General features: G+C 47.3%; 3 protein-coding genes across 13 annotated transcripts in view; 1 reads left to right on the top strand and 2 right to left on the bottom strand.

Annotated features, from left to right (window-relative positions):
• STMP1 (short transmembrane mitochondrial protein 1) overlaps positions 1-450 on the bottom strand; it is a 2,542-nt gene extending 2,092 nt beyond the window's left edge. For both annotated transcript variants that reach the window (XR_012250936.1, XM_073650192.1), the window contains exon 1: positions 350-450. Coding sequence is in view for 1 of the 2 variants with exons in the window: in XM_073650192.1 (XP_073506293.1) it covers positions 350-364 (15 nt within the window). In the remaining variant the exon portion in view is untranslated. The remainder of the gene's footprint in view (positions 1-349) is intronic.
• A 19,661-nt stretch (positions 451-20,111) lies between these two features.
• Positions 20,112-51,656, bottom strand: NUP205 (nucleoporin 205). Of its 2 annotated transcripts, none has more exons than XM_073650193.1 (43): positions 51,522-51,656; positions 51,043-51,185; positions 49,792-49,963; positions 49,450-49,594; positions 48,955-49,114; positions 48,546-48,774; positions 47,484-47,648; positions 47,226-47,401; positions 46,242-46,358; positions 46,009-46,146; positions 45,622-45,772; positions 45,142-45,341; positions 43,588-43,770; positions 43,451-43,501; positions 43,035-43,244; positions 42,831-42,930; positions 42,506-42,643; positions 42,224-42,413; positions 42,022-42,142; positions 40,336-40,417; positions 40,096-40,260; positions 39,888-40,012; positions 39,589-39,703; positions 39,280-39,429; positions 37,217-37,291; positions 36,780-36,940; positions 36,624-36,704; positions 36,292-36,483; positions 35,941-36,211; positions 31,076-31,174; positions 30,710-30,858; positions 30,120-30,311; positions 29,850-29,971; positions 29,435-29,573; positions 28,905-29,031; positions 28,479-28,555; positions 24,437-24,565; positions 24,224-24,362; positions 23,835-24,001; positions 23,630-23,753; positions 23,209-23,334; positions 22,539-22,609; positions 20,112-20,423 (listed from the first exon to the last, which is right to left on the bottom strand). In XM_073650193.1, the coding sequence occupies exons 1-43, from the start codon at positions 51,547-51,549 to the stop codon at positions 20,271-20,273; spliced, it is 6,048 nt and encodes a 2,015-aa protein (XP_073506294.1). In that variant the 5' UTR covers positions 51,550-51,656; the 3' UTR covers positions 20,112-20,270. The 2 variants fall into 2 exon arrangements, with proteins under 2 accessions (XP_073506294.1, XP_073506295.1); XM_073650194.1 differs by lacking the exon at positions 51,522-51,656 and adding an exon at positions 51,287-51,308.
• A 712-nt stretch (positions 51,657-52,368) lies between these two features.
• On the top strand, positions 52,369-88,228 carry CNOT4 (CCR4-NOT transcription complex subunit 4). 9 transcript variants are annotated; one of them, XM_073650196.1, is made up of 14 exons: positions 52,369-52,638; positions 63,523-63,797; positions 63,977-64,174; positions 64,602-64,688; positions 65,190-65,291; positions 65,645-65,770; positions 66,691-66,824; positions 69,167-69,322; positions 70,803-70,868; positions 73,444-73,501; positions 74,852-75,101; positions 76,989-77,480; positions 85,426-85,638; positions 87,453-88,228. In XM_073650196.1, the coding sequence occupies exons 2-14, from the start codon at positions 63,624-63,626 to the stop codon at positions 87,755-87,757; spliced, it is 2,361 nt and encodes a 786-aa protein (XP_073506297.1). In that variant the 5' UTR covers positions 52,369-52,638; positions 63,523-63,623; the 3' UTR covers positions 87,758-88,228. The 9 variants fall into 9 exon arrangements, with proteins under 9 accessions (XP_073506297.1, XP_073506298.1, XP_073506301.1 ...); XM_073650197.1 differs by having other exon boundaries at positions 66,691-66,815; XM_073650200.1 differs by lacking the exon at positions 85,426-85,638.
• The last annotated feature ends 33,944 nt before the right edge of the window (positions 88,229-122,172 follow it).

The following is a 122,172-nucleotide window of genomic DNA, read 5'->3' on the forward strand; positions in this document are numbered from 1 at the left end:
AAAACAAGCCGCCATACAGCTGTATGGACCGAAAAATAAAAAAGTTACTGCCCCTAAAAGAAGGATGCGCTGCTCACAATCTGCCGGGTGGGACTACAAGTACCAGCATGCTTGTAGTGCCATCAAACGCTTCGCCTGACACTGAAAAGGTTAGCCATCTTCTAACTCTTTGTTTTTTTTTAAAGTGGAACTTCCCTTTAAGCAACTTGTGACTAACGCCCCCATTACTCAGCGAGGGGACAGGTTGGTCCTAACTTTTAGGGACAATAACCTGCCCCCACCCTCCAATCACTGCGCCCCCCTGTCCTGTCCTCTCCACCCCGAGGGGTTAACCGTCCTTGAAACTTACTATGAACTGCAACATTGTGGCAGCTTCTCCTCCCAGCACAGGATTCTCCTCCAGGAACAGGAAGTAGCTGGGCACTAACAGGAAGTGCTCAGGCGGCCATCTTTAAATTGGGCAGAAAGGTTTACAGCTTCGTGGTTGTGTGGTGATCTCTGGTGGTCAGTGGTGGGAATGTCATCTCTGTTATATGTAGTAATATATTACGCACCTTCTATCATACATTATCAGACTATCTAATATATATAATCGTCTTATCCCGTCTGTCTGTCTGTCTGTCTGTCCAGGAAATCCCGCGTCGCTGATTGGCCCGGCTGCGGCCAATCAGCGACGCGGGACTTCAGAAAAAGATGGCGGCCGTTAGCGGCTCAGGTCAGCGGCGATGCAGCTGGGAGATGAGCAGCGCTAGCAGCACAACTACCCCGACCGGCGCCGCTGACCTCCATGCGGCTAACGTCGGGAGATCAGCGGCTTGGCCCGCTGATCTCCCAACGGCAAGTGTGAACAGAGGACCGGGGAGCGGCGCCGCCGGTCGGGATGCTTCTGCTGCGAGCAGCCGGTCATCTCCCGCAGCGCCGCTCCCCGGTCCTCACTAATACAATTCGCTGGCCACGACCGATCAGCGATATTGGCGCCAAATTTAAAAACCGCTGTGCTGATTGGTCGCGCCCGCCGGCCGCGACCAATCAGCGATATTGGCGCCAAATTTAAACACCGCTCTGCTGATTGTGCCCGGTCTGCCGCATACATATTCTAGAAAACCCGATGCGTTTGAATTGGGCCACCATCTAGTATCTACTATATAATTGTCTTATCCCGTCTGTCTGTCTGTCCTGGAAATCCCGCGTCGCTCATTGGTCCGGCAGCGGCCAATCAGCGCCGCGGGATTTCTGAAAAAAGATGGCGGCCGTTAGCGGCTCATCTGCGGGACGGAGCTCAGCGGCGATGCAGCCGGGAGATGAGCGGCGCGAGGCGCTCATCTCCCGGCCGGTAACAGCAGAAGGACCTCGACCGCCGGACCCATCTGCGGGACGGAGATGCTACCGGGAGATGACCGGCGCGAGGCGCTCATCTCCTGGCCGGTAGCAGCGGAAGGACCGCCGGCGTCGCTGACCTCCATGCGGAAGGGAGGACCGGGGAGCGGCGCTGCGGGTCGGGATACTTCTGCTGCGAGCGCCCGCTCATGTCCCGACTTCTCGCAGCGGAAGTAGCCGCACAGGCAGCGGCGCTGACATCCATGCGGCAAGGGTGTGAAGGGAGGACCGGGGAGCGGCGCTGCGGGTCGGGATACTTCTGCTGCGAGCAGTCGCTCATCTCCCGGCTTCTCGCAGCGGAAGTATCCACACAGGCAGCGCCGCCCCCCAGGTCCTCACCAATACGATTCCGCTCCCCAGTCCTCACCAATACGATTCACTGATTGGTCGCGCTCTCCGCACGTGACCAATCAGTGATCTTGGCGCTAAAGTTAAACACCGCTCTGCTGATTGGTCGCAGCCGCTGCCCGCGACCAATCACCGATTTGGGCGCCACATTTAAATAGCGGCCGCGACCAATCACCGATCTTGCCGCCACATTTAAACACTGCTGTGCTGATTGGTCGCGGATGCAGGACGCGACCAATCAGCGAGCTTGGCGCCAAATTTAAACAACGCTCTGCTGATTGGTCGCGGACGCCAGACGCGTCCAATCAGCGAGATTGGCGCCAAATTTAAAAACCGCTCTGCTGATTGGTCGCGGACGCCAGACGCGTCCAATCAGCGAGATTGGCGCCAAATTTAAACAATGCTCTGCTGATTGGTCGCGGACTCCAGCTGCGACCAATCAGCGAGATTGGTGCCAAATTTAAACAACGCTCTGCTGATTGGTCGCGGACTCCAGCTGCGACCAATCAGCGAGATTGGCGCCAAATTTAAACAACGCTCTGCTGATTGGTCGAGGCCGCCGGCCCCGACCAATCAGCGATTTTGGCGCCAAATTTATACCCCGCTCTGCTAATTGGTCGCGGATGCCGGCCGCGACTAATCAGCATTATTGGCGCCAAATTTAAACACCGCTCTGCTGATTGCGCCTGGTCGGCCGCATACCTATTCTAGAATACCCGATGCGTTAGAATCGGGCCACCATCTAGTATAATATAAACGCCCACGACTGCAGCTCAACTCCCTTTATATGCCCACAAACAGCGCCAGCATTATTCATGTGTTTTATTTTTGTCATGTGACATTTACTGCCATTATTAAAAAGCACGTGATTCATAGATTTAGCAAAAAAAAAAAAAACAATTTAAAAAAAATCTCTAGATTTTTTGTCTTCAAACTGTTAACATTTAAAGAAAATGTGTTTATCTATATAAGTGCAAACTTCTGTGGTTATAAATTTTATAATAAATCTTTATTAGGGCTGAAACTTCTCCTGAGATCTAAATCCCCTACTAGTTGTAAAAGATATAATTTTGCCTGAAGGAAGATTCTGTCTGCAGTGACCACTAGGGGGAGCTCCCTGTATACAGAGATACATGATAAGATTCTGTCTGCAGCCACCTCTAGGGGGAGCTCTCTCTATACAGAGATACATGATAAGATTCTGTCTGCAGCCACCACTAGGGGGAGCTCCCTGTATACAGAGATACATGATAAGATCCTGTCTGCAGCCACCTCTAGGGGGAGCTCTCTCTATACAGAGATACATGATAAGATTCTGTCTGCAGCCACCACTAGGGGGAGCTCCCTGTATACAGAGATACATGATAAGATCCTGTCTGCAGCCACCACTAGGGGGAGCTCCCTGTATACAGAGATACATGATAAGATCCTGTCTGCAGCCACCACTAAGGGGAGCTCCCTGTATACAGAGAAACATAAGCTCCTGTCTGCAGCCACTTCTAGGGGGAGCTCGCTGTATACAGAGAAACATAAGCTCCTGTCTGCAGCCACTTCTAGGGGGAGCTCGCTGTATACAGATACATGATAAGATCCTGTCTGCAGCCACCACTAGGGGGAACTCCCTGTATAGAGATGCATGATAAGATCCTGTCTGCAGCCACCACTAGGGGGAGCTCGCTGTATACAGATATACATGATAAGATCCTGTCTGCAGCCACCACTAGGGGGAGCTCCCTGTATACAGAGATACAGGATAAGATCCTGTCTGCTGCCACCACTAGGGGGAGCTCCCTGTATACAGAGATACATGATAAGATCCTGTCTGCAGCCACCACTAGGGGGAGCTCCCTGTATACAGAGATACATGATAAGGTTCTGTCTGCAGCCACCACTAGGAGGAGCTCCCTGTATACAGAGATACATGATAAGATCCTGTCTGCAGCCACCACTAGGGAGAGCTCCCTGTATACAGAGATACATAAGATCCTGTCTGCAGTCACCACTAGGGGGAGCTCCCTGTATACAGAGATACATGATAAGATCCTGTCTGCAGTCACCACTAGGGGGAGCTCCCTGTATACAGAGATGCATGATAAGATCCTGTCTGCAGTCACCACTAGGGGGAGCTCACTGTATACAGAGATACATGATGATTCTGTCTGCAGCCACCACTAGGGGGAGCTCCATGTACACAGAGATACATGATAAGATCCTGTCTGCAGCCTCCACTAGGGGGAGCTCCCTGTATGCAGAGATACATGATAAGATCCTGTCTGCAGCCACCACTAGGGGCAGCTCCCTGTATACAGAGATGCATGATAAGATCCTGTTTGCAGCCACCACTAGGGGGAGCTCCCTGTATACAGAGATGCATGATAAGATCCTGTCTGCAGTCACCACTAGGGGGAGCTCCCTGTATACAGAGATGCATGATAAGATCCTGTCTGCAGTCACCACTAGGGGGAGCTCCCTGTATACAGAGATGCATGATAAGATCCTGTCTGCAGCCACCACTAGAGGGAGCTCCCTGTATACAGAGATACATGATAAGACTCTGTCTGCAGCCACCACTAGGGGGAGCTCCCTGTATACAGAGATACATGATAAGATCCTGTCTGCAGCCACCACTAGGGGGAGCTCCCTGTATACAGAGATACATGATAAGACTTTGTCTGCAGCCACCACTAGGGGGAGCTCCCTGTATACAGAGATACATGATAAGATCCTGTCTGCAGCCACCACTAGGGGGAGCTCCCTGTATACAGAGATACAGATACTGGATCTAAATGAGCAGCTGGCAACACTGAGATCCATAGACAATATGGAAAGGAGTCTGCTGCTCACTGAGCAGCTGCTCACTGGGGTAGATGTGGGGGAGGGTGGTAGTAGGGAGCTGCAGGACAGTGAGGTCGCTAGTTGGGTGACAGTTAGAAGTGGGGGTAGAGGGAAGAGTGCCAGGGAGGCTAGTCTTGATCTGGCACACCCCAATAAGTTTACAAAGTTGGCAGATGAGGGGGGTGACGGTACAGGGGTAGCACTGCTGCTGCAAGGCATGTCCCCTGAAAGCCGGAGGAGAGTCAGCTCCAGTAAAGAGGGAAATAGGAGAGCAGGGCAGGCCAGGCAGGTGCTGGTAGTGGGGGACTCAATTATTAGGGGAACAGATAGGGCAATCTGTCACAAAGACAGGGACCGTCGAACAGTGTGCTGCCTACCTAGCGCTCGAGTCCGGCACAACGCTGATCGGGTTGACAGATTACTGGGAGGGGCTGGTGAGAACCCAGCGGTCATGGTGCACATTGGCACAAATGACAAAGTTAGAGGTAGGTGGAAGGTCCTTAGAGATGATTTCAGGGAATTAGGCTGCAAGCTGAAAGCAAGGAACTCCAAGGTGGTATTCTCTGAAATACTACCGGTACCACGTGCCACGCTAGAGAGGCAACGGGAGATTAGGGAGATAAATAAGTGGCTCAAGAACTGGTGTAGGAAGGAGGGATTTGGGTTCCTGGAGAACTGGGCCGACTTCTCAGTTGGCTACAGACTCTACGCTAGGGACTGGCTGCACCTTAATGGGGAGGGTGCAGCTGTGCTGGGGGAGAAAATAGCTAGAAGGTTGGAGTAGTGTTTAAACTAGGAATTGGGGGGAGGGTATTCATTTTATAGGTGGGGAAGATAGTGCAGATAGTGACCTGGGAACAAATAAAGAACTTGGGGGTGGGGTTAGAACAGCCTATATAGTAAGAAGGAATAGAGGTACAGAGAGATACATAAAATGCATGTACACTAATGCCAGAAGCCTCACCAACATAATGGAGGAATTAGAATTAATTTTGTTGGAAAATAATTACGACATGGTGGGGATATCTGAGACATGGCTGGACGAGAGCCATGACTGGGCAGTTAATTTACAGGGCTATAGTTTGTTCAGAAATGACCGTACAAACAAGCGAGTGGGGGGGTGTTTATATGTAAAATCATCTTGTCGGAGGATATATGTGAATCTAATGAAAATGTAGAGTCCCTGTGGGTGGAGATAAGGGGAGGGGGAAAAATAATAAATTACTGATAGGGGTTTGTTATAAGTCTCCAAAAATAATGGAAGTAGTGGAGAATATCCTCTTAAAGCAAATAGATGAAGCAGCGACTCAAGGAGAAGTCATTATTATGGGAGACTTCAACTACCCTGAAATACATTGGGGGACAGAAACATGTAGTTCAAGAAAAGGTAATAGGTTTTTGACAACTATGAGAGACAATTACCTTTCACAACTGGTTCAAGACCCAACAAGAAGGGGGGCACTGCTAGACCTAATATTAACCAATAGGCCAGACCGCATATCAAATATACGAGTTGGGGGTCACTTGGGTAATAGTGATCACAAAATAATACGTTTTCATTTATCCTTTAATAAGATGTGTAGTAGAGGGGTTACAAGCACACTAAACTTCAGGAAGGCAAATTTCCAACGGTTGAGAGATGATCTTAGTGCAATAAACTGGGACGATATCCTGAGACATAAAGCCACACAAAGCAAATGGGAGACATTTATTAACATCCTGAATAGGACCTGTGCACAATATATACCCTTTGGGAATAAAAATGCTAGAAATAGGAGGAAACCACTATGGCTAAATAGAGCTGTAAGGGGCGCAATAAGTGACAAAAAGAAGGCATTTAGAGAACTAAAGCAAGTAGGTAGTGATAAGGCATTAAATAAATATAGAAAATTAAATAAATTATGTAAAAAACAAAATCAAGGCACCAAAGACTGAGACAGAGAGACTCATTGCCAGAGAAAGTAAAAATAACCCCAAAATATTCTTTAACTACATAAATAGTAAAAAACTAAAGAATGATAGTGTTGGCCCCCTTAAAAATAGTCTGGGTGAAATGGTGGATGAGGATGAGGAAAAAGCCAATATGCTAAATGATTTTTTTTTCAACCGTATTTACACAAGAAAATCGCATGACAGAAAACATGATCAGTGATAACAAAAATTCTCCATTAAATGTCACTTGCTTAACCCAGCAGGAAGTACGGCGGCGTCTAAACATCACTAAAGTTGACAAATCCCCGGGCCCGGATGGGATACACCCGCGAGTACTGCAGGAATTAAGTAACGTCATAGATAGACCATTATTTTTAATCTTTAAAGATTCCATAATAACAGGGTCTGTACCACAGGACTGGCGTATAGCAAATGTGGTGCCAATATTCAAAAAGGGGACAAAAACCGAACTTGGAAATTATAGGCCGGTAAGCTTAACCTCTACTGTGAGTAAAATCCTGGAGGGTTTCCTAATAGATACTATACTAAAGTATCTGAAGAAGAATAACCTCATGACCCAATATCAACATGGGTTTACGAGGGACCGTTCCTGTCAAACTAATCTGATCGGCATTTATGAGGAGGTTAGTTCTGGACTGGACCAAGGAAATGCAGTGGATGTTGTGTATATGGACTTTTCAAAAGCTTTTGATACGGTTCCACACAAAAGGTTGATACATAAAATGAGAACAATGGGGATAGGGGAAAATATATGTATGTGGGTTAAGAATTGGCTCAGTGATAGGAAACAAAGGGTGGTTATTAATGGAAAACACTCAGACTGGGTCACAGTTAACAGTGGGGTACCACAGGGGTCAGTATTGGGCCCCCTTCTTTTTAAGATATTTATTAATGACCTTGTAGGGGGCATACAGAGTAATATTTCAATATTTGCAGATGACACTAAACTCTGCAGGGTAATCAATATAGAGGAGGACAGTTTTATATTACAGGAGGATCTATGTAAACTAGAAGCTTGGGCTGGTAAATGGCAAATGAGCTTTAATGGGGATAAATGTAAGGTAATGCACTTGGGCAGAGGAAATAAAATGTATAATTATATGCTTAATTGTAAAACACTGGGCAAAACTGTAACTGAAAAAGACCTGGGTGTATTGGTGGACTACAAGCTCACGTTTAGTGGCCAGTGTCAGGCAGCTGCTGCAAAGGCAAATAAAATAATGGGATGCATTAAAAGAGGCATAGATGCTCATGAGGAGAACATAATTTTACCTCTATACAAGTCATTAGTGCGACCACACTTAGAATACTGTGTACAGTTCTGGTCTCCGGTGTATAAGAAAGACATAGCTGAACTAGAGCGGGTGCAGAGAAGAGCGACCAAGGTTATTAGAGGACTGGGGGGTCTGCAATACCAAGACAGGTTATTAGAGGACTGGGGGGTCTGCAATACAAAGACAGGTTATTAGAGGACTGGGGGGTCTGCAATACCAAGACAGGTTATTAGAGGACTGGGGGGTCTGCAATACCAAGACAGGTTATTAGAGGACTGGGGGGTCTGCAATACCAAGACAGGTTATTAGAGGACTGGGGGGTCTGCAATACCAAGACAGGTTATTACATTTGGGGTTATTTACTGTGGAAAAAAGAAGGCTTAGAGGTGATCTTATTACTATGTACAAGTATATGAGGGGACAGTACAAAGACCTTTCTACTGATCTTTTTACTCTGAGGCCTGAGACGGGGACAAGGGGGCATCTTCTACGTCTGGAGGAAAGAAGGTTTAATCATAATCACAGACGGGGATTCTTTACTGTAAGAGCAGTGAGACTATGGAGCTCTCTGCCGCATGATGTTGTAATGAGTGATTCACTACTAACATGTAAGAAGGGCATGGATGCATTTCTAGAAAAGTATAATATTACAGGTTATATATACTAGATTCCTTGATAGGGCGTTGATCCAGGGAACTAGTCTGATTGTTGTATGGAGTCGGGAAGGAATTTTTTTCCCCAATGTGGAGCTTAGTGTTTGCCACATGGGTTTTTTTTGCCTTCCTCTGGATCAACATGTTAGGCTATGGGGTGAACTAGATGGACTTAGTCTTTCTTCAACCTTAAAAACTATGTTACTATGTTACATGATAAGATTCTGTCTGCAGCCACCACTAGGGGGAGCTCCCTGTATACAGAGACACATGATCAGACTCTGTCTGCAGCCACCACTAGGGGGAGCTCCCTGTATACAGAGATACATGATCAGATCCTGTCTGCAGTCACCACTAGGGGGAGCTCCCTGTATACAGAGATACATGATAAGATCCTGTCTGCAGTCACCATTAGGGGGAGCTCCCTGTATACAGAGATGCATGATAAGATCCTGTCTGCAGTCACCACTAGGGGGAGCTCCCTGTATACAGAGATACATGATAAGATCCTGTCTGCAGTCACCACTAGAGGGAGCTCCCTGTATACAGAGATACATGATCAGATCCTGTCTGCAGCCACCACTAGGGGGAGCTCCCTGTATACAGAGATACATGATAAGATACTGTCTGCAGCCAGCACTAGGGGGAGCTCCCTGTATACAGAGATACATGATAAGATCCTGTCTGCAGCCACCTATAGGGGGAGCTCCCTGTATACAGAGATACATGATAAGATCCTGTCTGCAGCCACCACTAGGGGGAGCTCCCTGTATACAGAGATACATGATAAGATCCTGTCTGCAGTCACCACTAGAGGGAGCTCCCTGTATACAGAGATACATGATCAGATCCTGTCTGCAGCCACCACTAGGGGGAGCTCCCTGTATACAGAGATACATGATAAGATACTGTCTGCAGCCAGCACTAGGGGGAGCTCCCTGTATACAGAGATACATGATGAGATCCTGTCTGCAGCCACCACTAGGGGGAGCTCCCTGTACACAGAGATACATGATCAGATCCTGTCTGCAGCCACCACTACGGGGAGCTCCCTGTACACAGAGATACATGATCAGATCCTGTCTGCAGCCAGCACTAGGGGGAGCTCCCTGTATACAGAGATACATGATAAGATACTGTCTGCAGCCAGCACTAGGGGGAGCTCCCTGTATACAGAGATACATGATAAGATCCTGTCTGCAGCCACCACTAGGGAGAGCTCCCTGTACACAGAGATACATGATCAGATCCTGTCTGCAGCCACCACTAGGGGGAGCACCCTGTATACAGAGATACATGATAAGATCCTGTCTGCAGCCAGCACTAGGGGGAGCTCCCTGTATACAAAGATACATGATAAGATCCTGTCTGCAGTCACCACTAGGGGGAGCTCCCTGTATACAGAGATACATGATAAGATTCTGTCTGCAGCCACCACTAGGGGGAGCTCCCTGTATACAGAGATACATGATAAGATCCTGTCTGCAGCCACCACTAGGGGGAGCTCCCTGTATACAGAGATACATGATAAGATCCTATCTGCAGCCACCACTAGGGGGAGCTCCCTGTATACAGAGATACATGATGAGATCCTGTCTGCAGCCACCACTACGGGGAGCTCCCTGTACACAGAGATACATGATCAGATCCTGTCTGCAGCCACCACTAGGGGGAGCTCCCTGTACACAGAGATACATGATCAGATCCTGTCTGCAGCCACCACTAGGGGGAGCTCCTTGTACACAGAGATACATGATCAGATCCTGTCTGCAGCCACCACTAGGGGGAGCACCCTGTATACAGAGATACATGATAAGATCCTGTCTGCAGCCAGCACTAGGGGGAGCTCCCTGTATACAGAGATAAATGATAAGATCCTGTCTGCAGCCACCACTACGGGGAGCTCCCTGTACACAGAGATACATGATAAGATCCTGTCTGCAGCCACCACTAGGGGGAGCACCCTGTATACAGAGATACATGATAAGATCCTGTCTGCAGACACCACTAGAAAGAGCTCCCTGTATACAGAGATACATGATAAGATCCTGTCTGCAGCCAGCACTAGGGGGAGCTCGCTGTATACACAGATACATGATAAGATTCTGTCTGCAGTCACCACTAGGGGGAGCTCCCTGTATAGAGATACATGATAAGATTCTGTCTGCAGCCACCACTAGGGGGAGCTCCCTGTATACAGAGATACATGATGAGATCCTGTCTGCAGCCACCACTAGGGGGAGCTCCCTGTATACAGAGATACATGATAAGATCCTGTCTGCAGTCACCACTAGGGGGAGCTCCCTGTATACAGAGATACATGATAAGATCCTGTCTGCAGTCACCGCTAGGGGGAGCTCCCTGTATACAGAGATACATGATAAGATCCTGTCTGCAGTCACCACTAGGGGGAGCTCCCTGTATACAGAGATACACGATAAGATCCTGTCTGCAGTCACCGCTAGGGGGAGCTCCCTGTATACAGAGATACATGATAAGATCCTGTCTGCAGTCACCGCTAGGGGGAGCTCCCAGTATACAGAGATACATGATAAGATCCTGTCTGCAGCCACCACTAGGGGGAGCACCCTGTATACAGAGATACATGATAAGATCCTATCTGCAGCCACCACTAGGGGGAGCTCCCTGTATACAGAGATACATGATGAGATCCTGTCTGCAGCCACCACTAGGGGGAGCTCCCTGTATACAGAGATACATGATGAGATCCTGTCTGCAGCCACCATTAGGGGGAGCTCCCTGTATACAGAGATACATGATCAGATCCTGTCTGCAGCCACCACTACGGGGAGCTCCCTGTACACAGAGATACATGATCAGATCCTGTCTGCAGCCACCACTACGGGGAGCTCCCTGTACACAGAGATACATGATCAGATCCTGTCTGCAGCCACCACTAGGGGGAGCTCCCTGTATACAGAGATACATGATAAGATCCTGTCTGCAGCCAGCACTAGGGGGAGCTCCCTGTACACAGAGATACATGATCAGATCCTGTCTGCAGCCACCACTAGGGAGAGCTCCCTGTACACAGAGATACATGATCAGATCCTGTCTGCAGCCACCACTAGGGGGAGCACCCTGTATACAAAGATACATGATAAGATCCTGTCTGCAGCCAGCACTAGGGGGAGCTCCCTGTATACAAAGATACATGATAAGATCCTGTCTGCAGTCACCACTAGAGGGAGCTCCCTGTATACAGAGATACATGATAAGATTCTGTCTGCAGCCACCACTAGGGGGAGCTCCCTGTATACAGAGATACATGATAAGATCCTGTCTGCAGCCACCACTAGGGGGAGCTCCCTGTATACACAGATACATGATAAGATCCTGTCTGCAGCCACCTCTAGGGGGAGCTCCCTGTATACAGAGATACATGATAAGATCCTGTCTGCAGCCACCACTAGAGGAGCACCCTGTATACAGAGATACATGATAAGATCCTGTCTGCAGACACCACTAGAAGGAGCTCCCTGTATACAGAGATACATGATAAGATCCTGTCTGCAGCCAGCACTAGGGGGAGCTCGCTGTATACACAGATACATGATAAGATTCTGTCTGCAGTCACCACTAGGGGGAGCTCCCTGTATAGAGATACATGATAAGATTCTGTCTGCAGCCACCACTAGGGGGAGCTCCCTGTATACAGAGATACATGATGTGATCCTGTCTGCAGCCACCACTAGGGGGAGCTCCCTGTATACAGAGATACATGATAAGATCCTGTCTGCAGTCACCACTAGGGGGAGCTCCCTGTATACAGAGATACATGATAAGATCCTGTCTGCAGTCACCGCTAGGGGGAGCTCCCTGTATACAGAGATACATGATAAGATCCTGTCTGCAGTCACCACTAGGGGGAGCTCCCTGTATACAGAGATACATGATAAGATCCTGTCTGCAGTCACCGCTAGGGGGAGCTCCCTGTATACAGAGATACATGATAAGATCCTATCTGCAGCCACCACTAGGGGGAGCTCCCTGTATACAGAGATACATGATGAGATCCTGTCTGCAGCCACCACTAGGGGGAGCTCCCTGTATACAGAGATACATGATCAGATCCTGTCTGCAGCCACCACTACGGGGAGCTCCCTGTACACAGAGATACATGATCAGATCCTGTCTGCAGCCACCACTACGGGGAGCTCCCTGTACACAGAGATACATGATCAGATCCTGTCTGCAGCCACCACTAGGGGGAGCTCCCTGTACACAGAGATACATGATAAGATCCTGTCTGCAGCCACCACTACGGGGAGCTCCCTGTACACAGAGATACATGATCAGATCCTGTCTGCAGCCACCACTAGGGGGAGCTCCCTGTACACAGAGATACATGATCAGATCCTGTCTGCAGCCACCACTAGGGGGAGCACCCTGTATACAGAGATACATGATAAGATCCTGTCTGCAGCCAGCACTAGGGGGAGCTCCCTGTATACAGAGATACATGATAAGATCCTGTCTGCAGTCACCACTAGGGGGAGCTCCCTGTATACAGAGATACATGATAAGATTCTGTCTGCAGCCACCACTAGGGAGAGCTCCCTGTATACAGAGATACATGATAAGATCCTGTCTGCAGCCACCACTAGGGGGAGCTCCCTGTATACACAGATACATGATAAGATCCTGTCTGCAGCCACCTATAGGGGGAGCTCCCTGTATACAGAGATACATGATAAGATCCTGTCTGCAGCCACCACTAGGGGGAGCTCCCTGTATACACAGATACATGATAAGATTCTGTCTGCAGCCACCTCTAGGGGGAGCTCCCTGTATACAGAGATACATGATAAGATCCTGTCTGCAGTCACCACTAGGGGGAGCTCCCTGTATACAGAGATACATGATAAGATCCTGTCTGCAGTCACCACTAGGGGGAGCTCCCTGTATACAGAGATACATGATAAGATCCTGTCTGCAGTCACCACTAGGGGGAGCTCCCTGTATACAGAGATACATGATAAGATCCTGTCTGCAGTCACCACTAGGGGGAGCTCCCTGTATACAGAGATACATGATAAGATCCTGTCTGCAGTCACCACTAGTGGGAGCTCCCTGTATACAGAGATACATGATAAGATCCTGTCTGCAGTCACCGCTAGGGGGAGCTCCCTGTATACAGAGATACATGATAAGATCCTGTCTGCAGTCACCGCTAGGGGGAGCTCCCAGTATACAGAGATACATGATGAGATCCTGTCTGCAGCCACCACTAGGGGGAGCTCCCTGTATACAGAGATACATGATCAGATCCTGTCTGCAGCCACCACTAGGGGGAGCTCCCTGTACACAGAGATACATGATAAGATTCTGTTTGCAGCCACCACTAGGGGGAGCTCCCTGTACACAGAGATACATGATAAGATTCGGTCTGCAGCCACCACTAGGGGGAGCTCCCTGTATACAGAGATACAAGATAAGATTCTGTCTGCAGCCACCACTAGGGGGAGCTCCCTGTATACAGAGATACATGATAAGATCCTGTCTGCAGCCACCACTAGGGAGAGCTCCCTGTACACAGAGATACATGATCAGATCCTGTCTGCAGCCACCACTAGGGGGAGCTCCCTGTATACAGAGATACATGATAAGATCCTGTCTGCAGCCACCACTAGGGGGAGCTCCCTGTATACACAGATACATGATAAGATCCTGTCTGCAGCCACCTCTAGGGGGAGCTCCCTGTATACAGAGATACATGATAAGATCCTGTCTGCAGCCACCACTAGGGGGAGCTCCCTGTATACACAGATACATGATAAGATCCTGTCTGCAGCCACCACTAGGGGGAGCTCCCTGTATACAGAGATACATGATAAGATCCTGTCTGCAGCCACCACTAGGGGGAGCTCCCTGTATACAGAGATACATGATAAGATCCTGTCTGCAGCCAGCACTAGGGGGAGCTCCCTGTATACAGAGATACATGATAAGATCCTGTCTGCAGCCACCACTAGGGGGAGCTCCCTGTATACACAGATACATGATAAGATCCTGTCTGCAGCCACCTCTAGGGGGAGCTCCCTGTATACAGAGATACATGATAAGATCCTGTCTGCAGCCACCACTAGGGGGAGCTCCCTGTATACACAGATACATGATAAGATCCTGTCTGCAGCCACCTCTAGGGGGAGCTCCCTGTATACAGAGATACATGATAAGATCCTGTCTACAGCCACCACTAGGGGGAGCTCCCTGTATACAGAGATACATGATAAGATCCTGTCTACAGCCACCACTAGGGGGAGCTCCCTGTATACAGACATACATGATGAGATCCTGTCTGCAGCCACCACTAGGGGGAGCTCCCTGTATACAGAGATACATGATAAGATCCTGTCTGCAGTCACCACTAGGGGGAGCTCCCTGTATACAGAGATACATGATAAGATCCTGTCTGCAGTCACCACTAGGGGGAGCTCCCTGTATACAGAGATACATGATAAGATCCTGTCTGCAGTCACCACTAGGGGGAGCTCCCTGTATACAGAGATACATGATAAGATCCTGTCTGCAGTCACCGCTAGGGGGAGCTCCCTGTATACAGAGATACATGATAAGATCCTGTCTGAAGTCACCGCTAGGGGGAGCTCCCTGTATACAGAGATACATGATAAGATCCTGTCTGCAGTCACCGCTAGGGGGAGCTCCCAATATACAGAGATACATGATAAGATCCTGTCTGCAGCCACCACTAGGGGGAGCTCCCTGTATACAGAGATACATGATAAGATCCTATCTGCAGCCACCACTAGGGGGAGCTCCCTGTATACAGAGATACATGATGAGATCCTGTCTGCAGCCACCACTACGGGGAGCTCCCTGTACACAGAGATACATGATCAGATCCTGTCTGCAGCCACCACTAGGGGGAGCTCCCTGTACACAGAGATACATGATCAGATCCTGTCTGCAGCCACCACTAGGGGGAGCTCCCTGTACACAGAGATACATGATCAGATCCTGTCTGCAGCCACCACTAGGGGGAGCACCCTGTATACAGAGATACATGATAAGATCCTGTCTGCAGCCAGCACTAGGGGGAGCTCCCTGTATACAGAGATACATGATAAGATCCTGTGTGCAGCCACCACTACGGGGAGCTCCCTGTACACAGAGATACATGATAAGATCCTGTCTGCAGCCACCACTAGGGGGAGCACCCTGTATACAGAGATACATGATAAGATCCTGTCTGCAGACACCACTAGAAGGAGCTCCCTGTATACAGAGATACATGATAAGATCCTGTCTGCAGCCAGCACTAGGGGGAGCTCGCTGTATACACAGATACATGATAAGATTCTGTCTGCAGTCACCACTAGGGGGAGCTCCCTGTATAGAGATACATGATAAGATTCTGTCTGCAGCCACCACTAGGGGGAGCTCCCTGTATACAGAGATACATGATGAGATCCTGTCTGCAGCCACCACTAGGGGGAGCTCCCTGTATACAGAGATACATGATAAGATCCTGTCTGCAGTCACCACTAGGGGGAGCTCCCTGTATACAGAGATACATGATAAGATCCTGTCTGCAGTCACCGCTAGGAGGAGCTCCCTGTATACAGAGATACATGATAAGATCCTGTCTGCAGTCACCACTAGGGGGAGCTCCCTGTATACAGAGATACATGATAAGATCCTGTCTGCAGTCACCGCTAGGGGGAGCTCCCTGTATACAGAGATACATGATAAGATCCTATCTGCAGCCACCACTAGGGGGAGCTCCCTGTATACAGAGATACATGATGAGATCCTGTCTGCAGCCACCACTAGGGGGAGCTCCCTGTATACAGAGATACATGATCAGATCCTGTCTGCAGCCACCACTACGGGGAGCTCCCTGTACACAGAGATACATGATCAGATCCTGTCTGCAGCCACCACTACGGGGAGCTCCCTGTACACAGAGATACATGATCAGATCCTGTCTGCAGCCACCACTAGGGGGGGGAGCTCCCTGTACACAGAGATACATGATAAGATTCTGTCTGCAGCCACCACTAGGGGGAGCTCCCTGTACACAGAGATACATGATAAGATCCTGTCTGCAGCCACCACTAGGGGGAGCACCCTGTATACAGAGATACATGATAAGATCCTGTCTGCAGCCAGCACTAGGGGAGCTCCCTGTATACAGAGATACATGATAAGATCCTGTCTGCAGCCAGCACTAGGGGAGCTCCCTGTATACAGAGATACATGATAAGATCCTGTCTGCAGCCACCACTACGGGGAGCTCCCTGTACACAGAGATACATGATAAGATCCTGTCTGCAGCCACCACTAGGGGGAGCACCCTGTATACAGAGATACATGATAAGATTCTGTCTGCAGTCACCACTAGGGGGAGCTCCCTGTATAGAGATACATGATAAGATTCTGTCTGCAGCCACCACTAGGGGGAGCTCCCTGTATACAGAGATACATGATGAGATCCTGTCTGCAGCCACCACTAGGGGGAGCTCCCTGTATACAGAGATACATGATAAGATCCTGTCTGCAGTCACCACTAGGGGGAGCTCCCTGTATACAGAGAAACATGATAAGATCCTGTCTGCAGTCACCGCTAGGGGGAGCTCCCTGTATACAGAGATACATGATAAGATCCTGTCTGCAGTCACCACTAGGGGGAGCTCCCTGTATACAGAGATACATGATAAGATCCTGTCTGCAGTCACCGCTAGGGGGAGCTCCCTGTATACAGAGATACATGATAAGATCCTATCTGCAGCCACCACTAGGGGGAGCTCCCTGTATACAGAGATACATGATGAGATCCTGTCTGCAGCCACCACTAGGGGGAGCTCCCTGTATACAGAGATACATGATCAGATCCTGTCTGCAGCCACCACTACGGGGAGCTCCCTGTACACAGAGATACATGATCAGATCCTGTCTGCAGCCACCACTACGGGGAGCTCCCTGTACACAGAGATACATGATAAGATTCTGTCTGCAGCCACCACTAGGGGGAGCTCCCTGTACACAGAGATACATGATAAGATTCTGTCTGCAGCCACCACTAGGGGGAGCTCCCTGTATACAGAGATACATGATAAGATCCTGTCTGCAGCCACCACTAGGGGGAGCTCCCTGTATACACAGATACATGATAAGATCCTGTCTGCAGCCACCTATAGGGGGAGCTCCCTGTATACAGAGATACATGATAAGATCCTGTCTGCAGCCACCACTAGGGGGAGCTCCCTGTATACACAATACATGATAAGATTCTGTCTGCAGCCACCTCTAGGGGGAGCTCCCTGTATACAGAGATACATGATAAGATCCTGTCTGCAGTCACCACTAGGGGGAGCTCCCTGTATACAGAGATACATGATAAGATCCTGTCTGCAGTCACCACTAGGGGGAGCTCCCTGTATACAGAGATACATGGTAAGATCCTGTCTGCAGTCACCGCTAGGGGGAGCTCCCAGTATACAGAGATACATGATGAGATCCTGTCTGCAGTCACCACTAGGGGGAGCTCCCTGTATACAGAGATACATGATCAGATCCTGTCTGCAGCCACCACTAGGGGGAGCTCCCTGTATACAGAGATACATGATAAGATCCTGTCTGCAGCCACCACTAGGGGGAGCTCCCTGTACACAGAGATACATGATAAGATTCTGTTTGCAGCCACCACTAGGGGGAGCTCCCTGTATACAGAGATACATGATAAGATCCTGTCTGCAGCCACCACTACGGGGAGCTCCCTGTACACAGAGATACATGATAAGATTCTGTTTGCAGCCACCACTAGGGGGAGCTCCCTGTATACAGAGATACATGATAAGATCCTGTCTGCAGCCACCACTAGGGGGAGCTCCCTGTATACAGAGATACATGATAAGATTCTGTTTGCAGCCACCACTAGGTGGAGCTCCCTGTATACAGAGATACATGATAAGATCCTGTCTGCAGCCACCACTAGGGGGAGCTCCCTGTACACAGAGATACATGATAAGATTCTGTTTGCAGCCACCACTAGGTGGAGCTCCCTGTATACAGAGATACATGATAAGATCCTGTCTGCAGCCACCACTAGGGGGAGCTCCCTGTACACAGAGATACATGATAAGATTCTGTTTGCAGCCACCACTAGGGGGAGCTCCCTGTATACAGAGATACATGATAAGATCCTGTCTGCAGCCACCACTAGGGGGAGCTCCCTGTACACAGAGATACATGATCAGATCCTGTCTGCAGCCACCACTAGGGGGAGCTCCCTGTACACAGAGATACATGATAAGATCCTGTCTGCAGCCAGCACTAGGGGGAGCTCCCTGTATACAGAGATACATGATAAGATCCTGTCTGCAGACACCAGTAGAGGGAGCTCCCTGTATATAGAGATACATGATAAGATCCTGTCTGCAGCCACCACTAGGGGGAGCTCCCTGTATACAGAGATACATGATAAGATTCTGTCTGCAGCCACCACTAGGGGGAGCTCCCTGTATACAGAGATACATGATAAGATCCTGTCTGCAGCCACCACTAGGGGGAGCTCCCTGTATACAGAGATACATGATAAGATCCTGTCTGCAGCCACCACTAGGGGGAGCTCCCTGTATACAGAGATACATGATAAGATCCTGTCTGCAGCCACCACTAGGGGGAGCTCCCTGTACACAGAGATACATGATAAGATCCTGTCTGCAGCCACCACTAGGGGGAGCTCCCTGTATACAGAGATACATGATAAGATCCTGTCTGCAGCCACCACTAGGGGGAGCTCCCTGTATACAGAGATACATGATAAGATCCTGTCTGCAGACACCACTAGAGGGAGCTCCCTGTATACAGAGATACATGATAAGATCCTGTCTGCAGCCAGCACTAGGGGGAGCTCCCTGTATACAGAGATACATGATAAGATTCTGTCTGCAGCCACCACTAGGGGGAGCTCCCTGTATACAGAGATACATGATAAGATCCTGTCTGCAGCCACCACTAGGGGGAGCTCCCTGTATACAGAGATACATGATAAGATTCTGTCTGCAGTCACCACTAGGGGGAGCTCCCTGTATACAGAGATACATGATGAGATCCTGTCTGCAGTCACCACTAGGGGGAGCTCCCTACATGCAGCTAATACACTGCATTCAATGCTCCCTCTAGTAAACTTATGTTCAGTGAGCTCCCTCTAGTGGTGGGCACAGGTATCAGTGTTTTAGTAAACTTGTGTTTAGTGAGTGCAGGTAACAGAATTTGAGCTTACTAATCTTCAGTGTGCATCTAGTGGTGAGCGCAGGTAGCAAGATTTCAGAAGACTAGTTCTTTAATGAGCTCCCTCTAGTGGCAAGTGCAGGTAACAGAATTGTAGTAAACTTTTTTTTAGTGAGCTCCCTCTAGTGGTGAGTGCAGGTAATAGAATTTTAGTTAACTACTTTTCAGTGAGCGCCCTCTAATGGTGAGCAAAGGTAGGTGAATTGAATCTGAAATGGTCTATGCATGGGGATTTGGAGCTTTGTGTCAGAAAACAAGAACTCTGACCACCATATGGTCTATATAACAGCGCAGTTCAGCGCTGGATGATTATTTTCTGGATTACTGGATGCTGAAGTAACGGAATTTGACTGCACCCCCATTTTCTAATAAACACGCAAACAATATTACATCCGTATGAAAGACATTTGTTTTATTGATTTCTGAGCGGCAATAAAAAAAGTCACCTTTAATTTTTCTTTTAATCTGGAAAAAAAAAGTGTAAAAATCCGTCCATAACTTATAAAGTACAAAATTTATTGTGCACGTTTTAGAAGTTCTATGTTTGGGATCAGGCTCTGGATACACGGAGGAGACCCCTTATCCTCCGCAGCAGCGCCTGGATGAAGCTGTGCCGAGACCGCACTTTACAGTACATGCTCTCTATCTCCAGCAGTCTCTTCTGCAGAGATTCCCCAAAGAGGTTGGCGCCTTCTCTCTGAAGCTGTGGATAAAATAAATAGCCATTAAGAGACCTTAAAGTGAACCCGTCATTGCAGGTGTTTGCGTACATGAGGAATATCACTATTTCTGGCCATTACATGACTTGTATCCTGTACGTTTCGCCAGTTTTTCTCTCTGCAGGCTCTAATGTTCAGTTGTCCCTGAGCTACTGGATGGAGACTGGCTGCTATTAGGCCTCCCATACAGAGGTGAGGGATTCCTGCTCTCTTTTCTCTATGTAGTAAATGTTACGATTAAGCAGCAGAATTGAGAACATTATACAGTAGCACTGAGAAGTGTAGCTGTGAATCCAGCTCTGGAGGGCATTATACAGCAGTACAGAGCAGCATAGCTGTGAATCCAGCTCTGGAGGGCATTATCCAACAGTACAGAGCAGCATAGCTGTGAATCCAGCTCTGGAGGGCATTATACAGCAGTACTGAGCAGTGTAGCTGTGAATCCAGCTCTGGAGGGCATTACACAGCAGTACAGAGCAGCATAGCTGTGAATCCAGCTCTGGAGAGCATTATACAGCAGTACTGAGCAGTGTAGCTGTGAATCCAGCTCTGGAGGGCATTACACAGCAGTACAGAGCAGCATAGCTGTGAATCCAGCTCTGGAGGGCATTATCCAACAGTACAGAGCAGCATAGCTGTGAATCCAGCTCTGGAGGGCATTATACAGCAGTACTGAGCAGTGTAGCTGTGAATCCAGCTCTGGAGGGCATTATCCAACAGTACAGAGCAGCATAGCTGTGAATCCAGCTCTGGAGGGCATTATACAGCAGTACTGAGCAGTGTAGCTGTGAATCCAGCTCTGGAGGGCATTATCCAACAGTACAGAGCAGCATAGCTGTGAATCCAGCTCTGGAGGGCATTATACAGCAGTACTGAGCAGTGTAGCTGTGAATCCAGCTCTGGAGGGCATTACACAGCAGTACTGAGCAGTGTAGCTGTGAATCCAGCTCTGGAGGGCATTACACAGCAGTACTGAGCAGCGTAGCTGTGAATCCAGCTCTGGAGGGCATTACACAGCAGTACTGAGCAGTGTAGCTGTGAATCCAGCTCTGGAGGGCATTACACAGCAGTACTGAGCAGCGTAGCTGTGAATCCCGCTCCGGAGGGCATTATACAGCAGTACCGAGCTGTGAATCCAGGTCTGGAGGGCATTACACAGCCGTACTGAGCAGTGTAGCTGTGAATCTAGCTCTGGATGGCATTATACAGCAGTACTGAGCTGTGAATCCAGCTCTTGAGGGCATTACACAGCCGTACTGAGCAGTGTAGCTGTGAATCCCGCTCCGGAGGGCATTATACAGCAGTACTGAGCTGTGAATCCAGCTCTTGAGGGCATTACACAGCCGTACTGAGCAGTGTAGCTGTGAATACAGCTCTGGAGAAACATTATACAGCAGTACTGAACATTGCAGCTGTGAATCCATCTCTGGGATGAAACACTTACTGGAAAGCAGCAGCATAATGTGCATCTGCCCTTCTCTCCAAATACTTTAAATAGGCTGATGTAATCTGATCCCTCAGTGAGCTAACAAATGATGAGATTAGGCGGTGGGGAGAGGAAAAGAAGTGGCTCATAAGTGGAGAGAGATCGCCAATGACTTAAAGTCAAGCATACAGCAGAGCTCGCAGTCACTCGTCCCATCATCCCATCTCTAAAGCAGAAATGACTTTCTTGCCGATGCTGCTGTGATCACAGGGCTTTAGTAGCCGTCCGGGCCTGAAGACACGCAGGCAGCTTATCAATAGGCTGTTCAGGTAAAGACAGTCACGTTATTTCAGCTATATCTCTATCCTTTCCTTCAGCTCCAGCATTTCCACAGCAGGGAGGAAGTATAAAGGGCGGCAGTAATTCCAAGTTTGGAAACCAGGTGGGATGTTCAGCTATGAATACCTTGGGCAAATAGAGACTCGTGGGACGGTCATTGTTTGTGTTATTACTTGTATTGCAAAGGCGATCACGACTATTTAAAGCTATAGTGGGCATGCATATAAAAAGCTTGTAAAATAGATGGAGTATGGGAAAAAAAACTCTTAGAAAACTAAATTTTAGGAGTTATTGGCCCTTTAATCATAGAATGAAAATAAAAGATCAGTCTCACCATTTCCATATCTTGTTGGCTCAGTCTGTTCGGCGTCCTGAGGTCAGTGTTACGCTCGCTGTTTAGTGTGTCTACCGAGAAAAAGCAAAAAAAAAAAAGTCATGCTTCCCAGATCCGCACCGGCCTGCAAGTTTCCCTAGAGCCACATGGACCCCGGCCTGCAAGTTTCCCTAGAGCCACACGGACCCCGGCCTGCAAGTTTCCCAGAGCCACACGGACCCCGGCCTGCAAGTTTCCCAGAGCCACACGGACCCCGGCCTGCAAGTTTCCCAGAGCCACACGGACCCCGGCCTGCAAGTTTCCCAGAGCCACACGGACCCCGGCCTGCAAGTTTCCCAGAGCCACACGGACCCCGGCCTGCAAGTTTCCCAGAGCCACACGGACCCCGGCCTGCAAGTTTCCCAGAGCCACACGGGCCTCGGCCTGCAAGTTTCCCAGAGCCACACGGGCCTCGGCCTGCAAGTTTCCCAAAGCCACACGGGCCTCAGCCTGCAAGTTTCCCAGAGCCACACGGGCCTCGGCCTGCAAGTTTCCCAGAGCCACACGGGCCTCGGCCTGCAAGTTTCGCAGAGCCACACGGGCCTCGGCCTGCAAGTTTCCCAGAGCAAGTTTCCCAGATCCGCATCAGCCCTGTCCTATGCCACTATAAGAACGGATTATAAGGATTTACCCTGAAATCTCCTGCTGGTAAAGGATGCACTGGAGAATAAGGAGTCCTGACTGTCACTGGGAGTGCACTGCAGCAGGTAATACTCTAGGTGGCGCCATAGGACGAAGAGGCAGGTTTCAATGATATCTAGTTTACCATTTGGTTAAGGACAATTTCCTCCAGAAGGGGGCGCTGACCACTAGGGACACACAGGACCCTCGAAGAACTGCAGACTAACCATGAATGCAGACTCGTGCGCTAGGAAGAAAGCAGAATGAATCTACTATTTCATGCTAAGTGCAGTGCTTAAGGGAGCGGGAATGACCCGGGGGTCCACATATTGGCCTGGAGGCCCCGCATTAGATCTAATACGATTAAAATGGTACTACTAAGTCTGATATGGCTGATAACAGAGCGCAATAGCCCTTCCCGGAAAGGATACAGCAGCAGACGGACAGCAGCTTGGCTCTGCTGTTGATAAGTTTCACCAGTCTCCGTCGCGCCAGCAGATACTTCTGGGTGGTGGAGATTTTATCCACTCCAACGGGCGTCTCAGACTGGCACAGCTAGGAGGAAGGGGGCCAAATAATTAAGGAAGGAAGAAGACGAGGGGGTCACTAACGAGGAGGTAAGAGCTCGTCCGATACCTCCTTGATCTCATCCGGGGGCAGCTGCTCCACGTTCTGCAGTTTGCTGACGCTCTGCCGGTGGATGTCGTAGTAGACGAAGAAGTCGCTGGAGCATTGCTTCAACAGGGACAACACGATGCCCAGACTGGGCAGCCGCCAGGACGGGAACAGCGAGGGCTGGCTTTCTAGAATGGGCACGAAAAAAAAAACACTATTAAATGATGCGGTCGCGTCCATGTTTATAAGGCACAGCGCCATACATTTATAGTGGCCATGCTTGGTATTGCAGCTCAGAAAAGTGCAGTACTAGATACGTCCACTGCGAAAGTATGGCGCTGTGCTTGGAAGAATATAAAAAGGGATGCAAAGTCGGACGCCTCCTGTGAGTGGGAACCCCAACTACTGACCTAATCTGGAGGCCTCTCTGCTCCCGCCGCCGCTGCCGCCCTCCGTCAGGCTCGGGGTGAAGAGACAAACCATCTGCTGGAGGTTCGGGGAGTTCTGCAGCATCAGAGTCTGGCAGTACTCCATCACATTGGAGCAGATCTAGGAGAAAAAAAACTACATTAAATAACCCAAAAGGAAAAAAGTATGGCGCACACAGGGTGCTCCGGACTCACCCGCTGCATCGCCAGCTCCATGTCGTCCTTGGCGCTCACCCCGTCCACGTGGGCGCCGTCGTCCTGTAAGCTCAGCTGACGCACCTTGTCTGACCCCCCGAACCGGTTTAATAAAGAAAGGCAAAGGCGCTGAAAAAAAAAAGCAAAAAAAATGTAGGACGAGATCTGCTGGCGATCAGTGATCGGGGAAGGTTTATTGTTTTTTTCTACAGTGGCCACTATGGGAGAAATGTGGTATTACACGTCTTTTATACAAAATAATAGTGGAATAGTACTTGGGGGAAAGGGTGTCCCATTAAAGGGGTTTTCACATGACCACACCTTACCACAGGATAGGAGATAAGTGTCTCTGGGGGTCTCATGGTAGACTGGAGATTAAAGCGCTGATCATGCATGAGACCCCCTCCTCCCCCCCTCCACTGTCAGACCCCTCCAGCAATCAACAACAAATTGTAATTATGGGACCATCCCGAGCCCTATTACACATTAAACGTGTAATACAATATTTCTCCAGTAATGGCCGCTGTAGGGAAAACATGCAGTAACTCAAACTATCACTGATCGCCAGCAAATCCGTTTTTAACCCCTTTACAACCCTAGATGGTTTGCACGTTAATGACCGGGCCAATTTTTACAATTCTGACCACTGTCACTTTATGGGGTAATTACTCTGGAACGCTTCAACGGATCCCCCTGATTCTGAGATTGTTTTTTGGTGACATATTGTACTTTATGATAGTGGTAAAATCTCTTCGATATCACTTGGGTTTATTTGTGAAAAAAAACGGAAATTTGGCGAAAATGTTGAAAATTTTGCAATTTTCAAAATTTGAATTTTTATGCCCTTAAATCAGAGAGATATGTCACACAAAATAGTTAATAAATAACATTTCCCACATGTCTACTTTACATCAGCACAATTTTGGAACCAAATTTTTTTTTTGTTAGGGAGCTATAAGGGTTAAAAGTTGACCAGCGATTTCTCATTCTCCCAACAAAATTTACAAAACCATTTTTTTAGGGACCACATCACATTTGAAGTCACTTTGAGGGGTCTATATGACAGAAAATACCCAAAAGTGACACCATTCTAAAAACTGCACCCCTCAAGGTGCTCAAAACCACATTCAAGAACTTTATTAACCCTTCAGGTGCTGCACAGGAATTTTTGTAATGTAGAAGAAAAAAATTAACATTTAACTTTTTTCTCAAAAATGTTACTTTAGACCCCAATTTTTTTTTATTTTCGCAGGTGTAACAGGAAAAAATGGACCCCGAAATTTGTTGTGCAATTTCCCCTGGGCACGCACATACCCCATATGTGGGGGAAAACAACTGTTTGGGCGCACGGCAGGGCTCGGAAGGGAAGGAGCGCCATTTGACTTTTTGATTGTAAAATTTGCTTGAATAATTAGCGGATGCCATGTTGCGTTTGGAGAGCCCCTGATGTGCCTAAACAGTGGAAACCCCCCACAAGTGACCCCATTTTGGAAACTAGACCCCTCAGGGAACTTATCTAGATGTGTGGTGAGCACCTTGAACCCCCAAGTGCTTTACAGAAGTTTATAACATGGAGCCGTGAAAATAAAAAAATTAACTTTTTCCACAAAATTGATGTTTTAGCCCCACTTTTTTTTTACACAAGGGTAAGAGGAGAAAATGGACCCCAAAAACTTTTGTGCAATTTCTCCTGAGTACGCCAATACCCCATATGTGGGGAAAATATTTTTTTTGGGCACTCGGCAGAGTTCAGAAGGAAGGAGCACTGTGTGACTTTTTGAACGCAAAATCGGCTGGAATTGAGAGCGGATGCCATGTCGCGTTTGGAGAGCCCCTGATCTGCCTAAACAGTGGAAACCCCCCACAAGTGACCCCATTTTGGAAACTACACCCCTCAAGGATTTTATCAAGGGGTATAGTGAACATTTTGAACCCAGAGGTACGACACAGAATTTGATAACATTAGGTCATCATATTGAATAAGTTGTCATTAGTCTTGAGTGCAAGTGCTCGCTACTTGAGTTTGCATCGGGTACTCGGGTATGCACCATGTATCACGGGTGCTCGAGTGAAATGCTCGAGTCCCCGCCCGCATGTTTCACGGTTATTAGACACCCCCAAAAAACATGCGGGGATCGCTCGTGCATGGCAGGCAATCCCCGCGAGGTTTTCTTGGCCGCGAATCATATGGGGCGGAGACTCGAGCACCCGCGATACTCAATGTATACCCGAGCACCCGATGCAAACTCAAGTAGCGAGCACTTGCGCTCAACACTAGTCGCCATATCGTCATCTTTTTTTTTTTTTCTTTTGAAAAAAATCCCAACCCCAACCCTAACCCTAATACAACCCCAACCCTAGCGTTTATTTTTTACGCCGTTCCTCGTGCGGTATAAGTGATTAGACGACCTTATTCTTCGGGTCGGTGCGACTACAGCGATACCAGAATCATATGGGGTTTTTATGACTGACAGCTGTCACACACTAAAAGACGCATTTTTTGTAAAATCTAGTTTTTGCATCGCCATATTTTGAGAGCTATAATTTTTCCAGATTTTGGCAGACAGTCATGTGACAGCTTGTTTTTTTGCGCGATGAGTTCACGTTTTTATTGGTGCCATTTTCAGCCACGTGACATTTTTTGATCGCTTTCTATTCCGATTTTTGGGAGGCAGAATAAACAAAAACCAACAATTCAGGAATTGTGTTTTTTTTACATTTTTTTATTCTGCTCCGCGTGTGGTAAAATTGATAAGGCAGCTTTATTTTTCGGGTCAGTATGTTTACAGCGGTACCACATTTATATCGTTTTTCTATGTTTTGGCGCTTTTACACAATAAAAGCTATTTTATAGAAAAAATTATTTTTTTGCATTGCTTTATTCTGAGAGCTGTAACTTTTTTATTTTTCGGATGATGGAGCTGTATGGCAGCTTGTTTTTTGCGGGACAAGATGACGTTTTCAGCGGTAACATTTTTATTTACATCAGTCTTCTTGATCGCGTGTTATTCCATTTTTTGTTTGGCGCTATGATGATAAAGCATTGTTTTTTGCTTTGTTTTTTTTTTTTTTACCATGTTCACTGAAGGGGTTAACTAGTGGGGCAATTTTATAGGTCAGGTCGTTCCGGACGCGGCGATACCAAATATGTGTACTTTTATTGTTTGTTTGGTTTTTTTTTCATAATATTTATTGATGGGTACATTATAATTTTTATTTTTGGTGGATTATTTTTATTTTATTTTATTTTTTTTTTTATATTTTTACAATTTTTTTTTTTTTTTTTTTTCCACTTTCTGGGAGTTTTTTTTACTTTTTTTTACTTTGTCCCACTATGGGCCTTTCACTTTTTTTATTCTGATCGCCTGCACAGCATAGGGATGGAGCACCATCCCTGTGCTATACAGGCTGTCAGCGCTGGAGATGTAGAAGATACTTTGGTCATGCACTGCACATGACCAAAAATCTTCCTGCTGTCTGGTGACCCAGATGTTGTCATGACGACATCGGGTCGTCATGGCAACATCCAGGAAGCCGCGGCAGACAGCGCTGGAGGTCGGAAGAGGAGGTGAGTATTCCGATCACCTCCCCTTAGCCACCGCAATGCTGCGATCGACTTCGATTGCAGCATTGCGGGGGTTAATGTGTCGGGAGCGGTGCGGGACCACTCCCTGCACATAGTACCGGGTGTCAGCTGTGACAATCAGCTGACACCTGGCGGCGATCGCCCCGCACAGCCTGTGTGCGCGCGCGATCGCCATGACATATTAATACGGGTCAGGCTCTTAAAGCCCAGGGCACAGGCGCGTATTAGTACGTCATGGGCTTTAAAGGGGTTAAAAAAAAAAATAAAAAAAAAAGATTTTACTTAAAAACAGATTAGAAATTTAGATCAGATTTTCTTACTGAAGGGTTCTGCTAAAAAAAAAAAAAAAAAAAGCCTAAATAGCTGCAGAACGACTATCAGATTTCCCAATGACAACGGGGAGTGTGGTGTACCCCTTTAAACCAACCAGGAAAATATCAATTTTCCCCCCATTACCTGGAATCGCCCCAAGTGTCCGTGCAGTTCGACCGTAGGACCCTCGTTTAGGACAGAAGCCAGATCATTCACCACCTCTACGGAAGGAAAATGTGAAATTAATAAAGTTCCTTGGGTCAAAAAAGGGTCTAGGATGCTGCCGAGACCGAGAGGATACGAAAATGCACCTGAGAGGACAATGGGATCATGAATGGTCCAGATTCTCTTGCTGGAATACATAGAATAAAGTGCAACATTTGCGGTTTACCTTTAGCTGCCACCAGAGGGAGCTTCAGAGTTTACTGCATGCCTTGAGCTCCCTCTAGTGGCGGCTGCAGGTGAACAACATTTTATCATTTTAATTTCAGAAAATTTGGAGTTCTGTACCGAAAAAAAATATTAAAAAAAACTCAGGTAAGGTTAGGTATAAATGAACGAGACACCTACCTGGAAGTGCCGCTTTGCTGATAATGCCCGTCAGCAGTGCCAGCTCCTGCAGAGAACCAACACTGCCCTCTTTGCTTCTGAGAATGGTGTGGATCGTATCCGAATGAGCGATCAGGAACTGAAGCACCTATTAGAGAAGTGGAAAAAGCAAAAGGGTCCCATGACAACTCTTCCTGTCCAGCCCTAACAGGATGTATCTGTTGGGATGGGAGGTGGTGGAGGGTGGAAGAGTTTTTCCACCAAGACAGATATTAAAGGGATTGTCCATATCAGACTGCTGGGTCGGCATCAGTGTATAGTGGCCATTTTGGGGTACTGCATCTCAGATCACATTCACTTCAATAGGAAATGAGCTGCAGTACCTGAGAACAGCCACTGGAGGTGCAAACAGCTCACTGGTATTAGACCCCCGCCGATCGCAAATTGACGACCTATTCTAAAAGACAGGTCATCGATATCATCATTATGGACAGTCCCTTTAAACACGCCCTAGGGGTCATACATGCCCCTCGCTCCCGTCTTGTACCCACCTGTCCTGCCACCTGTAGATGCTGCGCGGTGCTGGAGGTGAGAATCACTTGGCAGAGCTGTAGGGCGGGTAACAGGATCTGTCTGTACCTTTCTAGCGGTGTTGGAAGGAAGACGGGGGTCTCTCTCATTCCGTACAGTCTAAAAGGGGGAAGGAGGAAACGTGAGTAAAGGTAATAAAACTTCTTTATATGGACTGAAGCGTCATTTCTCTGATGCACAGCTCCAAATCCCTTGCAAAAAAAATCTAATTTAAATGGTAAAATCAGCAGTTCCCTTCACTATCCACTAGGTGGAGCTGAAGAGCTTACTGAAAAGTCCCATTATGAAGGGATTTGACAGCATGCAGGGAGCTCCCTCTAGTGGTGACAGAGCTTTATCACTTTTTTTTTTTTTTTTTAAGTTTTCTAACATTACCCGTGCTGATCTGTGTCTGGACGCATGTCATATACTTGGCACTGTGCCAGTCGGAGGATGACCCCTGCCCGCAACAGTTCCAGGGCACCTTGCTGACTTATCGCCACACGGGTTAAGAATGCCTGCAGAGAGACAATTATTAATACTAAGACAGAGAAAAATGATTAAAGGGATCATTCAGAGCCTCTCAGTTCCATATTAAGGGGAGCCATTGACGCCCTCCATGCCGGATACAAGCCGGCCATGTTATACCGCATACTGCCCCCGTACCATTTTGGATTCGTAGATGTACAGCGCCTTCAGCAACGGCGGCTGCGGATTCAGCAGATTCTGTAAGACGACGTCGTCCTGTGCCAGGCTGTCCGCTAGAGCCTGTAGGTATCCGCTGTTACAGAGATATGCCAGCCACTGCTGCTGCTTGTCCACGCAGACAATTCGGTCTAACAGGGCGAGCGCCAACATCTGGAAGAAAGAAAAAAAATAAATAAATAATGGAATTCTGCAATTTCCTGTAAAGCAACTGACACTTAAAGAGATTTTTCCCATCTTCATAAAATGGATATCGTTGGATAGAGATTAAAAAAAAGAGCACTTTTGTAATTTACTCCTTGTTAAAATTTTTAGCCGTTCTTGAGATATTAACATTTTTCTTTTGCTTACAGCTCGTTGCCTAGGAGACCGACCACTGCAGCAATGAGCTAAACAAAGGAAAAGTGTTAATATCTCAAGAACGGCTGAAAATTTTTACAAGCAGCAAATTGCAAAAGTGCTCGTTTTTGCAAGCTCTATCCAACAATATAAATCTGAGAAAAAAAAAAAAAAACACTTTAAATGCTGTGTGCGCGCATAAAACTCCTTACTCTGCCGATTTCGCGCCCGTCACAGGAGTCTCTGCAGATCACCTCCATTAGTGCCGCCCCGTAAGTCTCAAATATAGAGAGGTTGTCCCTCTGTAGCTTACTGAACACGTCTTCTGGGGCAGTCAGCCTCTCCCACATTGTCTTATTAGCTGAAGGGATAAAAAAAATAAGAAAATAAGGGACGTGCTGACTTGTTCTGGTGTGTGTGCGCTCATAAACAGCGCCACTCCTGTCCATAGGCTGTGTCTGGTATTGCAGCACATCAACATTCAAGTAAATGGGGGCTGAGCTGCAATACCAAATGCCGTCCATGGACAGGAGTGGCGCAGTTTCTGAAAGTTTTATCCTTTTTTTTTTTGCACCTACCTGCTTCCAGAGTGTCCGGCTCATCTGGTCTCTGGGCAATCTGCAAATAATACAGCAGGGCTCCGTACAGATGAGTCCGCACCCTCTGCAACCCGCCACCTGCGCGGACAACATTAGGGAGAGACTTCATGACACGTCATTATCGCGAAACAAGTGACGTTCTGTGTTCCATGCCCTTCTGGGTGAAACTTCCATCCATCTATGTAATTGGCTGAGGGCTAAGAACCTCGGCCACACCCCTCTCTATTATTGGCTGAAGGCTAAGAACCTCGGCCACACCCCTCTCTATTATTGGCTGAAGGCTAAGAACCTCGGCCACACCCCTCTCTATTATTGGCTGAGGGCTAAGAACCTCGGCCACACCCCTCTCTATTATTGGCTGAAGGCTAAGAACCTCGGCCACACCCCTCTCTATTATTGGCTGAAGGCTAAGAACCTCGGCCACACCCCTCTCTATTATTGGCTGAAGGCTAAGAACCTCGGCCACACCCCTCTCTATTATTGGCTGAAGGCTAAGAACCTCGGCCACACCCCTCTCTATTATTGGTCGAGGGCTAAGAACCTCGGCCACACCCCTCTCTATTATTGGCTGAGGGCTAAGAACCTCGGCCACACCCCTCTCTATTATTGGCTGAAGGCTAAGAACCTCGGCCACACTCCTCTCTATTATTGGCTGAGGGCTAAGAACCTCGGCCACACCCCTCTCTATTATTGGCTGAAGGCTAAGAACCTCGGCCACACCCCTCTCTATTATTGGCTGAAGGCTAAGAACCTCGGCCACACCCCTCTCTATTATTGGCTGAAGGCTAAGAACCTCGGCCACACCCCTCTCTATTATTGGCTGAAGGCTAAGAACCTCGGCCACACCCCTCTCTATTATTGGCTGAAGGCTAAGAACCTCGGCCACACCCCTCTCTATTATTGGCTGAGGGCTAAGAACCTCGGCCACACCCCTCTCTATTATTGGCTGAAGGCTAAGAACCTTTGTCACACTCCTCTCTATTATTGGCTGAAGGCTAAGAACCTTGGCCACACCCCTCTCTATTATTGGCTGAAGGCTAAGAACCTCGGCCACACCCCTCTCTATTATTGGCTGAAGGCTAAGAACCTCGGCCACACCCCTCTCTATTATTGGCTGAAGGCTAAGAACCTCGGCCACACCCCTCTCTATTATTGGCTGAAGGCTAAGAACCTCGGCCACACCCCTCTCTATTATTGGCTGAAGGCTAAGAACCTCGGCCACACCCCTCTCTATTATTGGCTGAAGGCTAAGAACCTCGGCCACACCCCTCTCTATTATTGGCTGAAGGCTAAGAACCTCGGCCACACTCCTCTCTATTATTGGCTGAAGGCTAAGAACCTCGGCCACACCCCTCTCTATTATTGGCTGAGGGCTAAGAACCTCGGCCACACCCCTCTCTATTATTGGCTGAAGGCTAAGAACCTCGGCCACACCCCTCTCTATTATTGGCTGAGGGCTAAGAACCTCGGCCACACCCCTCTCTATTACTGGCTGAGGGCTAAGAACCTTTGTCACACTCCTCTCTATTATTGGCTGAAGGCTAAGAACCTCGGCCACACCCCTCTCTATTATTGGCTGAAGGCTAAGAACCTCGGCCACACCCCTCTCTATTACTGGCTGAGGGCTAAGAACCTTTGCCACACTCCTCTCTATTATTGGCTGAAGGCTAAGAACCTCGGCCACACCCCTCTCTATTATTGGCTGAAGGCTAAGAACCTCGGCCACACCCCTCTCTATTATTGGCTGAAGGCTAAGAACCTCGGCCACACCCCTCTCTATTATTGGCTGAAGGCTAAGAACCTCGGCCACACCCCTCTCTATTATTGGCTGAAGGCTAAGAACCTCGGCCACACCCCTCTCTATTATTGGCCGAGGGCTAAGAACCTTTGCCATACTCCTCTCTATTATTGGCCGAGGGCTAAGAACCTTGGCCACACTCCTCTCTATTATTGGCCGAGGGCTAAGAACCTCGGCCACACCCCTCTCTATTATTGGCTGAAGGCTAAGAACCTCGGCCACACCCCTCTCTATTATTGACTGAAGGCTAAGAACCTCGGCCACACCCCTCTCTATTATTGGCTGAAGGCTAAGAACCTCGGCCACACCCCTCTCTATTATTGGCTGAAGGCTAAGAACCTCGGCCACACCCCTCTCTATTACTGGCTGAGGGCTAAGAACCTCGGCCACACCCCTCTCTATTACTGGCTGAGGGCTAAGAACCTCGGCCACACCCCTCTCTATTATTGGCTGAAGGCTAAGAACCTCGGCCACACCCCTCTCTATTACTGGCTGAGGGCTAAGAACCTTTGCCACACTCCTCTCTATTATTGGCTGAAGGCTAAGAACCTCGGCCACACCCCTCTCTATTATTGGCTGAAGGCTAAGAACCTCGGCCACACCCCTCTCTATTATTGGCTGAAGGCTAAGAACCTCGGCCACACCCCTCTCTATTATTGGCTGAAGGCTAAGAACCTCGGCCACACCCCTCTCTATTATTGGCTGAAGGCTAAGAACCTCGGCCACACCCCTCTCTATTATTGGCCGAGGGCTAAGAACCTTTGCCATACTCCTCTCTATTATTGGCCGAGGGCTAAGAACCTTGGCCACACTCCTCTCTATTATTGGCCGAGGGCTAAGAACCTCGGCCACACCCCTCTCTATTATTGGCTGAAGGCTAAGAACCTCGGCCACACCCCTCTCTATTATTGACTGAAGGCTAAGAACCTCGGCCACACCCCTCTCTATTATTGGCTGAAGGCTAAGAACCTCGGCCACACCCCTCTCTATTATTGGCTGAAGGCTAAGAACCTCGGCCACACCCCTCTCTATTATTGGCTGAAGGCTAAGAACCTCGGCCACACCCCTCTCTATTATTGGCTGAAGGCTAAGAACCTCGGCCACACCCCTCTCTATTATTGGCTGAAGGCTAAGAACCTCGGCCACACCCCTCTCTATTATTGGCTGAAGGCTAAGAACCTCGGCCACACCCCTCTCTATTATTGGCTGAGGGCTAAGAACCTTTGTCACACTCCTCTCTATTATTGGCTGAAGGCTAAGAACCTCGGCCACACCCCTCTCTATTATTGGCTGAGGGCTAAGAACCTCGGCCACACCCCTCTCTATTATTGGCTGAAGGCTAAGAACCTCGGCCACGCCCCTCTCTATTATTGGCTGAGGGCTAAGAACCTCGGCCACACCCCTCTCTATTACTGGCTGAGGGCTAAGAACCTTTGTCACACTCCTCTCTATTATTGGCTGAAGGCTAAGAACCTCGGCCACACCCCTCTCTATTATTGGCTGAAGGCTAAGAACCTCGGCCACACCCCTCTCTATTATTGGCTGAGGGCTAAGAACCTTTGCCACACTCCTCTCTATTATTGGCTGAGGGCTAAGAACCTCGGCCACACCCCTCTCTATTATTGGCTAAGGGCTAAGAACCTTTGCCACACTCCTCTCTATTATTGGCTGAAGGCTAAGAACCTCGGCCACACCCCTCTCTATTATTGGCTGAAGGCTAAGAACCTCGGCCACACCCCTCTCTATTATTGGCTGAAGGCTAAGAACCTCGGCCACACCCCTCTCTATTATTGGCTGAAGGCTAAGAACCTCGGCCACACCCCTCTCTATTATTGGCTGAAGGCTAAAAACCTCGGCCACACCCCTCTCTATTATTGGCTGAAGGCTAAGAACCTCGGCCACACCCCTCTCTATTATTGGCTGAAGGCTAAGAACCTCGGCCACACCCCTCTCTATTATTGGCTGAGGGCTAAGAACCTCGGCCACACCCCTCTCTATTATTGGCTGAAGGCTAAGAACCTCGGCCACACCCCTCTCTATTATTGGCTGAAGGCTAAGAACCTCGGCCACACCCCTCTCTATTATTGGCTGAAGGCTAAGAACCTCGGCCACACCCCTCTCTATTATTGGCTGAAGGCTAAGAACCTCGGCCACACCCCTCTCTATTATTGGCTGAAGGCTAAAAACCTCGGCCACACCCCTCTCTATTATTGGCTGAAGGCTAAGAACCTCGGCCACACCCCTCTCTATTATTGGCTGAAGGCTAAGAACCTCGGCCACACCCCTCTCTATTATTGGCTGAGGGCTAAGAACCTCGGCCACACTCCTCTCTATTAGCTGAAGGCTAAGAACCTCGGCCACACCCCTCTCTATTATTGGCTGAAGGCTAAGAACCTCGGCCACACCCCTCTATTATTGGCTGAGGGCTAAGAACCTCGGCCACACCCCTCTCTATTATTGGCTGAGGGCTAAGAACCTCGGCCACACTCCTCTCTATTATTGGCTGAAGGCTAAGAACCTCAGTCACACCCCTCTCTGTTATTGGCTGAGCCCTCAGCGCCTCAACCACACCCATCTACATGACTGGCTGAGGATTAAAAGCATCGACCACACCCATCAGTGTGATTGGCTGATGACAAAGTACGTCAACCGCACCCATTACTGTGATTGGCTGAAGGCTCTGTAGCTAATACCTATTTGCGTATGATGGGCGTGATGCTTTGTCCCTCTCGCCTACTCATGATTGGCTGATAACTGAGAGCCTTGACCCCATCCCATCTTTGTGATTGGCTGATGACTCAGCGCCTTGACCCCATCCCATCTTTGTGATTGGCTGATGACTCAGCGCCTTGACCCCATCCCATCTTTGTGATTGGCTGATGACTCAGCGCCTTGATTTCGCACGCGGCTGATTCTGGAGGCGGAGTCCTAGTGAGGGGAGGGGCTAGTCCTTCTATATACTGAGCATGCGCTGAAAGTGGCACCGCTATATCTGAAGACTATTCAAGGCAGCTGGCCAATGTGTCGATCTAGGTAGCCCACTGACCCGTGTTCAGAATGAATTCCAGCAGTTTCCTGAGGATCATATGTAGCGAGGAGTCTCCAATGGAGGCGAATCCTGCGGACAGGGTGTCCGTTCCCGTAGGGGCAGCGAAGGTGCCATCCAACATGACCAGGTACTGAGATGGCCCGCCGCCCCGGGCGCTCAGCGGCTGCTTCTGCTCGGTGCGTATGGACTGGCTCAGGTGCACGGTGAGCGTGAACACGGCACCGGCCACCACCGGCATCAGGTCCTTGGTCGCCTCGTCGTCCAGGATCTGAGAGGGGGCGATAGGTTACTTCGACGCCATAACCTGGCGGGATAATATGGGACTTCCCACTGCCCTATATACAGTACCTTGTCGTGCAGATCCTGGAGCAGATCCCTGATAATCAACTGCCTCTGCTCCGCCGGGATCAGGTCCTGAGGACAGGAGGTCAGGATGATCTCCACCAGCTGCCGCCAGGACTCCAGGGCGTGACGCTTGGCGTGAAGACTCTGGAACATCCTGTTTCTTTCCACCGCATGCTGCAGGATGGTGTTGATTTCCTAGAAAAAAAACAAAACATTGAAATTTGCAACTGAAGCCGGACTGCAGTACCCAACATGGCCACTACTGTGCGTATGGCGCTGTGTGGCTTTAAATATCCAAGTCATGGACTATCCCTTTAAGAACCCCCAGGCTCTACCTCCAATAGTACAGGTCTCTGTCCAAAGGCAGCCATGCCCTGAAGAGCATTGACTTCTGCGACCAGGACTCGCCGCAGGAGCTGTAAAAGGACAGAAAAGGATCAGTAAACGCTACGTCCGGACCCTCCTAGATCCTAAGACCCCGCCGGGCCCACCTTGACGTTGCAGACAGTATGGCTGCTGCGGTGTTGGTTCTGCTCGCAGTTGGTGATGAGCTGCTCAATCTGGATGCGATCAAAGAAGTCCATCTGCAGCTGCTCCGGGATCTCCTGCGTGAAGTCGATGGCGTCCAAGATGCTCAAGATTTTCCTGCGAACTAGAAAAAATGCGAAACGCGTCGTGAGCGTCGGTGATTGTACCGCAGTGGATCGTCGACGCTCTGCGAGAAAGTCATCGTGTGAAGCGGCTCAGACACTGAACCTAAAGGTTTTATCACCGGGTCACGCTTGGGGCATTGCATCTCAGGTCCCGAAATGCGTTAAATTGCTAAAAACAGGCAATTTTAAAGAACCAATGGCTTAAGGTTCGGAATCCACACAAAATACTAAGCAGGATCTACACACGTGACAGGGACAGAACATCTCGGCGTTACCTTTTGAGGATGTGTCAAAGTGAAGAAACGCGTTGATGCTCCGGTTGTCGTCCTCCATACCAGTATCACCGTCGGCTACAGAGAGGAAAAGAGAGGGAAAGATCTGTACATAAGAGAAACGAGCTGTATATACATTACTTATCATGTATTATATCCCAGAGCTGCACTCACTATTCTGCTGGTGCAGTCACTGTGTACATACATTACATTACTGATCCTGAGTTACATGCTGTATTATACTCCAGAGCTGCACTCGCTATTCTGCTGGTGCAGTCACTGTGTACATACATTACATTACTGATCCTGAGTTACATCCTGTATTATACTCCAGAGCTGCACTCACTATTCTGCTGGTGCAGTCACTGTGTACATACATTACTGATCCTGAGTTACATCCTATATTATACTCCAGAGCTGCACTCACTATTCTGCTGGTGCAGTCACTGTGTACATACATTACATTACTGATCCTGAGTTACATGCTGTATTATACTCCAGAGATGCACTCGCTATTCTGCTGGTGCAGTCACTGTGTACATACATTACATTACTGATCCTGAGTTACATCCTGTATTATACTCCAGAGCTGCACTCACTATTCTGCTGGTGCAGTCACTGTGTACATACATTACTGATCCTGAGTTACATCCTATATTATACTCCAGAGCTGCACTCACTATTCTGCTGGTGCAGTCACTGTGTACATACATTACATTACTGATCCTGAGTTACATGCTGTATTATACTCCAGAGCTGCACTCGCTATTCTGCTGGTGCAGTCACTGTGTACATACATTACATTACTGATCCTGAGTTACATCCTGTATTATACTCCAGAGCTGCACTCACTATTCTGCTGGTGCAGTCACTGTGTACATACATTACTGATCCTGAGTTACATCCTATATTATACTCCAGAGCTGCACTCACTATTCTGCTGGTGCAGTCACTGTGTACATACATTACATTACTGATCCTGAGTTACATGCTGTATTATACTCCAGAGCTGCACTCGCTATTCTGCTGGTGCAGTCACTGTGTACATACATTACATTACTGATCCTGAGTTACATGCTGTATTATACTCCAGAGCTGCACTCGCTATTCTGCTGGTGCAGTCACTGTGTACATACATTACATTACTGATCCTGAGTTACATCCTGTATTATACTCCAGAGCTGCACTCACTATTCTGCTGGTGCAGTCACTGTGTACATACATTACATTACTGATCCTGAGTTACATCCTGTATTATACTCCAGAGCTGCGCTCACTATTCTGCTGGTGCAGTCACTGTGTACATACATTACATTACTGATCCTGAGTTACATCCTGTATTATACTCCAGAGCTGCACTCACTATTCTGCTGGTGCAGTCACTGTGTACATACATTACATTACTGATCCTGAGTTACATCCTGTATTATACTCCAGAGCTGCACTCACTCTTCTGCTGGTGCAGTCACTGTGTACATACATTACATTACTGATCCTGAGTTACATCCTGTATTATACTCCAGAGCTGCACTCACTATTCTGCTGGTGCAGTCACTGTGTACATACATTACTGATCCTGAGTTACATCCTATATTATACTCCAGAGCTGCACTCACTAATATGCTGGTGCAGGCACAGTGTACATACATTACTGATCCTGAGTTAGATCCTGTATTATACTCCAGAGCTGCACTCACTATTCTGCTGGTGCAGTCACTGTGTACATACATTACATTACTGATCCTGAGTTACATCCAGTATTATACTCCAGAGCTGCACTCACTATTCTGCTGGTGCAGTCACTGTGTACATACATTACATTACTGATCCTGAGTTACCTCCTGTATTATACTCCAGAGCTGCACTCACTATTCTGCTGGTGCAGTCACTGTGTAGACACATTATTTGTCCTGTGCTGATCCTGAGTTACATCCTGTTTAATACTTCAGAGCTGCACTCACTATTCTGCTGGTGCAGTCACTGTGTACATACATTACATTACTGATCCTGAGTCACATTCTGTACTATACTGCAGAGCAGCACTCACTATTTTGCACACCCCTCACCTGTGTAGGGCCGGACGGGCACATCGTCCAGCAGGAGGTGCAGCAGCCTCTGTGTGTGGGAGCGCTGGCGGTTCAGGGACGTGATGCGCAGTTCTATGGACGCCGTCTTCATCATCCAGGACATCTGATTGAGGACGGAGATCTCGTGTCCTATAGGGGTGAGCATATAGGGGTCACTGTGCCATCACGGGACGCTCCCAGTGCGGAGGCTCGACCCCCCAGCAGGGTTGACTCCAACCGGCCCGGCCACCACGGAGGTGCAGAGTAGAGGTAACCACCGGTGGAGAAGTTCTCCTGTGTCTCCTTTACCTTTCACGGAGAAGGGCAGGTGGTGAAGTTGGGTGCCCAGGAAATCCTGACTAGTGCGCAGGTATCGCATGGTCGGTCCGGAGGTGTCAGAGCAGGCGCAGAGCTGATGGATGACCTGAGGAAACAGCACATCATTCAGTGAGACGCTGCACCAAAACTGGACATGGGTCATCGATTTCAGACCAGTGGATGAGATCCCAAAGGTCCAGGGTGGTCAAATGTGATCGGAGCTCTCCACTTCATCGGGATCTACTGATTTGTGAGGGGGCCAAGTGTAAGACCCCCCCGACCGAACCCACCTGATAGCAGAGCTCAGCAAGGTGCGGGGACTCTACCACGGCCACCGGTCCCGTTCTTCCATCCGTACCGTTCTTCAGAATATCCAAGATGGAGTGTAGACAGGTCCGGGGGAAGCCCAAGACTCCTGAAACGTAGAGTAGACGTTCACTGTAGTATGTGCCCGATGTAGCGCCCCCGTCAGTACATGGAGGGGGAAAATCTCCATACCAGAGTCTTGGAGGATGGTCGTACTGACTGGTTTTTTCAGCTCGAAGCCCAGGAGGTACAAGGCCAGATTGGGGGGCTTCATCTCCAGGGAGGTGATCAGCAGGTTGAGGATGTGGATCTTGGTCTCGTGATGGACCGTGGACAATGTTCTCTCTTCCTGGGTGTCTACAATCACAAGGAAAGTGAAAACCCTCGGAAATAAATACCTGGTCAATCCCCGACCACGAGGAGAAGTCTCACCTTCCAGGGAGGTCACCACTTCCTCCGCGTCCTCGCTGTCCAGGCACTCCACAAAGCCGGCCATTAGCCTCTGACTTATCTTCTGCCGGAGCAAAAGAAAGAATGAACGCAGGAGTCAGAATATTGTCCTCCATGGTCATTTACAAGGAGGACTATGTGGGGCCCATTATTCTACTATATGGAGGACTATGTGGGGCCATTATTCTACTGTATGGAGGACTATGTGGGGCCCATTATTCTACTGTATGGAGGACTATGTGGGGCCCATTATTCTACTGTATGGAGGACTATGTGGGGCCCATTATTCTACTGTATGGAGGACTATGTGGGCCCATTATTCTACTGTATGGAGGGCTATGTGGGCCCATTATACTACTGTATGGAGGGCTATGTGGGGCCATTATTCTACTGTATGGAGGGCTATGTGGGGCCCATTATTCTACTGTATGGAGGGCTATGTGGGGCCATTATTCTACTGTATGGAGGGCTATGTGGGGCCATTATTCTACTGTATGGAGGACTATGTGGGGCCCATTATTCTACTGTATGGAGGGCTATGTGGGGCCCATTATTCTACTGTATGGAGGGCTATGTGGGGCCATTATTCTACTGTATGGAGGGCTATGTGGGGCCATTATTCTACTGTATGGAGGGCTATGTGGGGCCATTATTCTACTGTATGGAGGGCTATGTGGGGCCATTATTCTACTGTATGGAGGGCTATGTGGGGCCCATTATTCTACTGTATGGAGGGCTATGTGGGGCCCATTATTCTACTGTATGGAGGACTATGTGGGGCCATTATTCTACTATATGGAGGGCTATGTGGGGCCCATTATTCTACTGTATGGAGGGCTATGTGGGGCCCATTATTCTACTGTATGGAGGGCTATGTGGGGCCCATTATTCTACTGTATGGAGGGCTATGTGGGGCCCATTATTCTACTGTATGGAGGGCTATGTGGGGCCCATTATTCTACTGTATGGAGGGCTATGTGGGGCCCATTATTCTACTGTATGGAGGGCTATGTGGGGCCCATTATTCTACTGTATGGAGGGCTATGTGGGGCCCATTGTTCTACTGTATGGAGGGCTATGTGGGGCCATTATTATACTGTATGGAGGGCTATGTGGGGCCCATTGTTCTACTGTATGGAGGGCTATGTGGGGCCCATTATTCTACTGTATGGAGGGCTATGTGGGGCCCATTATTCTACTGTATGGAGGGCTATGTGAGGCCATTATTCTACTGTATGGAGGACTATGTGGGGCCCATTATACTGTATGGAGGACTATGTGGGGCCATTATTCTGTATGGAGGGCTATGTGGGGCCATTATTCTACTCTATGGAGGGCTATGTGAGGCCATTATACTGTATGGAGGACTATGTGGGGCCATTATTCTGTATGGAGGGCTATGTGGGGCCATTATTCTACTCTATGGAGGGCTATGTGAGGCCATTATACTGTATGGAGGACTATGTGGGGCCATTATTCTACTGTATGGAGGACTATGTGGGGCCCATTATACTGTATGGAGGACTATGTGGGGCCCATTATACTGTATGGAGGACTATGTGGGGCCCATTATACTGTATGGAGGACTATGTGGGGCCCATTATACTGTATGGAGGACTATGTGGGGCCCATTATACGGTATGGAGGACTATGTGGGCCCATCTTTACCGGGTCCTGGGTAAAATCTCCCACGATTTTGGCTTGGATGTTGGCGTTGCTGGAAATGCTGCACAAGATCTTCGCGCTCTCGAAAGCCAATTCTGGATTTCCGGAGCCGTGGTACAAATACCTGCGGAGACGGAGCAATGATATCTAGCGGCTGAATTTTGCAAACCACCTTTTGTGGATTCGGGGGGGAGGGGGGACTGACCTGGCGATGTTCACCACGTGATCGGCCTTTTTGGACCGCGGGTTGATGCCCTGTAGTAACTGCTCCAGGGGAGTGACGATGAGCGAGAGGTGGCTTTCCCGCAGAAGGTCCATGAAGAGGTTCTCCTTCTGCAGCGTGAGGTTGAGGAGCATGAAGCAGCAGGTCACTGCCTTCTCCAAATGTTCCTTACCTTTGACGTACAAAATCGGGTTACTGTTTCGACTCCCCATCAAAAGGTAACCCAAGACAATTCCCAAAAGTGCACAGCTCTGTATACGCTACCTGGAAATGGGGCGTAAGTGTCCAGCTGTACGACGCCCTCTTCCAGCAGGCTCAGACACAGCTCCAACATGGGGGACTCGTTCAGTAAGTGATGCATTAAACTGAAGCCAGGCGGCTTATACGCGGCCTTCTCCTCCCCTGTGAAGATAAATTAGCCCCCCCAGTAAAAAATCATATAAAAACTAACGAGAAAAACAAAAAAAAAAGTTTTTGGAAATCCTCAGTGATCAGCTCCGATCAACCAGAGTGAGCTGTGTATGTTTGGCAGCAGTGGCCACTACAGGTGGCATGGGGTACTGCATGCCGAATAGTAATAAAAGCTCACCCTGCATCTCCACGTACTGCTCCACAAAGTCTTCCGGCTGCGGTTCGTAATCTCTCAGGAGTTTGTAAAAGACGTCGAGTACGGCCTCGGCCACTTCCCACTGTCGGGACGTAATAAAAAAAAAAAAAAAAGGCAAAAGTGATAATTGTGACACTAAAAGGGTTAAAAGTGAGCAACGTCTGGGTGGGGTACATGTCCTCCTACCTTCTCCGCCGCTCTCCTGTAACCTCTGGTGCGGAAGCGGAGGAAGACCGTATCGCGGAGAAACTGCAGGTACGGCTCAAATCCGGGGGCCCTTAAACCGGCCCCGAGGTTGGAGGGAAAATAGCTCTCCACCAAGGTACCGATGAGGCTGCAGAAGGCTCGGGTGAGCGGATATTCCTCAGCCCGGGACTCGATTTCATTCAGTTCCACCTTAAAAAAAAATATTATATATATATATATATATATATATATATATATATATATATATATATATATATATATATATATATATATATATATATATATATATATATATATATATATATATATATATATATATATATATATATCTTTACGGCACTGCTGCAAAACGATAACTGAGCCTTAAAAGAGATTGGTGAAGGAACAACCAGTACCTCTATTCCAGCCGCCTGCCTTTGTCCGGTTGGTCTCACAGTTTGTAAAATCTGCGGAAAAAAGTTGGATTATTCCTGAAATATATGTGAAAGGCGATAAAAGACGGGTGTCATAAATCACCGAAAGAGCGCTGCACCTGAGTGTGCTCCAGGGACTGCCAGAGAGAAGCCGCGATCTCCGGAGACTTCCCGAAGGCCGTCAGCGTCTTCAGCAGCTCCGCCTTCAGGACGGGAGGAATACTGCACTGCAGGAGGCCCAGGATCACGATCACCGGCGTCCACTGGGCGTGTTCACACAGGGCCAGACGGGCACTCTCACTCTACACAGAAAATAATGCTTGAGTCACATATCCTGCATCATACTCCAGAGCTGCACTCACTATTCTGCTGGTGGAGTCACTGTGTACATACATTACATTACTGATCCTGAGTTACATACTGTATTATACTCCAGAGCTGCACTCACTATTCTGCTGGTGCAGTCACTGTGTACATACATTACATTACTGATCCTGAGTTACATCCTGTATTATACTCCAGAGCTGCACTCACTATTCTGCTGGTGCAGTCACTGTATACATACATTACATTACTGATCCTGAGTTACATCCTGTATTATACCCCAGAGCTGCACTCACTATTCTGCTGGTGCAGTCACTGTATACATACATTACATTACTGATCCCGAGTTACATCCTGTATTATACTCCAGAGCTGCACTCACTATTCTGCTGGTGGAGTCACTGTATACATACACTACATTACTGATCCTGAGTTACATCCTGTATTATACTCCAGAGCTGCACTCACTATTCTGCTGGTGCAGTCACTGTGTACATACATTACTGATCCTGAGTTACCTCCTGTAATATACTCCAGAGCTGCACTCACTATTCTGCTGGTGGAGTCACTGTGTACATACATTACATTACTGATCCTGTACTGATCCTGAGTTACATCCTGTATTATAGTCCAGAGCTGCACTCACTATTCTGCTGGTGCAGTCACTGTGTACATACATTACATTACTGATCCTGAGTTACATCCTGTATTATACTCCAGAGCTGCACTCATTATTCTGCTGGTGCAGTCACTGTGTACATACATTACATTACTGATCCTGAGTTACATCCTGTATTGTACTCCAGAGCTGCACTCACTATTCTGCTGGTGCAGTCACTGTGTACATACATTACATTACTGATCCTGAGTTACATCCTGTATTGTACTCCAGAGCTGCACTCACTATTCTGCTGGTGTAGTCACTGTGTACATGCATTACATTACTGATCCTGAATTACATCCTGTATTATACTCCAGAGCTGCACTCACTATTCTGCTGGTGCAGTCACTGTGTACATACATTACTGATCCTGAGTTACATCCTGTATTATACCGCAGAGCTGCACTCACTATTCTGCTGGTGAAGTCACTGTGTACATACATTACATTACTGATCCTGAGTTACATCCTGAATTATACCCCAGAGCTGCACTCACTATTCTGCTGGTGCAGTCACTGTGTACATACATTACATTACTGATCCTGAGTTACCTCCTGTATTATACTCCAGAGCTGCACTCACTATTCTGCTGGTGCAGTCACTGTGTACATGCATTACTGATCCTGAGTTACATCCTGCATTATACTACAGAGCTGCGATCACTATTCTGCTACTTTCCAGGTCTTACCCATTCGATGACGGTGGTGGTGAGCTGCAGGAAGGCCACGAGTCCGTCCATCTCCCGCTGGGTGATGCCCCTCAGTGGAGGGTGGCGATGGTGGATGATATCGATGCTCGGTATGTCCCTCCGCAGGTGCTCGTGGTACAGCATCAGCGAGTGGAAGAAGTGATCCCAAGACACGGGGCTGCCGGCCTGCAGGTTCTCAGCTGAGATACAGAAAATTAGGATCTGGTGATGGCGAAGGATTTAACATGCAAAAAATGCACCGATCTATCCGAAAGCTAACACCCCAGAGGGATGCCGGCTGCCACACACTGCCCCCGCAGGAGAAACGCAGCATTACATGCTGAGTCCTCCATAGCAAAAGTCACTTTTTAGAGAGGCTCTCCGCCCTGGCTAATAGATGGGGGTAGGAAGTACGGACATGGGAGTAGAGATAGAGGGACCACCACCCCTCTTACAGTCAGTGTCAGGCCGTGGACTCACCGTGGCTGCTGCCGTTGGCTTTGAGAAAGCTGAAGCAGTAGTGGGCGCACTGCGGCCCGTCGCTCAGACCCTGCAGCATCTTCAGGTAAGGGATATAGAGGGTGGGCGGCAGCAGGTCGCTCATCTGTCTCACAAACTTGGACAACAAAACCTGGAAACAAATAAAAGGTCTGACACCTGGCGCCCCCCACAGGTCAATATCTGACCATAAGCAGCACTTATTCACAGGGTGGGGGGTGATGGAACATCGGGACTCCTTCAAGAACGAGGTCAAAAAGTCCAAAAAAAAAAAATGGCCAACCGATTCAGACTTTTTGCCCCCCCCGAGGGACAGTAATACGAGCTCATTCCCCTAAAAAGGCTACCAGCAAGGGGGAACTCCTTTACCTGGCGCTGCGGAGGTCTCTGGTGGGCAACTCCAAGGTAGGAGCCCATCAGGTTGGTGTTCTGGAGGGGTTCGTTCGGGCACCAAAACTCCAACGCCAGCTCCAGATGGAAGGAGTCGTTCCTGTAGAGCTCGGCAATCTGTCAAAACCAAAAGATAAAGAAAAGCTAAAAGTACCAAAAAACCATCAGCAAAATCTAAATTTACAACAACATAAACCACAAAGTTGCCTTACCAGCAGCAAGACGTGCTCCAGATCCCGCCGCAGCGAGGACGGCGGCTCGCTCCCCATCTGCAGGCTCAGGTGGATCAGACGGGCGTCCTCCTCCGCTCGGTTCCTCAGCTGCTTGACCTATGAAGACAGAAAAACGAGTCCTGGATGGGTGGGTGATATCACCGAGACCCCCACTGATCTGTAACCCTCTGTTCATCCTGTTCACAAGATAAATCCCCTCCCGTCACGATTTCCCTTTTTAGTATGGAACCTCAAGGAGTGGACCTTCATCGGTCTAAAAATTATCTTCTACGCAGAGGATAAGTGACAACCTATTGTTTTTTTACTTGGATAGAAATCTAACAGCCAAGTAACAAGAATGCAGGGGGATTAACCCCTTCAAGTCTTTCCCTTTTCATATAGAGCCCCATGAATTGCAACTGGACTGGTCTAAAAATTATCACTTAAGCAGAGGATAAGTGACAAATTTTTGATTTTTTTTCTTGTTTAGAAATCAAACATCCAGGTTGCAAGATCGCAGGGGTTCAACCTCTTCGCATCGCGTTTTTCCTTTTTCGCATGAAGCCCCAGGGATTGGACTTGCACCGGTCTAAAAATTATCACCTATGTAGAGGATAAGTGACAAATTTTTTTTTTTTACTTGATTAGAGATCAAACATCCAAGTAGCAAGATAGCAGAAGGAATTCAACCCCTCTGCGACGCCTTTTTCCTTTTTCGTATGGAGCCCCAGGGTTTCGACCTGCACTGGTCTAAAAATTATCACTTATGCAGAGGATAAGTGACAATTATTTTGTTTTTTTACCTGGTCAGAAATCAAACATCCAGGTCGCAAACTCGCAGGAGGAATTTAACCCCTTTGTAACACATTTTTTCAGTATGGAGCCCCAGGAATTGAACCTGGACCGGTCTAAAAATTATCACTTATGCAGAGGATAAGTGACAAATTTTCTTTTTACCTGGTCAGAAATCAAACAACAACCAACCTTCATGGGCATCCGAGTCAGGAAATCAGTGACCAGGATGTGAATCCTACGGATGAAGAATTCCTCCTGGGGAAAAAGCTCGGAGGCCACCACAGCATCAGTGAGGAAGAGGAAAGCGTTGCCTCCGATGGCCATCTCTGCCAGGACTTCATCCGCCTCTGTGAACTCCGCCAGCGCTGAGAAGTGACGGAAAGGTGGCATTAAAGTAAAATACAGCAACATATAAAAACAAGATAAAACAAGGCATCGACCCCATACCTGTAACTTCAGTGAGCTGAGATATACCACGTAGGGTGAGCGCCCAGGCCAGCCGGACCGTGGCTTGCAGACCGGATAACTTCCATGGCTGGGAGTCCTGCAGTCTCTGGTGAATGGCCGCCACATACTGCTTTTCAGTCAAAAGAGGCGTCTGCTGCATTAATTCTGGGATATGGGAAATAAAAGGAATATTAATATAAGAAAGAGCAGGTATTGGAACACATTGTGTAAATGGGTCCAATAGTACTAATGATAAAATACAGTGCATCGGCAGCCACCACTAGGGGGAGCTCCCTGTATACAGAGATACATGATAAGATCCTGTCTGCAGCCACTACTAGGGGGAGCACCCTGTATACAGAGATACATGATAAGATTCTGTCTGCAGCCACCACTAGGGGGAGCTCCCCGTCTACTGAGATACATGATAAGATCCTGTCTGCAGCCACCACTGGGGGGAGCTCCCTGTATACAGAGATACATGATAAGATTCTGTCTGTAGCCATCACTAGGGGGAGCTCCCTGTATACAGAGATACATGATAAGATCCTGTCTGCAGTCACCACTAGGGGGAGCTCCCTGTATACAAAGATACATGATAAGATCCTGTCTGCAGCCACCACTAGGGGGAGCTTCCTGTATACAGAGATACATAATAAGATCCTGTCTGCAGCCACCACTAGGGGGAGCTCCCTGTATACAGAGATACATGATAAGGTTCTGTCTGTAGCCACCACGAGGGGGAGCTACCTGTATACAGAGATACATGATAAGATCCTGTCTGCAGTCACCACTAGGGGGAGCTCCCTGTATACAGAGATACATGATAAGATCCTGTCTGCAGTCACCACTAGGGGGAGCTCCCTGTATACAGAGATACATGATAAGATTCTGTCTGTAGCCACCACGAGGGGGAGCTACCTGTATACAGAGATACATGATAAGATTCTGCCTACTGTCACCACTAGGGGGAGCTCCCTGTATACAGAGATACATGATAAGATTCTGCCTACTGTCACCACTAGGGGGAGCTCAGTGGAGTTGGATGTATACAAGACCTACCATCCCTGTCCTCTGTCCCCTGCTCCAAAAAGCTCACATCAAAGCAGTAGAGGAGCGCCATGAGGAGGGAGAGGTTAACGCCGTCTAGGGTGCCGTCTGCCTCCACAGAGACTTTCTCCAGGTGTCCGATTAGTAGGAGAGTGTCGTCCTTGCTCAGCGGGGTCTGACAGGCCCAGGAGAAGAGACTTCCTGCAAGCGACTGGCGGCTTTCCTTAATAAGATCAGAGACCTGCAAGGACGAGGAGTGACTTAGGGAGGAAAAAAGCAAAGCCGACCTGGGTCTACTACGATCCAGCATCTCAGCGGAACCGCCGGACCCCTGCGATAATCCTGCTCTTCTGGAAGACAGGACCATGAAGGTAGCGACGATCGGACCACCATGGCGGCATTTTCCCCCCTTCCTTCCTACCTCCTTGCGGTGCTTCTCGTTTCCCAGACCTCGCTCCTTCTGAAGCTTGTCAAATTCATTGTTCACGTCGATCTGGGACAACAGGGTGAGGATCTTCTGGGTGAGGCCGCTGTCCATCAGGTCGTCAGTGAAACGCGTCGTCATAGCCTCCACCTCCGGGCTGCGTGGGAGATAACAACCCAAGGTACTTTTTTATTTTTTTTTTATTTTAAGGGTCCTATCCTAACCACAGTATGTGCTATTTAGACTGCGCATAGTAAGAGCTGCAGTTTGTGCTCCAGAGCTGCTGTTCCAATTGCAACTGCAGCAGAAAGTCACATTTTTTTTTTTTTTAGGGGAAGAAACCCCCCATACTGTTCCTCATAATCCGATAGGAAAAAATGGTCGGAGATGGGTTATCCTGATGGGACAAGGGTCTACCTCACCCCCCCCCCCCCCCAAAAAAAAAACAGTGCCCACCCCTTTAGGTAAATCACATGACGATGACGGCCATACCTGAGGGCCAAGGTGAAGGTCTTGCCCTTGCGGGACTTGATTAGGGTGCACAAGGCGTTGGCGATACATCGCTTCCCATCCCAGTATAGGAGGACGGCGACCAGACCCCGGGTGAGGCCGGGGAAGTGCGGCTGCTGGTGCTCCCCTGTAACGAAAAACGGGCCTGTCAGTAACAGCTCCAGAATAAGGGGGGTCTCCAGGAGCCCCCCGTCCTGCCAGGTGACAGGGGTCTGACACAAGTGCGACTCTCCCCATGTACAGTATCAGCCTCATAGGACTATCCAAGACCGGATACAACTGTGACAAAGCCGCAGCTGTGAGAAGATGGCCCCCCGAAATCACCTGCGAGCAGAAGCTCCACAGCGGCCACCTCCCCGATACCGAACAGGTCGCTCAGGATGAAGGTCTCCTTAATGAGAGACTCGGGCAGGAGGCGGGTGCCCTGCTGCCCCTTAATGGCGATGCCCTCAGTGGCCGCCTTCTGGATCTTCTCATGTTGTTGGAGACTCTTGGCCTTTAGGAAGAAAAGGGAGAAAACTGAGCGCAGCTCTGGAGGATCAGTAACTGCACCAGCAGAATAGTGAGTGCAGCTCTGGAGTATAATACAGGATGTAACTCAGGATCAGTAATGTAATGTATGTACACAGTGACTGCAGCAGCAGAATAGTGAGTGCAGCTCTGGAGTATAATACAGGATGTAACTCAGGATCAGTAATGTATGTACACAGTGACTGCACCAGCAGAATAGCGAGTGCAGCTCTGGAGTATAATACAGGATGTAACTCAGGATCAGTAATGTAATGTATGTACACAGTGACTGCTCCAGCAGAATAGTGAGTGCAGCTCTGGAGTATAATACAGGATGTAACTCAGCATCAGTAATGTAATGTATGTACACAGTGACTGCACCAGCAGAATAGTGAGTGCAGCTCTGGAGTATAATACAGGATGTAACTCAGGATCAGTAATGTAATGTATGTACACAGTGACTGCACCAGCAGAATAGTGAGTGCAGCTCTGGAGTATAATACAGGATGTAACTCAGGATCAGTACAGGATCAGTAATGTAATGTATGTACACAGTGACTGCACCAGCAGAATAGTGAGTGCAGCTCTGGAGTATAATACAGGATGTAACTCAGGATCAGTAATGTAATGTATGTACACAGTGACTGCACCAGCAGAATAGTGAGCGCAGCTCTGGAGTATAATACAGGATGTAACTCAGGATCAGTAATGTAATGTATGTACACAGTGACTGCACCAGCAGAATAGTGAGTGCAGCTCTGGAGTATAATACAGGATGTAACTCAGGATCAGTAATGTATGTACACAGTGACTGCACCAGCAGAATAGTGAGTGCAGCTCTGGAGTATAATACAGGATGTAACTCAGGATCAGTAATGTAATGTATGTACACAGTGACTGCACCAGCAGAATAGTGAGTGCAGCTCTGGAGTATAATACAGGATGTAACTCAGGATCAGTAATGTAATGTATGTACACAGTGACTGCACCAGCAGAATAGTGAGTGCAGCTCTGGAGTATAATACAGGATGTAACTCCAGAGCGTTATTCTTCGCACAGAATTACCGGGTTCTTGAACAGTGAGATGAAGTCCGGCTTGTGCTTCTTCAGCATTAGGTCCAGGACGTGCGTGGCCTCCGGTTGCCTTTTCAGCAGCGCGTTCCCCACCGTCGTGCAGATTTCTTTGTAAGGACCCCACAGACTGGCGCCTGGAACCGATGAGAAAAATTGTACGTCAGCCTGGGAGTTGTAGTACACCACAAGAATAACTTATTTAATAAAAGGGTCTTTCCATATCTAGATATCCTACCACTTTCCGTGTACACAGCTCCAATGCAGAGCTATGTGTCACAGATATGACCCCAGCTTCTGTATTACCCTCCAGAGCTGCACTCACTGTTCTACCGCTGCAGTCACCACGTGAGGGTCCAGGCGCTAGGACCTCACATCTCGTACACATCCGGGGTCACGGTATCTCCGATAATAACATTTGTCACGTACACTGACACCAAACATCAGAGCAGAACCTTCTTTTCCCATGTTACCTGAATTTACCGCCAACGGCGCTGCCATCTTGGGACCGAACTTCCCAGGCAGAACCCGCCTGTTCACGTCAGGCTGCCTTCACCAATGCCTGTCCAGACAGCACCCCCAAATAATTTACAACCCCTCATCAAAACAAAACTACACCCCCCTTATCGGAGCTTGACTTTGCAGCAATAACTCAAGGTAGAGCGATAAATCGGCTTTGATACGTTATTTAGCTCTCTGTCACAAAAGAACCTCGCGTAAGCGGTTCTGGGAGATGTAGTTCGAGTCAAGTTTGAACATTTTAAATTTGGAAGTGAAAGAACTACATTTCCCAGCGGCATTTTTCTTTTTAAACGCCTCGTTTCATTTCAAAGGACTGGTCACGTGACAGCAGAGCACAGGATTGTGGGAAATGCAGTCCCAATGTATTTGAATTGTTTTAGTCCAGAGGTTAGAAAAACTACAAATCCCATAAGTCATTGCCACCGGTGTTAATACTTAAAGCAGAATTGAGGCGAGCGACTTGTCAGTTAATTTCATGACGAAAAAGTCTAAATTAATTCTATGTTGCAATAAGGAGCATTTTCCGTTACGGTTGCGCTAAGCTTGTCGGGATATGTAGTTCTTTTTCTTTACAAGACGGGAGATTCACGTCTTATATTTTAGTATTATGTCATTATATCTGTTGTAAATATTTCGCAGCATTGTGTTAATATAATCTTGGCTGATGCCTGAGCGGGAGGGTGAAATCCTATTATCCGTCTGCGGCGGCTCACGTTACGACTACAATTCCCATCGTGCACCGCGCCGCATGCTTCGGCCTCGTTTTATGTCTTGAACACTTTGCGCATGCGCACTTCGTTTTCTCCTCCCTCAGCTGCCAGAACAGTAACCCCCCCAATGTAAGATGGTGGCCGTCTGGTGGTGAAGATCCCCGGACAGGAGCAGACAGGCCCCGGGTATTTCTAGCCTTCTCTCGGAACCGAGCCGGTCATACACGGATCGTATCCGCCGAGCTCCGACAAACTGCCACAGAAGGAGGAGGAGCCGCAGGTCCGCCCCCTAGTGCCCGCCATTACCATCCAGCAACACCAGTGTGAGGGCCAGGCCGGCGCAGGAGGCGGTGCGAGGGTAAGAGGAGCGGGGGATCCTGTCACAGGCCGCAGCCTCCCTCACCTTATGTCCGGGCCTGGGAGCGGCCTCCTGTACACACACATGCGGCCTGTGCCGGAACCGCACCATTTACACACAGCCCGGCCTCTACCGGAACCGCACCATGTACACACAGCCCGGCCTCTACCGGAACCGCACCATGTACACGCAGCCCGGCCTCTGGCGGAACTGTGCCGTGTACACACAGCCCGGCCTCTACCGGAACCGCACCGTGTACACACAGCCCGGCCTCTACCGGAACCGCACCATGTACACACAGCCCGGCCTCTGGCGGAACCGCGGCGTGTGCACGCAGCCCGGGCTCTACCGGAACCGCGCCGTGTACACACAGCCCGGCCTCTACCGGAACCGCACCGTGTACACACAGCCCGGCCTCTACCGGAACCGCACCGTGTACACACAGCCCGGCCTCTACCGGAACCGCACCATGTACACACAGCCCGGCCTCTACCGGAACCGCACCATGTACACACAGCCCGGCCTCTACCGGAACCGCACCATGTACACGCAGCCCGGCCTCTGGCGGAACCGCGCCGTGTACACGCAGCCCGGCCTCTGGCGGAACCGCGCCGTGTACACGCAGCCCGGCCTCTGGCGGAACCGCGCCGTGTACACACAGCCCGGCCTCTACCGGAACCGCACCGTGTACACACAGCCCGGCCTCTACCGGAACCGCACCGTGTACACACAGCCCGGCCTCTACCGGAACCGCACCATGTACACACAGCCCGGCCTCTGGCGGAACCGCACCATGTACACGCAGCCCGGCCTCTGGCGGAACCGCGCCGTGTACACGCATCTCGGCCTCTGGCGGAGCCGCGCCGTGTACACGCAGCCCGGCCTCTGGCGGAGCCGCGCCGTGTACACGCAGCCCGGCCTCTGGCGGAGCCGCGCCGTGTACACGCAGCCCGGCCTCTGGCGGAGCCGCGCCGTGTACACGCAGCCCGGCCTCTCTCCATCACAACAAGACTCCACTCCCCAGAAATCACAGCCTACACCGGCCTCATCCTTGTGTACACTGACCTCTATTAATCGGGCCATCAATTTAGACTATGCTGATAGCCTCCTTCTTTCCTGGCTGACAGCCTCACTGCCTCTTTTCTTTCCCTCTAGACTGCCTCACTTCCTTCTTTCATATTTCTCTGTAGTCATTCAGCCTCCTTTCCTCTTTTTTACCCCTCTTTCCTTCCTGTAGATGGCCTACCTTTTTACCTCTGTACCAGTAGGCAGCCTCACTCCTTTCCTTTTTTCCGGTGGGTGTCTTCCTTTCCTTCCTTTCTTTTCTCCCTCCTTCTTTCCTTCCTAGTTTTCAGCTGTCGGATTTCCTTCCTTTCTTCTCTGCGGCGGGTGGCCTTTCTACCTTCTTTCCGGATAGTGGGCGACCTTCCTTCCTTATTTCCGGATGGTGGCTTTCCTCTCTCCCTTCCGGCGGGCGGCCTCCCTTCCTTCCTTCCTTTTCTCTCTTCTTTCTGGCGGCGGCCTCCCTTCCTTTCTTTCTTATTTTCTCTCATCTTTCCTGCGGGAGGCCTCCCTTCCTTCTTTCTTTTCTCTTTTCTTTCTGGCAGCCTCCCTTCCTTCCTTCTTTTCCATACTTCTTTCTGGCCGGCGGCCTCCCTTCCTTCCTTCTTTTCCCTCTTCTTTCCGACCGGCGGCCTCCCTCCCTTCCTTCTTTCTTTTCTCTCTTTCTGGCCGACGGCCTCCCTTCCTTCCTTCTTTTCCCTACTTCTTTGCGGCCGGCGTCCTCCCTTCCTTCATTCTTTTCCCTCTTCTTTCTGGCCGGCGGCCTCCCTTCCTTCCTTCTTTTCCCTACTTCTTTGCGGCCGGCGTCCTCCCTTCCTTCCTTCTTTTCCCTTTCTTTCTGGCCGGCGGCCTCTCTTCCTTCCTTCTTTTCCCTCTTCTTTCCGGCCAGCGGCCTCCTTTCCTTCCTTCTTTTCCCTCTTCTTTCCGGCCAGCGGCCTCCCTTCCTTCCTTCTTTTCCCTCTTCTTTCCGGCCAGCGGCCTCCCTTCCTTCCTTCTTTTCCCTCTTCTTTCCGGCCGGCGGCCTCCCTTCCTTCCTTCTTTTCCCTCTTCTTTCCGGCCGGCGGCCTCCCTTCCTTCCTTCTTTTCCCTCTTCTTTCCGGCAGGCGGCCTCCCTTCCTTCCTTCTTTTCCCTCTTCTTTCCGGCAGGCGGCCTCCCTTCCTTCCTTCTTTTCCCTCTTCTTTCTGGCCGGCGGCCTCCCTTCCTTCCCTCCTTTCCCTCTTTTCTGTCGGCCTCCCTTCCTTCCTTCTTTTCCCTCTTCTTTCTGGCCGGCGGCTTCCCTTCCTTCCTTCTTTCTTTTCCCTCTTCTTTCCGGCCGGCGGCCTCCCTTCCTTCCTTCTTTTCCCTCTTCTTTCCGGCCGGCGGCCTCCCTTCCTTCCTTCTTTTCCCTCTTCTTTCTGGCCTCCCTTCCTTCCTTCTTTTCCCTCTTCTTTCTGGCCGGCGGCCTCCCTTCCTTCCTTCTTTTCCCTCTTCTTTCTGGCCGGCGGCCTCCCTTCCTTCCTTCTTTTCCCTCTTCTTTCTGACCGGCGGCCTCCCTTCCTTCCTTCTTTTCCCTCTTCTTTCTGGCCGGCGGCCTCCCTTCCTTCCTTCTTTTCCCCTCTTCTTTCTGGCCGGCGGCCTCCCTTCCTTCCTTCTTTTCCCTCTTCTTTCCGGCCGGCGGCCTCCCTTCCTTCCTTCTTTTCCCTCTTCTTTCTGGCCGGCGGCCTCCCTTCCTTCCTTCTTTTCCCTCTTCTTTCCGGCCGGCGGCCTCCCTTCCTTCCTTCTTTTCCCTCTTCTTTCCGGCCGGCGGCCTCCGTTCCTTCCTTCTTTTCCCTCTTCTTTCCGGCCGGCGGCCTCCCTTCCTTCCTTCTTTTCCCTCTTCTTTCCGGCCGGCGGCCTCCCTTCCTTCCTTCTTTTCCCTCTTCTTTCTGGCCGGCGGCCTCCCTTCCTTCCTTCTTTTCCCTCTTCTTTCTGGCCGGCGGCCTCCCTCCCTTCCTTCTTTTCCCTCTTCTTTCTGGCCGGCGGCCTCCCTTCCTTCCTTCTTTTCCCTCTTCTTTCTGGCCGGCGGCCTCCCTTCCTTCCTTCTTTTCCCTCTTCTTTCTGGCCGGCGGCCTCCCTTCCTTCCTTCTTTTCCCTCTTCTTTCTGGCCGGCGGCCTCCCTTCCTTCCTTCTTTTCCCTCTTCTTTCTGGCCGGCGGCCTCCCTTCCTTCCTTCTTTTCCCTCTTCTTTCTGGCCGGCGGCCTCCCTTCCTTCCTTCTTTTCCCTCTTCTTTCTGGCCGGCGGCCTCCCTTCCTTCCTTCTTTTCCCTCTTCTTTCTGGCCGGCGGCCTCCCTTCCTTCCTTCTTTTCCCTCTTCTTTCTGGCCGGCGGCCTCCCTTCCTTCCTTCTTTTCCCTCTTCTTTCTGGCCGGCGGCCTCCCTTCCTTCCTTCTTTTTCCTCTTCTTTCTGGCCGGCGGCCTCCCTTCCTTCCTTCTTTTCCCTCTTCTTTCTGGCCGGCGGCCTCCCTTCCTTCCTGCTTTTCCCTCTTCTTTCTGGCCGGTGGCCTCCTTTCCTTCCTTCTTTTCTTGGCCCACTTAATGTCCTGACACTGCGGTTCCTGGTCAATTGAGCCCTTAGCTGACCATACACGTCAGAGATGTACGATTCCTGGGCCTGCTGGCCCCCCCTGCGTCTGCGGCCCCCTCCGCCTATAATCCTGTGTTCTCTCTGTATCTCGCACATTGTGCAGTTGGTTTCCCAGTTGTTGCTGCCCGGTGGATGATAGGAGTTGTAGTTTCTCTGTATGTTGGGGAATTGTCTTTCAGCCTCTGTCATTACTTTCCCACATTGCTCTCGGTTACATTGGGGGCTACGAGCCTCTCCCGGGTCCCCCCTTGTCTTTGGGTGGGTTCCCTTCAGTCTGTGTCGAGCTTGTGCTTGTAAAGATCCAATCTGACCAGGTAGAGCTGCGGTGTAAAGCATGAGGGAGATAAAATAGCAGCTATCCTGATGCCGGGGTGGAGGTGTCTCGCCTTTTCTGATTGTAGATTGATATGTCCGTTCCCCCCTTCTCAGCCACCGCCTTCTCTGACTCTTAAATTTTGCTTCTTTTTAAAGGTATTTTTCAGAAATGTTTTCAAAAACGGAAATCATAAATCATTACTTGCAGCGATGATGCCGCCGCGTCCATCAATTCCGTGACCGCTGCAGATAATCGTTGATCTCAGCAGTCATGTCACGGTTGAGGCCGGTGATTGGCTGCAGCGATCCCGTGATTTATGGAGGGACGCAGTGTTGGGTTTTGTATAATCGTAGAATTTGTTATACCCCTGTAAACGGGATCTGACCTCTCCGAGCTCATTCTGCGAGATGTAGATTCACGACCGCTGGCGAGTCACAGGTCGCTGCCACCATGATTCTTAAAGGGACCCTATAGAAAAATTCCTCTACTCTCTGTTGTCAGCCGGCTAAGAACGGCTGGCGTGGGTTTTGTTTGTTTTCTTTGGAATGAACCACAGGAAGGAAGTCCGGAGTCGTCGCTTCTCCCTTGGTCTCTGTCCCGACCATTGTAGGGTTATTGGCCCTTTAACACTTCCCCCGTACTCCCTGCCCCCCCTGATCGTCATCCTCCGTACATAACATTGTGGGTTACAGTTAAATTAGGGTACGTGCACACGGTCAGTAAACGCTGCGGATTGGACTCAGTGCACTTGTGCTATGTGCAATCCGCAGCGGCCAGATGTTACAGCAGTGGATGGATTTATACAAATCCCATGTCCACTATGCGTCTCCGTGCGCCTGCGGACACGGGTATGTGGCGTGTCTTTCCAGACCGCAGCAAGAGAAATTATATCAGTGTAATGCATAGGATGCGGTGAATGGTTGAATGAACACGTGCGGATTCACCTGCGTGCAGCGCTTTGTACGCAGCACACAGTATACAGCGTTCAAAGCGCAGCCATTACCGACCGTCTGCACAATCCCTTAAACAAAATGTACAATTGGGGGAGGAAGGTTGATAGACCTAGGTCTTTATTCAACCTACATTACTAGGTTACTCCCTGCCCCGATCATCCTCCTCCTCCGTACTCTCTGCCCCCCGATTGTCGTCGTCGCCCTCCTCCTCCTCCGTACTCTCTGCCCCCCGATTGTCGTCGTCGCCCTCCTCCTCCTCCGTACTCTCTGCCCCCCGATTGTCGTCGTCGCCCTCCTCCTTACTTCCTGCCCCCGATTGTCGTCGTCGCCCTCCTCCGTACTCCCTGCCCCCCAATTGTCGTTGTCGCCGCCCTCCTCCTTCTCCGTACTCCCTGCCCCCCGATTGTCGTCGTCGCCCTCCTTTTCCGTACTCTCTGCCCCCCCGATTGTCGTCGTCGTCGCCCTCCTCCTCCATGCTCCCTGCCCCCCCGATTGTCGTCGTCGTCGCCCTCCTCCTCCATGCTCCCTGCCCCCCCCGATTGTCGTCGTCGTCGCCCTCCTCCTCCATGCTCCCTGCCCCCCCGATTGTCGTCGTCGCCCTCCTCCTCCATGCTCCCTGCCCCCCCGATTTTCGTCGTCGTCGCCCTCCTCCTCCATGCTCCCTGCCCCCCCGATTGTCGTCGTCGTCGCCCTCCTCCTTACTCCCTGCCCCCCCGATTGTCGTCGTCGCCCTCCTCCTCCTCCGTACTCCCTGCCCCCCCCGATTGTCGTCGTCGCCCTCCTCCGTACTCCCTGCCCCCCCCGATTGTCGTCGTCGCCCTCCTCCTCCTCCGTACTCCCTGCCCCCCCGATTGTCGTCGTCGCCCTCCTCCTCCTCCGTACTCCCTGCCCCCCCGATTGTCGTCGTCGCCCTCCTCCTCCGTACTCCCTGCCCCCCCCGATTGTCGTCGTCTCCCTGCTCCTCCTCCTCCGTACTCCCTGCCATTGATTGTTGTCGTCCTCCCTTACTATCTGCCCCCCCAATTGTCGTCGTCCTCCGCCGTACTCCCTGCCCCCTACCTGATCGTCGTCCTCGCCTCTTCTATTTTTGGAAAGCTGAGCGGTGACGCATTATTGCCGACGTGCCGCTTTCCAATCATAGCCACCTCCTCGGTGCAAACACCGTCACATCCCCGACTCCTGTCGCTAAGCTCTCGCCGGCTGCTGATAATAATCGAGCGCCCTCGACTGCTGGCAGCCATATTTGGAGATGGCTAAGTGCTTGTTCTCGTGTGCATTTAAAGGGGTTGTCCAGGACTTGGTCATTGATGATCTATCCTTAGGGTCACATCTGTGGGGTCTAAAACCCAGCGCCCCCCCAGCGATCAGCTGTAGGTTGCTGGGCTGTAGAGTCAGTATAAAATGGACCGACTCCAACTCCTAAAATATATAATAAATTGAGTACAGTCGTTCAATGCAGTTTGTGGGGAATATTTTTTCATAAGAATTTGGGAAAGTAATGAAATGTCCTATTCCTGATCCTGAGACAGGAGCGTGTGGGTGTACAGAGGGTCAGGAGAGGCAGGAGCGAGTGTGCGTGTGTACGGAGGGTCAGGAGAGGCAGGAGCGAGTGTGCGTGTGTACGGAGGGTCAAGAGAGGCAGGAGCGAGTGTGCGTGTGTACGGAGGGTCAAGAGAGGCAGGAGCGAGTGTGCGTGTGTACGGAGGGTCAGGAGAGGCAGGAGCGAGTGTGCGTGTGTACGGAGGGTCAGGAGAGGCAGGAGCGTGCGTGTGTACAGAGGGTCAGGAGAGGCAGGAGCGAGCGTGCGTGCGTACGGAGGGTCAGGAGAGGCAGGAGCGAGCGTGCGTGTGTACAGAGGGTCAGGAGAGGCACGAGCGTGCGTGTGTACAGAGGGTCAGGAGAGGCACGAGCGTGCGTGTGTACGGAGGGTCAGGAGAGGCACGAGCGAGCGTGCGTGTGTACGGAGGGTCAGGAGAGGCACGAGCGAGCGTGCGTGTGTACGGAGAGGCAGGAGCGAGTGTGCGTGTGTACGGAGAGGCAGGAGCGAGTGTGCGTGTGTACGGAGGGTCAGGAGAGGCAGGAGCGAGTGTGCGTGTGTACGAAGGGTCGGGAGAAGCAGGAGCGAGTGTGTGTGTGTACGAAGGGTCAGGAGAGGCAGGAGCGAGCGTGCGTGTGTACGGAGAGGCAGGAGCGAGTGTGCGTGTGTACGGAGGGTCAGGAGAGGCAGGAGCAAGCGTGCGTGTGTACGGAGGGTCAGGAGAGGCAGGAGCGAGCGTGCATGTGTACGGAGGGTCAGGAGAGGCAGGAGCGAGCGTGCGTGTGTACGGAGGGTCAGGAGAGGCAGGAGCGAGCGTGCGTGTGTACGGAGGGTCAGGAGAGGCAGGAGCGAGCGTGCGTGTGTACGGAGGGTCAGGAGAGGCAGGAGCGAGCGTGCGTGTGTACGGAGGGTCAGGAGAGGCAGGAGCGAGCGAGCGTGCGTGTGTACGGAGGGTCAGGAGAGGCAGGAGCGAGCGAGCGTGCGTGTGTACGGAGGGTCAGGAGAGGCAGGAGCGAGCGTGCGTGTGTACGGAGGGTCAGGAGAGGCAGGCAGGAGCGAGCGCGCGCGCGTGTGTACGGAGGGTCGGGAGAGGCAGGAGCGCGCGCGTGTGTACGGAGGGTCGGGAGAGGCAGGAGCGAGCGTGCGTGTGTACGGAGGGTCGGGAGAGGCAGGAGCGAGCGTGCGTGTGTACGGAGGGTCGGGAGAGGCAGGAGCGAGCGTGCGTGTGTACGGAGGGTCAGGAGAGGCAGGCAAGAGCGAGCGCGCGTGTGTACGGAGGGTCGGGAGATGCAGGAGCGCGCGCGTGTGTACGGAGGGTCGGGAGAGGCAGGAGCGCGCACGTGTGTGCGGAGGGTCGGGAGAGGTGAATCCAGAACGTTCCGTCCCTTCGTTCTCCAGGGGAACAGATGACTCGGCTGCTTCCCACTGTTCTGCTTCTGGACCTGACAGAACAGGGTCTCGTGCAGTGTCCACGACTGGCTGCAGTTAAAGGGATTTTCCAGGATTACAAAACCCCATCCGCTTTGTTACAACCCTGATTACGGATCATCTCTGGTATTGCTGCTCCATTGCAGTAGGTGGAGCCGAGCTGCAGTACCACAAACTACCTGTAATCAGGGGGGTGCTGTTTTTTTGTTTGTTTAATCCTGGATAACCCTATTAACTTTGGTGCCAGTAAAACGATACATTAAGTGTGTTTGGTCGGGCGCTGCACCCAGTTTAGGTAACTTCCACAAAGTTGTACATTCTTCAGCGCCATCATTTCCTCTACAAGGCCACGGCAACCGAGCAGCACCTGGCGTGAGCCGCTTGTCAGTCGAAGGATTTTCTTACGCTGCTTATTAGGGGGCTTTCATTGCGATGCTTCCTAGATAACGCTGCCATTTGGGGCTGCAGTAAGGATGGTTGCAATGGCAGCCTGAAGCCAAGTAATGTCTTCGGGGCCTGGAAGCTCCAAAAAGTGCAATATAGTAGTAAAATAACTTTGAACTGACTTGTGTACCCCAAACTGGTGCAAATAACATTGTCCCGCAGATCTTGAGTCCCTCTTCAGCTCCATTGATGGTAATTAAAGAGCCGGCGTCGCTCTCCGGGAACCTGGGAAGTGTTTTCCCGGCTCCATTCATTCGCTCCTGATTTGCTTCGTCAGCAGAGTTCACGGCAATAACTGCACCGTCAGGGGAAAAGAAACGCAGGACTATAAATATCTCCCCGGATGCCCCCGCTGGATGCCAGGGCTGACGCCAGTGCAGAATCCAGCAGCGGGCACGGCCCGTCCTCATCGGGGGGTCTCTAATATCCCACCCATTGAGAGACGTCACATCCGTGGTATTGATGTCACTTGTCTGGTCGATCATACAGCGTAGTATAAAGTGGTCTCGGAGCTGTGGTAGTGATGTCAGTGGTCGGGGGGGGGGGGGCTTTGTGCTTTATCTTGTGGTCTAGTGAAGACACCTGCATGGCTTCTGGACAGTCTTGAGACCCCCACAAGGCGGTGTCTACTTTTTAGCTCCCTGAGCTTGGTGGGATAAGCTTTGCTGCTTTCCATCGTCCTGTATAATGGAACCAGTCATTCGAGGTCAATGAGGCCCAGGATTGTGGCCGACCCACACGTCGAGAGCCCCTCTGCCAAAGCCCAACGCACAGACAATAAGTCTTTGAGGTAAAGTTCTGCCCAATTCTTGGAAAGCCGGCGGGCCACAGATGGGACGCCATCACTTCTTCCTGAGTTGCAGCATAACTAGAAGTCAGGACCCCGTACTTTTTCCCCCCTCTGTGGGTCGCAAGCAGTACCTTGCACAGCCAAATGGCAGAAGGTGTCACTGTGCTGGTAGAAACGGGGGGTACAGCACTAAAGTAGCACTGTGGGATTTCATTCTTGGGTTTGTGGGTGATTTTCAGCTTTTAACCCCACTCCCCAGGAATTATTGAAAGGGTCCGTCTTGGGATTTAACCCTTTCCCTGCCAATCTCTGCAGATTTGCCAGCCAGCGCTGTGAAAAGGCCTTTTCTGTGCTTCACAAGTGTCCTCCATTGTAGAACCGGTTGCCATGACTTCAGGCGAAGCAGCGAGAAAAGCGAGGGCCCGAATCTGTGTCACATTAACCGCGGAGGGTGGGGGGGACGGTGTTTGGTAACGTCAATGTTGTCCGTATTCGTCTCCTTCGTTTCTCTTAACATTGAGGGCCACAAGTTTTTAGCTTTATCATATTGGACCCCTTTTGCTCCAGTCTTGGAGGGGGTGGGGGGATCTTAACATAGTAGTTCGAGTCCCAGTCGTTCCAGTATCCATGTTCAAGTGTTTAGAAGACTGATTTACATCGATTATTTTCAGAAAAGCATCAATTTTAAGGAGTTTTCCACCTTAATGTTTTGAAAGAAATCTGATCACTAAAGCACAAGTGAGTGTTCTCTGCCCTAGGAACAATGTCAGTTTTTGAATGCTGGTTGCTAGGAGACCGCTTGTTACAATCTATCCATCAGCAGCCTAACTGCCCTTGCTGCTCCTCTATCTCCTGGCCTTTAGTAATCAGATTTTTCTAAGGCTGTGTGCCCACGATCAGTGTTACTAACGCACCCAAAAACCGCATACAGAGGAACATATAGGTACAGGCAGCAGAGCAATTAAGAAGTTGCCCAATGCAAAGAGTTCACTAAAGTAATGTCCCACCCCCCACTTACACACTTCATGTGGCACTAAATGGTGTTCAGTCTTGAAATATGACGTGGGGTCTCCCCTTATTTTGGGTAACCAGACAAGTTAAAGCAGACATCTAGGGGCTGATATTATCAGGCTGGGAAGGTCCATGGTTATTAGACCCTTCCCAGCCTAAAAATACCAGCAGATAGATGCCTCTCACTAATAACCCCAGCTTTTGACAAATCACAGCTGTCCTCAACCCCAACTACCATTACCCCAATTGCCACTGCACCAGGGCAGTTGGGAAGAGCTAGGCAAAGCGCCAGAATTGGGGCATCTAAAGTGATGCGCCAATTCTGGGGCAGCTGCGTGGACCTTCCCAGCCTGATAATACCATATCACAGCTGTCTGCTTTACCTTGGCTGGTTATAAAAAAAAATAAGCTAAAATCACTCTTTATTGCCACATAAAAGGCACTAAAGGGTGCAAGTGTATATGTAAGGGGGTTGGACATTACTTTACTGAACTCTTTGCTTTGGGCAACTGCCTGTTTGCTCTGCTGCCTGTGTTTCAACCAACTTTATTAAGACAAAAACAAAGTGATCTGAGGAGCAGGATTCATGCGGAAATTCCGCTGTGTGAAAGCCTGAACACACTGATTGTGGGAATGCACCCTAAAAGTTCGCTCTTGTGTTTTATGACTTATTTTTTTTATTATTATTATTATGTGACAAGGACGTGATTAACCTTCCCTTCTTTTTTTTTTTCTCTTACAGATCTCTGCGTCAGATTTTAATTTCACTAAATTATTCTCAGCCTGGAAAATCTATTTTTTTCTTTAGTTTTTTTTTTTTTTTCCCATTGGGATCCCAGAAAGATGTCCCGCAGCCCCGAGGTGAAGGACGACCCCGTGGAATGCCCCCTTTGCATGGAGCCTTTGGAAATCGACGACATAAATTTTTTCCCTTGCACATGCGGATATCAGATTTGCCGCTTCTGTTGGCACCGTATACGCACAGACGAGAATGGGCTCTGTCCCGCATGCAGAAAGGTTAGAGGCGCCAAAATTACCGGGGGAGTGGGGTTTCTGCTATGGAAAAGCGATGTACTGCACAGCGCCGTTCACTGAGCTGTGGTCGTTCCTGGTACTGCAGCTTAGAGTTATACCCATGTGGGAAGCGTCTTGTGTAGCTTCGGGATGTCTCATGTTGTCTGTTACCCCCTCCTCAGCCATATCCAGAAGACCCCGCCGTCTACAAACCTCTCTCCCAGGAAGAACTACAGAGGATAAAGAACGAAAAGAAGCAAAAACAGAACGAGCGCAAACAGAAAATATCAGAAAACCGCAAACACTTGGCCAGCGTCCGCGTGGTGCAGAAAAACTTAGTCTTTGTAGTCGGCCTTTCACAGCGCCTCGCGGACCCAGAGGTGAGTGACCCCTCCCACCTCGAACTGAGAGGACCCCTTTAAATGTAAAAAGCCACATTGGGAAATGCTGTTTGCATCAATTGTCATATGGGCATCAGGCTTTGTGGATGGTCAGCTGTTCAGAAACACTAATACCGTATTACATCTCAGTGGGCGGAGCTAAGAATCCCCGTGTCATGCTCCGCCCTCTTAATTACGCTCAGGGCTGTTCCTTATGGAGTCACCCTCTAAAGCCAGAAATGTAAGCACTGCGCGTTCAGCAACAGATTGCTTGCTGATGGTTTCCAGCTAGCAACGGATACCTCTTGTTGAAAAATAGATTTTATAAAACTATACTGTAATATAAAATTTTTCTCTTAAAGGGGATGTCCGTTATTTTTTTTATTTTTATTTTTTATTTTTTTTTACGATTTCTCTCCATTTCTAGGTTTTAAAACGGCCAGAATATTTCGGGAAGTTCGGTAAAATACACAAAGTCGTCATCAACAACAGCACGTCCTATGCAGGCTCACAGGTCGGTACCTCTCCTCGTACTCTGAATTAATTGCCAATTTTTTTTTTTTTTGGGGGGGGGGGAGCTGTGTGGCCGCCAAAAAGGCTGCAGTGACAAGTCTCACATCATCCGGCTTTCTAGCCTCCATATACGACTATTATCTTCCTTTTAATTCATGGGGAGGAGAAGAGCCAAAGGAGCCCTTGTTTATTTAAAGGGGATTTCCAAAAATTTGCCTTTGATGGTTTATCCTTTAGGATTGGAGGCGCCCCCCCCACCGGATCAGCTGATTGCTAAGCTACAAAATATATGGGGTCGTGCCTGGTGTACAGTGAAGATTGGAGGGGCCGGGGTACGCAATCCCCCTAAGTCAGACCCGAAAGATTGGTTGTGGGCACGTATAGTTTGGTTCAGGGGAGCACAGTTCACGGATGTCTGTATTCGGCCCTAATCTCTGTACATAACTTGGCGTAAAGTTTGTAAAAAGTTTTCAAAAATTTCTCTTTCCTTGTTCACTCTCAGGGTCCAAGTGCCAGCGCGTATGTAACGTACATCCGATCAGAAGACGCACTTCGAGCGATACAATGTGTCAACAACGTGGTGGTCGACGGCAGAACGCTCAAGGTAACGTGCAGCCGTAAAGCAAAATTCTGACCCTCTTTTATTTATTTATTTTTTCTCCCTTTTGTTTTAGTTTCTCTCTTCCTCTTTTTGTTTTTCTTTTCTCCCACCCTCTTTGTTTTTTTCTAGTAGTCAGTTTTTATATATCTTTAATAGCGGCTGTAGATGCTGGTCTCCTGCTAATATGAAGGGTTAAATTACTGCCGGGAACGTTAAATTGGCGCCATTGCATCTTCATTCTCTGCCACCACTGATAGTACAGTCCCAGTGAGGGCCAGACAAGATGGGAGCTCTCCCGTCTGCAGAGCATCTCTGCTTCTTCTGACAGCACCATCTTTCTTTTTTATGTCTTAAAGGCATCTTTAGGCACCACGAAATATTGCAGTTACTTCTTAAAAAACATGCAGTGTCCAAAGCCGGACTGTATGTATCTACACGAGCTGGGGGACGAGGCGGCCAGCTTTACAAAAGAAGAAATGCAGGTGAGTGAGCGGAGCGCGCAGGACATGGACGGAAGGAGCCGCAGTGAGGGGTGTGGTGGCCGTGATCACGTATCTGGGGCTGAGGTGTCGGTGCTGGTTCTGATTATAGGGCTTGGTTTATGGAGGCTCGTAAACTGGCGGAACGAGATGTGCGGCCGGCGGCCACGGAACTGCTAATTGCTCCTGTAATTGCATGTAATGAGGCCATTAGCACAGTGCTAATCACACAACCTGCGAGTTATGGGAGATGGGACCGGCTGTGATCGGTACAGTCACTGTGATCAGTACCAGCAAACTCCCCCACAGATACTGAGGCCTGTGCCTCATATGTTTTACCCATTCTTCCTTCCTTTCCATCCTTCTTCTTGTTTTCTGTTTTTATTTCTTCTTTTTTTTTTTACTTCTCTTTTTTTTCTTTTTTCGTTCCTATTCTTTTTTTTTTTTCCCCTTCCCTTTTTTTCTCTTTATTCCTTCCTCTATTTTTTTTTCTTTCCTCCCTCCCTTTCTTTCTTTCATCTTCTTTATTTTCTTTTTTCGTTTTCTCTTTCCTTCCTCCTTCCCTCCCTTTCTTTCTTTCTTTTTGATTCTTTTTATATTTTTTCCTTTCCATTCCTTTTTTCTTTCCTTCCTCCCCTCTCTCTCCATTTTTCTCCTTTCTTCCTTCCATCCCGAGTTCCTTTCCTCTTTAGCACCTCTCCCATCTTTTGCTCCTGGGTACGATGCCGGCCCTTCTGACTCCCCGGGCTCGCACCCTAGACCCCCAGCTCATCGTGCATATACCGTGCTGGACGCTCTGACCCCGAACCTTCCCGTCTCTTCTGGCTGCTGATTGTGGGAGAATATTCACAGTTGGCACCGATGGGGGAGAATGGTGTACAGTTTATTAAGTTGCTAATTTCCTCACCCTCCTCCTTCCGCAGGCGGGTAAACATCAGGAATACGAGCAGAAGTTGCTTCAGGAACTCTACAAACTAAATCCGAACTTCTTACAGTTGTCTACGGGTACAGTCGACAAGAACAAAAACAAAGTAACGCCCCTACAGAGGTACGATGTGTAAGTACTGGTGACCGCGTGCCCTTATCGGCCCGTCCCATATGATGCAGACCTGGCCCCGGGGCTGGTTGTGCCTCCTGTATATTCAGGGGTGTGATTGTTTTCTCAGGGTTTATTTGTCAGGCCCTTCTGATATTGTCCGTTCCAGTAATAGTTAATGGGATATCGTTCTTTTATTGTGGGAGCGGGCACAGTCACATGTGCGACTCCTTTAAGAGTTATAACAGGCTCTGTATACAGCAGTAGTGCCTTGCTGCCCCCTGCAGGCCATCAGTGGTATTACATTGTCATACCTGTTTAGTTTTAGACTTCACAGGAAGGAAATATTGAATCATATGCGACTCAGTGGTCATTCGGCTTTGCCGGCCCCTCTTCATAAGAGGCAATAATTGGGTACATGAAGCTCCTTCCTGCCAGGCCAGTCTGACATGTTTCATAGAGCTCGGGGCTCGTGTCATTAGTGAAAACATTGCCGCCGTTCCCTGCCCGCTCCCTAATATACAGGTCACGCTTTCTTCTTCTGCTTATTTGGATGGTTTTAGTATCTGGACGTCATGTTAGAAGGACCTGTAACCAGTAAGGTTCTACTCTTCAAAAGTAGCTAAAAAGTTTAGAAACTTTATAAAAACTTTCCTTTAACGTTGGGGGGGGGGCGAAGCGGGCAGTTGTCAAACTCTGACAGCGGCATTAACAATGCTCCGGCGAGGGGGAGCGCCACTCTATGCTCCTGTGACTTTATCGTGGATCATCGATGGGTTGCTATGAAAGCAAGGGGTCTTTTGAAGACCCCAATGCCTGTCATTACAGAGCTCCCTTGAATCCCTCTCTGTGGCCGAGATTCAAAGATGACCGTGATTTTTGCTATGCAGAGTAATATTGTGTTACTGTACATAGCAAAAGCGATCAGACATTCAAGTCCCCTAAGGGGACTAACAATAACAGTGAAAAGTTTAAAGAAAAAATTAAAACAAGTTAAAATCATCCATTAAAGATAAAAATACACACGTGGTATCGCCGCGTTCAGTAAAGTCCGATCTATCAAAATATAAAAATAATTAACCCCCGCAATATCAAAATTTATGGGGGCAATAGCAAAAAAAAAAAGTTGATAGATCGCGGTTCCGTCTCGGAATGTTCGCGGGGTTTATGTGCACAGGGTCATGTGATCTAACGGCTGAGTTCCCACGATGCTTTGCTCCCTGCGGTAACAAGTAGAAACCAACAGAATTTGTTCTTTTAGCTTCGGGTGTCAACAGAGAGTAAAAACTTTCACATCCTTACAAAAGGAGGAGAGGATCAGGCACATCTGAAGTCACGCAGAAACGGAGTTCTCCTTTAAGCTGCCACAATTACATACATACATTTTTTTTTTTATGGGGTTGTCCAGGATTAGAAAAGAGGAGAGTCCTACAATCCAGAAATTCTGATAATCTGCAATATAAAGTGGAAGATTAAGCCAAGAGAGACTTGGAAAAAAAAAAAAAAAAAGCAATTATTATTTATTTTTTTTTTTTAATCTTCGGCTTTGTCCCGATAATCCAGAATGTCTGACTATCTGGCACTTGTCCTGTACCCATGATTGTCTGTGTGTATAGATATGGCAACATAATCTTCCTTTGTTCACCAACGGACCTGTTAAATCTTGACCGGCCCATTAGATAAGGTTACAGTGGCACAGAGTATTTCAGGAGTGGCTGGATAGTCCACTGCCTGGAGGGGGGGGGTCTGTGGTGGAGTGCAGAAGACGGTCGGAGCCTAGCGGTAGAGTAGAGACTGAAAATGGAGGGAGGGAAGGGAGCGGATGACTTCAACAGCACAGAGGATTTCAGGAGGTGAGTGTGACTGCCCTGCTGGAGGGGGTGTGAGGGTGGAGTGCAGGAGGGGATTTGATACTGGTGGAGAAAAGACTGGAAATAATAAAAGGGGGGGGTTAAGGGAGGAGACCACTTAAGCAGCACAGAGGATTTCAGACGGGGGGGGGGGCAGTTACCCGTCCACTCATGGGGATGATGTTGGTGAAAGCTTTAAAGCTTCCACCAGCATTACAGAGTATTTCAGGAGCGGACGAAGAGTCCTGCCTGGAGGGGGCAGTGGTGGAGTAGATAAATTCAGCAGCACAGAGTATTTCAGGGTGGCTCTGGATTTCTGGTCTCACGGTCTATCGCTTTTCACGACCTCTGGGGCTCGAGACTTTCCGTCCTGTTTTCCCTTTTTTTTTTCACTTGTATTTTTTGCTTTTATTTTTTTGCACGTTCTGGTTTAATTTCTTCATCGCTTTTTTTTTTTTTTCCTTTCTGTTTTTGTACTTTTCCCCTTTTTTTATTTATTTTTTTATTTTTTAGACCCAACAGTAATAACAAAGACTCGTGGCCATCATTACAGAGCTCGGGCCGGTCCAGCAATGGTTTAACACTGGAACACAGGAAATCGCCTCCCATATTAGACAATGGCTTAGATCCAGACCATTTGACTCCAGACGGGCCAGACTCAGACTTTGGGTAATTGAGCTACCTCATCCTCTTTTTTTGGGTGGTTCACTTTTCTTATAAACCCCCCCCCATTCCGTTCCTCGCTTCCACTTCCTTTCTTCGTTCTCTGGTGGTCTTCCATCCCGTCTTGTCCCCCTCTTGTTCCATTGTGACATCATTTCACATTTTTTCCTTTTTAGTGACTTTGCTTCTAAATCGTTGCCTGGGGTGGTGGACATTTGGCGGTAATAGGTAGGGGGAAGACCAGGACCCTACCTTAACCAGTGTGGCCCACTTTCTGCAAGTTTTTGCACCATGACTCCGACTTAGATTGTTATTGCTTTGCTCCGTAATAGTAGCCAATACACAAGGATCCTAAAAAATATGCCCTTCTCCGTAGCTGAGATATGCTAAGCGTAATTTTTCTAAATCTGCATAGTCTGTTACATATAGTGCTGGCAGAAATCTCATGAGATGCCAGGCTTGGGATTGCAATTGCTTTTCTCCATAATAGTAGCCAATCCCTAAGGATCCTAAAAAAATGCCCTTCTCTATAGCTGAGATATGATAATCATTGCTTTTCCAAATCTGCATAGTCTGGTACATATAGTGCTGGAAGAAATCTCATAAGATGCAATTGCTTTTCTTTGTAATGGTAGCCAATCCCTGGGGATTTTGGAAGTATACCCTCTTCTCCCCAGCTGAGATCTGCTAATCATGGCTTTTCCATATCTGCATAGTCTGGTACATATAGTGCTGGCAGAAGTCTCATAAGAGTCCCCAATCATAGGAAAATGCAGTAACAATCCAGTTTGCAGTTACTAAAGGACTAATTCGTTAAGGTAACATGCTTTATCACAATCCTTCCCCATAGTTGATAGATGAACTCGTAGGAAATGTTAAAGGGGTTGTCCCATAAGCAACATAAGTTACCTGTTCACCTTCTCCCACACCAAACACAAGAGTGGGGGATGAGGGTGTCCAGAAATCCGCTGTGTGAATGGAGTGCTAATGGGCGTGTGTAGTTTATATGACTGGCGGTCCCAAATGCTCATTAACCCTCCATTCACACAATGCACCCCCCCCCCCCCCCATTTTTGTGATCAGTACGACCCATAAAGGAGCTCAATTCAGGTCCCAGAACCAAAGCTTGGGAGGCTGAACACTACGCCTGTCATCCAACTGAAAAGGATGTTATGGGAGGAGCTTGGTGAAGTAATCCTACCGCTCTCAGCCAATCAGCATTGCTGAGAACTCGCTCTGTGACACTGATTGGCTGAGAGGTGCTAACTGTCCTTTTCAGTTGCATGCCAGCTTTATACACACTCTCTAGGGAGAACGTTGAGATCATTCTTTATTTCTTGACTTTCTGACCCCTTTTCTTTACTTTAGATGTAGTTTCCCCTCCTCCATTGAAGTAGCTTTTTATTCCTTCACCTCCACCTGACTGTTTTTTTGTTTTTTATCCACTTTTTGCCGCTTAAAAATCCTGTTTCTCGCAAATTTTCAGGCTGTTGTGGGAATCCGCAGAGCATAATGTTTCCAAATTTGGCAGGGTCATAGAGGACGATACAAGGTACGTACAGATAATCACATTTTTTTTTTTTTTTTTTCCCCTCCATGGATCTGAATTATTACCCCCTAGATCAAAGGGGTTCAGGACTCCAGCATTAGCTCGCTCCGATCGCTGCTGTTAACTATTTATATGCTGCTGGACTTCATAGAATATTATTTTCTCATTTCTTTATTGCAGTATATAGAAGAATAGCAGGTTAAAAAATAAATGTAGATTAAAAATAAACATAAAAATGAACATAAAAAAATTAAAATGTAAAAAAAAAAATAGCCTAAAAATTAACATCATTATCCAAGTTTAAAAACTGTTTTTCAATAATTAAAAATTAATTTGTCGCCGAGTCTAAAAAAATTTGATCTATCTGAATATAAAATTAGTTAAAAACTTATATGAAAAAATGAAAAGTCAGAATTTCCATTTTTCTGATGCTGCAGCTCCCTCAAAAAAAACAAAAAAAAAACACATGGGTCTTGAATATGATGAAAAATTTAAGCTGAACAACCCTAGGATAGTCCCATCGGTATCAGTTCAGTGAGGGTCGGGCTCTCGGTACCTCCATAAGCCCCCCCCCCCCATCCTACCGCTAATTAAAGGGGCAGAGGAGCTCCTTCATTGCTTACCCCAAGCACAGCGCCATTCCTCCAGTAGTGGTGGCGCCTGGTATTACAACTCAACAGCATTTCGGTTTGAGCTGTATTATCGGACTAAGCACGATTTTTTAGAATCTGGGAGTACCCCCTTTAGTCAGTGTTCTGCTCACAGACCTCTTCTTCCTCCATTTCCTCACTATATTACTTAGTAGTTCTGCTCTGCACCCTTCTCCTATATCTGCCGCCCCATGTGATGTGTATCTTCTAAACCCGATCGTAAGTGATCAGGTGCCAGGACCTGCTATTGTAGTCTCGGGGCACAGCCCACTGTCATCCCGGACCCCCGTACGATTCCGACATCTAGCGTGACCGTGACTTCCTGTCTGATATAACAGACTGTAGTCTTTTTTGTTTGTTTGTTTGTTTTTTTTTTTCCATACCATCGATCATTTCTACCGAATTCTGCGTGAGTTTTAGTGGTAGTAGTTTGTATGAATGTGTCAGTCACTTCTATAGGAGACTGTAATTTGCAGATTATCAGAAGTTCTGGACAAAAGGAATGTAACAGTGTTTTTAACTTTTTTCAGAACTTTTATGCACTAAGTTTTCACTTTTTTTTTCACGCAGTGCTCGCTTGTACTAATTTCTCAGTAGTTTCATTGGGGTGGGAAACTAGTGACAGGCGAGCGAGGCTGTCTCCCTCGCTCCGCCGGACGGAAGGGCGAGCGAGCGACGCCGGCTCCCTCGCTCCGCCGGACGGAAGGGCGAGCGAGCGACGCCGGCTCCCTCGCTCCGCCGGACGGAAGGGCGAGCGAGCGACGCCGGCTCCCTCGCTCCGCCGGACGGAAGGGCGAGCGAGCGACGCCGGCTCCCTCGCTCCGCCGGACGGAAGGGCGAGCGAGCGACGCCGGCTCCCTCGCTCCGCCGGACGGAAGGGCGAGCGAGCGACGCCGGCTCCCTCGCTCCGCCGGACGGAAGGGCGAGCGAGCGACGCCGGCTCCCTCTCTCCGCCGGACGGAAGGGCGAGCGAGCGAGCGACGCCGGCTCCCTCTCTCCGCCGGACGGAAGGGCGAGCGAGCGACGCCGGCTCCCTCTCTCCGCCGGACGGAAGGGCGAGCGAGCGACGCCGGCTCCCTCTCTCCGCCGGACGGAAGGGCGAGCGAGCGACGCCGGCTCCCTCTCTCCGCCGGACGGAAGGGCGAGCGAGCGACGCCGGCTCCCTCTCTCCGCCGGACGGAAGGGCGAGCGAGCGACGCCGGCTCCCTCTCTCCGCCGGACGGAAGGGCGAGCGAGCGACGCCGGCTCCCTCGCTCCGCCGGACGGAAGGGCGAGCGAGCGACGCCGGCTCCCTCGCTCCGCCGGACGGAAGGGCGAGCGGGCGACGACGGCTCCCTCGCTCCGCCAAGTGGGCAGTAATGAGGACGAGAGAGCGATCTCTTTAACACACCCCCCCCCCCCCCCCGTAACCGATTCTTTCAGTCTCCCCTCCTATTTCACAGCTGCCACCCATGTTCCTGCAGCGGGGGGCGGCTCACCGCTCAGCTTGGTGCCTGTAGGGCCGGTAGGAGATGACTACTTTCCTGGCATCAGCCTTTGTGTCTTCCAATGAAGACTGCGAGTACAAAAATCATTCAACCTGGATTTCTCCATTCACCTCCAAAGCTGCTTTCATATTTTGTTAAGTCTCCCTTAGAAAGCGACAGCAGACCTGCTGGTCCTCGCTGTCAGACACCCGGCGGTAAACTTTGAAATCAGCTTTAGATGTGAATAGAGAAGGAAAGTTCAAGGTGAGGAAAAGGTTTTTGAAGTAGATTCCCCTTTAAATGTTTTCAGACTTTGCTCTTCTAATAATGAGTGCTATCACAACGTTTTTATTGACTACAGGACGAAGTTTATGTATCTCGGCGGCGAGCGCAGAAATGATCTGTCTATTAATCGTACTGTCACTTTTCTAAAAAAAAAAAAAAAAATGTTTTTTTTTCCAGTTCTGTCGACAAATCATCAGAGTCATTGAGTATAGGGAACGGCGATAACCTTCAACAGGTGAGTGAAAATGGGACAAAGAGGTCAAAGACAGTCTGATAGTATTAGAAATCCTTATTGGGCTGTTATTCAAACCTACAACTTGTTTCACAACATAATGTGAAATGATATTGCTTTCTAGTAAGTGTTTCACATCAGAGATTGATTCACAGCTACACTGCTCAGTACTGCTGTATAATGCTGCTTCTACTAAATAGACAGGAGAGCAGGAATCTTATGTCTGTGTGTAGTGTATGGGAGCTGGATTCACAATCACACTTATTGCTATTGCTGTATGATGTCATCTATGCTGCTTCTGCCGAATAGAAGCAGGAGCCGATGTCTATGGGAGCTGGATTCACAGCTACACTACTCAGTATTGCTGTATAATGTCCTCCATGCTTCCACTGCTTCTGGTAAATGGAGACTGGAGAGCAAGACTTCCTCATGTCTGTGTGCAGTTTATGGGAGCTTGATTCCCAGCTACACTGCTCAGTACTACTGTATAAAATCATTCATGCTGCCACAGCTTCTGCTAAAGGTAGCAGGAATCAATCATGTCAGTCTGTGCAGTGCATGGGAGCTGGATTCACAGCTATACTGCTCAGTTTTTCTGTATAATGTCCTCCATGCTGCTTCGGCTAAATAGAGGATGGGGAGCAGGAATCCCTCATGTCAGTGTGGCCAGTTTATGGAAGCTAGATTAACAGCTGTACTGCTCAGTACTGCTGTATAATGTATTCAATGCTGCCACTGCTTCTGCTAAATTGAGTGGGGAGAAAGAATCCCTCGTGTGTGTGCGCAGTTTATGGGCGCGTGATTCACAGCTACTTTGCTCAGTACTGTTCTATAATGCTGAGGAACATCATGTCTGTGTGTGGTGTATGGGAGCTGGATTCACAGCTACTGATTAGTATTGCTTTATGATGTCATCTATGCTGCATGATGTCATCTATGCTGCTTCAGCTAAATAGAAACGGGAGCAGAACATGGATTCACAGCTACACTGCTCTGTATTGCTGTATAATGTCCTCCATGTTTCCACTGCTTTTGGTACATAGAGAAAGAGGAGCAACATTCCCTCATGTATGGGAGCTTGATTCACAGCTACACTGCTCAGTACTGCTGTGTAATGTATTCAATGCTGCCACTGCTTCTGCTAAATTGAGAGGGGAGCAGGAATCCCTCCTGTCTTTGTGTGCCGTTTATGGGAGCTTGATTCACAGCTACACTGCTCAGTATTGTATAATGTCCCTCTCAGATAATATTGGCAATAATCAAGCAAAAAAAAAATGTTAGAAACAAAAAAACAAACAAAACTTTTTACTATATCAAATGAATGTTTGCTTTTTGTGTCTTATTTCTTCCCAGATATTACCAAGCGACACCCCATCACCTCCGCCAGGTTTGTCAAAACCCAACCCCACCGTCCCCATCAGTTCAGCCAATCACAGTGCGAGGTCTCCTTTCGAAGACACCATGACAGAATCACAATCTCTTTTCTCGGACAACTTCAGGCATCCAAACCCCATCCCCAGTGGTCTCCCGACGTTTCCTAGTTCCCCACAGACATCCAGTGAATGGCCCACAGCTCCAGAACCACAAAGTCTTTTCACATCAGGTATCTAGAATGTCTTTTACCTCCCAGTAATACATGCTTGAATTTAAGGATGCTGTTTCTTACACCAGCTCTAATGTATCAGCACAGCTTCATTCCTGGACTGACCTTCTTTTTCGACTGCTTATGTTAAGAGATTAACCTCTTCACTGCTGATATACTGCCGGGGGAGTGAGGGAGAATAAGACACTCCTCAGCAACAGAGTCTGATTCATTCTGTCTTTCGCAAACTTTGTGCTTTCCTCCCTAGCTTTAATGTATTGGCACAGCTTCATTCCTTATCTGATTTTCTCCTACATCTGATGAGGCATTGTTTCTCTCTTGTGCTGATAGACATGATGCTAAGGAGAGTGTGATCTTTTTTTCCCTGGCTATTTTCCTCTCTACACTGATATGTAGCTTGTGTTTTTTGCCCCTTCCCCTGGCAGAGTGTTCATGTGCTTTCTTTCCAGTCAACTAGCTCTTATGTATCAGCACAGCTTCATTCCTGGATTGACTTAATCCTTTTACATTTTATGAGGGATTGACTCTATCCTGTGCCAATAAATACAGATGGGGAGCGAGGAAAAGTAAGATGCTCCTTAGCAATAGTCTTCCATGGGTGCTTTCCTCTCGAGCTTGTCTCTTTCATCCCTTCCAATGGCAGAGTGCGTGTGCTTTCCTTCTTATCCACTAGCTTTTATATATCAGCACAGCTTCATTCCTGTGATTTCTTTTTTTTTTTTTTTTTTCTTCTACATCTCATGAGGGATCAATTTTACCTTGTGCTGATCAACAAGATGCTGAGGAGTGAAGGATTTCGCTCCCCCTGCAGAGTCTGCCACCCTTTCCTCTCTACACTGATAAATAACCTGTGTCTTGCACCCTTTCTTCCCTATCCACTAGCTCTAGCACTTCAGCACCGCTTTATTCCTGCACTGACGTCTTCAGCCTATGAGGGAAATGATTACGACGATGACTTTCCCTCTCCCTCCTCCCACAGAGTCTGTCATACACTGATATACAGCCTATGCGCTTCACTTCTGTCCCCCTAGCTTTATAGATCTATATCATACATGATAGTGATCTTCCCTTTCTGAAGACTTAAATGCTTTACTCCCTCACTTATTACGTGTGCTCTGTGCAGCCACCCCCTTCTCCTCCCTGCTGCTGTCTCTAACACTGAAAGAAGGGAGGGGTTGAGAGAGCTGCACACTGCTCAAATGGCAGAAACAGCAGCACAACGGACTATGTACAGGAGTTGCACAGACTCTACATCGGCAAATTGGTAGAAAGTAGTTGATGAAGAGTACAGAAAGCTGCTTTAATTTTAATTTAAATTTAATTTAATGAACCAAAAAAAATAATGTAAAACTACTTGCATTTCCTCCCCTCCTTTTTTATTTTTTAACCATAACCCTTTTTATTGATTTATATTGTCGTACTTTGGTTACCAATATGATGTAATCAGTGTGTATCATCATGACATCATAGTCTCCTATTTTTCCTCGGTAGTTGAACTAAACAGTAATAATAACTTATCATAATAAATTATTATAGGTAAAAGGGGTGTGGGGATGATAGATTAATTGACACTGCGACTGTATGATGATAAAGACCTGGGACTGGTCAAAAAGTTTACCCTGTCGCCTATGTCTCTTTGCTTTTTTACACGTTGTTAATGCCTGCCACTATAGTAAAATCACACTTGATTCGAGTGAGTGCATTTGTTACCCCTCTGATATTTCAAAGGCAGCAGCACAGCCGGCTATGTACAGGTGTTTGCACAGACTCTACATCGGCAAATTGGTAGAAAATCATCGATGAAGACTATATACAGAAAGCTGCTTACATTTGCAATTAGAAAGTAAATGAACCAAAAAAAATTAATATATATTTGTTTTCACCCAGAAACGATCCCGGTTTCCTCATCTACGGACTGGCAAGCTGCATTTGGCTTTGGCTCTTCTAAACAGCAAGAGGACGACCTAGGTTTCGATCCCTTCGATATCACCCGCAAAGCCTTAGCAGACTTGATCGAGAAAGAACTTTCTGTCCAGGACCAGCCTGCGTTGTCCCCCACGTCTCTCCAAAACCCTTCTCCTCACACTACTGCCAAAGGGCCTGGGTCTGGCTTCCTCCACCCGACCGCAGTCACCAATGCCAACTCTATCTCTAGCACCTTTCCTGTCTTGCCACAGCGGTTCCCACCCTTTCAACACAGAGCAGTTTATAACTCGTTCAGTTTCCCGGGCCAGGCAGCACGGTATCCGTGGATGGCCTTTCCACGCAATAACATCATGCACTTGAACCACACAGCAAACCCGACGCCCAACAGTAACTTCATGGACTTGAGTCACCCTTCTCAACACAACACGGGCCTAGGAGGGATTCCCATTTCAGGTAGGTTTGCACCTAAGTCCTCAATTTACAGGGTGATGCTTTGGGACGTATCTGCTTTTTTTTTTTGTTTTGGTATTACTGGGCAGCGAGGACCCTTACGTAGATCATCGTCAAAGAGTCTCCACACACAAACCCAACAGATTTATCTTCTGGGTTGGATGTTCTCAAAGGCATCCGATGATTCTCATGCTCTTTATGTTTACGGCTTATTGCCCTTTCCTGAAGAAGGGAGAGCGCTGCCCAAATGTCGTGTGTTGGCAGCCCACCAAAAGAGTACTGCGCATGCGCCATGTGTTTTTTTCCCACAGAAAGGAGAGTAGTGCGCATGTGCCATGTGTGTGCTTCCCACGCAGGAGAGTAGTTTGCATGTGCCTTGTGTTTTTTCCTCATAGAAAGGAGTAGTACGCATGCGCCATGTGTTTTTCTTCCTCCATAGAAAGGAGAGCAGTGCGCATGCGCCATGTGTTTTCTTCCTATAGAAAGGAGAGTAGTGCGCATGCGCCATGTGTTTTCTTCCCACAGAAAGTAGTGCGCATGCTCCATGTGTTTTCTTCCCACATGTGTTTTCTTCCCACTGAAAGGAGAGTAGTGCGCATGCGCCATGTTTTCTTCCCACTGAAAGGAGAGTAGTGCGCATGCGCCATGTTTTCTTCCCACTGAAAGGAGAGTAGTGCGCATGCGCCATGTTTTCTTCCCACAGAAAGGAGAGTAGTGCGCATGCGCCATGTGTTTTCCCACAGAAAGAGTAGTGTGCATGCGCCGTGTGTGTTCTTCCCACGCAGGAGAGTAGTGCGCATGTGCCATGTGTTTTTTCCCCATAGAAAGGAGAGTAGTGCGCATGCGCCATGTGTTTTCTTCCCACAGAAAGGAGAGTAGTGCGCATGCGCCATGTTTTCCCACAGAAAGAGTAGTGTGCATGCGCCGTGTGTGTTCTTCCCACGCAGGAGAGTAGTGCGCATGTGCCATGTGTTTTTCCCCAGAGAAAGAAGAGTAGTGAGCATGCGCCATGTGTGTTCTTCCCACGCAGGAGAGTAGTGCACATGCGCCATGTGTTCCCCCCCCCCCCTATAGAAAGGAGAGCTGTGCACATGCGCCATGTGTTTTCTTCCCACAGAAAGGAGAGTAGTGCGCATGCGCCATGTGTTTTCCCACAGAAAGAGTAGTGTGCATGCGCCGTGTGTGTTCTTCCCACGCAGGAGAGTAGTGCGCATGTGCCATGTGTTTTTTCCCCATAGAAAGGAGAGTAGTGTGCATGCGCCATGTGTGTTCTTCCCACGCAGGAGAGTAGTACACATGCGCCATGTGTTCCCCCCCCTATAGAAAGGAGAGCTGTGCACATGCGCCATGTGTTTTCTTCCCACAGAAAGGAGAATAGTGCGCATGCTCCATGTGTTTTCTTCCCACGAAAGTAGTGCGCATGCTCCATGTGTTTTCTTCCCACAGAAAGGAGAGTAGTGCGCATGCGCCATGTTTTCTTCCCACAGAAAGGAGAGTAGTGCGCATGCGCCATGTTTTCTTCCCACTGAAAGGAGAGTAGTGCGCATGCGCCATGTTTTCTTCCCACAGAAAGGAGAGTAGTGCGCATGCGCCATGTGTTTTCCCACAGAAAGAGTAGTGTGCATGCGCCGTGTGTGTTCTTCCCACGCAGGAGAGTAGTGCGCATGTGCCATGTGTTTTTTCCCCATAGAAAGGAGAGTAGTGCGCATGTGCCATGTGTTTTTTCCCCATAGAAAGGAGAGTAGTGCGCATGCGCCATGTGTTTTCTTCCCACAGAAAGGAGAGTAGTGCGCATGCGCCATGTTTTCCCACAGAAAGAGTAGTGTGCATGCGCCGTGTGTGTTCTTCCCACGCAGGAGAGTAGTGCGCATGCGCCATGTGTTTTCCCCCCCTATAGAAAGGAGAGCTGTGCACATGCGCCATGTGTTTTCTTCCCACAGAAAGGAGAGTAGTGCGCATGCGCCATGTGTTTTCCCACAGAAAGAGTAGTGTGCATGCGCCGTGTGTGTTCTTCCCACGCAGGAGAGTAGTGCGCATGTGCCATGTGTTTTTTCCCCATAGAAAGGAGAGTAGTGTGCATGCGCCATGTGTGTTCTTCCCACGCAGGAGAGTAGTACACATGCGCCATGTGTCCCCCCCCCCCCCCTATAGAAAGGAGAGCTGTGCACATGCGCCATGTGTTTTCTTCCCACAGAAAGGAGAATAGTGCGCATGCTCCATGTGTTTTCTTCCCACAAAAGTAGTGCTCATGCTCCATGTGTTTTCTTCCCACATGTGTTTTCTTCCCACAGAAAGGAGAGTAGTGCGCATGCGCCATGTTTTCTTCCCACAGAAAGGAGAGTAGTGCGCATGCGCCATGTTTTCTTCCCACTGAAAGGAGAGTAGTGCGCATGCGCCATGTTTTCTTCCCACTGAAAGGAGAGTAGTGCGCATGCGCCATGTTTTCTTCCCACTGAAAGGAGAGTAGTGCGCATGCGCCATGTGTTTTCTTCCCACTGAAAGGAGAGTAGTGCGCATGCGCCATGTGTTTTCTTCCCACAGAAAGGAGAGTAGTGCGCATGCACCATGTGATGATTTTTTTTTTCCCACAGAAAAAGTAGTGCTCGTGTGTTTTACACCCAGCGCCTCTAACAGAAGGGAAGTCTTCAGTATGTGCCATGTGCTTCCATATAGTGCAGAGAATTGGACCTCCTACTGTGGCCTCATTTGATTAAAGCATCGGTTTATTTTCAGTTTTTGGGTGTTCTGACCTCCAGGGGACATCCACATTACTGAGAATGAAGAGGCTGCAATGTTTGGTCTCGCACTTTGTCCCTTTTTAACTTTCCCCTGCACAGTGCCGCCACCAGGCTGTGCAGGGAACTACAACCAGCCCCGTTCACTTCTGTAGGGCCATGCTGCAATTCCTTGGTCGGGAGCGGTGGCGGTTGTAGCGCTAAACCAGCACGGAGTCCCCTTCATTCTTATGATCAGATCCCCCTGCCTATCATTAGTGAATGGAGTACCCCTTTAAGGAAAGACTACTTCCTCATTAGTTAATAAACTTTTAAGTTTCCCTTCTCCTGGTCTTCACCTCCTTAGTGGCAGTGACCTATGAAGGTCCAACAACCATTCTTCCTACGTTGAGTATTTTTCTGCTTTGAGTGGAAGGCCGTGTACATTAAGGTTTTTGTACATGACCGTTTACCGTTGTCCTTATTTTCTGTAATGGAGAGCTGGATCATCGTATGTATTTGATTTAGTGTCCGCTATATATTGTACATTTAAAGGATTATTCTCAGGTTGTGTTTAGCAGCTCACGGCTTTCCAGTCCCTTCACTTTCTGGTGGGGGTGGGCACTCCTCCTTGATTGACAGTTTTGGTTCAGTAGTTTTGTCGTCTTACTGCTGAACTCTTTAATGATCTGTCAATGGGGATTTTGAACAAGCTGAGAAAGTGAGAGCAGTGATTTTGAGAACTGCTCTGGAAACTGCAGTGGGGGTGGGACTGATTGCTGCTCACCTCCCTCGCAGCTCCTGACCTGTTCACTGTTGTATAGACTTTTTAATAACACTTCAGCCTTGAATATAACTACTGCGCACACTCGGCCAGGCTTTGGAAGCAAAACTCTTTGGAAGTAAGCTGTACACTATGTAAGATAAAAGCTCTCAGCAGAAAAATAACCGCAGACATAAAAAACAAGTCATTTTGTTAGCCATTTTTTTATGCTGACTAACTAAATCAATATCATAACTTGAGAAATACTCCTTTTAAAGATGGTGTAGCTGCCGAGACTGAATGAGGCTGTGTGAACGGAGCAGTAGTGAGCATGTGCAATCATCACCTCTACAAACCATGAATGCAGTAGTGGTCACACAAGCTCATTACCGCTTCAGGAGCCCTTTGTCTGGATTGGTGGAGTCAGCAGAGCGTTGCTGACTTTCCTGCCCTCTGCTCCTCATCACTCGGTGACCCCGCTCACTAACTTTACACTTCATGGCTGAGTTGCTGCGGTTCCTGAGGTTGGAAGAAGATTTAGGAAAGAAGAAATTGTCAGGAATAGACTTACCCCGGTGACTCCTATTACAGGACCGCGCTGGTATCAGTGAGCTCTGCACCACCGACCACTCTGGCACATGTTAGTAAGGGCAGACGGCAGGGCGGGGGGCCAGATATTAAACACTGGAATGGGAGGTGGAGTGGAGTGGGGGGGGGGGGGTCCGGACGTTGTACACTGGGGAGTGGAGGGGGGGGCGGACATTGTACACTGGGGAGTGGAGGGGGGGGGCGGACATTGTACACTGTGGAGTGGAGGGGGGCGGGGCGGGGACGTTGTACCCTGGGGAGTGGAGGGGGGGGCGGACATTGTACACTGTGGAGTGGAGGGGGGGGGCGGGGACGTTGTACACTGTGGAGTGGAGGGGGGGGGCGGGGACGTTGTACCCTGGGGAGTGGAGGGGGGGGGGGGCGGACATTGTACACTGTGGAGTGGAGGGGGGGGGGCGGGGACGTTGTACCCTGGGGAGTGGAGGGGGGGGGGGCGGACATTGTACACTGGGGAGTGGAGGGGGGGGGCGGACATTGTACACTGTGGAGTGGAGTGGGGGGGGGGGCGGGGACGTTGTACCCTGGGGAGTGGAGTGTGTGGGGGGGGGCGGGGACGTTGTACACTGGGGAGTGGAGTGGAGGGGGGGGGGCGGGGACGTTGTACCCTGGGGAGTGGAGGGGGGGGGGGCGGACATTGTACACTGGGGAGTGGAGGGGGGGGCGGACATTGTACACTGTGGAGTGGAGTGGGGGGGGGCGGGGACGTTGTACACTGGGGAGTGGAGTGTGTGGGGGGGGGCGGGGACGTTGTACACTGGGGAGTGGAGTGTGGGGGGGGCGAACGTTGTACACTGGGGAGTGGAGTGTGGGGGGGGGCGAACGTTGTACACTGGGGAGTGGAGTGTGGGGGGGGGGCGCACGCTGTACACTGGGGAGTGGAGTGTGGGGGGGGGCGCACGCTGTACACTGGGGAGTGGAGTGTGGGGGGGCGCACGCTGTACACTGGGGAGTGGAGTGTGGGGGGGCGCACGCTGTACACTGGGGAGTGGAGTGTGGGGGGCGCACGCTGTACACTGGGGAGTGGAGTGTGGGGGGGCGCACGCTGTACACTGGGGAGTGGAGTGTGGGGGGGCGCACGCTGTACACTGGGGAGTGGAGTGTGGGGGGCGCACGCTGTACACTGGGGAGTGGAGTGTGGGGGGGGCGGACGTTGTACACTGGGGAGTGGGGACCAGGGGGGGGGGTGGCCGAATGAAAAAATGGAAGTCTGTGTTTTAAGACAAGGGGCCCGATACTTCTCTCTATATAGTGTTTGTTGTATACGGGACAACCCCCTTAGGTACTTTCATTACAGAATTTTTTTTCTAAATGTTGCTTTAACACTAGCGACAGAAATGACTTGAATAAATCGTATGTGGAGAACTTTTTGTTACCTTTTTATGCGTCTTCAGTTACTCCTCATTGGACTTAATAGTTTTGAGTGCAATAAGTTTAGTATCTTTTTTTTTTTTTTCTAATTTGTTTTTCATTTTATTGTACTGTATTGTAAATTTCTACCCCACCTGCCACCCCCCCCCCCCCAAAAAAAAAAAAAAAAAAAAAAGGACTGACATCAAAACTATTTGGATTGATAAGGAGTCGTTACGTTTTTGAAGTCGCTCATTTGAGAGGAGGACAAAGAGCTGACTGGAAAAGGCATTTGCGTAATGTTTGTGTGCTGAAGGTGAACTGCAGAGAAAAGCCTTCAGGTTGGGAATCTCTGGACATTGAGAATGAATTCAGGAATAAATGTGGAGTATGCTTCTTTGTAAAACACAATTATGTAGTCCAGAATTTTTTTTCTTTTTTTTTTTGTGTTGTAGTAATAATAAAAATAAAAATTAAGTCGTTATTTTCAAAATCTGATCACCCCTAAAAGTGTGCAAAAATTAATTGTGAGCTTATCAACGGTATGGTATTTTGCTAAATCAAGGGGTTGACTAATGTATTTCTCTAGGATTTTTTTTTTTTTATTATGGTGGTTTTAACCTAATCAAACCAACCTTACACAACATAAAAATGTTTTCTATAACTTTTATATTAAAGAGGACCTTGCACCAAGTTTTTCATGGTGGACACACGTTGTAATAGTGGCTGCAGAGCGGTATAAAACGTGGCTTTTATTTTTCAGTTTCGTATCTGTTGCGAAGATATTGGCATTCAGAGTATTGGCACATAATGAGTTAACTTTTTTTTTTGAAGTCCAAGTGGGTAGTTTTTTTCAGTGGGGTGGGCGTGTACTTATTCTACCTGTATGAGTTGCCCAATCATAAGCAGGCAGCTACACATGGGAGAAAGAACACGCCCCCATCATAGCTTAGGTTTCTCAGTGTGTGAGATGGAAGGATTGAACTCTGATCTCCTTGTCTCACCTCCTGCTCAGCATCGGGCACAGATGACTAACACCATTCAGATGCAGTCCATGTGTAGATGTGACACATTGCAAACCCCTCTATCAGCTCTGCTAGCCTGTCCCTGACACGTCGACCGGCGGTTTGTCTCCGTGAGAAAAATGCAAACAGTCTGAAAAAGGACCTGTCCGATCGACATCTTTCCCGACAATCCGATGGCTTGCTCCCCCATACACATTACTGTTGGCCGAACTCAGATATCAGCAGATTCAGACGACCGTTCCCTACACATCAACATTGTATAAATTTTAGTTATTTTTTCACTGTAGGGCGTGTACTTCTTCTCCATCTATGAGCTGCCCAATCATAAGCAGGCAGCAGCACAGTTGAGAAAGAACACACCCCCATCATAGCTTAGAGCAGGTTTCTCATTGTGTGAGATGTAAGGATACAGCTCTGATCTACTGGTCTAACCTCCTGCATGATTAGACAATGTTGGGTATAGAGCACAGATGCCTCACACTATTCATATAATGTCGATGTGGGGGAAAGGACAGCACAACTTAAGGCCCCCATACACATTAGACTAATGTCAGCTGGTTCAGCCGACTGCCTAATGTGTATGGGGGAGCAAGCCGACTGATCGGACATGACCGACCAACCACTTTCCCAATGATTTCTGACTGTCGATCTCATTGTTCTCCCAGAGATAGGTTGAAGTTTCAGGGGCGGTCTACCAGGGCTGACAGTGCTATGAAATGAGGAGAGCTGATAAAAGGGTTTGGAATGTGACACAGCTATACATCGATCTTCTCTAAAATGTCTTAGTCACCTGTGCCCAATACCCAGCACTGTCTAATCATACAGGAGGTGAGACCAGGAGATCAGAGCTGTATCTTTACATCTTACATCACATACTGAGAAACCTAAGCTATGATGGGGGCGTGTTCTTTCTCCACTGTGTTCCTGCCTGCTTATGATTGGGCAGCTCGTACAGGGAGAAGTAGTACACACCCCCCTAGTGAAAAGTTAACACCTACTTGGATTTAACTTTTTTTTTTTTTTAACTCATGTGCCAATACTTTCTTTATCTCTGCAAAGGAGAGGCGAAATTAATAAAAAATAAAAAATCCACTCTTACATTGTGTCCACCACGAAATATTTAGTGAAGGCTTCTTTTTAACCATAAATATATATTTTTATTAATGTCTAGTGATTTACGAATAAAATATAAAAAAAAAAATTGCACCAAATTTTAATTGTTAATTTTAATACTAACGATATTGATTTTAATTTCTACATATTTAGAGATTACTTTTTATACAGTTATTGAAGCCGTATAAAGTTCCCCTTTATTCAAAATCCAATCTTAAAATAACACTTGGATTTGATATTAAAATTAGAAATTAAAAAAAAAAAAGAAAAATAAATTTTACTTTTAATCTTTAAGCAGAAAATTCTAACAACAACTTTTTTTTTTTTTATATATTTTTGTTTTATTTTTTTATTTTATTTTTGAATAAATCTCCCAGACCACAGCAATTCAATAGAGAGTATAAATGTGAAGGAATGGCAGGACGGGCTAAGGGCGCTTCTGCCCAACATAAACATCAACTTTGGTGGGCTGCAAAATGCTTCTTCCCCTCCAAACGCCACCCACAGTGCACCAACGTCCAACCATGCCACACCTAACAGCCTGAACTGGGACTGCCCGAGCAGCTGGATGGATCCCGCCATAATCACAGGTAACCGTTTCTTCCTCCTTCATTGACATCTCATCCGAACTGCCCAGGCGGGAGGACATGACGGCCGCATACTCCGCCATCTGCAACCCCCACCCCCGTTATATGTTGTGAATGGTCGGCAGCCGCGAGCAGATAGAACTCTCCGGGTTCGGCTGCATTCGTTTTATGTCGATCTTCCTCCAGCGCAAAAGATGCATTTTATTTTAACTACTTTCACAGATTTTTTTTTTTTTTTTTTTTTTTTTAAACCTAAAAATGTTGATAATTTCCTTTAAAAAATAAAAGTGGGGTGTGGGCAAAATTATTTGGACTCTCAAACCATACTCCACATTTGTTCAGTAGAATGAAAGGATTGCTTGTATGATATATTTTTTTTTGTAATTTTTTTTTTTTTATTATTATTTAAATGTTCGTAGAACCTTGATATAATGGTCAGAATACATTATCCGCTTTCTGGTGTTAAGTAACACCTTTGTATTACAAATCCTCTCCATTTTCTAGACTTCTGCTTGCTTGTCGGTGAATTAGAACACTCTTTTTTTTTTTTTTTTCCCCCATTCACGTCCTGCACTCAGCCGCACAGTTATATCAAGTCTAGACAATGCTCTCAAATCTTTCTGCTGGTTTGTTACAACGTTATCGGTCTGGACTCACAGAGCATTGTCTAAACTGGTTTACAAGTGTAAAATCCCAGGCCAGACCTATAAAGAGGATTTGTCACTTATTCAAGAAATTGAGTTAACTACCTTGTAAAAAAAAATCCCCCGAGCTCCACAGATTCTGTCACTTTTTTCGGTTTTGTTCTGCGTCATTCTATTGCAGAGATATTAACATTTGTTTAGTCTGGAGCGCACTATGTGAAATCTCTACTTGCTTGAGCTTTTCTTCAGTCTTCTCTGGGGGGGCGTGCCCTTTCACTCCTCTTTCCCAGATTCTGCCTATCACTTCCAACTGTTAGATCAGCTGCCGAGCTGTGATTGGGCCACATCTGGGAAGGAGGAGTAAAAACGCAAGGTCCCGAAGAAGACTGAAGAAACTCCCACCTGGACTTGAAAGCAGAGATTTCACATAGTGCGCTCCAGAAGAAACAAATGTGAATATCTCTGCAATGGAGCGACCCAGAGCAAAACGGAAAAGAGCGTCAGAATCGGGGGAGCTTGGGAATTTTTAGAATGTATTTAACTTTTTTTTTTTTTTTTTTTTTTTTCAAAGCTAGCAGTGAGTTCTCTTTAACAGACAATACAGTCTACTTTTAGTTTAGGGACAAAGGGCAGAAAAATCTATTGTAGAATTGTATTTACTCACCTTACTACTTCCCATGGCTCGGTAATATTTTGGTGCCATAAAGTTGTTGTGTTTTTTTTTTTTTTTTACCAGCCATGGTCTGGCATTTGCATTTCTTAGCTTGTTAGAGAAGACTGCAGTTTGGGAAAGAGGAAATGTGTAAAGTTCAGACGAAAAGCTAATAATACGCCGGATAGTTATAGGCTGTGTTCACACAACCTCCACGTGAACACAGCCTAAAACGGCATTCTAGAGTCTTAACTGGTCCTTCACTCAAAGGAAAGCCTTATTTGAAGTTGTGTTGTATATAAAACATATCTTTTGGCGCCTGTAGTGTCTATACCGGAGGAAGAAGGCGGCTTTAGGCTGTCCACCTGACATTAAATTTGTTTTTTAATGAAAATATGGTCTAAAAAAAAAAAAAAAAAAAAAAAATTGCCTAAATTTTTCTCCAATAATTACTGTAAAATTGGCCAAATATGAAAATTTCTTTCTAAGTTTTTTTTGTATTTTATTTTTTCTTCATCTAGGTATCCCATCATCCACCGGAAATGGTTTAGAACCTCTGCAAGATGACAATCCGCCACACTGGTTAAAATCACTACAAGCCCTGACAGAGATGGACGGCCCCAGCAGCTCTATACCTCCCCACCACCCCCATAACAATCTTTTCAGCACACAGATCCCCCTTCACAGAGCAAACTGGAGCCCCTACCCTCCCCCGACAAACCCTGCCAGTTTCCACTCCCCACCCCCAGGCTTTCAGACAGCCTTCAGACCCCCAAACAAAACCCCCACAGATCTACTACAGAGCTCAGCCCTGGACCGCCATTGAAAATTTCAAGGGACAGTTTAGAAAATTTTGGGAAATTCTTCCCCCTCCCCCAACCCTCAACTACCCAATATCAAAAAAAATAATCAAATCCTCAGTGTTTCCTTCTCATACAGTCCTTCTCTGGAATTCTCAAGAATCTTGGAAGGGGGAGGTGGGCTCCACCGGACCCCCCCACTCCCTCTCACGCATTTCCGAAAATTAACAGCCGACGATCTGAGATTTCGCCATTCGCTGCAGTTCATTTGATAAAGAGATTTGTTTTATTCACATCTCGAATGCACCAACGAGTTTCCTGAACCACGAAAAGAGAGAGAGATAAGGGAAAAGAGAAAAAAAATAAGACTTAGAAAACAAAAAAATATATATTTTTTTTTGCAAATCCGGGCGATCACTGGTCTGCTGCATGAAATGATGATTTTTTTTTTTCCTAATAAAATAAATAAAAGCTTAATATAAAATGTGATTTAACAGCAGAAATTAATCGTAAGACGTAAAATTAGGGAGAGTAGAAACCCTAACCTGATCCGTATATATAAGATAATGGGGAAAGCACCACGAAAACGGAATGAAATGTGATAATTTTTGGACCTTTTTGTTTTATGAAATGTGATAATTTTTGGACACTTTTTTTCTTTTTTTTTCTCCTTTTAAAGTATACCATTTCATGCTTTATTTTTCTTCAGGACCAAAGGGGGGCTGGATTTACACAATATATATATTTTCTCGCCCCTCTAGCGTTTGATGAGGGTTAAGGCAAAATTAACAAATTTGGCAACTTTTGGAAAACTGTTGCAAATTGCTTTTTTTTTTTTTCTTTTTTTCTCTCGTCTCGTAACGTTTGCCACATTTCTAATGGTGCTTTCCTGGGTATGACCAGCAGCAGGCCATGATGATAACGAGGAAGGTTTTGCGATTTAGTTAAAAAAAAAAAAAAAAATTTTACACTTCTGGGGGGGGGTGATTTTTTTTTTTTTTTTTTTTTTTTTTTTTTTTTTTTAAGCATTCTCTCTTTCAGTGCAAACTTGATAATTTCATCTATTCTTTATTTGAAGATCCGTGAAGGTGTTGGTGTAGTTGCTTCCTGCTGTTGAGTCACTTCCGGTCGTCTCGGGAAAAAAAAAAAAAATCAGATTTTTTTTTTTTTTTAATCCTGAAAAGATGGAATCATTATGGATATACAATTCTGCTGCTTCCCTGGACTCGTGCGCCTATCCTTTGCACATAAGTGGATTTGCTGCCTTCTTCTCAAATCACTACCTGAATATTTTCTTTTTATTATTATTTAGGTAAATTTGTGAAAAGGAGGCTTTTTTTTTTTTTTTTCTCTCGATGAAATGTCCAACTTTTTTCATCTTATCACAACCGGGAGGTTCAGCGGTTTTAACCATTTCAGTATCAAGGGGGAAAAAATGAATTATTCCCCACCCCAACATTCACTACCAGGCATTACTGAAATGTTATAATTTTTCTGGCATTATTATTATCTGCAGTATTGAGAGAAAATGAGAATAATACGAGAGGGGAGGGGGGGGGGGGGGGATATATAAAATATGATAAATTAAAACCTGGTTATAACCTGACGCTAAAACTAAACCAAGAAAATGTACCTCTGTCTACAGAATTAAAACTAAAATCTTAAATAAAACAGAAAACTTGATGATAAATTGTTTGCTGGAATTTCTCTTTTTCTTGTGTATTGGAGGGATATGCACGAACTGCAATTTGGGGAGGTAAAAATGTGTGCCCTCTGGTTGCAGGATATGTTTTGGGGTTTGTTTTTTTTTTTCATTTACGTATAGATTTTAATGTGATGAGGGAGGTGGGGGGGAAATATATACTAATTTGATATATATTTGAAGTATACCTGTCCTGACATACATAACCCATAGAAAAGTATGGTCTTCTTTCCCCCATCCCACAACAAAAACTGCTTTTGGTGCTCATATAACTTTAATATTACTGTGACCTTGCCTGATTCTCACATTCTAGATCTTGCATTTCAGTCGTTTTGAGTGGGAGGTTCCTTTTCTGCATTCTGCCAACACTATAGGAGCTGGAACTGTTTATGCCATTGACCTGGGGTTTACTCGCACTAAAAGGCAGGTTATCCCTCATAGGGGGACAAGGAGCCGCCCTCCCTGCTTCCTGTAGGGGGGGACGAGGAGCCGCTTCCTGTATTCTGTATCAGTATTGAGTAATTACAAAACTGTCATATATACACTGCTCAAAAAAATAAAGGGAACACTTAACAGAATGTAACTCCAAGTAAATCAAACTTCTGTGAAATCAAACTGTCCACTTAGGAAGCAACACTGATTGACAATCAATTTCACGTGCTGTTGTGCAAATGGAATAGACAATAGATGGAAATTAATGACAATTATCAAGACACCCTCAATAAAGGAGTGGTTCTGCAGGTGGGGACCACTGACCACATCTCAGTACCAATGCTTTCTGGCTGATGTTTTGGTCACTTTTGAATGTTGGTTGTGCTTTCACACTCGTGGTAGCAGGAGACGGATTCTACAACCCACAGAAGTTGCTCAGGTAGTGCAGCTCATCCAGGATGGCACATCAATGCGAGCTGTGGCAAAAAGGTTTGCTGTGTCTGTCAGCGCAGTGTCCAGAGGCTGGAGGCGCTACCAGGAGACAGGCCAGTACACCAGGAGACATGGAGGGGGCCGTAGGAGGGCAACAACCCAGCAGCAGGACCGCTACCTCCGCCTTTGTGTAAGGAGGAACAGGAGGAGCACTGCCAGAGCCCTGCAAAATGACCTCCAGCAGGCCACAAATGTGCATGTGTCTGCACAAATGGTTAGAAACCGACTCCATGAGGGTGGTATGAGGGCCCGACATCCACAGATGGGGGTTGTGCTCACAGCCCAACACCGTGCAGGACGCTTGGCATTTGCCACAGAACACCAGGATTGGCAAACTCGCTACTGGCGCCCTGTGCTCTTCACAGATGAAAGCAGGTTCACACTGAGCACATGTGACAGACGTGACAGAGTCTGGCGACGCCGTGGAGAGCAATCTGCTGCCTGCAACATCCTTCAGCATGACCGGTTTGGCAGTGGGTCAGTAATGGTGTGGGGTGGCATTTCTTTGATGGGCTTCACAGCCCTCCATGTGCTCGCCAGAGGTAGCCTGACTGCCATTAGGTACCAAGATGAGATCCTCAGACCCCTTGTGAGACCATATGCTGGTGCTGTTGGCCCTGGGTTCCTCCTAATGCAGGACAATGCCAGACCTCATGTGGCTGGAGTGTGTCAGCAGTTCCTGCAAGATGAAGGCATTGAAGCTATGGACTGGCCGCCCGTTCCCCAGACCTGAATCCGATTGAGCACATCTGGGACATCATGTCTCGCTCCATCCACCAATGTCACGTTGCACCACAGACTGTCCAGGAGTTGGCGGATGCTTTAGTCCATCTCTGGGAGGAGATCCCACATGAGACCATCCGCAACCTCATCAGGAGCATGCCCAGGCGTTGTAGGGAGGTCATACAGGCACGTGGAGGCCACACACAATACTCAGCCTCATCAGGAGCATGCTCAGGCGTTGTAGGGAGGTCATACAGGCACGTGGAGGCCACACACAATACTCAGCCTCATCAGGAGCATGCCCAGGCGTTGTAGGGAGGTCATACAGGCACGTGGAGGCCACACACAATACTCAGCCTCATCAGGAGCATGCCCAGGCGTTGTAGGGAGGTCATACAGGCACGTGGAGGCCACACACAATACTGAGACTCATTTTGACTTGTTTTAAGGACATTACATCAAAGTTGGATCAGCCTGTAGTGTGTTTTTCCACTTTAATTTTGGGGGTGACTCCAAATCCAGGCCTCCATTGGTTAATAAATGTGATTTCCATTGATGATTTTTGTGTGATTTTGTTGTCAGCACATTCAGCTTTGCACAGAACAAAGTATTCAATGAGAAGATTTCATTCATTCACATCTAGGAGGGGTTATTTCACTGTTCCCTGTTTTTGAGCAGTGTATATATATTTTTTGTGAGCGCCTCCCCAAGTCTCAAACCCACAACCCTCAACATCCCAGGCAGAAGCTGAACCCCCTGAGCTACAGGCCCAGGTGATGCCATGAGAGCTTTCCATACTGTTATAGCCGCTCTGACTGCAGACATTACATAGAGATACATTACACATAGCAGTGGATTTCTATGTAATGTATTCTAGAGGGACGTTAAGATTTATTTTTTTTTCTTCCTATAAAATTGCAAAAAAAATAAATGAAAAACACTTAAAATATTGTTATTTTTAATGCACTTTTAAAAAAATAATAAACATCACAAATCAGCAAATAACATGGACATATTTGGTGTCCCTGTAATCGTAACGACCCGCAGAACACAGCGATCAGATTATTTACAGGAATCGGTAAATGGCGTTAAAAAAATTGCGTGATTGATACATGTTATATGCGTTTAATAGAGAAAAAAAAATATTAAAAACGCTGAGACTGTGTTCACACGTAGTGTAAATGCTGCTTTTTTTCTGAACGTTTTCTGTGTTTACGCAGCACACGACGCAATAACAATCTTGTCTGATTATTGCTGTTTGCTGCTTTTCTTTTACGCGTTTTCCTGCTTATTTGATGCGATTTTTGGTGCAGATATATGAATTTACATTTTGAACTTTTTTACTAGTACAGAAAAGCTTTGATTCTGCAGAGTCTTCAGAGGACAGAGATTTCATGGAATCGCATCCACTTTGCTTGGATACTTAGTTGATATGATGGTATGATGACCCTTATAAAGAACAATGGCTTAAATGGCCGCTATCCTTTCAGAAAGTTTAGCGTAAGGCAGCTCTACAAGCGAATAGGAAACTGCGCACTATACCTTGTCCGAGAAATGGGCGACTTCCTCAACTTACACGCTGCTTCTCCCTGTACGCACCATCCACTTTCCGGTAAGTGTTTTGTCACCGAGAGCTGGATTCACAGCTATACTGCTCAGTACTTCTGTAATAATGTGTTGTTTATGGGAGACATCATAGCAGCAACGATCAGATATTGATGGCCTACCCTAAGGAATAAGCTATTAATAAAAAAATCAGTTGCCAACTCCTTTAACATAGGTTGCTGATTTTCTGAAATTTTTAAAAATTTAACTATGCCGCTCTGTTTACCACCTCTTTATGCTCTAAGGCTGGTGAAGGACCGGTTCCGAAACCTGTATGTTTTTTTTTTTTGCTGTGCTGTTAACTGGATTTCTTGAAGGCGTCACCTTCCCCCCGAAAAGAGATCTGCAGTGTTTGTGGGGAAGTGTCGTAATCACTGCAAGATGCACATCATTTTAATTATTTTTTTATTGTTTTTTTGTTTCAATTTTTACAAAAACAATTTTTATTTTTTTTGCGATTGGATTCCTTGTAGTATGGGTAAGCAGGAAAATTAAATAGTTGATTTTTATGTTTGAAAACCGCAATTTTCGAATCCATTCGGGCCTTTGAAGTAGACGGAGCGGTATAGGCCGGACTCCTGCGGGGTGTTAGGATGGAAACTGCTACCGCTGACCCGCATCGGGGTTTCCATGAAGAACCCAGGATTGGGTGCGCTCCTGCAAAAAAGAAAGATAATTTGTGTCTTTATTTGCACCTTTTGTTGGTCAGCCATGGTGGCCTAAAGCCCTGCAGGACCTGCCTATGACTTATTCCCATTGGAAGACTGGACATACTTTACCACCTTGGGTCCTGTACGTAACACACCTGCATTGTAATGCAGAGATGCCCGGTCCAGGTCCTGCTGGTTCGAGATCACTGCTTCTTAGACCCGGCTTAAAGGGAATCTGTCAGCTGATTTTTGATATTTAATCTGAGAGCAACATGAGATATAGAGCAAGAGACCCTGATTCCAGGGATGTATCACTTACTAGGCTGTGTTATAGTTCCAGTACAATCAGTGTTTTATCAACAGAAGATTATCACTACAAGACTAGGCATCACGTGCCAGGCAGTCCAGCTAATCTGTGTAACTCCGCCCCCCCGCCACTGATTGGCAGCTTCCTGTGTAGACTACCAATCGGTGATGTGGGCGGGGTTATACACATCTCAACATTCCGAACAGAGAAAACGGGTATTCTATCAAAAACTACAGCAAGCAGCCTGGTAAGTGATACATCCCTGGAATCAGGGTCTCTTCCCCTACACCATGCTGCTCTCAGATTACATAGCAAAAACCTGCTGACAAATTCCCTTTAACTCACTCCATGGACAGAGAATCATCTTCTTTCTAAAAACCTAAGCGTAAGTTCACACAGATCCTATTTGCTCTGGAAATAATCCCCACCCAAATCTGGAGGCAAATCTGTCCCAAATTCTGTAAATTTTTCCACCAATTTTCTGCTTCCCCTATGTTGATGTTACCTTAGATCCCCCCCTTGTTTCTGCAATGACTGGTCAATACATGACCGTGTGGGGCTGGCTGAAGATTAAGGAGAGGTATATAAATTTTTTTCCAAAAATTTTTCATTTGTGAATTTTCCTGCGGATCTGCAGCAAAATCCCCAACAGATTGCAGATTGATTTATTTATTTTTTTTTACTTGGAAAAAAATTTCATGCGCTTTAGTCTGAAGAAAGTGACTTGCGCGATCGAGCAGTATGGCGCACCTTCCCGTCAGCTATCTCCTCCCCCTCCTCCTTGATTGACAGCACCTGCTTTTAACAGGCTGCACCAAAATCTTGTGCATGCGCTGATTATCAGCGTACCGGAGCATGCGCACAACAGGAAAAAAAGCCTCATTATGTTCTGACGCACTCCCTTTAATGCCTGGACCTCTAATTATACAGATAGTCTTATGGATCGGACCTTAAAGGGCAATACCTCCCAAAATACTGGGTCCAAATGTAAAGATTATTGGACATCACTCACCTCATCCAGGCCGCCTCTCGCTGCAGGCTGAGCTGTCTCTCTCGGACGCAACAGACGGTGAATGCGACAAACATTGTGATGATGACGAAGCAGCTGACCAGCGAGATGATGAGCGCGAGGCGAAAGCCTTTATTTGGTGTCAGCGAGACGGCTGTGAGTGAAAAACGAGAAATGCCAAAAAACAGCGCCACTCTTCTCCATAGGTTGTGTGTGGTATTGCAACTCGGATTGAAGTAAATGGAGGTGTGCTGTCATTTATTGGTCTAAATTTCTACTCTATGATTAGGAGTCCAGTGGGCGGTCCTATTTATTGCCAGCCTTCCATGTAAAGTGTCTTCCTTATTGCAGCGGTGGGTACTGGCCAGAATCAGTCTCCTTCCCCCTCTGGCAGCTGACACTATAGACTCCTTTGCTTCTGTCCTGACAAGCAGGGTAGGAATCACTTTCTATTGGCAAAGTATCACTACGTAGGAACTTGGCTACGAAGAGTGTGACTGAGCATGTGTGACCATCAGCTTAGTGGACGTGGGTGTTATTATACACTTTGGACACCAGGTGGTGCTAAGTAAATGACATAATTTAGAGAATTACTCAACTGTTCGCCTCCTTACCCTGACATTGAGGTTCCTGATGATTCCACTGGAGGTCGTCTCCTTTCTTCTGACATCTGAGCTTATAAAATCCCAGTAATTGGAAGCCGTCTTGGCAGCTAAATATGGCTACCGAGCCCAAGAAACGTTCTTCAGCTTCAGACATGTGAAACGATCCACCAGGTGGCGCTACGAGGACTGGACAAAGCGCCGCGGCTAGAACACAATGGAAGGTTTGGATTTTTAAGTGCAATTTCCAGACATCTTGTGTCGTCTACAAGAGAAGCCTAAAAATCTAGGATTAAACTCTTCGCTTTGCAAATTTTTATGACTTATTATGTATTAAACATTTTTTTTTTAGTTTTTAATATATATATTTATACGAAATAATGAGCTGCAGTGGTCATATTAAGCCACGACCAAGCAGGATCATGGTGATCAGAAACACATGAAAAAAAATATATATAAATATATATATATAGATATAGATATAGATAGATATATTATATAAAATCATCCCCTCCCCCAACCCGAAAAAAAAGGTTAAAATAATCTGAATTTGCTTCTTTAAGAAAAAAAAAAATTGAATATGTGAAAAATAAACTATTGTTGATTTGGGTTTAGAACAAAAAAAATAAGATTTTTTTTAATTATTTTTCAATTCTAATTTAGAGTTAAATTAAAAAAAATATTGTAGGTTTTTTTTTTTCTTATTTTTTGGCTCTTTCTAATTTAGATTTTAAGTTACCAGAAAATAAAAATGCACTAATTTTACCAAATTTTTCAATTTTGTATTTTTCTCTGTGTAAAATTTCTTTTTTCCAATTTTACAAATGTTATTTAGTTTGTTTTTATGCTGTTTATGTAATTTTTTTATGATTTACATAACTTACTGGATTTGGGGTTAGATCAGGATTTAGAGTATAATAGCAAAAACTTTTCCTATTGCTAAAAACATTAGAACCCGGATGGAATTAGAAAATATTGCGGTTATAATTGAAAATTATAGGTTTTTCATTACCTTTTTATATTTTTATTATACTTTTTATTGTTTGTGGGAGTTTTTATTTTTTTTTTATTTTTTTTTTTTTTTTTTAATTTTGGAAAAAATTTTTGGAGTAAAGACAATTTTCCTAAAAATTGTCATCAAGATTTTTAGCAGAAATCCTACAATATAAGTCGAGTGACCCTTACCTGAGGTGTTGGGAGCGGTGGGGATTTCTGTGTGTAGCGTCTTGTTTCCACCCTTCGCGTCTCCGGACGAGTTGATCCCGGGCAGAATGATATAGAAGGTGTAGAATATTATCGGTATCATATTATTTCTGGTTCTTCAGCTTTTCCCATTTTCTCCTGGACCCTGAGCCGATGATCGTGACCTATATCTGTCCAGACGGCCCTAATATCACTCAGTGGTGTCTGTGTACCAGCCGTGACGTTATCCGCCCAAATTCTCCATCTGCTTTAATCTGGCACCTTGTAATTCCAGCTCCTTAATAAAGGCCGCTGCCCACCAGATATCCCTTTTAATTCACAATGCTTAAAGGGCCATTAAACCTAAAGCCGGCGGCTTATAAAAGTTTATAATTCTCACATATGGATGGAAAGATGTCCAGAGCCTCTTCAAGAGGTGTTCACATTTTAGACACATTTAGCCATAAATGGCTTCTGCGGCGTTCCCGGAGCATGGAGTGATGGAAGAAGGCGCCGGATTTGATGAACCTCTATCGTCTGGTCGACAGCTGTCTCTCCCATACACAGGAGGGTTTATTCTAGTGAGTGCTATGAGAGAGCCGCTGCCGGACATCTCTGACGGCGGTCTATCTCCAGGAGAACAGAGGAGTCAGCAGTCCGAAATGGAACACGCTGTGTGCTTAACACCCCCAACAATTCTTGAGGGCCTCCCATACACATTAGATGGTTATCACCTGGGCTTTCCGATCACCGCCATCTCTCACATACACAGGAGAGCTCGCTTGGGCCGAGTGCTCCAGTGTTCTACATGAGAGAGCTGCTGCCGGACGACTTTGATGGTGGTCAATCTTCAGGAATCACCAGTCCAAAATGGGACACTCTGGTTCCTTAACTTCCCCAACAATTGTCCAGGGGCCCTCATACACAATATACAGTATGGTGGTCGCCCGAGCTTTGCAATCTCTGCTGTCTCTCCTATACACAGGTGCGCTTGTAATGCACACGCCCAGACTGACTGGCTTGGAGGGGAGTAACTAAGTATCTGCCCGATCCGACCATGGTCGCACGACGGCATACGACGCCAGTGCACCAGGGAGGAACCGAGCAGAGGGACCAGGTGCCACTCCAGGTCAGACCCCGGACACGGCTGTTGACCCACACCGGGGAATACAGGAACAGGCAGGCTAGAGTGCAGGCTGGGTAGGGTCCAGTACAGACTGGGAGACGGGTTCAGAGCCGCAGATGAGGTAATCAAGCAGAGCAAAGCGAAACAGCAGGTGCGGTAGACAAGGCCGAGCAGAGCAAATCCGCAGACGCAGTGGACAAGGCCGAGCAGAGCAAAACCGCAGACGCGGTGGACAAGGCTGAGCAGAGCGAAACCGCAGACGCGGTAGACAAGGCTGAGCAGAGCGAAACCGCAGACGCGGTAGACAAGGCTGAGCAGAGCGAAACCACAGACGCGGTAGACAAGGCTGAGCAGAGCGAAACCGCAGACGCGGTAGACAAGGCTGAGCAGAGCGAAACCGCAGACGCGGTAGACAAGGCCGAGCAGAGCGAAACCACAGACGCGGTAGACAAAGCCGAGCAGAGCAAAACCGCAGATGTGGTGGACAGGGCTGAGCAGAGCAAAACCGCAAGTGCGGTGGACAAGACTGAGCGGGCAGGAACCGCCGAAGCGGTAAGCAAGACAGGACAGAGATAAATCGCCGAAGCGGTAAACAAATATAAAGCAAAGGGGACAGGGCTCTGTTCACACGGAACAGACTGGAAAAGAAAGGCAGAACCAGAAACACACAAGGTACTTGCAAAGAAGTAGCGAAAGGACTCCAACTCACAAACGGAAGTACAATGACAACGAGTAGAAGTTAGGTGCAGGTTCAGACTCTACAGAAAAAGGGAGCAAACAGATATAAAGACAAAACAGGTAAGAAGCTAGGAGACAGTTCAGACAAGAACAGTAACTGCAGCAAAATGCAGGAACGAGCCTAGGTAAAGCCAAGTGCTGGTTCAGACACTGCAGAAAAAGGGAGCAAACGGACATAAAGACAAAACAGGTAGGAAGCTAGGAGACAGTTCAGACAGGAACTGTACTGCAACAAATACAGGGGCAAGTCTGGGTATGCAGCCCCCAGAGGACGAGACAAACAGGCTAGGAGCGTGTTCAGACAGGCCTGGAAATACAGCCTCCAGGAAGGCAGACAGACAGCTGGCTAGAGTACACAGACAGGACACAGTTCAGACACGGGAACTGATACCACAAGGCAGAAAACATAGACAGGACCTGGCACATCAGTGACAAAAAGCCAACTGACAGAACAAGATGCTCAGGCATGGATTCCAAGGAGGAGCTGGTTTAAATACAAGGTGACAGACGGCAATAGGCTGAGGAAGCATCAGGGTGTGTCTGCAGCAGCTACAAGAAACAGGAAGTTCAGCGGGCGTCGCCCTAAGCAGCCAGAGCAGAGCAAAGCAGACAGTATGGAAAGAAGCCAAAGTGGCAGTCTGGACTGGAAATCAAGTGCGCGCTCTTGCACAGTGGGAGATGGACCACTATGCAAGGACGCCGCCAGGTATGTTACAGCGCTCACTTGGCGCAAGAGCTCCTGTGTTCTCTGTCTTTCATGGTGGTCTATCTTTGGAAGAAGAGAGGAATCGGCAGTCCAAAATGGAACACTTCTCAAGTTCCTTAACTCCCCTGACAATTGTTTGGGGCCATCCATACATATTAGATGGTGGTCCCCCAAGCCTTGCGATCTCGGCCATCTCTGCCATACACAGGATTGCTCTCTTGGGCTGAGAGTGCCTGTGTTCTACATGAGAGCTGCTGTCGGACGTCTTTGATGGTGGTCAATCTCCGGGAATCACCAGTCCAAAATGGGACATGCTGGTTCCTTAACTTCCCCGACAATTGTCCAGGGGCCCTCATACACAATATATGGTGGTTGCCCGAGCTTTGCAATCTCTGCTGTCTCTCCTATACACAGGTGCGCTCACTTGGCCCAAGAGCTCTTGTGTTCTCTAGGTCTTTCATGGTGGTCTATCTTTCAAAGAAGAGAGGAATCGGCAGTCCAAAATGGAACACTTCTCAAGTTCCTTAACTCCCCTGACAATTGTTTGGGGCCCTCCATACATATTAGATGGTGGTTGCCCAAGCCTTGCGATCTCTGCCATCTCTCCCATACACAGGAGCGCTCTCTTGGGCCGAGAGCTCCTGTGTTCTACATGAGAGCCGCTGCCGGACGTCTTTGATGGTGGTCAATCTCCGGGAATCACCAGTCCAAAATGGGACATAATGGTTCCTTAACTTCCCCGACAATTGTCCAGGGGCCCTCATACACAATATATGGTGGTCGCCTGAGCTTTGCAATCTCTGCTGTCTCTCCCATACACAGGTGCGCTCACTTGGCCCAAGAGCTCCTGTGTTCTCTATGAGAGAGCCACTGACGGACTTATTTGATGACTGTCTATCTTGCGAAGAACAGAGGAATCGGCAGTCTGAAATGGGACACGTTGGGTCCTTAACTCCCCTGACAATAGTTTGGGGCCATCCATACATATTAGATGGTTATCGCTCAAGCTTTGCGATCTCGGCTGTTTCTCCCATACACAGGAGCACTTTCTTGGGCCGAGCGCTCCTGTGTTTTATATGAGAGAGGCTCTGATGGCGGTCTATCACCAAGAAATCAGCAGTCCGAAATAGGACATGACAGATCCTTAACTCCTTATTGTCCAGAGACCCCCATACACATTAGACAGTCGGACAAACATGTTAATATCAATTGGTTCAGCCGACAGTAGTCTTATGTGTATGACAAAGAGATCAAGGTGATGTTCATCTCTAAATGTTACCGATCTCAATCTGATCGATCATCTGGGGGATGGACCAGCAGTAAGTGTTCAGTTTCCCCACAGCACACCAACAGGAGAAAAGAAGTATTACACCGAAAGATTGTTTTTGTTTTTTTTTGCCAATTGTTGTAAGGGGGGGTGTAGGGGAAACTCCATGAACGCAGTACGTGATGACAGATTTTTGGATTTCTCTCAGTGAGAACGCGCAGCGGGATTATTCTTTATCCCGGGTGTTACAATGAGCTTCGTTCTGCCTCGCACCAGATCACAGGCCGGGTACGGAGTGAGAATTAGGACTCTCCGCTTGTTTTTCTCAGCCAGATTTAAAGAGATTTCATTGTGTGTTTTCGCATCGAAAGTAATCCTATTAATGGGACGTAATCCAGGATCGGAGAAGAGAAGAGCCCTTCCATCAGGACTCGAGTGTACGCAGTTAAAGGAGACATGACACCACCCAAACTGTGCAGATCAAAACTATTCTTAAAGGGGAAGTCCCATTGATTACATACATGGATGGTAATTGTTCGCCTTCCCGGAGTTTGACTGTTACGTTGGACCCACTTGCGAGAAAGTAAATGAAGGTCGATACTACGAGGCACGAGTCTGCCGGTCAGTGAGAAGCATGTGCTGCGTTATTACACTCACAAGAGTTTGTATCACATGCTCAGATTGTGCACGCTCCCACCGAGCCACCCGCCGCCACGATGTGATTACTCTCCGCTTAACCCCTGCACTGCCCAGCTACATAAACACCGTGGGGCATAGAGGTGGCTCTGACCTCAGAGACTGGGAAAGTAGGGAGTAACTTTGGAATGTTGTCTAATGGACATGGGGGGGAATGTGGAGGGGCGAGCCAACTTTTCCAAACTCCAGAACGGCAAATATGACTGATAGGAGCCATTGTAGAGTTAGAGATGGATGATAACTACAGAAGATGGTTAAAAATCTGTTACAGATTCTGTTGCTGATCTGCAGTGAAATCTCCAATCCTATAGCGAAGGGTTAAATCTACAGAAAGAATTGACATTTTGTGGATTTTCTAAAAAAAAAAAATAAAAAAAAAAACTGCAAAGAAAATCCAAAAAGAAAAGCCACATACAGTGCTGCTCATCATTATTGGCACCCCTTCATTTTTTTAATAGACTGTATAATATCTTCAGAAATAAATGGAAATGTACCAAAGTTATATCCTCAGGATTTTGTAATTAGTGGTCCAAAGTAATACAACAATGAAACATTGTTTTTCAACTTCCATGTTGCAATTTGAAAGAAGAAACAGAATAAACAGCATGTGCAGCAATAAAGCCCCCCCTAATTAATACTTGGTTGCCCCCCTAATTAATACTTGGTTGCCCCCCTAATTAATACTTGGTTGCACACCCTTTGGCATTGCTGACAGCCTCCAGACGTTTCTTGTAGCCATCTATAAGTTTCTTGCACTTCTCAGCTGGAGTTTTCTCCCGCTCTTCCTTTGCAGTTTGTTCGAGCTCTTGAATGTTTGCAGGATTCTTTTTCCCAATGGCAGATTTCAGCTCACCCCAAAGACTTTCAATGGGATCGAGGTCAGGACTCATTGCTGGCCATTTTAAAACAGTCCATTTTTTCTTTTTCAACCATTCCTGTGTACTTTTGGATGTGTGCTTTGGGTCATTGTCTTGCTGGAGGACCCATGATCTTTGCTCAAACAAAGTTTTCTTACACTGGGTAGGACATTTCTCTTTAAAATCTCTTGATAATTCTCTGACTTCATGATTCCTGTGATACAGTCAAGGCCTCCAGTAACAGACGCAGCAAAGCAACCCCACAGCATTATGGATCCTCCACCATGCTTAACTGTTGGTGAGGTGTTTTTTTCTGTACAAGCTTCATTGTGCTGTCTGTAAACAAACTGTTACTTTGCATTTCCAGAAAGCTCTATTTTTGTTTCATCTGTCCACAGAACATTTTCCCAGAAGGATTGTGGTTTGTCAAGGTACTCTTTGGCAAAGATCAGTCATTACTTTTTATGTCTTTTCTTCAGCAAATGTTTCTTCCGAAGCCTTCGCCCACAAAGCTCTGTTTGGTTTCGTGTGCGGCGTATGGTACTTGTTTAAACCATGACCACAGACTGTTCCAGGTTGGCCTTCAGGTCTTTGTATGTTTGACATGGCGTTTTTACCACTATTCACACCAACCTTCGAAGACATCTCTTGTCAATTTTCCACTTTCCCCCACATACAGGGAGGTTCTTGACGGTTCAATGCTTGGCAAACTTATTAATAACATTGCACACTGTTGAAACTGGAATACAAAGGTCTTTGGAGATGACCTTATACCCTTTGGAAGTCTTGTGTTTGCTAATAACAGCAGTTCTGATGTCCTCAGACAGCTCTTTTGTCTTCACCGTTGTGACAAAGGAACAGGGCCTACCATGTGACTTTTAAAACACTGAAGTCATCATTCATTGGCTAATTCATGTCACATGGGCGCCGACAATTAATCACAGGTGAATCTCTTTTGTGATTTACCACGGTTGAGTCAAAATGTGTTTCCATACTAAATTAATGTAAAGGGTGCCAATTAGTGATGAGCGAACGTGGCCGCCACTGCTTGGTACTCACCAGAGCATCACGGTGCTCAACAAGCTCGGCGCTCTGCGAGTATTTCCGGGTTGCTCGGGAGGAATGTCGGGTCCCCTCCCTGCATGTTTGGCGCTCTTTACAGAGCCAATGAACATGCCGTAGCCATGTGGGTTGTGGCATTACAGTGATTGGATGGACGCACAGCCTCATCAGGTCTATATCAGACCTGGCGCCGCCATGCTCGTCACAGTCACTCCGGAATCAGGCAGAGGAGGGAGAGGTGCTGCTGCGTCAGGGAGAGATTCGCTTGTTTATAGTTAGTATAGGTATTCCACAACATATATATGTGTGTATATATATATATATATATATCCATCTGCACTAACAGTCCTTCTGAGGACTAATCCAGCTGCATATATTCAGTGGTGATTGCAGGAGTTAGGCAGGCAGGCAGTGTATGTGGCAGACTGCAGTGCATGATACAGCACAAGAGGGTCCATTGAACGTGCTGTTATAGGTATTCCACAACATATATACAGTATATGAATTAACACATGTGGAATTATATACTTAACAAAAAAGTGTGAAACAACTGAAAATATGTCTTATATTCTAGGTTCTTCAAAGTAGCCACCTTTTGCTTTGATGACTGCTTTGCACACTCTTGGCATTCTCTTGATGAGCTTCACGAGGTAGTCACCGGAAATGGTCTTCCAACAATCTTGAAGGAGTTCCCAGAGATGCTTAGCACCTGTTGGCCCTTTAGCCTTCACTCTGCGGTCCAGCTCACCCCAAACCATCTCGATTGGGTTCAGGTCTGGTGACTGTGGAGGCCAGGTCATCTGGCGTAGCACCCCATCACTCTCCTTCTTGGTCAAATAGCAGTCCTTCTGAGAAGTAAGCCTGGTGCATATTTTCAGTGGTGAAGGTGATGGCAGGAGGCAGGCAGGCAGTGTATGTGGCAAACTGCAGTGCATATAGCAAGAGGGTCCATAGCAGGTTCCTGCTGCTGTTATTACAGATATTTGTTGACACAGCCCCCAGATATCAGGGGCCAGGGAATTTTTTTTTTTATCTTAATCCTGGTTATTTGCTTAAAAAACAAGCCAGAGAACACCATTTTTCTGCTCCATTTTCTTTTTCTCACTGCAGAATACAGCCAGATCTGTTCCATATTTAAGGGATAAAAATCCAGAAATTTGAATTGAACCTGGAAACTCCTTTTTCATTCTGTTGCAGTGTGTCGGTCAAGCTATTCACACTAGGTCTCTGTGTAGAATAATATTAGTAAATTACAGGCCTGCTATTTAAAACCGTGGCTCTCTGTCAGACGTATCACATTTAACTGCGTTCCAAAATCAGCCATTTCTAGTGAACGTGGAAGATATTGTCCTCCATTTAAAATGGGCAAGGTGCGTGGCAAGGGACGGGGAAGTGGACGTGATGGTGATGGTGCAAGCAGAGGCTGAGGACAAGGCCGTGGGCAAGCTGAAATTGTGCCACAACAAACACCCACATCTTCTCGCCTGACCTTCCTGTCCCAATTACTAGGGGACCGCAGAACACCACTATTGAACCCAGAGCAGTGTCAAAAGGTTGTTGGTTGGATAGCGGATAATGCTTCCAGTCACTTAGCCACCACCACCACCTCCGGTCTGTCTTCCACACGGTCAAGTCTCAGTAGCCGTGAGTCTGGGCCGCATATTCCTCACCCTTCCTCCAACCATGCTGAGTGCCCGGAGACAACTGATCCCACACTTGGACACTCAGAAGAGCTGTTCACTTTTCCATTTGTAGATTCGGGCCCGTCGCCCGGTCAGCTTCAAGCTAGTCAAGAGGAGAACCCGTGTAGTGATGCCCAAATATTGGAGCCGCCATGGTCACACGAAGGCAATGGTTCGAAAGTGCAATTACTGTCGCAAGAGGTGGATGATGATGATGAGACACAATTGCCAGAAAGTCAGGAGGAGGACCAGGGTGCGGAAGTGGAAGACTAGGTGGTGGATGATATAGTAATTGACCCAACCTGGCTGGAGGACATGCAGAGCGAGGACAGCAGCACACAGGGGGAGGGAGGCAGAGCACCCCAACAGGCAGGAATAAGCAGTGTGGTGGCCGCAGACACAAGGCGGGAAAGTGTTCCTCGTAACGCCAACATGACGGAAGTTGCCAGTACAACTGTTAGGTCTTCCCGAGTCTGGTTGTTTTTTAAAGACTCTGCTGATAACCCCAAAAAGGCCATTTGCACCACCTGCCAGGCCAGCATCAGCAGGGGTAGCAAAACTACCAGCCTGACCACCATCTTCCGCTGTTGTGCGTGCACGCCAATCCCCTGTCCATGGCGCATGCAAAGATGCTTCCCGCCCTGCACCTGTTGGTGCACACTCTCATCTAGCAGCATCAGGAAGCACGTCCACGTCCTTGTCCCAGCGCAGCGTTCTGTTGTCCATACCCCAGTCCTTGGAACGCAAGCGCAAATACGCAGCCAACGCCCCACAGGTCACACTACTAAATTCACACATTTCGCGATTACTTGCGCTCGAAATGTTGCCTTTTAGGCTCATGGAGACGGAAGCATTCCGCAACCTGATGGTGGCGGCTGTCACTCAGTACTCGGTCCCCAGCCGTCACTATTTCTTCCAGTGTGCCGTCTCCGCATTATACGAGCACGTGTCCCACAACATTAGCCTTGCCCTCAACAATGCAGTTAAGTAAAGTCCACCTAACCACTGAAACGTGGACAAGTGCTTGTGGGCAGGGACGGTACATCTTGCTGACGGCAAACTGGGTTAACATAGTGGAAGCCGGGGCCCAGTCGGAACACGTCCTCCCGATGCCGAGGATTGTGGGACCTTGGTCAATCAGGGTTGCCCCCACATTCTACAGTTCCTGCACCTCCTCCTCCTCAGCCTCCTCCTCCTCTTCAGCCTCCGTCTCTGAAATGACCACATCAGTGACAAGCAGGAAGCACTGCAGCACTGCCTTGGCCAAGCGGCAACAGGCTGTGCTGAAGCTAATACGCTTAGGTGACAAACCGCACACCGCTGAAGAGTTGTGGACAGCTCTGAAAGAGCAAGCAGATCTGTGGCTGACACCGCTGAACCTACAGCCAGGCATGGTCGTGTGTGACAATGGCCGGAACCTGGTGGCGGCTCTTGAGCGAGGCGAGCTCACACATGTACCATGCCTGGCCCATGTGCTTAACCTCATGGTTCAGCGGTTTCTCAAAACCTACCCAGATCTGTCGTATCTGCTTGTCAAAGTACGCCGCGTGTGTGCCCATTTTAGAAAGTCAGCTACAGCTTCCGCCGCCCTTGTCGTGTTTTAGCAGCATTTGCAGCTTCCAACTCATCGACTGATGTGCGATGTCCTCACACGTTTGAACTTTACATTGCAGATGTTGGGAAGGATTTGTGAGCAGAAGAGGGCAGTTGTTGACTACCGGCATCAACAAGGCCGTCGATGTTCAGGTCAGACTCCAAACATAAGACCTCAGGAGTGGACATGGATGTCAGACATCTGTACCATACTCCAAAACTTTTAGGACTCCACCAAGATGGTGAGTGGTGATGACGCCATAATTAGCATCACCATCCCACTTCTCTGTCTTCTGAAACACTCTGCTCACAATTAAAGAGGATGCATTGAAGGCGCAGCATGATGAGATGGAGCAAGGAACCATACAGGGTGATTCCACACAGCCCAGCCTCAACGTGGATTGGGTGACAACGAGGAGGAAAAGGAGGAGGAAGAACAGGAGCTAGTTTCTTGCGCTATAGATGGTGAAACCTGCACAACTGTCATACCGTCTGTTCAGCGTGAATGGCCTGAGGACAGGGAGGAGGAGGAGAGCATGGTCAGTCGTCCTCTTGGTGAGGACACGGAAGTCTTGTTAGCAGTCTGGCACACATGGCTGAGTTTATGTTACGCTGCCGTAACCCTCGCGTTGTCCAAATTTTGGGTGACGGTCATTACTGGTTGGTGACACTTCTAGACCCATGCTACAAGGAGAACTTTCTGTCTCTTATTCCCTTGCAGGACAGGCCTAATAAAATGGGGCAGTACCAGAAGGCCCTTGTTGCGGAATTATTAAAAAAATTCCCATCTGAAAACGCTGGTGGCAGAGGTCACAGTTTGTTGGACAACCAAGGAGTACAGGCGAGAGAGACACAACTCCAATCCAGCAGAGGCAGGGGAACACTGTCAAAGTTCTGGGACAGATTTCTCAGATTCTCCCATCGCACAGGCCCTGAGGCGCGGGGTATTCTCCCAAGGAGGGAAAAGTTTGGGAAGATGCTGAGGGAGTACCTTGCTGACCGTACCAACGTCCTCTGTGATTCCTCTGTGCCTTATAATTATTGGGTATCCAAGCTGGATACGTGGAATGAACTGGCTCTCTGCACCTTGGAGGTCCTGGCCTGCCCAGCTGCTAGTGTTTTATCAGAGGGTGTTTTTAGTGCCGCTGATGGAATTATAACTGATCAGCACATCCGCCTGTCAACTGAAAATGCTGACAGGCTGACTCTTATAAAAATGAACAAGGGCTTGATTGGGCCAGACTTCTCAACACCACCGAATGATAGCAGCGTAACATAAACTCAAATCCAGTGTCTTTTCTTGGGGAGGTCTAACTCTTTTCCCATGCACCTCTGTCTTCACACCCAGACATGGGTATAAGCTTCCTTATTTTGTCTATTTGCTCTTGTCCTCCTCCTTCTCCTCATCCTCCACCACCATATCACCACAATATCAACCATATCACCATATCTACGTCTCTTGCAAGAGGCATTGGAGTTCCTCCAAATTTTTGGCAGCCGTTGCATTCACAGCATATGCAAACAGTATGGGAGACCCACTTCCTAATAATGGGAACATTGTTTTCAGGAGGCTCGGAGGCCCTCCAGCCTCTATGTCTCTTGCAAGGTGCATTGGAGTTCCCCCAAACCTCTAAATTTTTGGCAGCTGTTGCATTCACTGCATAGGCAAACAGTATGGGAGACCCACTCCTTTCTAATGGGAGCATGTCGTTACTGTGGCCCAGTTCTATGTGTCTTTAAATTGGTATTGGGGTTTTTCCCAAATTTTGGCAGCCCTTGCAGTCACAGCATGGGCATTACCACTATAGATCCGCTCCTTTATAATGGGAACATTTTTTTACTGAGACCCTCCTCTATGTCTCTTCAAAGGGGTATTGGGGTGCGTCCAAATTTTTGGCAGCCCTTGCAGTCACTGCATGAGCAATAACAGTGCAGGAGACCCACTCTTTAATAATGGAAACAACAAAGCAAAGCCGACTGCAGGCCATTTAAAAGTAGTAAGGGTCGTCTTATGGCCCTATAAAAATAGTGTTTGTGACTTTCAGAGTCCCTCCATCATAAATGAAACAGGCTGTGTCTGATGATGTGTCACACACCACATTGCCAGATAAGGTTGTAAAATGTTAAAATGACATTTCCCGGTGAATGCATTTGTCTTGGTTGAAAGCAATGAAAAAGTGCAAAAACGCATCAAAAACGCTACGTATGAACATAGCCCAAGGTGTGGAGGAGCATTTTTGTTTTTGGTTATTTATTTTGCCTTATATACAAGTCATTACCCTGGAAAGGATGTTCCTTAACATATTTCCCAGGAAAATCCATTTTGGATTCGTTTTTTGTTTTATTGTGAGTCCGTAAAAGTGGCGTAATACTCTGACCACGTTGTTGACAGCAGTGACCTGGGAGTCAGAAATGCTTCCAGGGGTCTTCCCCATGCTGTCCCCATGTCATTTGAACACTGTTCCTATCGATTTGGGCAATTTTTAGGCCCTCTGCAGACCGCCGGGGGGAGCCGCCTGAAAAATGATCAAGTTTCCCATAGACTTACATTGGGCTCGTTGCTGGGGTCGAGCACCCGAGTATTCCAATGTGCTCGACCCGAGCAACGAGTACCCGAGCATTTTAGTGCTCGCCCATCACTAGTGCCATTACCAGTGACACAGCAAGCTTTAGGTGGTTTTTCTATTTTTCCCTCCCATTGTTTTTGGTTTTAAATTATTGGTTATCATTGGCTCTTTTGTATTTAGCACGAGTCTCTATACAAAAAAACTGTTTCACTTGATTCATTTTTTTTCAGGAGATATTCCCCATTATGTACTTACACTTCATGGGCGCCAATAACTATGAGCAGAACTGTAATGTCAATTTAGTCTGCGGATTTTCAGGGCCCAGGTAATGTCTGTACCATTCAATGGAGATTTTCCAGCTGCAGAAAAGCCTGCGGGATATCCGATCCACGCATATGTTCCCTCAAATTCCGCATGTCAGCTTCAGCACAAATATTTTTTCCAAGTTTGTGGATAATGTAAAATTTGTTCAAAATCTCAATAACTTTGCTGCGGATGTAATATGCTGTAGATTTTCCACTGCACTACGGTATTCACTTACTGCCCTGTGGATGCTAGTAAAACTAGGAGAGTCACTTGAGAGAAGGATCTGTGCACTAATACCTTGCAGGCACCATATATTCTAGGGGGAGTAAAATTAGGAGAGTCACTTGTTGAGAAGGATCTGGGTGTAATAATCTGTGGGCATGATATGTTCTAGGGGGAGTAAAACTAGGAGAGTCACTTGTATAGAAGGATCTGGGTGTAATAATCTGTGGGCATGTTATGTTCAAGGGGGAGTAAAACTAGGAGAGTCACTTGTAGAGAAGGATATGGGTGCAATAATCTGTGGGCATGATATGTTCTAGGGGGAGTAAAACTAGGAGAGTCACTTGTAGAGAAGCACCTTTGTAAAATAATCTGTGGGCATGTTATGTTCTAGGGGGAGTAAATCTAGGAGAGTCACTTGTAGAGACGGATTTGGGCGTAATAATCTGTGTGCATGATATGTTCTAGGGGGAGTACAACTAGGAGAGTCACTTGTTTGAGAAGGATCTGGGTGTAATAACCTGTGGGCATGATATGTTCTTTGTAGGAGTAAAACTAGGAGAGTCACTTGTAGACAAGGATCTGGTTGCAATAATCTGTGGGCATAATATGTTCTTGGGGGAGTAAAACTAGGAGAGTCACTTGTAGAGATGGATCTGGGTGTAATAATCTGTGTGCATCATATGTTCTAGGGGGGAGTACAACTAGGGGGGAGTACAACTAGGAGAGTCACTTGCAGAGAAGGATCTGGGTGTAATAACTTCTGGGCATGATATGTTCTTGGGGGAGTAAAACTAGGAGAGTCACTTGTAGAGAAGGATCTGGGTGCAATAATCTGTGGGCATGTTATGTTCAAGGGGGAGTAAAACTAGGAGAGTCACTTGTAGAGAAGGATCTGGGTGCAATAATCTGTGGGCATGATATGTTCTAGGGGGAGTAAAACTAGGAGAGTCACTTGTATAGAAGGATCTGGGTGCAATAATCTGTGGGCATGTTATGTTCAAGGGGGAGTAAAACTAGGAGAGTCACTTGTATAGAAGGATCTGGGTGTAATAATCTGTGGGCATGTTATGTTCAAGGGGGAGTAAAACTAGGAGATTCACTTGTAGAGAAGGATATGGGTGCAATAATCTGTGGGCATGTTATGTTCTAGGGGGAGTAAAACTAGGAGAGTCACTTGTAGAGAAGGATCTGGGTGTGCTTTGTAGATCACAGACTAAATAACAGCATGAAATGTCAATCAGCGACTTCTAAGCGAGATATTGTCATGTAGAAAAGAGGTATGAACTCCCGGGACAGGGACGTAATACAACCACTTTACAAAGCGTTAGTGCCACCTCATCTGTAATATGGCGTTCAGTTCTGGGCACCAGGTCATAGAAGAAAGGAGGCCCTGGAGCTAGAAAAGGTACAAAGAAGAGCCACAAAACTGATAAGGGGCCACAGAGGAAAGCTGAAAAGAATGTAAAAGTTTCAATCTCCATAGGAGACAAGGCTTCTTTACCATGACAACTATTAATCTGTGGAACAGTCGACCTCAGGAGCTGGTTCTTTACTGTAAAAGCAGTGACTATATGAACAGACGACCTCAGGAGCTGGTTCTTTACTGTAAGAGCAGTGACTATATGAACAGACGACCTCAGGAGTTGGTTCTTTACTGTAAGAGCAGTGACTATATGAACAGACGACCTCAGGAGCTGGTTCTTTACTATAAGAGCAGTGACTATATGAACGGACAAACTCAGGACCTAGTTCTTTACTGTAAGAGCAGTGACTATATGAACAGACGACCTCAGGAGCTGGTTCTTTACTATAAAAGCAGTGACTATATGAAAAGACGACCTCAGGAGCTGGTTCTTTACTGTAAGAGCAGTGACTATATGAACAGACGACCTCAGGAGCTGGTTCTTTACTATAAGAGCAGTGACTATATGAACAGACGACCTCAGGAGCTGGTTCTTTACTGTAAGAGCAGTGACTATATGAACAGACGACCTCAGGAGCTGGTTCTTTACTATAAGAGCAGTGACTATATGAACAGACGAACTCAGGAGCTGGTTCTTTACTATAAGAGCAGTGATTATATGAACAGACGACCTCAGGAGCTGGTTCTTTACTATAAGAGCAGTGATTATATGAACAGACGACCTCAGGAGCTGGTTCTTTACTATAAGAGCAGTGACTATATGAACAGACGACCTCAGGAGCTGGTTCTTTACTGTAAGAGCAGTGACTATATGAACGGACAAACTCAGGACCTAGTTCTTTACTGTAAGAGCAGTGACTATATGAACAGACGACCTCAGGAGCTGGTTCTTTACTATAAGAGCAGTGACTATATGAACAGACGACCTCAGGAGCTGGTTCTTTACTGTAAGAGCAGTAACTATATGAACGGACGACCTCAGGAGCTGGTTCTTTACTATAAGAGCAGTGACTATATGAACAGACGACCTCAGGAGCTGGTTCTTTACTATAAGAGCAGTGACTATATGAACAGACGACCTCAGGAGCTGGTTCTTTACTGTAAGAGCAGTGACTATATGAACAGACGACCTCAGGAGCTGGTTCTTTACTGTAAGAGCAGTGACTATATGAACAGACGACCTCAGGAGCTGGTTCTTTACTATAAGAGCAGTGACTATATGAACAGACGAACTCAGGAGCTGGTTCTTTACTATAAGAGCAGTGATTATATGAACAGACGACCTCAGGAGCTGGTTCTTTACTATAAGAGCAGTGACTATATGAACAGACGACCTCAGGAGCTGGTTCTTTACTGTAAGAGCAGTGACTATATGAACAGACGACCTCAGGAGCTGGTTCTTTACTATAAGAGCAGTGACTATATGAACAGACGAACTCAGGAGCTGGTTCTTTACTATAAGAGCAGTGATTATATGAACAGACGACCTCAGGAGCTGGTTCTTTACTATAAGAGCAGTGATTATATGAACAGACGATCTCAGGAGCTGGTTCTTTACTATAAGAGCAGTGACTATATGAACAGACGACCTCAGGAGCTGGTTCTTTACTGTAAGAGCAGTGACTATATGAACAGACGACCTCAGGAGCTGGTTCTTTACTATAAGAGCAGTGACTATATGAACAGACGAACTCAGGAGCTGGTTCTTTACTATAAGAGCAGTGATTATATGAACAGACGACCTCAGGAGCTGGTTCTTTACTATAAGAGCAGTGATTATATGAACAGACGACCTCAGGAGCTGGTTCTTTACTGTAAGAGCAGTGATTATATGAACAGACGACCTCAGGAGCTGGTTCTTTACTGTAAGAGCAGTGACTATATGAACAGACGACCTCAGGAGCTGGTTCTTTACTATAAGAGCAGTGACTATATGAACAGACGAACTCAGGAGCTGGTTCTTTACTATAAGAGCAGTGATTATATGAACAGACGAACTCAGGAGCTGGTTCTTTACTATAAGAGCAGTGACTATATGAACAGACGACCTCAGGAGCTGGCTCTTTACTGTAAGAGCAGTGACTATATGAACAGACGACCTCAGGAGCTGGTTCTTTACTATAAGAGCAGTGACTATATGAACAGACGAACTCAGGAGCTGGTTCTTTACTATAAGAGCAGTGATTATATGAACAGACGACCTCAGGAGCTGGTTCTTTACTATAAGAGCAGTGATTATATGAACAGACGACCTCAGGAGCTGGTTCTTTACTATAAGAGCAGCAACTATATGAACAGACGACCTCAGGAGCTGGTTCTTTACTGTAAGAGCAGTGACTATATGAACAGACGACCTCAGGAGCTGGTTCTTTACTATAAGAGCAGTGATTATATGAACAGACGACCTCAGGAGCTGGTTCTTTACTATAAGAGCAGTGATTATATGAACAGACGACCTCAGGAGCTGGTTCTTTACTGTAAGAGCAGTGCCTATATGAACAGACGACCTCAGGAGCTGGTTCTTTACTATAAGAGCAGTGCCTATATGAACAGACGACCTCAGGAGCTGGTTCTTTACTATAAAAGCAGTGACTACATGAACAGACGACCTCAGGAGCTGGTTCTTTACTATAAAAGCAGTGACTATATGAACAGACGACCTCAGGAGCTGGTTCTTTACTATAAGAGCAGTGATTATATGAACAGACGACCTCAGGAGCTGGTTCTTTACTATAAGAGCAGTGACTATATGAACAGACGACCTCAGGAGCTGGTTCTTTACTATAAGAGCAGTGCCTATATGAACAGACGACCTCAGGAGCTGGTTCTTTACTATAAGAGCAGTGCCTATATGAACAGACGACCTCAGGAGCTGGTTCTTTACTATAAAAGCAGTGACTATATGAAAAGACGACCTCAGGAGCTGGTTTTTTACTGTAAGAGCAGTGACTATATGAACAGACGACCTCAGGAGCTGGTTCTTTACTATAAGAGCAGTGATTATATGAACAGACGACCTCAGGAGCTGGTTCTTTACTATAAGAGCAGTGCCTATATGAACAGACGACCTCAGGAGCTGGTTCTTTACTATAAAAGCAGTGACTACATGAACAGACGACCTCAGGAGCTGGTTCTTTACTATAAAAGCAGTGACTATATGAACAGACGACCTCAGGAGCTGGTTCTTTACTATAAGAGCAGTGATTATATGAACAGACGACCTCAGGAGCTGGTTCTTTACTATAAGAGCAGTGACTATATGAACAGACGACCTCAGGAGCTGGTTCTTTACTATAAGAGCAGTGCCTATATGAACAGACGACCTCAGGAGCTGGTTCTTTACTATAAGAGCAGTGCCTATATGAACAGACGACCTCAGGAGCTGGTTCTTTACTATAAAAGCAGTGACTATATGAAAAGACGACCTCAGGAGCTGGTTCTTTACTGTAAGAGCAGTGACTATATGAACAGACGACCTCAGGAGCTGGTTCTTTACTATAAGAGCAGTGATTATATGAACAGACGACCTCAGGAGCTGGTTCTTTACTATAAGAGCAGTGACTATATGAACAGACGACCTCAGGAGCTGGTTCTTTACTGTAAGAGCAGTGACTATATGAACAGACGACCTCAGGAGCTGGTTCTTTACTATAAGAGCAGTGACTATATGAACAGACGAACTCAGGAGCTGGTTCTTTACTATAAGAGCAGTGATTATATGAACAGACGACCTCAGGAGCTGGTTCTTTACTATAAGAGCAGTGATTATATGAACAGACGACCTCAGGAGCTGGTTCTTTACTATAAGAGCAGTGACTATATGAACAGACGACCTCAGGAGCTGGTTCTTTACTATAAAAGCAGTGACTATATGAACAGACGACCTCAGGAGCTGGTTCTTTACTGTAAGAGCAGTGACTATATGAACAGACGACCTCATAAGCTGGTTCTTTACTATAAGAGCAGTGATTATATGAACAGACGACCTCAGGAGCTGGTTCTTTACTATAAGAGCAGTGATTATATGAACAGACGACCTCAGGAGCTGGTTCTTTACTGTAAGAGCAGTGACTATATAAACAGACGACCTCAGGAGCTGGTTCTTTACTATAAGAGCAGTGATTATATGAACAGACGACCTCAGGAGCTGGTTCTTTACTATAAGAGCAGTGATTATATGAACAGACGACCTCAGGAGCTGGTTCTTTACTGTAAGAGCAGTGACTATATGAACAGACGACCTCAGGAGCTGGTTCTTTACTATAAGAGCAGTGACTATATGAACAGACGACCTCAGGAGCTGGTTCTTTACTGTAAGAGCAGTGACTATATGAACAGACGACCTCAGGAGCTGGTTCTTTACTATAAGAGCAGTGACTATATGAACAGACGACCTCAGGAGCTGGTTCTTTACTGTAAGAGCAGTGATTATATGAACAGACGACCTCAGGAGCTGGTTCTTTACTATAAGAGCAGTGATTATATGAACAGACGACCTCAGGAGCTGGTTCTTTACTGTAAGAGCAGTGACTATATGAACAGACGACCTCAGGAGCTGGTTCTTTACTATAAGAGCAGTGATTATATGAACAGACGACCTCAGGAGCTGGTTCTTTACTATAAGAGCAGTGCCTATATGAACAGACGACCTCAGGAGCTGGTTCTTTACTATAAGAGCAGTGATTATATGAACAGACGACCTCAGGAGCTGGTTCTTTACTATAAGAGCAGTGATTATATGAACAGACGACCTCAGGAGCTGGTTCTTTACTATAAGAGCAGTGATTATATAAACAGACGACGTCAGGAGCTGGTTCTTTACTGTAAGAGCAGTGACTATATGATCAGACGATCTCTTGAGCTCGTCACAGTGGGAACAATCTGTTTCAAAAGAGAATAAAATAATATAAATGTAATTTATTTCATGTTCATGTGTAAAACTCTTCTTCTGATCAGTTCTAGTTGATCGACACTCAGGATCAGGAGGGAAAACGTGGCGGGGTGCACTACTGAAGCACTGATGCCCCTTCCCTTTATCTTCTCCCTTTCCTTGGCAGAACATGATGGACTATGCACCATGTAACCTGTCAGATGTACAGATCATGTGATGCCGGAGATGCGGGGGAGCTCCGCACCCGCCAGTAGTAATTACATCACTGTGGGATTATTAAATAACGCTCATTTCCTGACCCTGTTATATGATTTATTGAGTCCAGCCTGCTCTCCGGACAGGATAATGGGCACGTGTGGTATAACATAAGCTTTATTACGTCCTGAACTCCTAAAATTCACTAAATGACGGACACAACGTTTCCTGTATAACATTAAAATCAGCCTAATATTGTCTTGTGTCCTCCGACCCAACGAGACAAGATCTCTGAATTATCTGTATATAATTACATACATGAGATACCTAGGTTATACCAGCTGTACATATATAATTATATACAAGAGATACCCAGGTTATACCAGCTGTACATATATAATTATATATAGGAGATGTCCAGGTTATACCAGCTGTACATATATAATTATATACAGGAGATACCCAGGTTATACCAGCTGTACATATATAATTATATACAGGAGATGTCCAGGTTATACCAGCTGTACATATATAATTATATACAGGAGATGCCCAGGTTACACCAGCTGTACATATACAATTATATACAGGAGATGCCCAGGTTATACCAGCTGTACATATATAATTATATATAGGAGATGTCCAGGTTATACCAGCTATACATATATAATTATATACAGGAGATACCTAGGTTATACCAGCTGTACATATATAATTATATACAAGAGATACCCAGGTTATACCAGCTGTACATATATAATTATATATAGGAGATGTCCAGGTTATACCAGCTGTACATATATAATTATATACAAGAGATGACCAGGTTATACCAGCTGTACATATATAATTATATACAGGAGATGTCCAGGTTATACCAGCTGTACATATACAATTATATACAGGAGATGCCCAGGTTATACCAGCTGTACATATACAATTATATACAGGAGATGCCCAGGTTATACCAGCTGTACATATATAATTATATATAGGAGATGTCCAGGTTATACCAGCTGTACATATATAATTATATACAGGAGATACCCAGGTTATACCAGCTGTACATATATAATTATATACAGGAGATGTCCAGGTTATACCAGCTGTACATATATAATTATATACAGGAGATACCCAGGTTATACCAGCTGTACATATATAATTATATACAGGAGATGCCCAGGATATACCAGCTGTACATATATAATTACATACAGGAGATACCCAGGTTATACCAGCTGTACATATATAATTATATACAGGAGATACCCAGGTTATACCAGCTGTACATATATAATTATATACAGGAGATACCCAGGTTATACCAGCTGTACATATATAATTATATACAGGAGATGTCCAGGTTATACCAGCTGTACATATATAATTACATAAGATAAGATAAGATATACTTTATTTATCCCGGAGGAAATTGCGGTATCACAGCAGCAGAACACAGATCTCGAACATGACACATATAATAACATAACATTTGGAATGCTTTAGACATTGCTTTTCAGACATTTGTTAAACACCCCCATAGCTGTTGGAACAAACGATCTCCTGTATTTTTCCTTTTTACACCTTAGTTGTATTAGGCGATTGCTGAATGTGCTCTTCTGTTTCGCAAACAGTTCATAAAGCGGGTGTGTGTTGTTGCCCATTATAGCTCTGCACTTCTTCTTAATCCTATCCTCTACCACCTCTTCAAAAGTCCCAAGCTGTAGGCCCACCGTCGCGCTAGCCTTCTTTATAAGTTTGTTGAGCTTGTTGGCGTCAGCAACACGCACACTGTTACCCCAGCAAATTATTGCCGCAAAGGTGACACTAGCCACAATGGATTGGTAGAACACCTCAAGCATTTTGCCACACACATTAAAAGACCTTAACTTCCTTAGGAAGTACAATCTACTCATCCCCTTCTTGTAGACCTTCTCCATGTGGCACTTCCAGTCTAGCTTGCTATCCAGGTAAACCCCCAAATATTTGAAACTGTCCACCATCTCCACATCCTGACCGTCAATGGTAACAGGTAGGCATACCTTCTTGCACCTTCCATAGCTCATCACCAACTCCCTGGTTTTCTTAACATTTAGTTCTAGATGGTTAGCCTGGCACCATACTACAAAGTCCGCAACCACCCTTCTATATTCCTCTTCATCCTGGTCCTTCCCAATACCGCCAACTATCACAGAGTCATCCGAGTACTTCTGGAGGTGACAATGGTCTGATTTATACTGAAAGTCAGCTGTGTACAATGTAAAGAGGAATGGCGACAGCACTGTTCCCTGCGGGGCTCCGACACTGCTCAGTACACTATCTGATGTAGCCGTCCCCCACCTAACAAACTGTGGCCTATCCGACAGGTAGTCAATTATCCAATTCACAAGTCCCTCATCCACCGCCATTTTAATCAACTTTCCACGCAGTAAGAGTGGCTGTAATGTGTTGAACGCACTAGAGAAATCAAAGAACAAAGCACGCACTGTGGTTCCATCATTGTCCAAAAAGGAATGTACTGTTTGTAGCAGATACGCTACAGCATCGTCCACCCCCAGTCCCTGCCGGTACGCAAACTGAAGAGCATCAGTATGCGCCATCACCCTCGGACACAAGTGAGCAAGTACTATTCTCTCCAAGGACTTCATCGCATGCGATGTTAAGGCCACCGGTCTATAGTCCCCCGGGGAAGCCGGGAAGGTAGTCTTGGGAATCGGCACCAGGCAGGAAGTCTTCCATAGCACTGGTACTCTCTTTGATTGTAAGCTCTGGTTAAAGAGATGCTGGAAGACAGTACACAACTCATTTGCACACACTCTGAGGACACGTGGACTGAGACCGTCAGGCCCTGCTGCTTTGCCAATGGCCAGCTTACTAAACTGGTCCCTCACGTCATTTTTGGAGACCGAGAAATGATCTATTTCACCCCTTGTTAATTTAGCTAGTTGTTCCCCAGCCTCCTCCCCCTTCCCTGCTGCTACCGCACCTTTATTGCTGAATCTATTGAAGAACTGATTCATTTCATTAGCCATTCTAAGTCCACCAACCCCCTGCTCCGACCTTGCCTTAAACCCAGTCACTAGCTTCATTCCAGCCCACACCTCTCTGGAGCTTTTTTGTGCAAATTGATTTTCTAATTTAACTCTGAATGCCTCACGGGCAATCTTAATTTTCCCCTTTAGGTCTCGCTGTATAATTTTCAATGCCTCCTTGTCCTTCCTTTTAAAAGCCAGTTTTTTCATGTTTAGTAAATGTTTCAACTCTTTTGTAATCCATGGCTTATTGTTTGCATAACACCGAATCTCTTGAACAGGTACTACAATGTCCATACAGAAGTTGATGTAATCAGTAACTCTGCCAGTAATCTCATTAACATCGCAATTCTCTTTCATGGTACACAACACCTCCCAGTCTGTACAATCAAAGCAGTCTTGTAAAGCCTCCTCTGCTGCTGGACACCACTTCCTTATCTTTTTAATTGTCACTGGTTGTTTGCGGACGTCTGGTTGGTAAGCAGGAGACAATAGTATGAGGTTGTGGTCAGATTTCCCCAGGGGGGGTAATGCAGCCGATGAATAAGCATTCTTAACATTAGCAAAGAGGAGATCCAGTGTGTTGTTGTCCCGTGTAGGACATTTGACATATTGATAGAACTTTGGTATTGCAGATGAGATCTTTACTCGATTGAAATCCCCAGAAATTACAGTTAGAGAGTTTGGGTGTTTAGTCTGAAGCCGGGCCATCACCCCTGACAACACATCCCCAGCAGCCTCTGGGTTCGCACATGGTGGTATATACATCACAACTACAATAACAAGAGTGAATTCTCTAGGCAGATAGTAAGGCCTGAGGCCCACTGCTAACAGTTCAATATTTGGACAGCAATGTTTCTCCTTAACAGTTACATGCCCCTGATTGCACCATCTGTTGTTAATGTAGAGTATCACTCCTCCACCTTTTTTCTTGCCGCATCTAACTCTCTCTCTATCAGCCCGAACCATTTGAAATCCTGGTACCGAGACACATGAATCTGGGACCTCCTCATGCAGCCAGGTTTCTGTAAAGCACATGAGACTGCATTCCCTAAACTCCTTCTGGGTCTTACACAGAGCCAGCAGTTCATCCGACTTATTTCCCAGCGATCGTACGTTACCCATGATAATGGATGGGACCACTGGTTTAAACCTTCTCCTCCAGGACTTGATCTTCTTGCCTGCTTTGCAGCCTCTGAAAGGTCTCCTTATTTCCCGTGGAACATTCCGTATTGCCACTGCTGGAGAAGACTTTATCCTGCGCAGTTCCAAAAGACGATCCCTAGAATACACTGCTCGTTTAGCAACAGACCTAGGGTCCACCATCCCGTCATTGTTTCCACCCGTCACACCAGTCCTCTCCATGGCAAATCGTATGCAGTGACCTCCACCGCTCACATATGGCTGTATCCCTGTCACAGGCTGTGGGTAGCAGCATGCATCCTTCAGTAGCATTAGCTGAGATGGTCCGTATTGCGTGCCCCAGAGTGTCTGTACCTGCAGGAGACTTGTAAGTGGTGGAAGAAGATCCAGGTGCAGATCTCGTGCTGTGTGCCCAGCAGCAGTTGATAGTGTGGGAAGTGTTGTATCTTCCATCCCCAATAGACGAGTATACAGGAACGTTGCAATCCAAAGAAGGTAATAAAATAATAAAATAAAATAACTGTAACAAAACTGTAACTGAAATAAAGTAGAAGCTTCTGCTGCTGCAATGGGCTGCCAGTAGTCCGGCGCCGTATTGTCTCCACAATCTAGCAGAGAGGCAGACAGGCATGTCCACACCCTCCGGAGTCAGAAAGTGAAACATACATGAGATACCCAGGTTATACCAGCTGTACATATATAATTATATACAGGTGATACCCAGGTTATACCAGCTGTACATATATAATTATATACAGGAGATGCCCAGGTTATACCAGCAGTACATATATAATTATATACAGGAGATGCCCAGGTTATACCAGCTGTACATATATAATTATATACAGGAGATGCCCAGGTTATACCAGCTGTACATATATAATTATATACAGGAGATACCCAGGTTATACCAGCTGTACATATATAATTATATACAGGAGATGCCCAGGTCATACCAGCTGTACATATATAATTATATACAGGAGATGCCCAGGTTACACCAGCTGTACATATATAATTATATACAGGAGATGCCCAGGTTATATCAGCTGTACATATATAATTATATACAGGAGATGCCCAGGTTATACCAGCTGTACATATATAATTATATACAGGAGATGCCCAGGTTATATCAGCTGTACATATATAATTATATACAGGAGATGCCCAGGTTATACCAGCTGTACAAATATAATTATAAACAGGAGATACCCAGGTTATACCATCTGTACATATATAATTATATACAGGAGATATCCAGGTTATACCAGCTGTACATATATAATTATATACAGGAGATGCCCAGGTCATACCAGCTGTACATATATAATTATATACAGGAGATGCCCAGGTCATACCAGCTGTACATATATAATTATATACAGGAGATGCCCAGGTTACACCAGCTGTACATATATAATTATATACAGAAGATGTCCACGTTATACCAGCTGTACATATATAATTATATACAGGAGATGCCCAGGTTATACCAGCTGTGCATATATAATTATATACAGGAGATGTCCAGGTTATACCAGCTGTGCATATATAATTATATACAGGAGATACCCAGGTTATACCAGCTGTACATATATAATTATATACAGGAGATACCCAGGTTATACCAGCTGTACATATATAATTATATACAGGAGATACCCAGGTTATACCAGCTGTACATATATAATTATATACAGAAGATGTCCACGTTATACCAGCTGTACATATATAATTATTTACAGGAGATGTCCAGGTTATACCAGCTGTACATATATAATTATATACAGGAGATGCCCAGGTCATACCAGCTGTACATATATAATTATATACCGGAGATACCCAGGTTATACCAGCTGTACATATAAAATTATATACAGGAGATGTCCACGTTATACCAGCTGTACATATATAATTATATACAGGAGATGCCCAGGTTATACCAGCTGTACATATATAATTATATACAGGAGATACCCAGGTTATACCAGCTGTACATATATAATTATATACAGGAGATACCTAGGTTATACCAGCTGTACATATATAATTATATACAGGAGATGCCCAGGTTACACCAGCTGTACATATATAATTATATACAGAAGACGTCCACGTTATACCAGCTGTACATATATAATTATATACAGGAGATGTCCAGGTTATACCAGCTGTGCATATATAATTATATACAGGAGATACCCAGGTTATACCAGCTGTAC

This window comes from Phyllobates terribilis, unplaced genomic scaffold, assembly GCF_046119375.1.
Source record: "Phyllobates terribilis strain yellow unplaced genomic scaffold, ASM4611937v1 Scaffold_10__3_contigs__length_209671492, whole genome shotgun sequence".
Taxonomy (NCBI): Eukaryota; Metazoa; Chordata; class Amphibia; order Anura; family Dendrobatidae; genus Phyllobates; species Phyllobates terribilis.

Excerpts from the sequence above, each read along its gene's own strand:
- NUP205 (XM_073650193.1), bottom strand. The coding sequence starts at position 51,549 with ATGGCAGCGCCGTTGGCGGTAAATTCAG. Across the intron at positions 42,414-42,505 it reads CACTTACGCCCCATTTCCAG|GTAAGGAACATTTGGAGAAG; the intron begins GTAGCGTATACA and ends TGTACGTCAAAG. Across the intron at positions 42,143-42,223 it reads CACGTGGTGAACATCGCCAG|GTATTTGTACCACGGCTCCG; the intron begins GTCAGTCCCCCC and ends CCGTCTCCGCAG.
- CNOT4 (XM_073650196.1), top strand. The coding sequence starts at position 63,624 with ATGTCCCGCAGCCCCGAGGTGAAGGACGACCCCGTGGAATGCCCCCTT. Across the intron at positions 69,323-70,802 it reads GGGCCAGACTCAGACTTTGG|GCTGTTGTGGGAATCCGCAG; the intron begins GTAATTGAGCTA and ends GCAAATTTTCAG. Across the intron at positions 75,102-76,988 it reads ACAAAGTCTTTTCACATCAG|AAACGATCCCGGTTTCCTCA; the intron begins GTATCTAGAATG and ends GTTTTCACCCAG.